This window comes from Taudactylus pleione, unplaced genomic scaffold (genome assembly GCF_031769625.1).
Source record: "Taudactylus pleione unplaced genomic scaffold, aTauple2 ptg001208l, whole genome shotgun sequence".
NCBI classification, from domain to species: Eukaryota; Metazoa; Chordata; class Amphibia; order Anura; family Myobatrachidae; genus Taudactylus; species Taudactylus pleione.
The window spans coordinates 416,998-561,176 of NW_028285609.1; the positions used below are offsets into that span (position 1 = coordinate 416,998).

Sequence of the window (144,179 nt, forward strand, 5' to 3'; positions counted from 1 at the left end):
CTTCTCCTTAGCATTCGGCAGCAGTAACAAGCAACTGTACTGGTGCTTTACTTCCCTGACTGTGGTAGTCGGTCTTTGGGCCTGATGCAGAGATTTACGCTAATGCAATTGCAGCTGGGAATTCGCACTGAATGCAGCTGGGAAAATATGGTAAAGTTTCCAGAGCTTACCCGAGCATAGAAACGCTCACTGCTGCCTTCTCATATCCGTACAACTGCGTAGACCTCGGTAACATTGACGCAGATCGGGCAGTGACGCAGCATGTAAGTGAACTCTGGCCTGCCTCAAATACTGCAGCTCTCCTAACACGCAGAGAGGTCTCATGCTGCACAGGTGATAGCTAATTTATGCACGTCCATGAAACAGCATTTACACGGTTCTGACACGTCTGCATTTGTCTATTCACCCCGTTACCTGCCCCATATGCTAACTACCTGTCACTCACTTTGCGAGAGCAATTGCAAAGTAATCCCTGTGCGTGTGCAGTGTAGCTCACACACATGTGCAACGGCAAACGCTAGATCTGCGTAAATATCGGCATTGCGCAAATCTCTCAATCAGGCCCTTTGTTTTCTATTTTAGTGCATACAGTAAAATATTATCCAATAAAATTTTATTTATCTTTACTTGTTTTGATAGATAAAAGCCTATGTCTAGCTGGCAAAAATATTTCCAATTTTTAATTCATTGCTATGTTATCTCATTTCTTTAATTTAACGTTTTCTGTACTTTTAGGCCCAGTTAAAAGTACCCTATATTTTTTTGTGAACTGAGAACAATCATTATGAAGTCTCTGTGCCTTCCTGCCCGTAGGCCAGACATGCCTGTAATGACCCGTACACACGGTCAGATCAGACAACGATTAGATATCGTCGTCTGATCGTCCTACATGTGCTGGATGATCGTTATCGAACATCCAGCACATGAACCATTCCCCCAACTATTATAACGACCCTCGTTCAACGGTCAAGGGTCCCTATAGTAACCAGGCTAACCTGGTAGATGTCAACCATCTGTGCCCTTGCATCGTTTGGTCGGGCAAAAAGGACGATTTAAACACTATCATTATCGTTTCAATCGTCCTTTAAATCTGACCATGTGTATGCACCATAATAGAGAGAAACGCCTCCCAAAATACATTTCTATCCAGATTAGACAAGATACAGATCAGTTACAGAATGACTAGATCGGTGGGTTGCTGCTCGCTGCCAATCCCCTAACGTTCCCCAGCTCCTTCCCTCACTGGCTACAGCTATGGCTAAAGCTGGGTTTACACTATATGAGGTGTGGTTATTAAATAACTGATGCTATAATTTATGTATAATTGCATTTTAACTCCATTCCCCTTCTATGTGCTCCCATTGGGCTCGATTCTATTCAGCGCGATGTAAATAGCTCCGGGAGTGAGCTCCCGGAGCTATTCAATACACTGCGCTGACAAGTCCGACTAATGATTTCTTCTCTCATCCCTCCAGGGATATGAGAAGAAATCCAACAAAAGTCCCGGCGCGAGGCTGTTTTCTGCCCATAGCGCTGGGAAAACAGCCTCGCGCCGGGAAGTTAGGTCGGGGAATGCCCGTTATCGCGCCTAAAAACCCTGTTTAAGGCGTGATAACGAGCCTTCCCCGACCTAACAGCGCAATTAATTGAATAGCTGCGGGAGCTATCTCCCGGCGCTATTTATATCGCGCTGAATTGAATTGTGCCCATTCTACATTCACACATGGCTGCATTCTTATTTTCCATTGGTCATAGCTGTGCTGTAGCTCATTATCTGTCAGCTGCCTCAACAGCTCCATCGTTTTCTTCTTTACCTCAGTAACTGATGCAGATTTGACTTTAGAAAAACAAAAAGAAGTCACACGGTGCTTGGTCTGGCGAGTATGGAGGGTGTTCTAGCTCTGCAATCTGTTCCTCAGCCAAAAACAGCTGTGTGGGCTGAGCGAGAAGGGGTGTGTGGGCTGGTGCGTTCGTCCTGCGTTCGTTCTGATGGAGAATGAAACCATTTTTCCACAACTCTGGCCTCTTCTGATCCTTTCCCTGCAAAAATTTGCTAGAACACTTTTGTATTAATGTTGATTAATTATTCGGATGCTGAGACGACTGTCACTTCCAACAATTTTCTCTTTTTTTTTTTTTCCCCACATTTTCATTTGTTTTTGATCTGCAAGGCCTTCTGGGACATTCATCATCTTCAACATCCTCACAACCGTCACTAAGTCTTTTGTGCCACTCAAACACACGTGCACGTGACATACAATCTGCCCTGTAAGCCTCTGTTAGCACATGGGAAGATTCTGTGGGCGTTTTCTTCTAACTAAAAATTCTAAGTTAACACGTTGCTCTACATTTGAACTAAACATTTTAATGGCACATGGGAAAAACACAACTTCTTCGAACGCTATGTGACAGCAAAATATCTGTGCGAGAGGGGTGAAACTACCAAACCGTTTTGGAATAGTCCAAGGTCAATGTTCCCTCACTCCCTTTTAGCTCATGCAGAATGGTTTATTTTTTACAAGCACGGTCTTGTTATTTAATAGCCACACCTTGTACAATATACTGTATTGGAGGATGATATAGTGTGTATTGGCAAATAATCTTTTGATGGATTGGGTGGTTGCATCGTCCTTTCTGAAGTTGATCATAGAATTCAATCACCCCTTTTAAGCATAATATAAATGAATAAATGCCATCACTGTAACAGGTTTTAAACTTCCTTTAGCTTCAAGAAAAGCCTGAAGCCACCTAGCACTAACACATCAGAGTACTGTCAGCTATTTCAGCTTTTCCTGTAATTAGAATTTAGCCCATCCTCCAGTAAAGATACGTCATAGCTCTACAATGGATAAGGCTATTGCAGATCATGCTCCTGAATGTGGCTGCAGGCTGCCTCTGATCCGGCTGTGTGATATTAATAAAAAAATATTTGGGAAACATGACATTTAAAACCACTTTAGTCCCTGCAGCCACATCTGCAGTGTAACAGGGAATCTGCAAGTATTTTCCATAGGGTTCCAATTCTTTCCTCAGGACAATGCTGTGCATCAGTCACAGAGTACCTTCATTTACTAATATAAATCAGTATATAATCCTGCTCTTAATATATTATCAGACAATGTGAGGGCTTTGTTCCCTAATATAATCACTTGGATAGAACAGACTCACCTAGACTGATAAAAACTACATCACCAAACAAATTAAATCTCTTTTCTGTGAGGTTCACACGGTGTGAATTATATTAAAAGCCACAAAGAACAGTATAGATATGTACTAGAGATAGATGTAACCCTTCATGTTTTTTCACAGATCTACAAATTGTGGTTGGGGTTGTTGGAATGTTGAGCTATACCTGTAGTAGGTAAAGGACGGTGGAAATGGTGTACAGCCAGAAGGGGTGTGTAGTAAGGCCAATAGGTGGCTTGGCCGTGTGGCCTTTGGTGCTGGTAATGGGAAGTGGGGTTGTGTGTAAAAGGCACACCTTGGTGTAAGCATGGGTCTCAATCGCTTAGGGGAACATGACAAGGCAGGGTATCACAATATCAACATTTAAACAGATTTTAAAGCATGTAAAGATACAATATATAGGGCCCCATTTATTAATTGGCGATATAAGCACCCATAATTGCATTGCAGGATGCGATCATAGTGCTGGGATTCAACAAAATGCACCCGCAGGGTCAGGGGTTCCGATAGAGCCCCTCCCTGCAATCTCTCGAGAGTGAAGTGACTGACTGCATTAGTGGTCTCTTCACTCTTGTACCGGGGATCCTGCGAATGCGTGGTCTAGAGCAGTGACGTGCGGTGAGATCAATGGCTGGGGAGGCACACATGGAGAAGGGTCTGAGTGCTAGAGTCTGTTTCACCCCCTTTTCACTGTAACTCTCTATTCACTACACTAAGCTTCAGTGTCCATTGATTCTCCTACCTGCATCACTGTGTCTTCTGTTGCTTCTCCTGACTGAGCTCTGATCTCTAAACACTGCAGTGCACTTCCTGGTCACATGACATCCAAGGTATCCATCAGTGCTCAAGGCACCCCCCCCATATCCAGAGGAATGCCTCTATTAGCTCTCTTACTGTGCAGCTTAAAACCCGTAGTGTGGCACCGTCCCCAGCTCTGCAAGCAGTGTCTGACTATATACAAGTGAGGCTTAGCTGTTTCTGCTTCACCGCTCGTCTCCCTGCAGTTCCAGGGAGCTCCACAAAGCTGGTGAGTGTTAACTATGAAAAAGGATTGCAATAACAAATAAGATGTTTATAAATTATAATTGTATTATTCTAATAATTTTTATAGCAAATCAAAAGACACAGCTGTCTACATCTAAAGAAAAAAAAAAAAATGGACTCATCTGGAGGGGGGTGTTCTAGCTGCGGGTGGCACTTGCCAGGGGCGCCGGCCGGTGGGGGGCCCCCCACCGGCCGGCGCCACTGGCAAGTGCCATCCTGGCCAATAGGTATATACGCCACTGACATGGTGACAAATATTAAGGGGTTTATGGGTCCAGCAGTGAAAGCGTGGAGAGGTTGCCCATAGCAACTGTTGAAGCTGAATAATTGGCTGAGACCAGTTCAGTTTAAAATGTAATCGTGGCGACGCCATCTTGCGACTGGCCGCAAGACGCCATCTTGAAAATGAGATCGCAAGACGCCATTTTGCGAATGGCCGCCTAAGCGCCATTTTAGATAAACTCACATTTTAGTACATGTGGCGATAATACTATTAGCACCATGCGATTGCATCTTTCACCATTTCTCATACACACATTAATACGCACAATTGCGCTGTTAACTAGTCACATATTAGCTAATGCATAGGACTTTGTATGAAACCGCTGTTTTATTAGCTTTATGCGCACGCATCTGCCCCAAGTTAACTAGCGTCCTTATATCAAACCCGAATACTCACACATTACATATTCACACATAAGGTTTAATAAGCTTTTAAAGTATATGATTTAAGTTGGTTCAGTTAGTTTAAATGCTGAGAAATAAAGATATATGATAATTAAGGTTTTATATATAGTAGGAAAGTTGTGTTTGGTGTCGTACTGATGCGTACTCTTTCAACATAATTCTGGTACTATCTGTGTGAAGATCGCATCATGCATTCTCAACTTATGGACTGCAGAGACTACAAGCAACAAAATGTATATTTCATGAACAACTGTTAGGATGTTACAGGGGCGGGGGGAAGGGAAAGACCCCCAGCTGTTAGAGGCAGGGAGAGTCTATTTGAACCAGCCTATTAAATGCTCTGTAACAGATGCTTCTCCCCTGGGAACCAATGACATCAGCAATAAACTTCTGTATTGTCCTGTCTATTCTGGGGGGGGGGGTATGAAAATGTGTGCTCAAATGCTGGGTTCTTAGTCTTCATGCTGAATGCTGAATGACGAGGGGTCGGTCTCTTGCTGATGCCTATCTTCGGGTCCGGAAGCGCTGCGTATGTATGCTGTACTTGGGTCTGTATAATTCCTTTTGCGCCTAAATTGTGTCTGGATCAATTGCGTGTAACTGTCTGAACTTTTACTTGAATAATACTTGTGCTTTGGAACCACAGATTCCAAGTCTAAGTCTTTATTTACTGTATGACTGCGTACGCAAATTAGCGTCATTCTTATAGGTTTATAGGTAGGATTTTAGAAAGTACAGGCAGGGGTATATAGAGGTTCTGATCCAGTATCGTTAGTTGGGGGCTCGTAGTGAAGTCACACCTGCTCACACGGTACATACGGCTATCGATATTTCAGCAAAGGGTGGAGTGGCCACATGCAGGGTTTGCCTGCAACCGCTTTGTGCTGAAAGATCGCTATCCGTCTCCGTGTGAATCAAGGAAGCGGACTAGAATCCAGGGACAAGAGAGGAAAAAGTTTGTTTTCCTCTGTTGATAGAACCTTACGTTTAAAGGGGTGCCGCAGTACTGAGTACGCGGCTAAGTCGCAGGTTTGTGCACAGCAAAGACGCGCTTTTGTGTACGCAGCTAAAGGTTGTCATACGGTTGTGTGCTAGTCGCATTATTGTGTATGCGACTGGTTGTACAATAGCGTATACGTACTTCCGGTTGTGCTGCCACGTGTTTTGGATAAAGCCGTTGAGGTTTACATTTTTCAATTATTACCAATATCTGGGTTAACGTGTATTTTTCTGCGCAGGAAAAAGTGTGTAACAGTGAGTGTTTTGTTGGTAGGGGTAACTTTTTCCCTACAGTTAAAGGTACCGTATGACCTTCAAGGGCTAAGTGCTAGTCACTCGGTAAGCAGCTTTACCGTTCTATACACAGTAGCAGGTGTACATGTTGTCTTTGTTGTAGAGAGGTGCGTGGAAGTGGCCGACGTATAAACTTTCATAGGTGTGGAAGTTGCCTTACTAAATCTTATCTGGGTGTGGAAGTTGCCTTTTTCAAATCTTATCCAGGTGTGTGGGCGCTGCCGACTTAAATCGTGCACAGGTAATGAAAGTATCTTGATTGTCTTTCACCAGTTTAAATCTTTATTGAAAAGCGTAGGAGTTGTCTCAGAATGCGCAAACAGTAGAGATGTTAGACAATGATGTGCTGCTAATGGAAGCGCCGATCGGATCGGCTCGTCGTATTATGCATACTAAGTACGGTACTTATGCGATAAGGTATTGTGATGTATGGTTTAAAATGACGATAAAGAGTGTTAGACCGTTTCCCAGAATTGGTAGTTTTGATAATAATGTGTTAGATAATGTCCGGGATCACATCAGTCTGATGCGCTCCCGAGAGAAAAAAAGGTTAAATATTTTGAATGTTTAAAACTGTGGCAGCATGAGGGGGATGCGTGGCTTAAAAATGTGCAAACGACGCAAACTAGCATCACGAGCACATTACCAGAAAATACATCCGTGATGCTGAATTGCAAAATGGCGCGTCCGTGCGGCAAGATAGCGTCGTGGAGAGTATTGCCAGCAGTTCACGCTCACCTCCCCCACCTTATGTGGATGGAGGTGCAAACACAGTTACCAAAAATACCCATTTTCCCATAAAAATGTAACAAGCAACTTGTACCCTCTCTTAAGCAACTATAAAGAAAATGTTCATAATGTGGATGATGAGCTTATTGTAATGTCTGCCATTTCCCATGCTGTGCAGATGATAGATGCTGCATCACCACAATCACGAGTGGTGCCACCATCTCCATCGGTAACAGCAAGGGAAGTGTTAATGCCCTCTGCACCCGTAGAGGAAGTTGTTCATACCATACGTAGCAGCAGCAGACTAAACCCCCAGCCAGGTAATCAGGTCAAAGGTAGCAGTGCTACCGGTCTGCATCCCATTCGGACAATAACTGTTCAAAATTGAAATACAGATGCAAACGGTATAGTGCCCACGAGGGAAGTAGTCATGCATTGTCCTTGGACAAGAGCAGAACTAAATTCCATCATAAATGATTTCCCCGATCCCAAAAAGGAATTAGTCAAATGTCAAAGATTTTTGAGAAATTTGGGTAGTTCACATGAACCCACTAATAAAGATTGGCGTGTGGTGTTAAGGGCCTGTCTACCACGCAATACCGACGTGACAAAATTTATCACGGATTGTGTATTGGATGGTGACGTTCCCTTAAAAGACCAAGTAAACCAAGGTAACATTTCCCGCATTGTAACTCAATTGGGTATATATTTTCCAGTAGTAGTTAACTGGAACAAAATTTTCACCATTAAGCAGAAGGAGAGTGAAACTGCAGAAGATTATTGCGATTGGGCTCTGCAGGCTATCACCCAGTACACTGGGATAGAGGATATTAAAGATAGCACTCACCACCGGGGAATGACAGTCACGGTACTTGTGGACGGTCTGAAAGAGAGTTTAAAAACACGGGTTCAGACCACAGCCTGGCTGGCGGGGACTCACAATAGATACCCTCATAGAAACCGCCATCGAACATGATAAAAACATCTCCAAGAAGAGAGAAGCCCAGAGCGAAAAACTAATGGCTGTCAGTATACAAGCTCTGGAGGGAATGACGGTAACATCACAGCCAACAGACACACTTGCACTTGCACACACTCACTTCTGAGTATGTGCTCTCTCTAACCCCACGCAACAACAAACACAACTCTATCCCACTAACCCGATGCAACCACAGGTCCCATACTACCCACCAACTTCTTATCCCCCACAATACCTTTACCCTCCCTATCCTTACCCATATCCACCACCTTTACCCTCTGCGCAAACCATATCACACCACATATCACACCACATGTCTTCACCCGATACACGAACATGTTTTAACTGTAAACAACCAGGACACTTAAGTAGAAACTGTACAGTAAAAAGAGTAGGGACCCCACATCAGGGAAGACCTGGATATCCCCATAAGTAAAAGTGAGGACGTAGTATTGGGCCATGATATGATTGTCTACACTCCCCATGCTGTATCTGCTCTGTTGAACTCAGCTCAAACCAGACACGTCTCCTCGGCTAGGTTCACCAAATGGGAACTAGCTCTAATCGCTCCTGCAAATATTACTGTTAAACGTTGCAGTACGCTGAATCCAGCAACATACCTACCATATGTACAACATGATGTACAAAGGGTGGAAGGAGAGGAGTTGCTGGCGGGAGGTGAGTTCGGCAGACATAATGATACGCACGATTGTATGACATATCTGAATAAGACCTTTACTGCTAGACCTGACATACACGACACACCTTTAGAGAATGTGGATGTGACCTTTTATACGGATGGGAGTTGTCATAGACAAACAGACACAGGTGAATTATGTACAGGTTATGCTGTTGTAAATGACACAGACATCATAGAAGCTAAACCTCTTGGTCCTCCTCACTCAGCCCAGGTGGCACAGTTAGTAGCACTAACTAGAGCGTGTGAACTGGCAGCAGGCAAATCTGCTAACATTTACACTGACTCGAGGTATGCGTTCGGGTGGTGCACGATTTCGGGGCTCTATGGTGTCTGAGAAATTTTATGACAGCAGCAGGCACACCAGTTGCACATTCCCGACACATAAAACATCTTTTAGAAGCAATCCAACTGCCCAAAGCGGTGGCAGTAATTAAATGCAAAGCCCATACATGTGAGGATGACCTTATGTCACTAGGCAACAAGAGGGCTGATGAAGCTGCAAAATGGGCAGCAAGGTTAAAAATGTTTTCTCCAACTGAAACAATTATGTCATTCCAAACAATTTATATGCTGAAATTAATTGATGCAAAATTTGTGTTCAATTCAGGAAAAATCCATTTGGAAGTCCAAGGGTTGTGGGCAAGAGTCCTCTGGGCTCTGGAGGGACGGACATGGTAAGCCAGTAGCCCCCAAGGCATATTACCCCAGCCTGGCTGAGGCACCACACGGCCTGACTCATCTGGGTAAACAGTGTATGTGCAAGTTGGTGAGGGCATACTGGTGCGCACCAGGTTTTTCTTCACAAGCAGAAAAGATAGCAATGTCCTGTCTGACCTGCTTGAGAAAGAACATAGGGAAAGCAATCCCTACCGAACCGTCCCACATTCCACCGACTGATGGACCTTTCCAGGTGATACAAATTGATTTCATCCAATTACCACCCTGCAGGAACCTTAAGTATGTATTAGTGTGCACAGACGTATTTTCTAACTGGGTTGAGGCCTACCCAGCGGCCACTAATACTGCTGCGTTTACTGCCAAGAAAATAGTTCAGGAATTTGTATGCAGGTACGGTATTCCTAAAATCATCGAGAGTGATAGGGGTACTCATTTCACAGGTGATGTTTTTCAAAATATGTGTAAGCTGATGGGTATTAATAGCCGACTTCATACCCCCTACCGACCGCAAGCCAGTGCCAAGGTAGAGAGGATGAACGGGACTATTAAAAATAAGTTAAGTAAAATCATGGCAGAGACTGGACTAGGCTGGCCAGAAGCGTCACCTTTAGTCCTACATAGCATAAGAACCACTCCTAGACCTCCTCTGAATCTGTCCCCATTTGAAATATTGTTCGGTAGACAACCTCATTTGATTATAAGTCCACAGGAAGACCTGAAGGGTAACAACGAGGTAACTGTAAAGTATCTTATATCAATGAGTAAGCAGTTAAAGCAACAGCAGCAGAAACTGAAATTGTTGTCTAATGATATGCCTGAAACTAACTGTCATGATGTTGAACCAGGAGAATATGTAATGATCAGAAGTTTCTTGCGTTCAGGTTGTTTGACTGATAGGTGGGAAGGTCCGTACCAGGTGCTGTTGACGAGTACTACATCTTTGAAGGTGGCCGAGAGAAATACCTGGGTCCATTCCACTCACTGCAAAAAGGTAAATCAACCAGTGGAGAAACAAGTCGAAGACAAGGCTGATAGTGTGGACCTGTCGCTCGCGAGCTTGTTCCGGGAGGATTGACAAGGTTGTAGTGAGATACCTGAACTAAAAGAAACTTGCAGGTTTTGTTGTGACAATGGACGGGCTTGCTGTGTTCATTTTCATATTCTCTTTTAGAGTGTTCACCATCTTGGTCGGTTCGGGAATATCCAGTTTCTGTGATGGGAGAACGATCGAGGAAATGGGAGCTGATGGCAGTGCTGATGGAGTGGAGTCAGGAGGAGTGCAATGCCAATCAGGGGAGTGTCTGACCAATCTTAGTACTGTTATTGTTAAGAGAGCTGTCATTCCGGATACTCGGGTAGGTGTGGAGGTTTATCGTCTGAAGATTCCTGTATTTGTGAGCTTTGTGGGTCCCTAGTTGAGAACTGTATCCAACGGTGGCAACCTAAATATAATCCGTACTGGGGTGGGTATCGTTTAGAGGATTATCATAGCATGGTAGGCAAAGTGTTCAATCAAAATGATTGCTGGGTGTGTTCACATGTGCCACAGGGACAGCATAACGTAGGGTTGGTGCCATTTCCACTAAATACCACGGAAATTTTAGAATTACAAAAAGGGAAAACCTTGGATGGAAAATTTCTCTCATCCAGACCACCTCATTTGAAACTCCATCAATTCCAAGCAGATAGATCACTTTTGTGCTTAAACATAACCAACCCCAATAAACCCGGGAGTTGGGAAGTGACGGGGAATAATCAGACGATGACCTTCTCACAAAGAGCTGATAATGAGACGGTGTAATGGTTAGCGTTACTGCCTCACAGCAATGAGGTCATGGGTTCAATTCCCACCTTGGCCCTAACTGTGTGGAGTTTGTATATTCTCCCTGTGCTTGCGTGGGTTTCCTCCAGGTACTCCGGTTTCCTCCCACACTCCAAAAATATACTAGTAGGTTAATTGGTTCCCCACAAAAATTAACCTGTGTGTGTATGTGTGTGCATGTGATAGGGAATATAGATTGTAAGCTCCACTGGGGCAGGGACTGATGTGAATGGCCAAATATTCTCTCTGTAAAGTGCTGCGGAAAATGTGTGCGCTATATAAATAACTGTTAATAAATAAATAAATAAACCATGATCTGTTACGCTCCATTAAGTCTGGTGGGAAACATTTTAGGCATCGGTATACATTGAGTTCCACCAAAGAAATTATTGGTAAGGTGCCAAATGGTTATTGTGCTAAAATAATACAGCCAGAAACTTGCATGTACCAGATGGAAGACCCAGAAATAGGATTGTTTGCAAGGGAAATGTGCTTAATGATAATGATGCATACCATTCCGTATGTTCTCCCTGATAGTGTATATTTCATCTGAAAAGCGTATAAATGGCTCTCCGAAGGTTTGTGTTACCTGGGAAGGGTAGTCCCAGAAGTTATGACCCTCACACATGTTGAAATGCTTGGTATACATAAAAACACACCATCACCATATCTTCACACGCAATATGAACACAGAGGCAAAAGAAATATGATACCTGGTGACGTACATAAAGCCACTCAGTTAATCAGTGAGACAACTGGCTTTCAAGTTTTAGTCGCACTGGATCCCACCAGGATCGCTCGGGAACATTAAATTTTAGATATATCCAGGAACTTGCTAAATTGATAGATAATATCACCGAGATGTATGATGACACATTCAGGTATACAGGGAGAGAAATGCAAGCGTACAAGAAAGAACTGGTGCAACACAGGCTAGTGCTGAATTATTTAACTGCTGTTACTGGAGGGTATTGCGTAACATTGGCCACCCAATTTGGAGTAAAATGTTGTACCTATGTCACCAATGATACCAGCGACCCCAAGGAGGTGATAGACCGAAAGATGGATGAAATTCTGCAGCTAAAATGGGAGTTTCGTAAGAACCATAATGCTTCAGTGGCTGAAGTAGGGGAGAAGATAGAAGGATGGGTTTCATGGCAGAACCCAGTGAAATGGTTCTCAGGTCTAGGGGAATGGGTCCAGGAAGTGATCGCCAGATAGGTAAATTCTTGATCCTTATACGAATTGTCATCATAATAATTGGCATATGTGTCCGGTGTGTTCCTATTGTGTTGAAGTGTGGAAAATGTAAAAATAGAGTAAAACGCAAGAACGAAACTATGATGGTAGCCAGTATGAATACCGAGGTAAATACAGAACTGCATTACAACCCTCAGCTAGGAAATACCATTGTTTAATGTATTATATTTAGAGATGCATAGAATGTATTATTGAAATGTTATTTTTAAAACACCTCAGGTAATGTCAAGTCTCAATTCCCCTTCAAGACTGCTTTTATAAGACTGGTGCATTCCCACACCTTTCACATGATCTTCCAAGATCTGCGGTGTGCGTATAATAGTAGTTTTATGTCCCCATCCAGGCACACATTATTGATGGATTAAGAACCACCTTGTGCCATCCCACAATAACACTAAATAATATGTAAATGTAAGCCTAAATTAAATTCTAATAGCAGATTGTGATAGCATGTTGTTTGCTATCAAAGGGTAGACTGTCGAAGCTGAATAATTGGCTGAGACAAGTTCAGTTTAAAATTTAATCACGGCGACGCCATCTTGCGACTGGCCGCAAGACGCCATCTCGAAAATGAGATCGCAAGACGCCATTTTGCGAATGGCCGCCTAAGCGCCATTTTAGATAAACTCACATTTTAGTACACGTGGCAATAATACTATTAGCACCATGCGATTGCATCTTTCACCATTTCTCATACACACATTAATACGCACAATTGCCCTGTTAACTAGTCGCATATTAGCAAATGCATACGACTTTGTATGAAACCACTGTTTTATTAGCTTTATGCGCATGCATCTGCCCCAAGTTAACTAGCGTCCTTATATCAAACCAGAATACTCACACATTACATATTCACACATAAGGTTTAATAAGCTTTAAAGTATATGATTTAAGTTGGTTCAGTTAGTTTAAATGCTAAGAAATAAAGATATATGATAACTAAGGTTTTATATATACTAGGAAAGTCGTGTTTGGTTTCGTACTGATGCGTACTCTTTCAACAGAATTCCGGTACTATAGGTGTGAAGATCGCATCATGCATTCTCAACTTATGGACCGCAGAGACTACAAGCAACAAAATGTATATTTCATGAACAACTGTTAGGATGTTACAGAGGGCGGGAAGGGAAAGACCCCCAGCGGTTAAGAGGCAGGGAGAGTCTATTTGAACCAGCCTGTTAAATGCTCTGTAACAGATGCTTCTCCTCTGGGAACCAATGACATCAGCAACAAACTTCTCTATTGTCCTGTCTATTCTGGGGGGGTATGAAAATGTGTGCTCAAACGCTAGGTTCTTAGTCTTCGTGCTGAATGATGAGGGGTTTCTTGCTGATGCCTATCTTCGGGTCCAGAAGCGCTGCGTATGTATACTGTACTTGGGTCTGTATAATTCCTTTTGCGCCTAAATTGTGTCTGGATCAATTGCATGTAACTGTCTGAACTTTTACTTGAATAACACTTGTGCTTTGGAACCACAGATTCCAGGTGTAAGTCTTTATTTACTGTATGACTGCGTACGCAAATTAGCATCATTCTTAGAGGTTTATAGGTAGGATTTTAGAAGGTATAGGCAGGGGTATATAGAGGTTCTGATCCAGTATTGTTACAACCAATTATCTCCTACCTATTATTTTATAGACTGTACTTTATAAATGCTAATTCAAAGCCAATTGGTTGCCATGGGCAACTTCTCCACTGGTCCACTACTCCATGCTTTTCACTGCTTGATACATAAACCAAGTAACTGTTTCACTTGCTAGCATACCTTACAATGCAATGGCTCTTGACTTGGGGGGGGGGGGGGGAAGGGTCAAGGTTATTCTAAAGAACTGCACCTCTAAGAAAGGTTTGGCTACGGATACTGGGTTCTGGTCTGTCTGATGAGGGTATATTAGATAGAATAAGAACCCAGTAGTAAGAGGTAAATAGGTCTAAGCTCCTATTTTAAACAAGCTATGGGTCGTATTCAATTAGAAGCAAAAAAAAGTTTTCCACACAAAAGTATCGCCGATTGCGGCTTTTCGCTAGGTTGGAACTTATCTCCGTATTCAATTCCAGCCAATTTTCGTGTACGTGGAAAGTCAATAGAATGTAATAGGCGAAAAAGATGCGCCTCTGAGTAGCAGGTGAAAAAAAGTGCAACATTTTTATTTTGGGGTTTAAAGGTGGGGAACCCACTCAGAAACTTTGAGACAGCCCCCCAAAGGACAACAATAAAACATAAAAATCCCAGGGAAAAACTTAACACCCCAAAAAAGTACTTTAATTTTGGGGGCAAAAAAGCACAAAGTGGGGGGACAAGCATAACAACTAGTGAAATAGATGTCTTGGGGGTCTGTAAGGATGGGTCAGGTGTTTTGGGGATTGCAGGTGCATGCAACAGGTGTTTTTCACATTTCTTAAAACTCCACTTTAGAGACATAAAAATATACTAGCACCCATTGTCAGGTACCCAAAATTTGCCAGGACTACTTATTTTCACCAAAAAATACTGCTTTATGCCATTCTTCACCACTTGTGCAAAGACGCTAATAAGACACTATTGAAACAGCTTAAGTACCCCAAACAGTTTATTAGGGCTATTCAGAGACATCTACATTGATCCCCAATGTTAGTGCATCTTTTTGGGGGGGTTCAGGCTGGTTTCCCAAATTCTGACAGCACTTTCCGCCTGTTCTGAATTCGCCGCTTGGCATTTTCGCGTGTTTTGCAATTGAATACAGTGAATAACAGGGACGCGCATGATACGTTTCCGCGGCCAAAAGACGCCATGTTGGCGAAAAGTCCGGCAGGTGAACATTTTCCGCGGGTGCGAAACTAATTGAATATGGCCCTATGTTGGAGATGAATACCGTAAGCCTAAAGAGCTGGAGCTCTGGCGGATTGCAGTCGGGTCCTATTTCCACATGGTTCATGGGGGATTCGCCAATTTAGGATTCGCTACCTCTACTGAAGGGGGAGAGTCATCATCACAGCCAGCTCCAACACTCTCATAGGGAGGCATTCTGGCCGCATGTGGGGGATTATGTGTTTTCATTGTGACTAATCAGCTATTTAATACCAGTGACAGGGTTATTATTGCTGCGGTTGTGTGACATAATGTTAATAAATTGAGAGCAGCCATAAATGATGCTAGAATTATTTCCAAACCAGGGCGTTCCATCAAGGAATAGAATTCTTGTGCTTTATATTCTATCTTGGAACATCAGATGGTAATTGATACATCATTGCTGTTGGAAATAAAATGACTTAATTGATTTAAAGTTATAAGAAACTTTTTTTTTGTGGGGGCTATGAATGTAACAAGTAAATCAATATCCAAACCATACACGTTTTCAAATGTAACTGGTCACTTTGTAAAGGGGATTTAAACCCACGTCTTATAGGCAACATTTGGATACTTTTGACAATATATAATATGTGGCCAGTATACTATGGATTTTAAGATTACATTACCGGGACTGTATAACAGCAACTGAGCGACGTCTGTGGAGAATTGTATTGTTTATATTTTAAGGTAAGCTAGGTGTGAGTGGTCATATGCAGGCATCTATGTACAGTATATTACAACTCCAGCTATTTACCAGCACAAGAGCCGGTCAGTAGTATTTAAAAAACAGGTGACAAGTCACTGACCATTTCAGGGTTATTAAAGCAGCACTGACTGAAGCTGGGTACATAGATATACAATAGTCAGGCCGTTCTTTATTTTGGGCCGTTCATGCGATATCGCAAGAGTGTGTACGCACCTTCCATCATGTTGAATTGAACGATCGCATCTTAGGTGCAGTTTAATAATCATCCGATTCCGCCGGGTGAGATTGGACCAAAGTCAGTGCAGTTTGTACGTACCTTCCGCAGTGCCCCCCGTGGGTGGTACAATCATTCTTTTGATATTTTATCAGTTGAGGATCGAAGGTCGGCAGTATGATTGTGTAGGTGTGTACGCATGTATCGGTACTGTGGTTGGGGCTTCCTATCAGGAGTGAAATCGATCGAACCTTTGCATCGAAAGAGTGATCGCAGATGTGTGTACCCAGCTTAGTTGTCATTAAGCATTTCCTCCATCAGATTTGTGCCACAGTCCCATTTGGCTGATATAATACATAATAAGCTACTGACTGTGTTGTAAATCCCCCAACACTAACTGAGATCAGAACTTCCAGATGATTAGTGTATCTGGGAGGTTCCAGGAGTAGTTATACAGATCTGCTCATTGCCCCATAACTGCCAATCATTATGGAGCAGCAGGGACTGGGGGGGAGATATTGCCTGAGGCACATGGAGGCAGGTAGGCGGTTATGCGATTATGATCTAAATAATTTTAGTAAGTTTTGATGTGCCACTAATTATGCTAAAAGTCCATTTACAAGGTAGATAGCCTCAGAACGAATATTACAAACATATAAAGGACTTTCCCACAGCATAAACCTTTTTATGGTGTTTGACATGTTTATGATAGAGCCAATACACCTGGAGAAGTGTCCCCTTTTATAGACAAACACTGCACAAACCAGACATCTGTGCACTCCCTGCCATGAGCCACCCAGTAAATAAGAGGTAGAACTGTGGCCCATGCACCATTGGGAAATTCAATTAAAGGCGAATCTGCTTTACGGCAGCGGGATCTCGCACAAAAGTGTTCACAAACCCATAGGGTTGTGAGCACTTTAGTGCGAATCGGGCATTTGGAAGGTGGAAGGGTGCGAGGGATGCCGAGAGGGGGGTCGGGCAAGTACTAATTATACGGTATTCTCTGGGGGCATTGGCAGGTAAAGCAACCCCCTCTCCTTGGCACGCCCCCATGCTTGGACACTCCTCCCTCTCCCATACTGGGCCCTCAAATGTCTCAGTGGTCCTATAATCTATTACAAAACACACAGCAGCCTTCAGAACACTTTACGAAATTTAATTAACTATGTTTTGCATTAAAAAAATTATTATTTTTATTCTGCCAGGTTACGTGTTGGCCTCCTCATCTTCTTGCTGTAGCTGTTCTATCAAACGTTGACGCTCTGCTGCTTGTCTCATCTTCATTAGTACTAAACTTTCAAAGTCCCGCTCTGATCGTACGGGGTCCTATAGGGAGAACAAATTATTAATTAGCATAGAAGGTTTTTAAAAGAAAAACTATGCACATTATTTGCAAATGCAGCACTATATTGTATAAAGGGGAAAATGAATGTGTGGAAAATTTGCAGCCAACATAGATTCTCTGATCAGAACAAGTATGTATAGGGCTATATTAAGTGTTCAGAAAAGAGGAATCCTCATATGCACAAACCACCACATGGAGATGCAATAAAATACAGGCGGTTCTTGGCGAAACACGCTGGTGGAGTGGTGTTCTCGTTCCGATTACATCCTAGCCATGACAGCATCCTGAGACAAGATGAGCGACTCGCACCACGCACTGTTAGGCTTAATCTGCTATGTTATACAAATTTTTGTGAGACAAAAAATACTAGTCTTAAATGCAGCACTTAGTACACTATTAGCTACTTTGTACACTATAAGTGTATTAGGATGCAACATTCAGGAAAACAACTGAAGCAAGGGAATAGCTGCCTGTGGCTGAGTGTCTTAAGTTGCACTAGGTATCTCATGCCTTTGGTGCAAAAAGGACTGGTGTATGAGGAAACCTTCGTACTTGTAAAAAGTACACCTCACATGGGCACAAACACATACAAGGGCAGAGGATGTCATAATAACATAGTAATACCCTTTTTAGACCGATGAGTTGGGAATACACGGGTTTATCAACCTGTGGATTTCCCGGGTCTCAGTCCCTGACCCTGGTACAGAGCAGGGTTGTGAACTCAGAACTTTGACCAGGGTCGTTTGCATTCACACAAAGTAAAACCCAGGTCGGTTCGCTAAGTGTGTGAAAGGGGTATAAGTTAGCTTGTAGTTAACCCTTCAGTGTGAGCTAATCTATATATTTACACCGATACTGAAAACATGATTTAAAGGAGGAGGTACGAATTACACAGGTAAGTTCCTCTGCCGCAGGACTTGCAAGATGTAACGTTGTGAGTCTACGCTCTATAAGTATCTGGTCCATTTTACTTCCCATAAAATTACAGCCGGAGTACTTCTTTATGAAACATATATTATCTCTCATTTCATTACTCCCATGCACATGAGAAACAGTAACGATCAAACTCCTCCCACAGGTCACTTCAGTAGGTTTCCCATGTGAGCTCATTTTTTCTATGTCAGTAAAAATACTGGTGTCAGTGTCACAATAACCCACAGTCCGTCTATAAAGATGGCGCCCTGTAGGCTTGGTACACAAGACTGCCAATCTGCATTATTATTTACATCAAACAAAACTCAGTTACTTAATCTCAGTCAGAGTCACAAACTGACTTGGGACAGATGACCATTATCTACTTATACTGAAACTGAAGACAGATGGAACACCTGAATAGCTGGTTTGGGACCCCACCCTGTCCAGCTGGATAACTGCAGTGTTTTTCCCCTGAGGCTAATAACTTGTTTATGGTGAACAAGATGCTGAAACAAAATCATTTTACAGGTAAAAATCTGTACAGTAGAGACATTACCACCCCCCATCCCCCTCGCACCACCCCAGCCCATGCTGCTCCATTCCCCCCCCTGCTGCACCAACCCCTCTCTCACTGCACCCCAGCACGCTGAGAGCATGAACTGTAATGACACAGACAATCTAAGGAATTATTTGAAAATATAAAGACAATGCTGTCATGTCTAGAAATCCACTCATTGCACTGAGAATAAGACCATGGCCAAGATACCCTCTGTGCCACCCACTGCCGACTTTTGTGGCAAAAGTAATGATAGAAGGACTAGGTAAGGGTGCATCCATGTCTGAAAGGGGAGGAGACCGTTACCAGAACACCGTAATGTCAGCTATTTACTATGCCGTCCCTTTCACATCTGACACACTAAGATGGTGTAGTATAAAATGGATTATTGGAGGGAGGAAAATCCTGCAGTTAGGTAAATGAAACTGATCATGCTTTTAATTGTATAGTGACAATATAAATTGCAGTCTGTTTTTAGAGTCGTGTATATACCCAATCACGAAGCCAAACAGGACAGTTCCCACATAAAATAAGGAATGTGCATTTTGAAGCCCATGAGGAATGCTTGTAATCGTGTCACTAGGGAATGCAGACACATCATGGAGGCAGGGTACTTTATGCCTCCACCTCCTCTAGTGTAACACAATATATTGCAATGATGAAATGAGGACAGTATAACCAACACTAAAATACAGGCAGCTCTGGGTGAGGGGCGGAGACACAGAGCTGTGTGTGCATTTTCCTGTCAGTGAGGGGACAGAGCTGCAAGCACCCGCCAATGCCTAAGGTCCAGATGTGATGATTAGAGGAGAGAGGGGGAAAAGCTGAAGGAGTTTGAAATGTCATCTGTGAGAAGGGTAAAAGCCTCAATGTTATCAGTGGGATAGTACCTGTAATGGAAGAAGCTATATAGTAAAGATGGGGAAGTCCAGATGAATAAATAGCCCCCAGCAGCCAAAGGAAGGTGGAGGGACAACATGGTCATCCAGTGTGTATGATAGCAAGAAAGTGTGCCCTCATCTAAATAGCCTGAGCAGCCAGAGGAGGGTCACTGGTAAGCAGTGGGGCTAACGTGGTGTGAGGGTGATGGTGAAGAAAATGGCTCAGTGTGAAAGAATCAGATACTAAGCAGGCAGCATGAGCTTTAGTGCAGGAGATGTAAGGAGAAGCTTTATTAAAAGTAAAGTCCCATTGAGAGAAAAGGGGGAGTTGTGAAGGCTTGCAGAGCGTATGTGTGGAGAGGTCTGTGGATTGTCAGTCCCATATAGGAGGTGGGGTACTTAGTGAGACAGCTGTGGTGTGAGGCACATGGTAATTACCAGTTACCATGTACTGTAGGAAGTGAGTAACAAGAGAGGCCATGTGATGAGTAGCAGCTGAGAGAGTGTGAGCAGTGTCAGAGACGGGTGTAATATGTGATATCTGTCATGCATCATTGGAGCCTGCAATCTGAGATGCAGATAAATTACAGCAGAGTGAAATAGGTTTGCTGCAGTGGAACTACATGTACCAGCCAGCAGGTGGGTGCTGACAAGTAGTTGTGTATGTGAAACCACATTCCAAATGCTAAGAGTTATAGTAACTGATGCTTTAAGATGGTGCAGGTGGTGAGAGGAGAGTATGTAACAATCTAAGGGCCCCCCATACATTAGAGACTGATAGTCGCGATGCGGCGTTCCAGATATGCCGGGTCGGCAGATCAGTGAAATCCAACATGTTGGATTTCACAGATATGCCGATCATGGTCAAAACAAATGATCGTTATTGGCACATCGGTGAAATTTAACATGTGAAATTTCACAGATTCTTAGACGGATCGCGGAACATGGATGGCCGCCGTTCGGGCTTTAGCCCTAAATCTAACCCTAATACTCACTGTCGGGAGCGCAGCTGCCAGGATTCTGATTCTGTAGGGATGTCTGCGCCGGGATACTGACTACATCCCATTATCGCGATTCATGATGGATTACAATGACCATTATATACTGTGTACCTCCAATTCATCGTTTCATGAAATGTGTGGTCACATCATCCCACCTGAAGTGCTGCTGCAGTGCGGGAACATTAAACCTGTAATGCTATATCATGTCATCGTGCAGTGTGAAGGCAGACAGGGGGCCAAATGTAATAGGATGAGAGTTTAGAAAATGTGAGAGTAAGCTCACACTTTATAAACTCGCCCAATGTAATAAAGTCCAAGAACATACAACCTCATATGTTTTTCAGACTCAAAAAACTCTCACGATTTAAGCTTTCCCATTTGGAAGATACAACTCTACCAATGTAATAGTGTGAGAGTTTACTGCTAAACTATCACCCTATTACATTTGGCCCATGGTATATTGTTACATTGCATCGGATCATCGCAACTTTGCCGGGGGGTTCCCGTGTGTTCATCTTTACATGACTTTGCTATAGAACCTGCATGTGCACGGACCCCTTGTTCACTTATTGCTCACACCAACAAACTAGCCAGGGCAGAGTAATGTCTCAGAGAGGATGTATACTGCATACACCATGTACAGAGAAAGGGGATTACCTTTATAAAAGAAAAAAATAGCTCAAGTTCTTGTCCATACAGGTACAAAATGTGTAACTTAAAATACAATGGAAGAAATGGTAAATAAAAATGGTAAAGCAAAACTAAAAGTCAAGTTGCATAATAAAATATACGTTTCTGGTATAGAAGTATAAGATTGCAATATGCAAGGCTGGACACATTCCATAGGTTCTGTATAAGGCCCCACCTACACACCTACATGTATTATCCGGTGTGAAGTACACTGTCAAACTGACTACTTGCTGCTAGTTATAGTTACAATGCCGCAAATGGGGGCAGATACAGTATATCAAGCAGAGTGGAGAACTGGACAAGTGGAGAAGTTGCCCATAGCAGCCAATCACCTTTGAGGTAGCAATTATTAAATACATTCTACAAAATGATAGGTAGAAGCTGATTGGTTGTTAGGGGCAACTTCTCCACTTACCTACTCTTTACTCTTTGATACATCTCTCCCATAGTCTTTACTAACTGAACACAAATACCTGGCAGGAGCAGCCATTGCACTATGCAGATACACTGCTGCAGTACATCCCAAGAGACCCTGCACTGTCCAACAGTAGATCATGCTCAAGGGGATTAGGGCTGATGGAGGACCCTGCAAGAGCATGGATTCTGTCACCTTAGAATACAGCTTATGACTTGTTTAAAGGAGATAATTGTCCAAAGTAGAATGGGGAACCTAGGAAACTATTCTGCTGCAGAGGATGGGTCCCTTTCAAAAGGTGTGTGCTGTGTTTTAGGAGGAAAGTACTTTTGTTAATTGAAGCACAACAATCCCTGGTATACCTAGTGATAAGTGACACCTAAGATCCTGGGTACTAGACTGTGCACTGCCTATTATAGTAATCTATGTGAATTAAAGAACATGTGAAAATATCATAAGAGTGTCCAAGGCCATAACCGCTTATACCTACAGCATTTAAGAACAATTAATCTACTCTGCAGAGGAAGGGGTTAATTTAGAGAGCAGGAACATACCCAGGCTCCTGTGGGCTAGAAACTAACCCCAGTGAGGGCTGTGCCCGCACTAAGCTGGTGGAGATCAGTCAGCTATTCATAGCCTTCCATGGACAAGCAAATACCATGGTATCCACATTACCTGTGCTGGGTGACTGGAGAAGTGTGAAGACGTCATCTTGTTGGGATTGTCTGGCACCGCAGATGGCGGGGGTGTATCAAGCCACACGATTTTCAATGGGTTATGCAATAGGCCAGCTTCATTTTTCACAGCTAGTTCCTATGACATAACATTTCTTATTTAGGATCTTCACAGTATAAAACACATTGATATGTATTATGGACTGTTCTCCGCATCATTTAATTTTATCACATAAGATGGGAATACAGAAACCATAAGTTAGTTAAGTTCTATAACAAGGCTAACTGACAGGCTGCACCCCAGGGTTGCTTTATCATTTTCTAATTATCCCCAGGTTTTAGAAATCTGCTCTGTAACATTTCCATCACAGGATCTGGTCTATCACGTATTGTTATACTTATGTTAAATGTTTTCCCAGAATCCAATGGGGCATTGAACTATGGCACTTTACATAGCATCAAATTTTTCAAGATCCTCCCTCTTCTATATGCCCATCCAGCAGCGATGCAGGCACACAGGACAGAACCAGTTACAATAAAACAGAGAATCAATAGCAACAACCCCTCAAAAAACATTTACCTTTGTTCCAAGAGATTTAGTAGTCTATGTATTAAGCAGTGAAAAGCGTGGAGAAGTTACCCATAGCAACCTATCAGCTCCTATTATTTTATAGACTGTACTTGATAAATGCTACTTAAAAGCTGATTGATTGTGATGAGCAACTTCTCCACTGCTTGGTACATAAACCCCTTAGAGCGTAATGAGGTGGGCATTCAGCTTTCCTTGTAATTCATCCACTTGGGGGACACTGGACTATGGGGACGTCACAAAGCTGATGACTGGGGTGTAATGCTCACAGATTAGCAGGGCATAGCACCTCCTGGCCAAATGTGACATGCCTGGATGCAAAAACATTTACACTCTAAAAACAAATTAAAATATGCACCAAGGACCATGTAGCTGCCCAACACAGCTGCTCAGCAGAGACTCAATGCTGAGTAACCTACAGATCTGGTAGAATGCAGCGCCACAATATAAAGGACTAGGGGCCTGATTCAGACCCACTCGCGAGCGGCTGTCCGCTCGCAAGTGGGTCGATGTTCTGCACTGAGCATGCGCACGACGGAGGGAGCTCCGTCGTGCGCATGAGCCAGACACGACGAGCGAAGGACTTTCCTTCGCTCGTTGTGTCTGATCAAAGGGGGCGTGCTGTCGATGTTGATTTACAGCACGCCCCCTTTGGTGGGCGTGCCGGGGGCGTTCCTAAGGGAACGCCTACCGTCAGAAGCCGGCCCACTGACATCACTAGTGATGTCAGTGGGAGTGATTTTGGCTCTGATAGAGCCAAAATCACTCCGGGCCTTGCGGTTGAAAACCTCAACCGCAGGCTCCGGCTCGCAGTTTCGATGGTCGCGATGGTCAAGACCATCGCGGCCATCAAACTGCACGCTCGTATAGGCTGTGGGTGGTGACCCACAGCTATACGAGCGTCCAGGAGGACGCTCCATAGTTATGGAGGACGGCCCTCATTCAGAGCGTGCGCTCTGCTCAGAGCGTACGGCTCTGAATGAGGGCCTAGGTTCCCCCAATGTAATAGTGCTGAATCATCTGGCTATAACCCATTTTGACACAAGCCACAAACATCAGTGTTCCTAGAGTATATACCATCATATCATAGATATTTGTAACAAGATGGGATGTCAGGACGTTGCAAATATGGGTTTAACCTGCTGGATATGCATCCTTGACATCCTTACAATATGCACATCCCATTCCATGCTGCTGATGACAGATCTCATTACCTCCAACCTGTACCGGTCAACATGAACAAAGGCCTCGGGTACAAGATGGGCAGAAAAGAGACAACTAAACCAAAAACATCCACCCTCTATTCTACTGGGACTGGGGTCATTACACCATGAATGGCCTCCCACAGACTCTGGCTTTTTACCCAGTCTACAAGAAGGCCGGTGGTGGAAAACATCTGGTTGGAACTCGAGCAAATATCTTCGATCAATAATGCAGCTCAGCCAAGAATATGAAGAACACCAATCTCTATAAAAAATCAAATGGGCTTCCACCACAGCTTCCTGTCTCATGGCGAATTTGAAGGGTTTGGTCATAGGTTTCTTTGCAGAACAGGCCTACTTGCTTCTATGCCATCCGCGATGAGGGACAGAGGACCGGAGCCTTATCTTTATTGGCATTATGAAAAGTCTGCAAAAGAGAAATGGCTCCAGGTCCTTCTCAGACTCTTAAGCCTTGAACTAGAGAGTGCAGCGGACATTGGGAATAGAGCTAGTAAATGTGTACCTGGACAAACCATGCTGCAGTGCAAGGGTTGCAAATACATACTTTATTCTGCATGTGCTGTAAATACTGGCTGCTTTTGCACAAATGCTGGACAGCTTTATTTTTACACTGCAATTCAGATTTCCCACATCCCAAATCTAAATATCTGAACATATTACATCTGCCCCACCTGCACTGCAGCATGGTTTTACCAAGGTGTACAATTACTTGCTCTTTCTTACTCTATTCCCAACTCTGAATCAGGCCCTAAATCCAAATTCTAGCACCAGTAACACAAGCATCCAGTCATACCTGACAGATATCAGATACCTCCCAGATGTGTTCAACCAATGCCACCAATTCAGTTCTAGACCACCCGGACTTCAAACCTTTAAGGAGTTGCTGCACCTATTTTTCAACAGTCTTGCTGACCGAAGATGATGCGGAAATGGTTCAGATAGAAGCTCCTGCTGCTATATGAATAGACCTAGGAATGGTCACGATTTTACCATCGGCATGGGCATTTTGGATCGGAATAGTGGTTGCCTTGGCCAACGGTCCACCTTGGGAGCATTTTGCCGTTTATCCGTATCCCATGCAGTGAAAGGATTAGCAATCTGTGTGTAACTGGAAACTTCCAATCAAGTTCAGTTTATGTCTTGCAAAGAAAATGAGCCAATACAGAGATGAAAGGAAGGATAGAGGTTTGTATAGAAGTCTTGCTAAGGGAGGCAGGATCCTGCACTCACAGGCATGGGGTCATTCACTGAAATGTTAGCAAAGGATATGGAGGGAAGGTTCACATTGCATGCAACTAAGGGATGCAGAGCGAGCTGTGTGAGCACAGAAAAAGACCCAGGCTAGTTCTGCTAGATCAGTGACAAATGCTACAGGCATCTGCGACAATCAGGAGTCAGCCTCACTGGGTAACTTAGAACGGCATTCCAACCATGTATCAAAAGTTCTGATTAAATACCTTTAGACTTATATCTGGAATTACTCCATAAAAAGAAAGAAGACAGAAGACAGATAGAGAGTACACAATCTGGGAACGTGAACGTTGCGACAACAAAAACAAACAAACATACCAGCAACTAAATTGTGAAGCCACACAATAGTCTGCTGTGCCAACCCACCCCAGATCTAAAAATGCTTTACTGCAACTGGGAATTTCGGAGAGGCAGTAGGAGCCGATGACTAGGTGTCCCTTTTGGCGCAGTTAGTCTGTGAATTAAAACCCAACAAGGAGGAAGTCCCACTTTTTTCCCAGGTTCCAGCACACCATCAGCCACGACATCTCCCCCCCAGCTAAACTGTGCCTAGGGTGTGTCTGCCAATGCCCAGGTGGCCCCCAAACAGCCCTTAATTCTTAACCAGGCTGCAGAGCTCATTATTCAGAGCACCTACGTATATCCAGTAGACTGACTGCGATTTGAACCACCTCAACTTTCAAAGGAACCGGGAGGCACTGCTCCTGTCTGCCAAGGAAGCATAGAGAGATGGTCACCACAGGCATTGGGAGGGGGGTGAAGTACTGGACCCGTGTTTCCTCAGCCCATTTCAGTTCTCCAATTGCCCTATGTGGCTGCCCGTGTCCATGTGATGCAGCAGTAATAATAAGGAATTGAAACTGCAGAATAAATAGTTGGGGCAGCACATAAAGCAAGCACTTGTCCTGTGAGCATGATAACAAAATAGAGTGCATGATGGGGATATTAGGAACATTTGTCCATAAAAATTAAAACCGATAATATTTTATTTTTTAGACCAGCGTTTCAGGGCGGCTGGGGACACACTGGTGCAACTGGCAATCGGTCTGATGTTTTAGAGCGATTTGCCTTCACCCTGGACATTGCGTGATTGCCGGTACACATTACCAGATTTGAAGAGCCACGAAACAATCGCTCGTTCCATCCTTCATTTATATGTATGGCGACGTACGCGATATCGTGTGATTGGATGTGCAGCACGGCTAACCATGCGATATTGCATGCAACCACAGGAGTGTGCAAACTGGGCATACACACTGCACGAAATGCCCGATTTGTCATTCCGAATTGGCCAAATCGTCCCGATGTTGCTCCAGTGTGTACCCAGCTTAAGAAAACAAAGATATCATACCCACCTTAACCCATGATTCTATACAAAACCCCTACCTAACAGGTTTACCTGAAATGTAACTTTCTTCCACTACAGCCCTGATGAGGAGAGATGCTGTGCGCCTCCGCACCAGTTATTTTACTACTTGGATTACATACTAACCAGCATTACATTTTGGTTTTCAATTATATTTAGCCAGTATTTGCACCCCATTCAACATCATATTCCCTAATGTAACAGAACAATTTGCATGTTATGGGCCATATCCAATTAGCCCCGAACACTGTTAGGACGCTAATTGATCCTCGCGATAGGCGAAAAATGGGGATTTTTCGCCGATTATCCCCGATATTTATTTTTCCCTATCCAATTAATTCGGGTGAAACAACAGGATAGTTCGCCCGTTAACACATAGGAGCCGCGATAAGCTCGCGGACCTATGTGTTCTCGCCAAGCACCGGGTGAGCTAATTAGCCGCAGTAATTTACCATGGCTAATTGGATATGGCCCTATATCGTTGAAAATGTGAAAGGACAGAGGGCCTGATTCAGAGCCGGACGCTATTTGCGCTCGCTCGTTCAGAAAAAGGGGCCGGCTATTTAAATTGAGCGTTCGCTCTTTGCGGTGTGTTGACGCCTCTATGTCTGAGCGAGCGAACTAAACATGCGCTCGCTATTTTGTAAAGACGTCCCCTGGCCGTTCGCATAATACGTCATCTCCGCTATTTATTAGATTAATTGAGTACATCGAAAGGCGTCTGAACTGCTCGCAGTGCTTGTGGTAGGATTTTCCTACCGCAATCATGCGAACAGTTCAGGATAAGAGACAACCAAGTGACGTGGTCGATGACGCTGCTTTGTTAATTATGCACACCCTTAAACCGCCCGTTTTGACCATTTGGCACGCCTGTATTCGGATCTCCACTCCCCGTTTTCAAGCACCTTCCCCTGTTACCACCCACAAACGCCTCATCCTGTCACTCAAATTAGCAGGCACTCGCTATTTTGCGAACACACGATTTCCGACCGCACTGACTGGTTGGCGCATGCGCATTATGACCCATACGCATGCGCAGATGTGCGAACATCGCTCGGAGCGAACGAGTGGCCGCTTCCGAGCGGCTCTGAATCAGGCCCAGAGTTCAGTTCAGCTTTGCGGTTCAAATGTGCCTCATACTTATATGATAAATCAAATTACAATAAATGATGAGAGCTTGTACAAAATACTTACAGCTGCTCTGAAGGTAGCAAATTCCACTATTGCTGATCCTCTCTTCTTGCTGGAGACAACTAGATTTAACACTTGTCCATACTGCAAAATAAATACAGTAATAAGCACAAGCATTTTCATGCAGGAAAGACCGCACCTCATCATACAAGCCCCCATACAGTACTGTGACATTCTGTTTTGTGGAATTTAAAAGCTGATGCAAACATAATAATTAAAGGAATTCCTAACAATGCCTAATCATATAGAAAAGCTTCAATTCACTGTCCCATATATCCTGCATGTGCCTGAAAATGTACCACAATCATCACATTTATATTAGTGTTCTATCATGTGCAATCACATGGCCCAACCTCATCTCTCTCACACAGGAAACCTTAGTGGCGGCATCACAAGTGTTTCCTGCGATCACTGGTTGTGCGATCTATTCAGATCTCCTTCCCCATGTAACTAGTATTTAACTAGCAAGGTGCCTTATGGAGATTACTGTACATACATGGAGAGAAGACGTGGCATTGATTTTATGCTATTAAACAACAAATATACCTATATACAGATTGTCCACATGCACATATACTCAAATGTGACTCTGTGACTTAGCCGCACCATGTGACTTTTCCTTAAAATATGCATCTAGTCTGCTACTTTATACCAATTCCTTTACCTCAAAAGTATATACTAGCCCCAAGTACTTAGCACATGATTAGTGAATTAATAGGGTAAAATGTAGGAAAAATATTTAATCTGAGTAAAAAGCTAAAAGACAGAGGTGTTGTATGAGTGGATAGCAATGCTGGGTTCGCACGCAGCCGGTTGATGTTTGCATTCTGCGCATGCATATAAGACGCAGTGCGCGTGCGCGAACCAGACCCTGTGATCGGGAATGTAATTGTAGGCAGTACGCAGATCCATCACTCAGTGAATGAGGTAGGGTCAGGTCAAAAACAACTGTGCGCATGGGTCCGATGTTACACATTGTTACCGATGTTTTCACTGACTTGCGAATGCATGTCATGGGAAGTGGGCAGATAAATACAGTGGTGGGCTTCTTGGTATAGTGTTGCGGTTGCCGTGTGATTGCATTCATTAGCATATTTTTCCGCAGTGAGCAGGTACGTGCAAGCGCAGCCTTGCGATCCGTGCTGAATCAGGCCCTTAGTGCACTATAACAGTGAAGACACACAGTTTGGGAAATAGTATTCCAGCACGGGAATCGCTGCCCGTGGCGGAGCATATAGCGCAAAACAGATAGGTGTATGAGGACACATCTGTACTCAGTGTGAGAGCTTAATACTGCATTATAATGGATGGTGGAAGCCATGTTGTTCAGAGGTAATGTTAAATATGTTGGTCAAAAGATTTCATGTGAGAAAACTTCATGTTTGTGTTCATAGAATCAGTGTTTCTCGTCCTTGCAAAGGGTTTCTTGTATACACAATGTTATTAGGACTATAGCAGCACTTTTCCACTATACATGCCGATACCACAACAGGGAATAAGCATTGTTACCACATCAGGTTGTGTGATTTCACCCCGCTCATACTCAGAAACCGCATATACAGAAATGTGCCAAGCAGACTCAAACAATGACTGCATCTTGCCTTATGGCCAGAGATGCTAACAGGGGTGGCAATGGGCAATATCTATCTGGCAAAGTTCAGTGAGAGCGTATTCGGCAAATGTGGCTTATGCAGCCCCGCGATTATGGGCCTAAGCGCTTGTTTGGAATATGTGCGGAGAGTAGCTCTTTCTCAACAGTGCAAACACTGTTCATCTGAGTAACATAGAGCTATTTTGCTAACAAATCTGCATCAGACCCAAAAACAGAACTTTAACCAACATGATGCACGCTCCTGGTATTCCCTATGGTGGATATTAAGAATGTGGACTGACAAACCCTTTGTAATCTGAGAATAGTTTATCGCAAGCCCTAGTTGCTGAAAGGATTCCTTACAAGTGCTTAGCAGCTAAGCAATGGCCTTTTCTCCTTTATACATAGAGCTAAAAGACTTGGCAGCATCTGGTACATTGGTGGTGGCTTTGGTCTCCTGTCACTACCAATACAGGGGCTAGAAGCTGAGAGGTTGAGTTTTACACTCCTGAGATTTCTATTGTTAAATCTGATCCCGTTACAGCTTCTTGTTTTCAAAACACTGGTAGCGCGATAATTATTCCCTGTTATTTTGCAAAGGATCTATATTGTGATATAATCATGTAATCTAACATGGGAACCGAACAATCCATTACTGAGTGAGGCAAGTGAAACTGAAGAGACATTATAGCCATATAGATACAGGACCTGACTTAGAGTTGTACATAAACTCAATGAATTCCGCACAACTCCGATGTTTAATGATGGGCGCGTGCGCAGGATCTGTACAGTACATGTGCCGACCACTGACTGTGACGGCGGCCAAACTCCCCCCTAAGCAACAGCATGACTGACATGCTGCTGCCATTTGGGGGTGGGGATGGCCAGCAATCATGAAAATGGAGGCATGTCGGTTTTGATGGCATGCAGAGGCCGGGGTCGGCGTCTACCGACACAGACTTCCTGGTCCCAGCTGAGTATAAACGTGTAAATGTTTCCTGCATAACTTGAGGGTTACTTGAATGAGCGATGTTTTCAGTTAATCCGATGCTGCATCCGGACAGCGGCTGTGTCTAAAGCCTCAGAAACTATTACACAGGACGCTATTTTCAGAAGAAATAACTGCGCCTGCCATAAGGCTGGTGCAAGTTTCGATGATGCGACCGATGGTGGCGTCTAAACATGCACAGAGATGGATTTGCGTCTCACTGTGCGTCCACCTCTGAATCAGGCCCAGCGAGGTAAAGGTATATATAACACGCACACAAATATGTGATATCCACAAGTTATCGCCCATAACAGAACCTTTTGCAGGAGCCTCATCAGAACGTCCTCTGTATATCCTCCCCTTGTCTCATCGTCCTTGTGGCATTTCCATTTTAGCTGGAGAGAACAGAAAAGAAGACAGGATATAGGATACTGAAATATGGAATTTCCACTATAAACCTAAACGGAAAAGAGTCAGCAAATTCAAGGCACAAATAAACAAATTAAAAAGGAGATTTATGTTCTTACCTGGTTAAATCCTTTTCTTCAAGTTCCATAGGAGACACAGTGACAACGCTGGGGTATAGGTAGTGCAGAAGAACTGGGCACCAAACAGTTAAAGTCTTTGACTTCCCAGGCAGCCCAGCCTACTTCTACCTTATACCCCACCCCCAGCCAGGCCAGTTAAGTTAGCAAGCCCAAGGCAGAAGCGAGAAAGGAGAAGAAAGACTGGCACACACACATCAATCCAAACACACCAAAGAGATAGACAGGGGAACCAGAAACCCCGCACGTTTCTGGTTACCCTGGTGTCATGGTGGGCGCCCTGTGAGTCCTGTGGAACTCAAAGAAAAGGATTTAACCAGGTAAGACCATAAATCTCCCTTTCTTCTTCCTATCCATATTGGACACAGGGACAATGCTGGGGACGCCCCAAAGCAATTCCCCCAAGGGGCGGACCGCTCTTGTGCTGCACTGAGAACTCACTGCCCAAATGCCATATCCGCAGAGATGAAGGCGTCACAGGAATAGAAACTGAAAACTGCGTGGACAGAAGACCTCGTAGTTGCTCTACAAAGCTGCTCCGCCGAGCAGTCACCATGGCCGGTGCAGGGAGGTCTGCCGCCGCGTATACGTGGCGGATGCTCAATGGAGCCAGCGGGCCAAGACCTGTTTCGCAGACAGCCAGCCCTGTATGAGCAAACCAAAGAGCACAAAAAATTGAACCAGACATATGGAGAGCCTTAGTGCGGTCCACATACATCCGGAGGGCCCTCACCACATCCAAAGAGGCCTCCTCCGGCAAACAATCAATGATGTGGAATCGAGAAACTACCTTCAGAAGGTAGCTTAACCATGTCCGAAGAACATCCCGGCATGGGTGAAAGACCAGGAGTGAGAGAAATACGACAGTGCCCTCAAGTCAGACACTCTCCGGTCCACAGTGATGGCTAGAAGGAACAGAGTTTTCCCATGTGATCCAGGGAACATCCACCAACTCAAAAGGCTCGAAGGGAGAAGACTGAAGTGCCCTCAGCTCTAAAGACAAGTACCAAGGAGCCACCAGAGAAACAAAGGGGGGCTGCACGTGGAGGACTCCCTGAAAGAAAGTCATGACGTCAGGCAAAAATGCAATCCGTCGCTGAAAGAGTACAGAGAGGGCGGAAACCTGAACCTTCAGGGATGAAAGTCGAAGACCCTAATCCAGACCCGCCTGCAGGAAAAAGAGAACCCAGGAAAGATTAAAAGACCTAGGGTTAAGGCCCCCGGCCAAACACCAAGAGAAATAAAACCTCCAACCCCGATGATAAATCCTAGCTAAAGCGGGTTTGCGGGCATGGAGTATTGTACGAATGACCGACCTGAAAAAACCCTGGCCCTTAGTACGGATGTCTCAGGATACACCCCAACAAAGGGAGGGGCCAGATCCGAATGGAAGCACAGGTCCTGAGACAAGAGATCCCGCCGCAGCGGAAGACACAGAGGAGCGTCTATGGAGAGGCCCTGAAGTGCCATGTACCAAGCTCTACTCTGCCAATCGAAAGCCATGAGGATCACGGTGTCACCTTCCCATATAAATCTGCGGAGAACTGGAGAAATGAGCGAGATCGGATGGAATATGTACATGAGTCAAAAGACCCACTGAACCGCTAAGGCGTACACCAGAAGAGCTTCTGGATCCCTGGTGCGAGAACCGTACCTCGACAGCTTGTGGTTGTGTCAAGACACCATCAAGTCGACATCCGGAATGCCCCTGCAATGAACCAGATGCTGAAAGAAGCCTGGATGAAGAGGCCACTCGCCTGAGTGATCGTCCTGGTGGCTTAGGAAATCTGCGCCCCAACTCTGGACCCCTTAAATGAAGACCGCAGACAGAGCCAGAAGATGAGTTTCTGCTCAGCTGAGAATGCGACTCACGTCATTAATGGCTCCTCCTTCATAAGAGCCTTCAGGTTGAGTATTGGCCGAAAAAACCAGCTCGGCTTTTGAACCAAGAAGAAGCTGGCCTAGAATATCGTGCCTCTAAGAGTCCAGGGTACTGAGAAAGGATGCACTCCAGCATGGCTCATGCTTTTCCAGGAACCAATTGAAGGCTTGTGGAAAGGAACTGGGTTGGAGGACGCCCAGAAGAACAGAGCATAGCCCTGAGAAACCAACCCGCGTACCAAGGTGCCCGACATGGTCGCAAGCCAAAATTGGGGAAAAAGAAGTAGCTGGCCTCCTATGCTGGGGTCCCCCAGGCGGAGGTCCGCCCCAGCAGGCTTGATGGTGTGGCGTCTGGAAGCCCAGATAGTTTGCTGCGGGGCTTAGAGTCTTCGGTGTTAGAATCCTGAAAAGAAACTGGCCCTAGGCCTTTCCTTGCATACAAAATCCGTAAGGGATAGGAAAGGTAGAGTATCCGTAAGGGATAGGAAAGGTAGAGTTCTTAACTAGGCAGGCAATATGTGTGTCAACCAGGGAGCAGACTCCCATTTGGGGAGGGAGTGGAAAAAAGGCAGCTAAATTCTTGGAGACCTGAAAGTATCTGTCAGGAATGTTCTAAAGCCGTGTATCCACTAGCAGATACCGGCACGACAGTACGATTACGACATTGTAATTATACCGTCGTTCCCCTTCCTCCTCCAGAGCCTACACTGAACGATTGATCATCTCTGAACATGGGCAATCTGTCGTTATCGGCAGATTGACCAACATGTTCAGTAGATAATTGATGCCGAAAATGAACAGCGAGAGTGCACATAGCTGGTCGTTTCCGACATAATAGTGCCCAATTTGTGAGCGATTGCACGATTATGATGTCGTAATCGTGCAATCGCTCAGTAACATCGCGTAGTGGATATGCGGCTTAAGCCTCTGCTAAGAGGTCCTCAAGACATTCTGACTTAGCTGAGAATTCGACCGAAACCCACTGACATGGAGCCCCAGGGCAATGGCTGCCACTGTATTAGTGCCCCATTACCTATGTGCCCTGGTGGTCCAGCGGGAGTGCAGGCGGCCTTGCAGGGCAGGGTCTAAGCAGGGAGCCGCCTTACCGGAACCCCCGGCATCCTGCTTGGGATCTCTTTGTCTGTGGATGGAGGACCTGGCCGAGGTCGCTGATACGGTCGACAGCACCGCAGCCACCAGCACCAGGGGTGCCACTCAAAATAAAATAAAACGTAAAAAAAAAGAAAAAAAACACTTTGGCTGCAATAAGCAGCCCCTATTATAAGTGTGCCCGACTCCTGCCGGCATCAAAGGAGAACTGGCTTGCCTGGGGCTGGGGTATAGAAGAGAAGGAGGCTGGGCTGAGTGGGAAGTCAAAGACTTTAACTGCTTGGTGCCCAGTCCTCCTGCACAGCCTATACCCCAGCATTTTCACTGTGTCCCCTATGTATAGGAAGAATAAACATAAATACCTTCAAAAAAACACAATAGCCCCAAGTACTCTGTCCTGCAGCTCCTAGGAGAGCTGTGACATACTGTAAGAGGAAGGGCCCGGCATGTGTCAGTCTCTGCAGTAAAAAGCTGGAATTTGCTTATACAGTGCAGAGATATTTCATGCGCTCAGCTGGCCTGGGGGAGCATCTGGGACTCACTGTTCTTTACAGGACAAACATTTGTGAAGCACTGAACTATAAAAGAACAATCTGATTGCATCTAAAGTCTGGTGCACAAAAGATATTTTGCTTGTTTAACATCTACATGCAGACACTTCCTAATAATACCACTGGCATCTCTCAGACCGTACAGGAACATGAGCTGGGGTGCAGTTTCAGGTTCAATAAAAGACAAACGTCAAGCTGAACACTTAGCAGAACTGACTCATCAAGTTTCTTTAGTGTTCCACAAGGCTGTAATAAGTGGCAGAACTTGAGCCAGTGACCTGCACCGGTTAAGACTCTGAGTAATGTATGGGTAAGCTCTATTTCCAATTAACAGAAATTGAAATGAATTCAGTTTCTTGACATTTACACTTGTGAATAAGAACAAACTTCCACCATTGAAGTTTTTTCGTTAATCTCTCTTTTCCTTCGTTATTTTACAATACAGTAAAATGTATATTTTTTTATTTTCTAAACTAACCAGCAATCATATAAACAGTAACGCACTGCTTTAGGGAGTGGGCGAGCTATTGGCTTCTACATAATTTCATCCAACAATGACAAACCATTCCCTAGCATGGAATACTAAGCACGCACCTATATATGACTTGAATGAGGATGTAAAAACAAACTACAGTAACTACCTTTAGCTTAACTGACCCTGCATCATCGGTGGGGCCGCTCTTGTAACCTGAAAAACAAAATAGTCCATTAGCTTGAAGCTTTCACAGGCAATTCTATCAATCAGTGTTTCAATGAAGGATCATCTCAGCACCCCGAATATGTAAGTTTGGATAGAAGGTTTCCTCACGTTGTAAAATGTGAAAGAGAAATCCAGACTCACAAAGAACAGATATTAAGGAGATTACAATCTTTAGAACATGGAGAAATTCAGTATAGAATTAAGGGGGGCATTTGTCAAAAATCACATTTCCAATGCAATCTGGGCATAATGCTATCGTCCAAGATCACATTGCAAAATGCGCTTTTACCGTTGCAATGTATCATCCGGCAGCCGCAGGGACAGGGGCTCCGAAAGCCTGTCACTACGATGTGTTCGGACTGCTGCGTCGCATTCCGGAAGCTGGTAAATACAGCAGCATTGCATCCCCCATAGAAACCTATGTGAGTTCTGTCTGCTGGTGGGAATGGAGGGATCGCAGCAGGTATCAGAGATAATGCGGAGATACATACTAAATATTTGTGGTTGTTTTTGGGAAATAAGACACAAATATTTATAGAAAAACAGGCCCCTAGGAGAGAAGGTAGGAATAGAACAATAATCTCCCAGTAAAATAACTACATTTCAGACATCGCGATATTTGATACATGCCTATAATGAATCTACTTCAAAAAGGAGAGGGGGGGGAGCAGGTGCACACTATAAGCACTAATAATACAAATGATCACAATATCTATAATAGACTGCAATAATTAACATGGTTTTAAATGTAAGGTTTCTTAGTACATGTTTGGCCAAAGATGTTTGCCCACCTACCACGTCACGGCGAACCTTATACAGGTGGGTCCCTAACATCTCTAATACTAACACACTAATTAATTTATCTAGGTCTTACCTATCATAGAGCCCATTAGATGTGTGTACTGCAATGCAAGGACTCATACCAGTTAAAATCACGTGGGGCAGGCAGGAAGAGTGCTAGCCAAAAGAAGGGGTCTCACCTTCAGAATGTACCTTAAATACACACACACAGGAAATGGGAGGGGCTGGGCTACACATCCTAATATTAAACATGATAATAGGTGCTACCATGCCGAGACCAGTAGTTCTACAGCAAAAAGGAGAGGGGGGGGGGGGGGGGGGGGGGAGGAGCAGGTGTACACTATAAGCACTAAGAATACAAATGATCAAAATATCTATAATAGACTGCAATAATTAACATGGTAACATTAAATGTAAGGTTTCTTAGAGGATGGAGTATATGTAATAGGCTGCAGACTTCAAGCATCGTCGAGTCCCGTGGGAGACTGCCCGATTGGTTCAAGTAGCAGTCATTTAAAAGGTAAATTCTACCTGGTTTTGCCTTTTAAATGACTGCTACTTTAAAACATCGGGCAGTCTAGCACGGGACTTGCCGAAGCTTGTAGTCCGCAACCTATTACATATACCCCATTGTCATAGGCATGTATTGTCACAAAACAAGGGAAGAACAATAACCTTATGACCAGTTATATGTCCCATCATGGTAGTGTTAGGTGTATTACCTCCCATCCTATGATCCATCTCCATCCTGACCTGCTCCCGCACCAATCTCTGCTGCTCCTCCAGCTGTCTTGAGCCTTCTTCACGCAGACGTATTATCTAGAGACGGGGAGAGATGGGTACCATGATAGTACTGCTATCAAACCTCCTCTCCAGCTGTTTTACACATCTGCGGAGGAAACATTCTGAGAGACTAAAATATCCTTTGCCTGTCCCGGATTTGAATATAATGTTGCATCTATTCAGAGTGTGAATTATTCACAGACTGCGCTAATACGCCTTATTAGTGCTTAGATCGCAGGATTCACATGCATCAAAAAACAGTCATGGCTCCAAACATATAAAAATATATATTTTTATAATAAAAGGGTGTGTTTCAATTAATAAAAAACAGACATTCAATTGTCAAATACACTGTCTCTTAAATTGCAACAGTAAAACTCTAATGAGCATATAAAACGAAATAAAAAATACTACTTGAATAAATAGTGCATTTGAGTATCTTGTGCAATCTGAATTGGAGTAATTGATGAGCACCTGGAATACCGCTCAGCAGAACAGGAAACGGCTGTTGAAGTGCAGAGATGGTACATCCGATATGGAGCATCCGTATGCAAGTGACACCTTAGAATGGGGGAGCCATGGAGCCATGACTGTTTTTTGATGCATGCGAATCCTGCGGCAAGAGTGGAATCTCTGCAATTTTATAGACGTGCAGGAACACCAAGAAGGCGATGTCCAGCAACTCCAATGAAGAACCAGGAGCCAAAAGTCATCCGGAAGATGACGCTCTGCCCAGCTAAGAAAGCAAATAGACTCCTTGAAGGTGTCTCGACTGTGATTGCTGCTCTGATGGTTGATATAGGCAATGACTGTTGCGTTATCATACTGGAAAAGAGTCAGAGCCAAGCAAAGAGCCCTGAAGACCGCAAGGCGTTCCAGAACCACTATCAGCAACTGGGTCTCCAGAGTTGACCCCTGACCTTGGAAGGTCTGCTGACAGGTTACCACCGCCACCAAGTCGGTGTTGAGGAGAACCCCATTCCTGAAGCAAAAAGAGGTGCCAAGTAGGAACCCTGTAGTCACCACAAGAGGGAGAGCCGAACTTCTCAAGAGAGAATGATCTTTTACGTCTTCAGCTGTAGATGAGACCAGTTCCACCGGGACAAAACTGCCATTTGAAGAGACAGGGAGTGAAACTTAGCAAACTCCACCCTGTCGAAGGTGGAGACCAGAGAGCCCAGGATCTGCATGCAAGAGAGTATTGAGCCTCAGCGATGACACAAGAACTTGCGAATCCTGTCCTGTAGGTCCGGAGCTTTTCTAGCGAGAGGAAGACAAGCTGATTCTTGGAATCCAGCAAGGAGACAAGGAGGAATTCCCAACTGATGATCCATCAGTGTGACTGGATATGTTCCAGGAGAACTTCTGGAGACCAGGTGAGGATCAGGAGATCAACTAAAAAAGGCAGAAACCGCACAAATGAGCTGCCCTGACTTTCATGAAGACCCGAGGGGCCATGGAAAGACCAAAGACCAGATGGCAATACCTGAAATAGGAAATGTTCCTCCCGGACCACCAACCTGAGGAAACTATGGTGACTGAGCTGGATAAGAACATGCAAAAAGGCATCCTTGATGTCCAAGGAGGCCATGAAAACCCCCGACTCCAGATCCAGAATGATGCAACGCACAAACTTCATACGGAATTTGGGGACCCACAAAAACCTGTTGAGGGCCCTTGGGATGAGGATCGGCCAGAAGGAACCGATCGGCTTCTGACCCAAGAAAAGGCTGGCAGAAAAGCCCCTACCACTTTGAGTAGGGGGAACTGGAACAATTACTTTGGAAGCCTGCAAGGGAGTAAAAAACTTGCGTTTTACGACCAGAAAACCCATAGAAGAAGATTGCTTTGTAGGCCGCTCCCAAAAGGATAGGGCGTAGCCCGAGGAGATAACCCTCGAACCCAGGCCTCTGAGGTGGTCGCTAATCAGGTCGCAGAGAACAGCAGAAGCCGGCCTCCCATGCTGGTATCCCCCAGGTGGAGGCCTACCCCCTCAAGCGGCAAGATTGTCAGTAGATTTGGTGGTTGGGCGTCCTGTATACTAGAGCTGTTTAGCTTGGGACTGGAACCCCTGGATGAGTAACCCTCGGACCTCAAACAAGGCTTGCCCCTGACTTTCCCTGCAAACGAAAGGAGAGAAAATTAGAAGTTAACAACCTAGGTGCTGCCGCAAAAGGGAGGAAGACTGTCCTGGACGCCACTTCCATAGTCACGACCTTGACCCAATCGGGACTAAAAAGAATGTCTCCTGAAAAAGAAAGAGCCTTTAGGCACTTGTTAGAGTATAAGTAAGCTCCCCAGGAACGAAGCCAGAGGGCTCGCCTAGCAGCCGAGAATGTTGACACCTAGGAGGTTAAGACACCAGCATCTATTGCAGCCTCTACAAGATAGGAGGCCATATCTTTGATATGCTCTACTAACCACAAAAGCTCATTTGTATGGGTATCTGAGCTGAGGCCCTCCCTGAAGGGCGTCTGCCCAGTCTCCGATGGCTTTAGCCACCCAAAGCGAAAGCCAGGACTGGATGTGCGATAGCACTTGCATGAGCCTTGAGATAAGGTTCCACCTTCCTAAATATTGGATACTTAAGAGATGCCGTATTATGAATAGGAACAGTAGTGTTCAAGATCAGGCAGGCAATGGGAGTACCTGAGGAGGAAACTCCCATTTGGCTTGATCCGCATTAGGGAGACCCCACGCCCTTGCTAAGAGAACCTTTAGCATGCGCAGAAGATGTTAATTCTGCCGAACCTCCTTCTGTGCATAAGGGAGTCCTCCGGGAAATAAGAGGTGTCGGCCTCTGAAGTACTGGACATATCGGCCTTGTGAGCTGAGGAAACCTCAGAGTCTGAATCATAACAAGACAGGGACAGGGGCATAGAATTATCTAACCTGGAGGGTCTGTGTTTAGAAAGATGCATAATTAAGCCCTGCCCCCTTCGTGGCAAATTGCCGCAATTGGCTTAAATTTAAATGGGGGCATGGCTAAATGACGCGATTCATGGAGAATCGCTTCATTAAGCCCCACCCCTACACGGGGACCCGCGATCACCGCGAAAATTCTCCCCATCTGGCCCACTTCATTAGGGAGTGGCCAGAATGCGGGAGAAGGTCCTACCCTTCCAGGGGTGCGGGGGGTTACCCGGGAGGGTAGGCATGTATGGGGCAGCCAATCTATTAGGTCAGTCCACTGTAACATTACCTGCGAGAAGGACTGCAACCATGGCGGTTCCCAAGACAGAAGTAGTCCAAGCCGGTTCTTGGTCGGAAGACATGACCGACTAAACCTTCTAGCTGCGAAACACCAAACACAGGGCCTGATTCATCCCTAATCAAAATGGTGCGTATTGTGCATGCACCACAATGCACCGGCCAGTATTGCGTTCGCACTGCGATCACGTACGCAGATACAAAGCCATTGCAGAGGGAGTGATGGGACATCAGCGTTTGGGGGTGGTGACGGCGTAGTGGTTGGATAAACGCAGACGTTCCTGTCTGCATATATTAGGCACTGCAGCGGCATTCGCAGCTTGAGTACTTATTGTGCGCGACGAGAGCTGCAATTTCTGAGACACGTCAGACCTGCTGTAATTCTGCGTGAGGGTCCGATGTTACTGATGTATACGCAGGATTGCGAGGTTTTATGGATGTGTAAAAGCGGTAGTGGGCGTCTCTATGCTGGGTGAGCAGTTGCAAACATTAGCATATTTTCGCAGAACTGCGTGCGAAGTTGGAGCTGCGATTGCAGTGGCAATCCGTAATGAATCAGGCCCACAGAGCCCACCATTGTAAAGCAGCCTGAGTAGAAAATGAGAGATATGGTAAGAACTTTCCCTTGTTATCACTCTTTCTTCGAAGTCCATAGGGTCCACAGGGTTGACCTTGGGGTATAGCTGGATCCACGGGCACCACACAGTTAAAGCTTTAGCTCCCAGGATGCACTGGGTCCATCCTCCTTTATACCCCGCCCCCAAGCCACAGGCACTTCAGTTGGTAAGTAGCAAAGGCCGGAGGAGGAACAACAGAGAGAAAGAAGACTGGAACACACAAGAACCATACTCACAGAAAGGGAGACGGAAAACCAGTCACCAGTAGCAGATATGAAGCCAGGTGCGTCATGGACACTATGGACTTCGAAGAAAGAGAGTTAACAATGGTAAGTTCTTACCATATCTAATTTTCTTATTCTGGGTCCATAGGGGGTCCACAGGGTTGACCTTGGGGATGTCCCAAAGCAGTCCAATTAAGGGCCGGGATGCTCCTGTGCTGAGAGGAGAATCCGGCGCCCAAAGGAAGCATCCTAAGAGGCGAAGGTGTCAAAAGCATAGAACCTCGTGGTGCCACGGCAAGCTGCCCACGAGGGGCCCACAGACCAAGTAGAATGAGCCTTAACCAAGGCTGGAACAGGCAAGCCCTCCTGTGTATAAGCCTCAGAAAAAGCCAAATTAAGCCATCTAGCCAAAGTTTGTTTGTTGGCTGGCCACCCCCTCTCGTGAAATCCAAAGAGGACGAATATTGAATCCGACTTACGAATGGAACTATCCGGTCCACATAGATCTTGAGAGCCCGGACCACATCCAAGGAGGCCGAGAGGTCAGGTGACTGAAAGGCCGGCACGACAATTTCCTGATTAATGTGGAATTTATAAACCACCTTTAGGTAGAAATCCTGGACGAGTGCGAAGCACCGCCCTGTCCAGGTGAAATATCGAAAAGGGGGGACGACAGGAAAGTGCCCCCAATTCTGACACTCTCCTGGCCGAAGCAATCGCCAAGAGAAAAAAAAAACTCTTAGCAGTCAACCACTTGAGGTCCACTGACTTTAGTGGCTGGAATGGAGGCCCCTGGAGGGCCCTAAGAACCACCGCCAAAGTCCCAAGAAGCCAATGGGGGAACAAAGGGAGGCTGAATCCTTAGAGCACCCTGGAAAACAGTGCGGATATCTGGAAGTGGAGCTATCCTTCGCTGGAACCACACAGATAGTGCGGATACATGAACCTTTAAAGAAGTCAGGCGTAAGCCGAGGTATAAACCAGACTGAAGGAACGCCTAATTCCTAGAAACGCTAAACACTTGAGGATCGTAATTTCTCGTATCACACCATCGAAAATAGGTATGCCACACTTTGTGGTAAATCCTGGCTGAGGCAGGCTTGCGTACCTGGAGCATCGTGCTGATGACCGAGCTAGAAAAACCCTTAGACCTTAAGATGGATGTCTCAAGAGCCATGCTGTCAAAAGACAGACGACCAGGTCCGGGTAAAGGCAGGGACCCTGAGACAACAGGTCCGGACGTTCAGGCAGCAGGAACGGAGTGTTGATGGAGAGACTCTGAAGATCTGAGAACCAAGGACGTCTGGGCCAAGCCGGAGCCACCAGCAAAATCGTGCCGCCATCCTGCTTGAATTTCCGAAAAACCCGAGGAAGCAGGGATATTGGAGGGAACAGGTATGCAAACTGGAAGGTCCATCTCACCGACAGAGCATCCACCAAGCTTGCTTCGGCATCTCTTGCTTTGGACCCGTACACGGGCAACTTGTGATTGTGACGGGAGGCCATGAGGTCCACCTCCGGCAGGCCCCATTTGTCCACAAGTAATTTAAACACCTCTTGGTGAAGCGACCATACCCCGGGATGCACGTCGTGACGGCTGAGAAAGTCCGCCTCCCAATTGAGGACTCCCGGAATGAACACTGCCGAGATGGCTGGAAGGTGGCACTCCGCCCAAGACAGGATGCGTCTGTCATCGCAGCTCGACTGCGAGTGCCTCCTTGATGGTTGATGTACTCCACCGTGATACATGTCCGCTATGGGACCCTGGTGTGCGCCAGGGACCGGCCGTAGACACTGACCCTCTTGCCAGTGCTGCGGCCACCGGCGCAGGGCGTCGGTGGAGCCGTACCGCGGGTGTCCTATAGGAAGCCTAGCGCTGCTCACTCATAGTATAAAATAAATTAAATAAAAGAAAAGAAAAAGCCTAGACTGCTTAAAAGCAATCTCTAACACAGTGCCTACTCCTGCTAGACACCAAACTAAAATCGGCCTGCCCAGGGCTGGGGGTGGGGTAAAGGGGAGGAGGGACTGAGAAAAAGTTTAACTAGTTGGTTCCCGGACTACTCCTGCTCCAGCCTATACCCATGGTAATGACTGTATGGCAAGAAGAAGAAATTAAATAAATACTTTCTCTGCTTCTTCCTCCCATAGTATCTTGGCCACTCTACATTGCAGTGAGTCTATTATGGCTGACAGGCACCATAGTTGATATGCAGAAGTGCCCACCTGCAATATGCCGTAGATTAGTTATTTTTTCAGTTTACCATGCAAGCAGTCCTACAGCGAAACCACAATTTTTGTCAGGCTCACCATAGGGAGTAAGAGACGGAGTACAGGTACGTACCTATTTAGTTATTTTTCACATAGCTGTGCACCAAATCAAAAACACTGAAGCTTACTTCCAAATAACACTGCCTAAATTGCTAGGCTGTTGTATACGAAATCATTCACTTATCCATAACCTGTGTGCAGCAGATGGGTAAGCTTACCTCTTTTTCTAATGTCCGAGCAACCTGTGCTTCATCTTCCACCGTTACCTGGGCTTGTGCCTGCCTTTCCCGTGCCTCCAGATCTTAAATTCATAAAGCAAAAACACAAAGTGATCACTCACTACAGTCTTGCCAAGGATACATAACAGCAGCACTTTCCAAATCAGATTGTTAGGGACCCGTAACAGTGCTTCTTATTTCCAAGCCTCCAAGCTGTAGCAAACGTGTATTTGTTAGTGAGTGGTACAAGTTAAGAGAGCCACAGGTGGTACAGAATATATGGCTTGTGATTCTGTGAGAATACCTAGAAAACATGTACTGCTACCAGACCCCGAGGACTAGACATGGGAAACACTGCTGCAGAGGACCTGCAAGTAACTAGACAAAGCAAACATTCTCCTGCATTTATCATATGCCAAACCCATAATATCTGTCAATATGTCAAACCATATGAATTAAGACAAATTCGATCCTGCACCAGAGGGTGTGGAATATTCTATGAGCTCTATTACCATATATTATAATACATATTTATATTTTGGTTATCCTACTTTCAGGAATATGTAAATATATAAAAAATTGTTGTTAGTATTCATACAATTATGAATATTATATATTCCTGTGCTAAGGCGGTGCCACCAATCCCTCTACATATAACTAGTATTCATAAACAAAAAGAAAAAGGAAAGAGAATAGAGTACTATCATATGGTGCACTCTTTATCACCCAACTATTCCAAACATTATTATGATAATTCAATAACTATTAAAATAACAAATCTTTATTGGTATTATATTAAAAACTAATATACAAGGGACACCAATACGGCGAAATATAAAAACAATAGAATTATTCCTAAACAGGAATGAAAAGTAGTGTTGTGAATGATCTCAATGAATAAAGTGAATTAAAAACTATCCAATTACCACTGTTGTATGTTATCTTTATTATATATAATAAAGTGAGTTAAATCTCTGAGTATGGTATATCTCTATTCATAAAGACCTTTCAGAACATTTATACAGTATCAGTTGTTGTCTAAACACCGTATATTTTATACTAGAACCAACTAAGGTCTGTGTTTCCCTATTAGCTTCAATCCACAATATTGTGACCACTAGTGCTGTTATGCAAACTATATTCACCTGTATCTTTAACTTGTAACTATTGCAACAGAGAGAAATTGACAGATAGATTGTATAATTATATTGCAACAATTGTTGCCTATATCCAGATTCTCCTACTCAGGGAATTTGTAAATACTATCTGCAAGTTATAGATATATTTAGTGCATTAGCACAATCTATTCTCCACTTGAATGATACAGGGAGAAAGAAAAACAAAATAAAGTGCAATCCTGTTTTATATAATATATATTGTGAATAGCATATCCATTTTTTATATATATTTAAATCATTAAATTCACAATCTTTACAGAATGCAATTCTTCACCCATATGTGGAGTTTAATGAGGAAAAGTTCAAGAGATATACTCAATTTAATCTCTGAGTTATAAATCTGATTGTAGTGCAATCAATCAGTCATATCTGTGTTTTTATATATCGTGTGTACATTTCTCCATCCACGTGCTTATTGCGGATGAAATATTCAGTATATCCAGAATAGCACTATGGTCAGTTTTAAAGTTCAGTATACTGTAGATGGTCCATCAATCATATTTATATCATTATATCTCATGCATATATTTCTCTGTCTATATGTTTGTTGCGGAGGAAGTACACATTATCGCCAAAATAAAGCTATAGTCAGATTTAAACACCAGTATACTACGAATCACAAATATGATTGTAATGCAGTCAATCAGTCATATCTGTGTTATTATGTATCATGCATACATTTCTCCGTCCACATACTTATTACGGAGAAAATATACAGTATGTCCAGAGTGAAGCTGTAGTTGGCTTTAAAATTCAGTATGCTACGGATAATCAATCAGTTGTATCTGTATTATTACATGTCGTGCATACATTTCTCCGTCTACGTACTTGTTACGCGCATTTCGCCTACGGGCTGCTTTGTCAAGGCAGATTTGATCTGCCTTGACAAAGCAGCCCGTAGGCGAAACACGCGTCGGCGTTTCCAATTATGCCACGGTTTTAAAATGTTATTAGTTAACTTGTGATTTGTAATATACTGAGTTCTAAAAGCTGACCATAGCTTTACTCTGGGTATACTGTGCATTTCCGCCGTAACAAGTACGTAGACGGAGAAATGTATGCACGACATGTAATAATACAGATACAACTGATTGATTATCCGTAGCATACTGAATTTTAAAGCCAACTACAGCTTCACTCTGGACATACTGTATATTTTCTCCGTAATAAGTATGTGGACGGAGAAATGTATGCATGATACATAATAACACAGATATGACTGATTGACTGCATTACAATCATATTTGTGATTCGTAGTATACTGGTGTTTAAATCTGACTATAGCTTTATTTTGGCGATAATGTGTACTTCCTCCGCAACAAACATATAGACAGAGAAATATATGCATGAGATATAATGATATAAATATGATTGATGGACCATCTACAGTATACTGAACTTTAAAACTGACCATAGTGCTATTCTGGATATACTGAATATTTCATCCGCAATAAGCACGTGGATGGAGAAATGTACACACGATATATAAAAACACAGATATGACTGATTGATTGCACTACAATCAGATTTATAACTCAGAGATTAAATTGAGTATATCTCTTGAACTTTTCCTCATTAAACTCCACATATGGGTGAAGAATTGCATTCTGTAAAGATTGTGAATTTAATGATTTAAATATATATAAAAAATGGATATGCTATTCACAATATATATTATATAAAACAGGATTGCACTTTATTTTGTTTTTCTTTCTCCCTGTATCATTCAAGTGGAGAATAGATTGTGCTAATGCACTAAATATATCTATAACTTGCAGATAGTATTTACAAATTCCCTGAGTAGGAGAATCTGGATATAGGCAACAATTGTTGCAATATAATTATACAATCTATCTGTCAATTTCTCTCTGTTGCAATAGTTACAAGTTAAAGATACAGGTGAATATAGTTTGCATAACAGCACTAGTGGTCACAATATTGTGGATTGAAGCTAATAGGGAAACACAGACCTTAGTTGGTTCTAGTATAAAATATACGGTGTTTAGACAACAACTGATACTGTATAAATGTTCTGAAAGGTCTTTATGAATAGAGATATACCATACTCAGAGATTTAACTCACTTTATTATATATAATAAAGATAACATACAACAGTGGTAATTGGATAGTTTTTAATTCACTTTATTCATTGAGATCATTCACAACACTACTTTTCATTCCTGTTTAGGAATAATTCTATTGTTTTTATATTTCGCCGTATTGGTGTCCCTTGTATATTAGTTTTTAATATAATACCAATAAAGATGTTATTTTAATAGTTATTGAATTATCATAATAATGTTTGGAATAGTTGGGTGATAAAGAGTGCACCATATGATAGTACTCTATTCTCTTTCCTTTTTCTTTTTGTTTATGAATATGTCAAACCAATCGGATGTAATGTCAGACAGAACAGATTACACTAGATGCAACCTATAGTGAATGGTGGTGCAGCTGTAAAAGAATCAGGACAGCTTGGTCTATAACACTTGTATCAGCGGTATAGCATATGGGGTGACAGTGATTGGTAATGTAATCAGACTGTAGCCCCAGCAGAGATGCTGGGTACCTCCACTATCACTCGCTGCACAGTTAAGACTGCTGTCATATTGGGAACGAGGGCTGAGTGTTAAAAGTCCCAATAATGTGGGCTCTTCCATCCATGACTTTTAATTGGTTGTGTGGATGTTTGGGGTACAGTCAGGACTAGAAGTGTCATTGATCAGAGACTGCTACAGTGCTATATATGTCTGTGATTGGACATGTTGCAGGGCCGGATTCAGAGTAGTAGGCATTACACACAGCAGCTGCGTCGCTGTGTAATAATATGCTAATGCTGCAGGATGCGTCTTGTGTGAATAGATGCCTCCTGCTGGCTTCTGTGATCCGCCCCTTCCCCACCCCCAAATAGGGGGTACTGCGACCTCCACCTCAGTCAGTAATTGGCACATGAGCAGTACATAATTATGGGCCTGTCCACCGCATCTAGGTGACCTCTATCAGGCAGGTCCCTGCCTGATAGAGGTCACCTGGATGTGGTGGGCAGGCCCATAATTATGGCCATTATTATGCTAAGAACGACTATGATGCAATATAGCAGTATTATTATTAGGTTTAGCATGGTTAGAGTGTGCACAATAGGGAAATGTAAGTTGCAGTGCCTATTGTGTTGTATATCATAGGAAAGGGCATATAAAATACAGTAAAATGACACCACTCCCACCTCTCTACATTAATAGGAGAGCTGCTATGCCGATTTGAATATATGCTGGTTGTGCGTTTTTGACAGATTTTATTTTTAATTTACATATTTTGGAAACAGCATGATATATTTAAATAATATTTTGTATTTTTCTTAAGACTACATATATACTCTCCATATACCAAATTTTAACAAAATCTGAGCTGGTGTGGTAAAATCAAGGTGTTGATTTGACACGGAATGGCCCCTTATTTAATTATTAATAGTTTCTTATACAGCGCAGTATATTCAGTTGCGCTTTACAATTGGAACAACATTATTATTACCAGTTATTTATATAGCGCACACATATTCCGCAGCGCTTTACAGAGAATATTTGGCCATTCACATCAGTCCCTGCCCCCGTGGAGCTTACAATCTATATTCCCTACCACATGTACACGCACATACACACTAGGGGTAATTTTTGTTGAGAGCCAATTAACCTACCAGTATATTTTTGGAGTGTGGGAGGAAACCGGAGTACCCAGAGGAAACCCATGCAAGCACAGGGAGAATATACAAACTCCACACAGTTAGGGCTGTAATGGGTAAGGAACCCACGACCTCAGTGCTGTGAGGCAGTAATGCTAACCATTACCCCGTCTGTTAATAGAATAAAACTGGGTAATAACAGACAGACATAGAGGTAAAAGGCCCTGCTTGCAAGCTAACAATCTATGATATAATTATTTAAGTCATAATATTAACCACAATAGTATGAGTAATATCCATTTTCTTCCCCTACAACGGCAAGGGTCCATTACTCATGACTTGCACATTTCAGTAGCTATTCACCTCTGTTGGCACCTCTAACTGTAACTTCTCCCAGGTTGACAACCGGGATAGGTGTGAAAGTAAACTGCATTCATTTGAAAGTTGTCGACACAACTGACTGGACAGTCTCAGTTCTACTATTGGGGAGATGAAGGATTATTGGGGTAATACAACATTTTGGTGGATTTCCTTCAAGTTACAAGCAAATAAAAATGGGACTCAGAAGTATGATCCAGTGGGCCTGATTCAGCATAGCACGTATGTGCAGAACGGGTCCTGTGTGATCGCACGCAGATCCTTCTATGCCTCTGGCAGAGGCATTACAGGGGTAGTGCTGGGGCAGCCAGTGTTCCCGGGAAACGGGGGCGTGTCGGCCCAGTTTTCTGGGAGTGGCAAAGTCAGGGACTGCGTCTACGGACGAACTTTCCTGGCCTCGCAAGCCGGCCAGTCTGAGTAAGCCTCAGCTCACTCAGCTGGTCGGCACGGCGCCGTCCATGGTCGCGATGGTGATCCCAGCCCGCGACCTCGTTCGCAGTGCTGGGATCGCAAATGCAGCAAGGAGGTGTCAGACACCTCCTGCTGCATTTGCATATTAGCAAGGACGGAATTGCAAAGCTGCCTGCGTGCATACATCATATATCTATAGCCTGCGTGCATACATCATATATCTATAGCCTGCGTGCAGATTTGCAATTCCATCCGAAGCTGAATCACCCCCAGTGTCGCTAGAGACTTTACTGAACCTAGTTGTTGGATCTTCACATTCCAGCTACAAAGCAGCCAGCAGTATACATAGAATCACTTACCAAGTTTCACCTTTTTTCGTTTGTCATCAAGCTTTTGTGTCCTCCGTGCCGCTGCCTCTCTGGCTTTCCTGAGTTTGTCATATGCCGCCTGAAGGAAATTGGATAAATACACAGAAAATGAGAATCAGCTCAGTTCTGCACTAAAATGTAGTAAAAGGCACGTGTAGATCTTTCCAGCACAAAGCTGGGCCATACGGAAATAGTAATAGAAACATGCAGTTTATAGAACAGATTTGGAACATTTATCAGTTGGTTTCAAAGGTTGCAGAAATAAACATGCACAACCATAATACAATGGCATTTAAAAAGACTAATGTCTATATTTTACAATTACCAAGAGTTTTTGCCCAGGCTGAATGACAAAAGTGCGCTTACCCTGGCTGCGCCATCAGTAAGCACTTCCAAGGCCTGGGACAACTGGTGAAATAACTCAGCTGAAAAGAAAACACAGGAATTAAGAGATAGTTAATTGGTAGTTACTGATCAATTTAATCAAGCTCTATATTTTTCTCTCCCCATCACATCAGCATCAAGTCTCACCTTACTAAGAAACAAAATGTGAAAAGGTGGCAGGTCACAAGGTACAGTTCTACTCCTCATTTAATAGACGCACTTGATGCAACAGGATTTTCTGTGTGCGACCAAAAGTACCTGGCTAGCGCACATTAAAGGGGCATGTCTGCCCAGATGGAAAATCCTGAAGAGGTGTATTGTGCACCTATACATGTACAGATCTGTTGAAGAGCAACAGAAGATGCAAACTGGGTCCCATTACAAGTATAGGACGAGACCCAATCTCCCCCAGGTCAGAGGTGGAATAAAAATCTGTGGAGTGTAAAGGTGAGGGTGGTGGTACCTCCAGAGCGTCCATAGAAACGCATCTTCCCTACACCTTTATCTCATTTCAATAATCTCACACTGCAAAGTGAAACTACTGCACAACTCCACAAGACTAGGAGCACTGGAGCGCATACTTGTACGCAGCATAAACCACCACACGCTCCCTGTGTCTATAGCTGGCTCCCAAAGATAGGAAGCCGCCTCTCGCATATGCTCCACGAGAGACAAAAGCTCATTTATGTGGGTACCTGAAGTGAGGCCATCCTCCAGGGCATCAGCCCAGCGACCGATGGCCTTAGCAACCCAAGCAGATGCCAGGGCCGGACGGGCTACCGCACCTGCATTAGAATATATAGATTTAAGGAAAGTTTCCAACTTCCTATGCGTCGGATCCTTAACAGATGTCGTGTTAGGAAGAGAAAGGGTGGTATTCTTGACCAGACAGGCAATATGCACATCAACCGGGGAAGGAGACTCCCACTTAGTCTAATCGGCGGCAGGCAGAGGATAAAAGGAAGTAATGCACTTAGAAACCTGGAAGGGCCTATTAGGGTGGAACCATGCCTCCAACAAAAGGTCCTCAAGCTGCGCAAGGGAAGGAAACGTCAAACTGGCTTTTTTTGATGCTTAAACGTGTGAGCGTTGGACAGAGACCAGGTCAGCATCCTTGATTAGCAGTACTGATTTAACCGCTTTAATAAAAGAAACTACGTCTACCTGAGGTTGAGAATCCTCCGGAATAGAAGAGGTCTTCATAAGAGGCTACGGAAACAATATCCTCATGGTCTGAGGAAACCTCAGGGACTGAATCAAGATCAGACAAGGGTGTAGAACTGACCCGTCTAGAGGGCTTATGCTTAGAAGTGTCGTCCCTGTCCAGCATCTGCTTGAAAGATTCAGACACTTGTGCTAAACCCTGCACTGACTGCATAAAAGACTGCAGCACAAGTACCCGGCATCTAATCACTGAGAAAGGAGAGCTTGGGGGCAGCCCGGCATGTCTATAAGTGCAGGACTCGCCCCCTTTTTGGGCACATGCACGTGTCCGGCGCCCGCAGGAGTGCCCTTTCTCTAGGTCCGACGCCATACCTAGAGTGAACACGAAGACAATTATACATTATCACACAGACAACCTCAGCCCACCACTATACATCAATAACAAGGAAAATAAAATGAGGTAGAAGTGTTGAATTTCCCAAACTAAACTACTATAATGGTTTCACACTATATAGTAACTAGAGCGCTAAAACAGTAGGTCTGTAAGTGTGTCACTGTGACATTACAGGCACATATACTGGGCCCTGATTCAGAGGTGTGCTAATGTATACACGGCTGCAATTTACTTACAATTCACAGCCACAAAAATATCAAAATGCTAGTCTCAGCCCCCCCTCCTGTAACAGCGAGCGTCGGAGATTGCAAGCCCTGAGATGGCCACTTTCAATGCCGTGGACAGTGCAAATCCACCAGTGTACTCAAACACTCCACCAGTACGCACCATCGTGATCACCATCGATCGTTACGAAGCCCTATAGTTACGATGCTAGTACAGTGTCTCCTTCTGAACATGGCCTCTGACGCCGTGGCTCTGCATTTGAGAATGAAGCGGCGTTCACTGACACTCCCATAACACACCCCTGAGATGGCCTTTTATGGTTTTCACTTTGAGCCACCTCATAGTCACCTCCCAGCAACACCCATGGTCTCTTCATACACTCAATGGTACACGTAGGACATAGGGGTCCCCAAGACTTTTTGAGCATGTGCAGTAGCAAATAATCACTTGAGTGAGCAAACACTGACACTTTGTTAACCTCTGAAATGCCGGTGTCTTATTTCTACAAAAAGAGATGTTCACATCCAACATGCTACTGCACCTGCTCTTCACACATTGTTCTCACCTGCTCGAGGGTTATCTGGGTTCTTGTCTGGATGGCAGCTTAGGGCTTTCTGTCTGTAGGCTTTCTTAATCTGAAGAAACAGAAAAATGTTGATTATAATGCTGAACTTTGTATCAGTCCATCTTTAAAATGAAACATTTTTAAGAGAAGCTAAATCAAACGACTTTCTATTCATAGATTTGCAGATATAAAGATCCAATGCTCATTCAGTAAAGAGGACGCTGCTATTCTTTTGCAATATTCTCTACTACCAGAATACCGAGCACTGCTGTCCCTGGCCCACCCTTCCTTCCTTGCGGATACTAGGAGGAAAAATATGAGATATGGTAAGAACTTACCCTTGTTATCTCTATTTCTACGAAGTCCATAGGGTTCCACAGGATACCTTGGGGTATAGGTGATGACGTCAGTCTTCAGGCACCACAGAGTTAAAGTTTTCAGCCTCCCAGGATGCATCTGGGTCCCTCTCCTATACCCCGCCCCCGGGCCAAGGCATCTCAGTTACGTCACAAGCCATAGGCCGGAGGAGGAGAAGAAAGAGAGAGAAGAAAAAAAAAAAATCTGGACACTCACAGGAATCACATTCTCACCATAGGGAGACGGAAAAACCGGTGACCAGAATAAAGCCCATCTGCAGTACACGTGCGACAGGGCAGGAGTCCTGTGGAACCCTATGGACTTCGTAGAAATAGAGATAACAAGGGTAAGTTCTTACCATATCTCATATTTTCTACTTCAGGGTCCATAGGGTATCCACAGGATACCTTGGGGATGTCCCAAAGCAGTATCCTTTAAGGGTGGGGACGCTCCTGTGCTGAGAGGAGAATCCGCCGCCCGAAGGAAGCATCCTGAGAGGCAAAGATGTCAAAAGCGTAATACCTCATAAAGGTATTGACAGAAGACTACGTAGCAGCCTTGCAGATCTGAACTGCAGAGGCACCACGTCTAGCTGCAAATGAAGGACCCACAGACCTAGTGGAATGAGCCCTCACCAAGGAGGGAACTGGAAGACCTTCATGATGATAAGCTTCTGAAATTGCCATACGAATACAGCCTGCCAAAGTCTACTTTGAAGCAGGCCAACCCTTTTTACGGAAGCCATAGTGGACAAACAAGGCGTCCGACTTCCTAAAAGAAGAAGTGCGGTCAACATAAATTCTCAATGCCCACACAACATCCCAAGTGGCGTCACCCACTGAAAGTCCAGGTGAATTGAAAGCCGGCACAACAATTTCTTCATTGATGTGAAAACTGGATACCACTTCGGGAAGGAGTCCCGGACGAGTGCGCTATTCCTATGAAAAATCAGAAAAGGGGGTCTACAAGAGAGAACCCCTGAATCCGAAATCCGTCTGGCCGAGGCAATGGCCAGAAGGAATATGGTTTCAGCTGTAAGCCATTTAAAGTCCACTGAGTCCAGTGGTTCAAACGGCGGCCCCTAGAGAACTCTCAGGACCACAGCCCAATTCCAAGGCGCCACCGGTGGAACAAAAGGTGGCTGAATGCGAAGAACACCTCGCATAAAGGTGTGCACATCAGAGAGCGCAGCAATCCTACGATGAAACCAGACTGACAGGGCAGACACCTGCACTTTCAGAGAAGCCAGGCGAAGCCCATGATCCAGTCCAGCCTGTAGGAAAGCCAACACCCTAGACAGGCGGAACTCCCTAAGGGAATACCCTCTAGGTCTACACCACCGGAAGAAAGTATGCCACACACGATGGTAGATTCTTGCCGAGGAAGGTTTACGAGCTCTTAGTATGGTTTGCACCACGGAGCTAGAAAAACCCTCTGGACCTTAGCATGACCGTTTCAACAGCCACACCGAGTCAGGTCCGGGTGAAGACAAGGACCCTATGACAGCAGATTCGGTCGTAATGGTAACCTCAGAGGAACGTCTACTGACAGACTCTAGAGGTCGGAGAACCAGTGCCGTCTGGGCCACTCGGAAGCTATCAACAGTAGCGTACCTCCTTCTTGATTTGAATTTCCGTAATACCCGCAGAAGAAGGGAAAACGGAGGGAAAAGGTAGGCAAACTGGAACGTCTACTAGACGGACAGGGCATACACCAGAGACGCCTTTTCGTCTCATGTTCGAGACCCGTACACCGGCAACTTGTTGTTGTGCCGGGACGCCATGAGGTCTATCTCTGGAAGACCCCACTTGTCCACCAGACTCCGAAAGACGTCCTGGTATAAAGACCACTCTCCCGGTTCCTCCTTGCTGGTTTAAATAGGCCACCGTGGTGGCGTTGTCCGACGGGACCTGCACAGGGTGACCCTGGAGAACCGGCTGTGCCCGCTGGAGAGCTCTTGACACCACATGGAGCTCCAAAATGTTTATTGGAAGCTCCGCTACCGCCCGAGTCCACCTGCCCTGAAACAAGTGTGGACCCGTGACAGCTCCCCAGCACCGGAGACTGGCGTCCGTTGTTAACAAGACCCAGTTCGCCACCCAGAACGGGCGACCCTTGTTGAGGTGGGTCGTCTACAAACACCAGGTTAGAGACAGGGGAACATCCGGAGTGAGCCCCATCGTCTGGGACTTGAGACACTGAGGCAATCCATTCCATCTGGACCGGATCAATAGCAGCAGAGGTTTGGAGTGACATTGGGCGTACTCCACCATGTCGAATACCGACACCATTGAGCCCAATAACCTCTTTGCCAAGTGTATCGACACTCGACGACACTGCAGACAACTGCGCACCCTCAACTACAAAGCAAGGATCTTTTCCTCCGTCACAAAGATCCACTGCTGCCTGGAGTCCAATAAGGCCCCGAGGTGCAGGATCCTCTGAGACGGGGTGAGAGTGGACCTCTGCCAGTTTGTCAACCAGCCGTGACGTTGCAGTACCGCAATCGTCAGATCCAGATGGTGTAAAAGAAGCTCTGGAGACCCCGCTATCAACAGGAGGTCGTCCAGATAAGGCAACAGTCGGACTCCCTGCGTCCGCAGGAGAGCCGCCATGACCGCCATGACCTTGGTGAATACCCGTGGAGCAGTCACCAGGCCAAAAGGCAGTGCCCGGAACTGGAAATGTTCGTTGCAGATTGCCAATTTGAGGAACTGCTGATGGCGCAAAAGAATAGGGACATGCAGGTAAGCGTCCTGGATGTACAATGACACCATGTAGTCCCCAGGTTCCAGTGCCAGAATAATGGACCGCAGGGTCTCCATCCGAAACAGAGGCACCCTCAAGGACTTGCTGAGGGCCTTTAGGTTTAGTATTGAACGGTAAGACCCATTGGGTTTCTGCACCAAAAATAGAATGGAATAGAAACCCAGGCCCCTCTGGGAAATTGGAACATGCACTGCGACCAGCACCGGGCGAACTGAAGCAGGCGCACCCCACTTTGGGGTCCCCCAAAAGGAGGCCTGGACCGTCAGGCCGCAGGTTTGTTATCTGACCTAGGAGCCGGACGTCTGGTACTCCAGACCTGTTTCTTGGGCTTGGACAATTTCTTGGCCCCAGCCTGCCGTGGAAAGGACTGTACTTTAGGCCTACCTTGGGCCCTGTGAGGCCAAAAGGACGACCCACCAGCACTAGAAGGAATCGTAGCAGTCAGAAGACATGCAGATTTTGCTGCTGCCAACGTAACTACAATTTTGTCCAGATCTGGACCAAATAGTACCTGTCCAGACCTTCTAATCCCTTTTTGGAATCCGTGTCCGCTTTCCAAGAACGCAACCATACGGAGCGACGAGCAGCCACAGCTGCAGAGGAGATCCTAGAGGTGAGCATACAAATATCTAAAGCCGCTTCATTAATGTAAGTGGCCGAGTATCGGAGATTGCCCACCAACTCGGTCTGTTCAGCCGAACAGTCAGAGTCCAAAGACGCCTCCAAATTATCCGCTCCATAGCTCTGGCTACCCAACACACGGCCAGAGCCGGTCTGGATGCTTCCCTGCAAGGGAATAAATGGATTTGAGGCAGATCTCCACCTTGCGGTCAGTGACATCCTTCAAGGATGACATCGAAGGCATAGGCAACGTGGCACTTTTGACTAGGCGTGTGACATGTGAATCCACTTGCGTAGGGGATTCCCGCTAAGAAAAATAATTGACCGCAAACGGATAAGCCACGGCTAAGCGTCTCTGGGGCTGAAACCGTTTACCTGGATTTTTCCACGCCTCCTCTAAATGATCCACTAATTGATCAGAAAGAGGGAAAACCGTAGCCTCACCCTTAATATCCTTAAAAAGGCATATATGAATGTGGCCACCAAAGGATCAATATCTTCAATAACTAAAGCCGAGCGGACCGCTCGAATAAGACCAGGGATATACACCTTGGACTTAGCGTCCGGTTCTTTGGTACGGAGAGGTTCTTGGTCAGATAGATCCAGAATCTCCCCATGATCTGACGTCTCATTGTCATCCCCATAAGGAGCAGATAAAGACGCCACCGGCCGTTATGAGGCCGCAACACAGACTCCCCCTGTAAAACATCGGACAATTGCTGAACCGATGTAGTTAAGAGTATTAACCCACGCAGGCTCCGGAGAAACCTGGGAAGGGACAGGGAGACTGTGGGGTACCATCAATTGTCTCGGGAACTCCCGCATGGGTAACGACACCACTGACTGCTGGGACAAACCCGTCTGGGTAAACGCAGGTTGCGGAGCTAGCTGGCCCACAAGGGTTGTAAGCGCCTTAGCGAAACAAGCCCAGGGAGGTTCCTGTACCGGGACCGTGACCATAATCGGCTGTGACAGTGCCAGGCACTGGGGGCATAACCCCTCCGCGTTACCCTCCCCCTCCGCTATTGGTACCTTACATTTAGTACACATGAGCTGGAGAGGAAAATCAGTCTCAGACATGATGGTAAGTATGTGACACTCACACCTATACGTATTGGTATAGTGTGAATAACACCCTGCACACCGCGCACCGCAAGGGCTTTGAGCAGAGCAAGATCAGGGACAGTAATAAAGCTGACAGTAGAAAGTGAAAGTACAGACAGCAGGCTAGCAGTTCAGTCACATACAATGCAGAAGAAACAAATCCCTGCACTATTAGCGCTGATTCTCAACTACTCAGACCCTCAGGCTGGTAGGACTCAGCGCTGCATACACTGACCTGTGACAAACAGAGGAGAGGTATGCTGGGGGACCCAGACCGCAATGCCACCGCTCACAGGCTTCCAGCAGTGTTCACCATGCTTTAAAGATGGCCACCGAGGAGCAGAAGATGAAGGAGGCCGGCCTGGGGAGGACAGCTGACACACTGTGGCCAATCAGGCAGAGCAGAGAGGCTGTGTGCAGCAGAGGAGGCGCCGGCTGTGAGACAGGGAAAGCGCGCTCCCCTGGCATGCATTTAACCCCTGGGACGCCGCAGCGCATGCCGCTCAGCAGCGGCCCGCTGTCCCAGGGGGTAGTGGAAGCGCAGGTTGGTCGCCTGGCTCCACGCTCCAGCCAGTCCCCAGGGAGCCCCCTGCCTGGGGACTCAGGACCATGTGACCAGCGGGGACCCACCGCGGGACCCCGCTGCTTACCTGCATCCCCTTGGATCCGGCCATGGTCCAAAACATCTGGGGACACCGCTAGCCGTGACCCCAGATGTCTACCAGCATCCCCGGATCAGTACCGGCGTTCTGGTACCGGCGGGGTGTAGGGGAGATGGCATGGACGTCAGTACTGACTGTCCATGCTGTACTCCCAGATGTGCAGCCAGCGCTGCCTTTAAAAGAAACTTCAGGGGCTCTTCATAGCCCCCCTCTGCACAGTGCCTCCGACTCCGGCCAGGCACCGACGAAACTGAGATGCCTTGGCCCGGGGGCGGGGTATAGGAGAGGGACCCAGATGCATCCTGGGAGGCTGAAAACTTTAACTCTGTGGTGCCTGAAGACTGACGTCATCACCTATACCCCAAGGTATCCTGTGGATACCCTATGGACCCTGAAGTAGAAAGTAAAGCTCTCTGAACTATTTGGGTGGTACACATCGACAATTCTGGTTGCACAGAAACAAGACCCTCTTTTTTACCTTGGTCGCTCCCAAAAGCCTCGGGCCCTGATTCAGAGCCCGACGCTCTGACAGAGCGCTCGCTCTGAATCAGGGCCGGGCTATCTTTTTTTTAGAACGGCCTCCTGGCCGCTCGCATAGCTGTGGGTGACCACCCACAGCTAAAGCGAGCGGCCAGGAAGATGGTCACGATGGTCAAGACCATCGCGACCATTGGGCTTGCGACGAGACCCTTGTGGTAGGGTCTCGTTGCCGCAAACCCCAGAGAGATTTCGGCTCTAACAGAGCCGAAATCTCTCCCACTGACATCAACAGCACGCCCCCTTTGGTATGAGACCCGGAGCGACGGATTGCCCGTCGCTATCCGGGTTTCGCTCATGCACACGACAGAGCCGGCTCCGTCGTGCGCATGCGCTCTGGGCCACCAACAACCCGGTTGCGAGCGCTCAGCACTTGCGACCGGGTCTGAATCAGGCCCTCAGTCTACTCCACTCATTACCTGCAACTACCTCATTCTTCCCCTCATATCATGGCCTACCCCATGCTTTCATTTCAATTTGTTGTGATAGCCGCAGTGTCTATGAACACTCAAGCGAAAACATTTGCGACTTATTTAAGCAAAATAAGAAAAGATTATTAAAGCCACATTTTGTTAGTGATCAAGTTCCGTCTTAATTATAAATCAGGCATATGCTTTGCAGTAAAGAGCACGCATTATTAGTAAGTGTGAGAGCACACCTTAAATGAAGTGCCCTAAAAGACTTCAACTACATAGACAGCATCAAGACTTAAGATAAACTATTCTAGGGTCATATTTCCACCTGTCCTTGTGTATCGATGCCTACTTCCCTATAGATTGTAAGCTTGCGAGCAGGGCCTTCCTACCTCTATGTCTGTCTGTTATTACCCAGTTTTGTTCTATTAATGTTTCCAATTATAAAGCGCAACAGAATATGCTGCGCTATATAAGAAACTGTTAATAAATAAATATTTCCTAGAAGTCACACACATACAGAGGTCAATTCAATTAGACTTGCCACATGGTAACTGTGAACTCGCTGAGTTTTGTTCACAGCAGCATAGGGCTGTTTACTAAAATCTGTAAGTCCAGGGCAAGATCGGTCCACGAAGGTAAGATGAGGAGCAACTCTTCCCCTTGCAACTAACTGAATCAATCCCTTAGAATTGTAAACGTCATGATTAACAAAACAAGTTGGTAACACGATGTTAGGATTAGTTGAGGGGGGTTTAAATAGGATTAGTGCGGGTGGGAGCAGCATCCACTACCTGGACACCTTGAGAAAGACCGCCGGAATAGGGGTCGAAATGCGTTGGTGGGGGAGGTGGACACCCGATTTGGACGGAGGCTGGCTAGACCCTGACGGCTGGAATTATGGATGTTGATCAGCAGAGTGCCCGGGACCTATGCTGAGGTTATACACTACGCGCCCATTGAGGTTGTTACCTAACAGCCTTCTGGTAATTGCACACCTCTGCCTTTGGGCATTCATCTAATTAGGGATGTTGTTAATGTGTTTTATTCTTTTATGCTAAATAAAACTGTGCTTCACTATATGCACATCTTCTTTTTCCACTCTTATTTTATGAGTGATATAGGTTTTCAGTGAGGTGATTCACCTAGTTTCAGTGAACATTTGAACAGTGAAATACAGGGGTTAATCCCCCCCTTTCTGTTGGATTGCAACCAAGCGCAGGTTATGCGATTTCTACCCTCTGTTGTTTACTAAGTTGGTAACACACACTGGGCCTCACTTGGACATACAAATATGCATTTTCGTAATGCACAGGCACACTGGAATGTGTCCACATCTGGATTGGTGCACATCTTATACTTGCGTCTCCTTACACCTAGAGGTACGATGGCAATATCAAACTGAGGAAAGGAGATGCAACATTATTTGACTTAAAAGTATTCTCATATATACACCCTAGGAAGCATATGCTTTTACTGGAGGCTTGGCATAAACATATGCAATGATATGCTACGATGATGACACTTGTAGCAGTATCTAGAAGATTCTGTTTGGATGTTTGCATACTGACCCGAGCAACTGACAGTTCATTACATCGCCATACATGGTCATACTTATGCTGCGTACACACGGTACGATGATCATGTGCGATGTTCATCCAAGACCCATAGGTCCTTATAGCAAGCAGGATAACCTTGTCGATATCGACCAGGTCTGCCTGCTGGCACAGATGACGGTAGTTGGTCGATAACGACCATACGTGGCCGCGCATCGACCATCGTATGGTCGTTTGCAGGGGCCATAAACTGTCAGAGTTTAACGACTAACGTCAGGATCGTTATCGTTAAAATCTGACAGCTTATCGTACCGTGCGTACGCAGCATTACTCTTAAAGATGCCCATCTCTTACTTGCACGCCCAGTAATACAGTCGTGGGCAAAACTACATAGAATACAAAAACCTGCCAATCAGATTTAGAAGTCAGCTTGATCGATTTAAGGAGTCAGGAGAAGAAGTGCCAGACGTGACATCAATGGTAAAGAAAACTAGGCACATTGGTTATTTGGCTTCTCTAAGATTTGTTCACATATGTACTAATTTCACAGTTATTCACTACCTCCTACCAGATATGACCCTACTCAGAACAATGCTCCCATCATGCTGGAGTTTTCTCACCTCTTTTTGAGTTGCATCAGATTCTATACTCAGCAACTCATACAAGTCCATCTGCAGCAGCTCCTTGGAAGCCGACATTTTTCCTGTGGCCATTGTTATTTTCTTTCTAAACGTAAATCATTCCCTTCACAAACTGTACACGCCGCCTGCACATGCTCCTGGGACATGTAGTTCTTATAAGAAAGAGCTCAAAACGCTTACTAAGAAAATATCCTACCTACAAAACTACAATTCCCATCATGCACAGCGAAAAGGCTGTCATCTCTCTGAGCGGCTCACTGCGAGGTGAACGCCGGGAAACGTATGCTAGCGTTGTATAGTTTGCCATGGTTCTTAGCAGCGGCACATTAGCCAGTGGACTACAGCTCCCAGGACTCCGCGCTGTGATGTGCAGTGAACTTCCTGAAAGTTGTCTGGTAGTGTTATAAGGTAGCGATCTATACAGTATAAATCAGAACGTTACTGTATTTATTGTACAAGGACGTCTTGACTTAAGGTTATTAGTTTTTATGAAGCATGTATTATGTTTACTGGATGTCATCCTTTGTCATTTATGAAGAAATAAGTGCAAAATTGATGAATGATGAAGAAAGTGTCAATTTTATTTTCTCTTTATACGGTATAAACATGGTGCAGTATCTCAAAGATTATGGGATTATATGACGTAAAATCCAAATGTCATTGTATATTTGTTATTTGACAGGTGCAATGGATAGAAGGTGTTTCAGCTGTGCAACCAAATTCTCTATCTTCAAAAAAGAGGTGAGTACAGGTGCAGCCTGATGATTTACAAACATGTATTATTATAATTTATAAGCGACTCGTAAAAGCAAGTAATGAAAATTCACTTGAGGGAAGGGGGCAGTTAGGAAGTAAATCTCTATTCAATGATCCCATACACAACAAGTAAGCAGACACATGGGATAAAAGTGCTGGTAGGGATGGGAGCAGTGTCGGACTGGGGCTAGAAGGGCCCACCACAGAATGTAGTTGTAGGGGCCCAAGCTTAGAGGGTGTGGCCAGCCACCACAGAAGGACTTGGCCATCCATTATAGAGGACACGCAAAAAACACGGCCCCTTTATAAAGGAGGGGAAAGGGGTGTCAGGACCATCCACTTTGATTGGCAGGAATGGTAAGCTTCATGCAGTTGCCATAGAATCAAAGCAAGCAGCCAAGTTCATCCATGATCGTACTCCACCAAGTTATGACCCCTAGAGGTGTGTGTAGGGCCCACTGGGGATTTCCCCTGTACACCTGTGGGCAGTCCCACTCGTAATGGAAGACGGAACAGAAGCACATTGGGGACAGGGATAGTGCTAGGAGTTGAGAACAGTGCCGTGCCCCGTTTGCTTACAGTCTGAAGAATGGAGGGCATAACCAGATGAGTGAACTAGGAAAGAGAGTAGTGGGAGGTTAGAGGGGAAGAATATTGAGTTGTGAGGTGGGCTGATTGGCTTTTATGAAGAGGTGAATCTTAAGGGCCCGTTTGAAGGTTTAGATACTGAAAGAAAGCCTGATATGGGAAGAGATACGGGGAGAAAGCCTGATATGGGAAGAGATGCGGGGAGAGAGCCTGATATGGGAAGAGATGCGGGGAGAGAGCCTGATATGGGAAGAGATACGGGGAGAGAGCCTGATATGGGAAGAGATACGGGGAGAGAGCCTGATATGGGAAGAGATACGGGGAGAGAGCCTGATATGGGAAGAGATACGGGGAGAGAGCCTGATATGGGAAGAGATGCGGGGAGAGAGCCTGATATGGGAAGAGATGCGGGGAGAGAGCCTGATATGGGAAGAGATGCGGGGAGAGAGCCTGATATGGGAAGAGATGCGGGGAGAGAGCCTGATATGGGAAGAGATGCGGGGAGAGAGCCTGATATGGGAAGAGATGCGGGGAGAAATCTTGGATGTGGGAAGAGATGCGGGGAGAAATCTTGGATGTGGGAAGAATGCGGGGAGAAATCTTGGATGTGGGAAGAGATGCGGGGAGAAATCTTGGATGTGGGAAGAGATGCGGGGAGAAATCTTGGATGTGGGAAGAGATGCGGGGAGAAATCTTGGATGTGGGAAGAGATGCGGGGAGAAATCTTGGATGTGGGAAGAGATGCGGGGAGAAATCTTGGATGTGGGAAGAGATGCGGGGAGAAATCTTGGATGTGGGAAGAGATGCGGGGAGAAATCTTGGATGTGGGAAGAGATGCGGGGAGAAATCTTGGATGTGGGAAGAGATGCGGGGAGAAATCTTGGATGTGGGAAGAGATGCGGGGAGAAATCTTGGATGTGGGAAGAGATGCGGGGAGAAATCTTGGATGTGGGAAGAGATGCGGGGAGAAATCTTGGATGTGGGAAGAGATGCGGGGAGAAATCTTGGATGTGGGAAGAGATGCGGGGAGAAATCTTGGATGTGGGAAGAGATGCGGGGAGAAATCTTGGATGTGGGAATGAGATGCGGGGAGAAATCTTGGATGTGGGAATGAGAGGAGGTGACCACAGTTGTGGTTTACAAATTTAGTAATAATCATACTATACAAATAAACTGACCAGTGCTTGGCCAGCGTTACTGGTTTCTCTTTTGTTATTATTAATTTCTACTTTAATTTCATTGTTAGTTATCAGAATCCTTTCCGTTGATGCTCCACTGTTAGTCTATGTAATGTGTCAACAGGGGTCCAAAGGGAAAATATTTCTAACTGATCTTTCAAGTATTTTTTCTTTTATTTCTATTTGATTTTGTCTCTAGTTTGTTATACCAGTTGCTAAGCTAGAATCTAATAGACCTTTAGCATGGTGATCTTTCCTTTTGGGAAACCAGCACTGCATCTGATCCAACAGCTGAGACGTCCACCTCCCTCCTAAAATGATTCAGCTACTCTCCTTTCCAAAGCCTGTAAGGCCAAATTTCCAAATATTGCAGCTAATTATCTGGAAGAAAAAGCAGTGGAGAGATTAGCTTTTATTAGGTGGAATTCACTAAAGTTGTGTGCTCATGTGACTGCCTTGATCATAACTTTACTAAGCTGTCTGAGAAAGAGCATGAGACTAATGCTGGGTACACACTGGGCGATATATTGTGAGCGCGTTGGCGGGTGTGTACCACTGATGTATCTGTGAAATGTCCACCCAGTTGTGATGTCAGCGCTGACAGTGCAGACACATCGGCAGAACAATTGGTAAGTGTGTAAATGGACTTACCAGTTGTTAGAAAGGTCGGCGGGTCAACCCATCAGCCAAGTGTGTACCCATCTTGAGGCCTATTTGCTGGTCCCTACGCAATTGCAGTGATATAGCTGCTATATTTAAATTCATAATTAGTTTTATTTTATTGCAAAAACAACCTGGTTTTGCCTTAAGGCTGATTCCTGCTTTAAATCTAGCGGCTAAATCACACCGGAGCAGCAAATTAGAGCCTATTACATGTGAGTCTAAACATTTCTTTGGATAATTATGTATTTTTAATTGATCGCGCATTAAATGTTTTTGGAGGGGTTTTCCGTTTGGTAAAGTAAGCTTGAAAAATATACAGAAAGTATTACAAATCAACAAATTCATAAGTATTTTTATTTGTGAATGCGACTTGAAAATACTAATATGTAAAATCATTTTTAGCAGCAGCAACTTTTTAGTAAATTTAACCCTAACTATTCAAGCTAAATCTGTTGTTGCTTAATTTGAAGCACTCTGCTCTTTACTGGTAATGGAGACACCAAGAATGTGTCTACATTCATAATAGGGATTTTCCTCCATTTTGCTTTTGACAGGTGAGTGGAAAGTGATTAAGCTCGCATAATGATAATTGGTCTTCATCATCTTACCAAAGTAGATGGGGGAGAATGAATGGCGGATAGTAGAACATGCTCCCTTTTCCTGTTCCTTTATCTGCTTTCTTAAGATAACTATGCGCACTTCTTCCTGCCATAAATGGTAAGGAGGGAATAACTCCATTAGCTCGCATGGCAAATAGGGCTAATCTGCCGCTGAATAGGATCACTGCATTATAAATAATGGCAGGGAGGTTTTTGTTACTAGCAGCGATTGACAGGCAGCTTCAAAACTCATGTTATATCAATTTATCCCTTTTCCAGTGTGGCTGTAAGTCCTGCGGACATTCATTCTGTGCCGGATGTCTTGGATTTAGTGCAGTTCTACCAACGTATGGTAACACCAAGCAAAAAATCTGCAAGAAATGTAATGAGACTATTAGCAGGTGAGCGCGTGTGCAATGAAGGATCTAGCGATAAAGAGCGCAACACTAAAGATTGAAACTGTTCAATACGCATCCGCTCTAATGAAGATCGGCTAAACTCCATCAGGGAAAAACAAATGAGAAAAATGAAACGGTGCTAGCATATGGGGATGACTACTGTGAAAAAGATAACAAAACACCAATTTTAATAAAAAATATGCACATTTATTATACTAAAAAATATATATGAGCATAAATGAATCAACACTTTAGACTTTCTTGCTTTTGGCTCATTTAGTGGCTCCTTCTGTAAACCTGTGGTGTGGGAAGTTGATACTGGTGAATCATCATGTATGTACATTGTATGTGCAGCCTCATGTTCCCTGTTAAAGTAATTAGGTTCCTATTATTAGCAGAGTATAGCGGAGTGCACCTGGGCAAGTGACCTATTGGTAGAGGGACCAGGGAAGAACACTGGGGTCTATAACCTAACAGACGGTATGATGTAAATGTACTGTATGTATATAACCACAGACAGTACACTGGGCCTTTGGTGTACGAGATGTTAAGTGAGTTGTGCAGCAGGTGCGCTGGGGGTGGTTATTGCACACTTGGTACAGCTTAACCATGTTTCAGGTTTATTTAATCAGGTAGAACAAGAAGGCGGCATAGACAAATTATTTGGTGACAAAGGCATGTTTTGAATGATCGGCAGACAATGCAGCAACCATGTCATAGCTTTAATGTTCACACCTCTGATCAGATCAGTGATCTGTCGATCAAAGTTTGGTCTGACCAACTCCCCCTCTTTTTTTTTTCCCAACCATATTCTGGAGGCCTAATGTGTAATCTCACTGCTAATCGAGCAAACAGATGTGTCCTCCTACATCTTGTGAGGCGCCAGGTCCCGTGCGACTTTGCTATTGCCAGGCATCTTTTTCTTCCCCAAACATGTGTCTTAGTCACAATGTGATGTGACTAGGATGCGTAAGGAGACTGTGCTGATTAAATATGGTATGTGACACTTGTATACCTGTGTGCGGCTCACAACATATCATTTTGTATATAGATTCAGACTCAGTCGCACACAGATATATAAGTGTCACATATCAAATTAATCAGCACGGTCTCCTGGTGCATCCTAGTCACATCACATTGCAACTAAGAGGCATTTTAGGGCAAAAATCATGCTTGGCACTAACAAAAGTTGCACAGGACCTGGCGTGTTGAGAGGGGCTGTTTGGCGCAACTGCAGCAAGAATGTATGAGGACACATCTGTAATGTGAATGACTGGCACTGCACTGTTTGGAGCCAAGTAGTATTGGCAATCATTGTACTGCCCTGATGCACTGCTTGTCTTAGGATTCGTCTTGTGTGCCTTCACTTTTTAATTGGTTGCTGCTACTAACGCTGTGTGGATTCTTGATATTCGTCATTACATATGCGCATATTCAGCTATATGTGCAGTTTCCTGGGGTGCCATGGTTGCTTAAAATTGCCCGGTGTAGGCTTTGGCACCTAATTGATACTATATATAATAAAATAACTAGTTTTTCTGACATCCAGTCACATAATGCACTTTATTTAGACCTAAAAGAGGGTTACTCCCAGTTTCTTTCAGGTTTGGATATAATTATTTATTTATTTAGGAGTCTTTGGGGTGAATCCAATTTGGATAGCACCTGGTTCTAATTGAAGTATATGATGCCCTTATATTATATTACTCATACTCCCACAGCCTGAGGTAGTGGTCTGATAGAGCCCCAGCAGGTTACAGCACAGAGCTAGTCATTTCTAGGAGGTATTGGATCAGGTACTTAAACCGTTCATGTCCTGTCGCAATAAAGCACTTCACACTGTAAGATTGACCACACTCTTCCTTGTATATGTATGCATAATAATATTTCTATTGAATGGGCCAGACGGCAATAGTGTATATATTTGGGTTTAGGATGAAGAAATAAACCTATTCCAAGCCGATAAAATATACCATACGTAAAGAAATCTCATTGCTGGCTTTTGGAGAAATGTACTCCTTGGGACTGTGTATGTACTATGGAGACAAAAAAATTCATTTCTGATTTTTTGTTTGTCCGTCTGTTAGTTCTTGTGTGATGCCAGAACAATGATACTGTAAGCATTTGGATTGTGTTTTCAATATTGTATAGCTTAGTCACCTAGAAAGAAACTGAGGTATGTATTATCTCAATGTGACATCAGGGAGAGGAGCAATAAAGGAATCCTAGATGCTTGACACTCTGCACATGTGTAGGCTCCTCAAGCTAAAAATGATTAGCTGTATGTAAATATATTATTAGGGGGACAAGAATACTTTCAGAGACTGTTTATGAACTATGGAGACAAAAACATTTTTTAAGCAGAATTTGCACAGGCTCTTCAAGTTCAAAATGACATATATATATATATATATATATATATATATATATATTATAATGTTGCACACCCTGAACGCAAACAATTACAGTCAGGTGCATAAACATTGGGACATTGACAGAATTTTCATATTTTGGCCTCTGTTCACCACCACAATGGCTTTGAAATGAAGCAAACAAGATGTGCTTTAACTGCAGACTTTCAGATTTCATTTGAGGGTAATTACATCCAAATCAGGTGAATGGTGTAGGAATTACAACGGTTTCTATATGTGCCTCCCACTTTTTAGGGGGCCAAAAGTAATGGGACTATCAACTCAAAAGCTATTTCATGGACAGGTGTGGGCTATTCCCTCGTTATTTCATTATCAATTAAGCAGGTAAAAGGTCTGGAGTTGATTCTAGGTGTGACATTTGCATTTGGAATCATTTGCTGTCGACTCTCAATATGAGATCCAAAGAGCTGTCACTATCAGTGAAGCAAGCCATCATTAGGCTGAAAAATCAAAACAAACCCATCAGAGAGATAGCAAAAACATTAGGTGTGGCCAAATCAACTGTTTGGAACATTCTTAAAAAGAAAGAACGCATCGGAGAGCTCAGCAACACCAAAAGACCCGGAAGACCACGGAAAACAACTGTGGTGGATGACAGAAGAATTATTTCCCTGGTGAAGAAAAACCCCTTCGCAACAGTTGGCCAAATCAAGAACACTCTCCAGGAGGTAGGTGTATATGTGTCAAAGTCAATAATCAAGAGAAGACTTCACAAGAGTGAATATAGAGGGTTCACCACAATATGTAAACCATTGGTGAGCCACAAAAACAGGAAGACCAGATTAGAGTTTGCCAAACAACATCTAAAAAAGCCATTACAGTTCTGGAACAACATCCTATGGACAGATGAGACAAAGATCAACTTGTACCAGAGTGATGGGAAGAGAAGAGAAGGAAAGGAACTTCTCATGATCCAAAACACACCACCTCATCAGTGAAGCATGGTGGTGGTAGTGTCATGGCGTGGGCATGTATGGCTGCCAATGGAACTGGTTCCCTTGCATTTATTGATGATGTGACTGCTGACAAAAGCAGCAGAATGAATTCTGAAGTGTTTCGGCCAATATTACATGCTCATATTCAGTCAAATGCTTCAGAACTCATTGGACGGCGCTTCACAATGCAGATGGACAATGACCCGAAGCATACTGCAAAAGCAACCAAAGAGTTTTTTAAGGCTAAAAGTGGAATGTTATGCAATGGCCAAGTCAATCCCCTGACCTGAATCTGATTGAGCATGCATTTCACTTGATGAAGACAAAACTGAAGGGAAAATGCCCCATGAACAAGCAGGAACTGAAGACATTTGCAGTAGAGGCCTGGCAGAGCATCACCAGGGATGAAACCCAGCGTCTGGTGATGTCTATGCCTTCTAGACTTCAGGCTGTAATTGCCTGCAAAGGATTTGCAACAAAGTATTAAAAAGTGAAAGTTAGATTTAGGATTGTTTAGTTTGTCCCATTACTTTTGGCCCCTTAAAAAGTGGGAGACACATATAGAAACCGTTGTACTTCCTACACAGTTCACCTGCATTTGGATGTAATTACCCTCAAATTAAATCTGAAAGGCTGCAGTTAAAGCACAACTTGTTTGTTTCATTTCAAAGCCATTGTTGTGGTGAATAGAGGCCAAAATATGAAAATTCTGTCAATGTCCCTATATTTATGCACCTGACTGTATATACGTATGCATATATAAATACATAGATATATATATCTGAAGATCTATTTCGCAGGCAAGTCCAACTATATATTAAGCGCTAATCAGGCAGCTTATCTTGTCTCATGAAGTTGCAGTATACATGTCAAACCAGTGGATGGTGCACCAAGACAAATTCGCTGCTCATATTAGTTGCAACCTTTCAGTTTTGCTGTAGGGTTAAGTTCCTTTTTCACGAGTTAGTAACCCCAAGCATCTTTTTGTGTTAATCCCTGAAGGAAAAACTGCAAATATTGTTCATAAAGACATTTGGTGATCAATGTCTACATATAAAATATACATCACAATATTAGATGCTACTTCTATCTTTGTAAAATTCGTTCCGCTGACCAATAACAGACATCCACATGAGAATTTGCTGGCAAATACTAGATTTAAATAGTAATGATGAATTATCATAAAAGTTTTCTTGTCATTCTCCTCCTCAAAACCTCTCAAATACTCAAAAATATCAGAATGATCATTTCAACAATTTAACTTCTTTCATTGTTCTAGCGGAGTGGGAACAACAAACAGCGCATCCAACTGGTCTCCCCCAGAGAATTACAAGAAGTGAGTTTATCGTAAATATTCTGTTAATTAACATATTTAAGATGTAGTGAAAGGTAATAATTATTTTAAACATATGTTAATGATTATGCATGTTAAATTAATTAATAAGAGAGCATAAATTCAGTCTTGCATTTTCAAACACAGCCAGACCACCAAGCCAGGTCGATGGACAATCATACTAGAAGGGAACTGTCATGACAGTTGATCTGGTGAACAAAATCTGGTATAGATTATTAATTGTTACTTAGTCTCAACACACGACAGTAGGTACAAAGCAGCTGGACACATGGGGCTTGTCCACCCAAGAGTTTTATTTTAGTTAAAATCTAAATGACTTATAATGCAAGAAAACTGCATCAGAATAGTGCAGGACAAAGGTCTTTTGATCTCTTTTCTATATGCTGTCCCCATTGGCAACAATGATGTGGCCCATACCTAATTAGATATGTGCGCAGATCCCCGTGTTTTCGTTTTGGCTCTAAATCATCAGGTGTGTTTTGGATCTGAATTTCTTTACATTCTGATAAAAACAGCTAAGACTTGGTTTTTAACATTTGTTCCAGTGAATTTTGACTAATTTTGGCAGCTGAAATCACGCGGGAATACCCAAGCCAGAACTCTCTTCTACTCAAACCCCAAAGTGACCCGATCTGGGACTTGTTTAGACTCAAAATACCAAAGTCCAGGTGCTTTCGGTTTTCAGCAGAACCGAACCGCTCATCTCTATACATAATAGCCTGCGAGTTGCATGAACCAGCACAATTCTTGCAGCTAAAGCTGGGTACACATTAGACGACCTGTGTAACCAGCCGACCCACGATGCGATGGATGCACATGCGTATGCATCGCAGCGTGTGTAGTTCTCACTGTGGGGTGGTAACGGGTGGTGGTCGGAGAAACGCAGGCGTGTCGGTGCGTTTGAATGCCATTACAGGGGCGTGCATATATTGGCCACTGCGATGGCACACGTAGCTTGGGCTTACACTGCGTGTGATGAAGTTAGCAATTTCTGAGTAAGTTCAGACCTGTAGCAATTGTGCGTGAGGCTCCTATGTTACTTGTTGATACCAATGTTTTTGCATACTTGCTAAGTATTACGGATGTGAGTAAGGGGAAGTGGGCGTCCTTATGTTAGGCTGCGACAGCATTGCGATTACAAACAATAGCATATGTTTGCAGTGGGTCTGCGTGCGATTATGGAGCTGCGATCGCAGTTGCGATCCGTACTGACATATCATTTAATGCAGGGGTTCCCAACCACGGTCCTCAAGGCATAGTTGAGCACAGGTGACTTAATTAGTACCTTAGTTATATTGATTTAACCATCTGTGCTTAAGCATGGATATCACTAAAACCAGCAGGACTGTTAGTGTGCCTTGAGGACCGAGATTGGGAATCACTGATTTAATGTGTACCCACATTTAGCCTGTAGATTTAAAGCAAACTGTAATTTTTTTTTTTGCCTTGTATTGTTGAAAGTCTGGCAAACGTTGCCTACACCTGGTCTAGGCATAAGATGTTACTATCTTCATTATTCATATATAAGAGCCACAGAACCATGAAGGAGAGCTGATCATATGTCCTTGAAATTGAGCAAGTATAAGACCACATTTGTCATGTGGGTCTGGCCATGACCTTCGTCTACAAAACAGTTAAATAGACTCTGAGGAGTCTCCCGGCTCATTCCACCAGTATCATCTTCTGGGGCAACTTGGTCCAGTTATCATACATTCACCAGTCATTACATGACTGAGGCCACATAGATATCAGGAGACAAACTGCTGTGGGCTGTGGCTTGGTTGTGCTCTCATGATTCAGGCCACTTCTCGGTTATCTCCAAAACATCTGCAAATTAACATAAAACCAATGTGCCAGTAAATATCCGATATAGAGTTGCTACAGCAGGACATATAAGGGTTGCTTCTGAGTAGGCCGTATCTGCAGCCGTTATCCCATACTGGTGTGGCAGCCTGCTGACTAGCTTATGCTAATGCCAAAATCCCCTTGTGTATGTTGAAGATCCATACGTATGCATGGGGAATGCCATTCTGCCCACTGTTTTTCGTTTGCAGCTGTAACCAATTAATCATTAGTATCTGACCATGCTTCCTCCTCATGCTGAATGCAAAAGATCCGCCTGACACAGACATCCCATCCAGATACGTCTCAAGGACGTTCTACATCTGCTTCCCTTCTCCTTCAAGCCCTACACTGGCTCCCCTTCCCCTTCAGATGCCAATTCAAGGTTCTTACACTCGCCTACAAAACCCTCACCAAATCCTCTCCCACATACATTTCTGACCTTCTCTCCCCTCACACTCCCACCGGTGCACTTCGCTCATCCAATGCATGCTGCCTCTCTTGCCAACTGATTACTTCCTCCCACTCCCGCATCCGAGATTTTGCCCGTGCTGCTCCCTACCTTTGGAATGCTCTCCCTCTCCCTATCAGACTCTCCACCTCTCTACAAATCTTCAAACGGGCTCTCAAGACCCACTGCTTCATCAAGGCCTTCCAGCTCTCATGCTAACCCACTTCATGCTCTTTCCTCCCTATCTTCCCCTTCTGTGTCACGCCTGTCTGTCTGCCCCTCCCTTTAGAATGTAAGCTCTCACGAGCAGGGACCTCTTCCCTCATGTGCTTCTCCTTTTTCTTCTTCGACTCTTTACTCCCCATAGGGCACCTAACATGTAACTGACAACTCCTGGCTGCTTATTGTGAGTGTTTAATTGCTATTGCAGCAATGTATATAAATCGGGTCCTTGTCCTGTACTGTAATGTACTGTAAGTTACTTGTTTCTTGTTCACTTATTAGTTCTATGTACTATGTAAGGCGCTGCGGAACACTTGTGGCGCCATATAAATAAAGGATAATAATAATAAGGGCTCTGAGTGCCCTGTGCTGGCCCCGCCGCCATTGCAAATGACGTCATGATGTTGCGCATAAGGGGGTGGAACTTTAGCAGCTGTAATTATGGCAAGGTGCCCACTACAGGCAGCCTTGCCGCAGTGATACTGGCTGCAGGATGCCGTTCCAGGCACCCTGCAACCAGAAGCAGGGGCTGTAGGGTGGCGACGGTGATGCCCACAGAGCCCTGGTTCCATGGTACTAAAGCTGATGTGTACGTTCACGACATCCCACTAGACGGAATGTGTTAAAGAAATCTTATTGAAATGAAATTATCCTAGTGATTCAAAGGTTTATAATTTTGGGTTAAACTTTGTGAGTTAAGATATTAATTATAATGTGTTATTAAATGATAAAAAATAGAATATTTGCTTCAGACATATGAGATTAAAACAAGCAGCAAAGGTACAAACAGACAAATAAAGGAAAGGAGAGAACCCCCTCTAACAGAATGTATTCATGATTTTGCATGATCGCTATCCAGTTATTGCCCAGAAATGCCTATTTCATGGAAAGAGTAGTCTCATCAATCCGTCCACACTATCTCAATCCAGGTGCATACGCCTGATCAGGCACATGCACTGTGGCCAATTTATTTGTACAGAACATGCTCACTACTCTAAAATTCACAAACCCACTTGCAAATGACTCAGAATCAGGCCCATATGAGATGCATGAGTGTTATATCTTTTTTTTTTTTTTTGCGGGGGGTGAAGATAAATGAAATGACGGTAACTAATGTACTCTTTCAGGAGAGTGGCGGCATTAGAAGCCAAACAGAGTAAAAAGAAAGAGATGCAAAGGGGCCCAGGATCTCTACATGTTGGGACAAACTCGAGCTATCGGGGGCTGTCGCCAGAGGACCGAGCTATAGCTGAACGACTGGAGAAACTCAAAGAAGAGACCAAACCAAGTGAGTAGAATCAAATATATCACAGATATAAACCATCATCCAAAAAAAACTTGTAGTCATTTATTTAACCTACACTTATGTGGGGTACACACTTGGCCAAGCAATCATACAACCAATTTTGGTCAGCATACACAGCAATTGGCCGCACGATATGTCTGGCCAGACATCACAACTTGGCAGGCATTTAAATATGTCATTGTGGCTGGTTCCTGTGGCCAGCATGGGATGTAGTTAGAAAGCCGATGGTGGAAATGACGTCCGCCGGCTTCTCGACACTGAAATCCTGGCACGGGACTATTGAGGTCTACATCCCGATGCACGGCATACCAATTGCAGGGAAGGCGGGCGTGGGAGCGGATAGCATCGGGGGGGGGGAGAGTTAGGTTTAGGGGTTTCCTAGGAGGACTTGGGGTTAGGTAACCCACCGGGAGGGTTAGGCTAGGTGAAGGGGGGGTTAGGGTCAGGTACTCACGAGGGGAGGTTAGGGTTAGGCATCCCCTGGGAGGGTTAGGTTTAGGGGCACCCCTCGGGGGACGTTAAGGTTAGGCACTAGGGGGGAAGGTTAGGATTAGGCATCACTAAGGGAGGGTTAGGGTTACAGGGGGGAGAGGGGAGGGTTAGAGTAGTTACTTACCTTAGTCAGGATCTTCATCTGCCGACCTTCTGGCGTCAAATTTGATCCGCCGGGCTGAGGTCCGACGGTCGTACATATCGATTTCGGCCAGCATATTGGTTGTTTGTGTGTACACACCTGCTGATGTGAACGATATATCTTTCAGATATATTGCATATGCTGTGCTGCACGGCCGATACAATATATTTGTTAAAGATGTTGTTTCAGATGTATCTTATACATACGAGCAGATGCACTAAATAATATATCATTCATCGGCTGTACGAGTGATGTATCGGCTAGTGTGTACCAAGCATTTACTCTGTCACTAGGAGTGACACTGGTAAAAAAAATAACAAAAAATATGTATTTATCATTTGCTTAAGCTAGCCATACACTGTGCGATATGCACCGTGTGACGTGACGTGGGATCCGACGTCCGATATATCGGGCGGTCCCCACACACAGTGTGATCGGGTGGCTGACCACCCGATATGCCAGCTCCCCCACCCACATAGCGCTGCATGGGATCGCACATCGCATCCGCAGAATGACTGAACCAGCTGTAAGATCTGGGAGTGCGATGTACGACCCCACGGGTGCGCGCTCTGGGCCTGATTCAGACCCGTTCGCTAGGATGCGGACGTTCGTAGCTGGCTTATAGTCGCTAACTGCTATCTAAAACAGTGCAAGAGATCGGGATGGGTTCGCTCGCTGCGTATAAACTGCCCAGCAGAGTGATTAGCAGGAGAGGCTTTATGGGTGGTGACCGGGGCTCAGAGGAGTGCATAATTAAAAGGCAGCGTCATAGTACACGTCACTTGGTGGGATTACTCTGAAGTGATCGCTGTGCTTGCGGCAGGGTAAAGGCATCCTTAAGCCCTGCGATCGCATCCCATGGTGAAATACAGTGGTGTGAAAAGCAGAACATATGATGTCATGTCCAGTTGAGTCCTTATTTCTTCCCTGTTTTATATCAGGCAATATTCTCGCCAACAGCCATACACCATATCCCTGAGCCCCATGCAGGCATAAAACTTCCCTGTGCACTATTAGACCTTAGGGAATGTTACAAGCCTATAGCAAAGGTTTGCCTCTCACTAGATAATCCTCAATACCACGGTGCTCCAGCCTACAGAGAGTTTGCTCACGTTTTGTTCCTGTTATAAGATCATGTGTTTTTGCTGCTGAGCCTTCCAGTTACCTCATATTCTCCTCATCTCACATTATTTTCAAATACAAGCAATCAATTAGAGCAGTCACATAGTTGTCTGTGGTTTTTTTTCTTCCTCCATAGGGGAGACAGGCTTTACTCTAGATATAGGTTGGAGTCTGAGCACCACATAGTTAATACTTGTAATGCATGAGCCCAGGTTCCACCCCCCCACCTATACCCCACCCCCAGCCACAGGCATTTCAGTTTTTTGTTGGTGCCTGCAGCAGTGGCACAGTGTGGAAGCTGTGCTGCCAGCTTCATACTTTTCCTTTATTTCTCTTTGTTTTACCCTGACTGGGTAGCGCTGGCCGCAGTGCTGGTGACTGGGTCAGTGTCTTCGGCCGGTACCCCGTGGAACAAAACGGAGCTGTAGCCACAGAAGGGAACAACTAAGCAGCTCCCTGCTTGCTTGTCACGACTTTACACCGCCGATTAGGGAGACATCGGCGGTGCTGGCTGTAGGTAACTAGGTCCTTTCCGCATTCCTATTAGATAACTTGGGCAGCGGGGCACCACTGTGTAGGCGACGACTTGCCTTGGGGGTCCATGCCAAAAGGGGGAGGTATGCTCTCCATGTTAGCTCCTCCCCCACACCCTCGGCGCTTTCCCCCAAGAGGCATTCCGTCCCAGGGTGACGACTCCTCTCTCCTCTCCTTCAGAGACGCTGGGCAGCCATTTTCACAGTGCCTGCTAGTTCAGCTTGTCTCCAGAGAGTGCAGGCTCTTGGTCTACCTGTATTCCTTGTCCTCAGCGGTCAGGTTATATTATACAGCTCCTTCCCCCCCTCCTTGGGGTTGGTTTGTTGAGCGCTTATTGCCTTTTTCTATTGCTGCATTAAATGTTCTGTGTGACTATTTGTGCACTTTGTTTAGTCTCAGGCCTCTGCATAGCCCAACTCATTTTTCTATTTGTGGTGCATTAACATTCATTGCTCTACCACATATTGGCACCACCATGGTGGTCTCTGTGTTTGCTATTTTACAAGCTCACAGCAGGAGGTTCCTTCAGCTTCACCTTCCAGTCAGGAACCTGCTTGGTTTTCCTCTCTATCCCAGGTAATGTTGCAGTTAGTTGATAAGCTTACATCCCCTGGGTCCGCTCCTTCTGCTGGTGTCCCTTCAGGCACAGCCCATATCTCCAATGTGATGCCGCCTCCTTTGCTGCCCTCCGCTATAGAGCCTCCTCGGATGCAGTTCTTTATGCAGTCAGTGCAGGATTTAACGGAAGTTACATAATCTTTCAAACAGATGCTGGACAGGGACCGTACTTCTAAGAGTAAGCCCTCCAGACGGGACTGCTAATCAAGGATGCTGAGCCGGCCTCACGCTCAAGTGTTTGAAAGTCAAAAGAAGGCCGTTTCAGAGTTTCCTTCCTTTGCGCCTAATAGGTGCTTCCAGGTTTCTAAGAGCATTACTTCTTTTTCATCCTATGCCTGCTGCCAATCGGGCTAAATGGGAGTCTCCTTCCCTAGTTGATGCGCATGTTGTCCGCCTGATCAAGAAAACCACCCTTCCTTTTCCTAACACGGCGTCCCTTAAGGATCCGATGGATATGAAGTTGGAAACATTTCTCAAATCTATTTATTCTAATGCAGGTAGCTCATCTGGCCCTGGAATCTGCTTGGGTTGCTAAGTTCATCGGTCGCTGGGCAGATGCCCTGGAGGATGGCCTCACTCAAGGTACTCACAGGAATGAGCTTTTGTCTCTCATGGAGGATATCCGAGAGGTGCTTCCTATCTTGGGGAGGTGGCTATAGACCCGTGTCAACAAGGAGAGCCCTCTGGCTTCGTTCTTAACATGCTAAAACTGACTCTAGGAAGGCCCTTGAAGCTCTCCCATTTTCAGAGGATATTCTTTCTAGTCCGGAAAATGGACAAGATTGTGGCTATGGTGGCACCATCTAAGACGGCCTTTCGCCCTTCTGGGACAGCCCCTAGATCGCGATCTTCTAATTTTCGCTCCTTTTGTCCTTAAGGAAAAGCCATGGGCTTGTCATTTTCTAGGTCACAAGGATACTCCACTAAAATGTTTAAGCCAGCAGGTAAACAACCCTGGTCTACCAGGCACCCGGCTGTTAAGCCAGCCGACAAGCCTACTGTATGACGGGGGGGACCTGGGGAACACCAACGTGGGAGGCCGGCATCTACTTTTTTCTGAGATTTGGAGGGCAACCACGACGGACACCTAAGTGGGGTAGTCTCCCAGGAATATGCGTTGATCTCGCGGGAGTATCCTCTGGTCTAGTTTTCTTCCCCAGGTCTTCCTTTGGATCATGAAAGAGCAGGAGCCTTGAGGGACTCTATTCACTCTCCAAGGTTATTTTTCCGGTTGCCTCATCTCAGCAGGGCACAGCCTTCTATGCCAGCATCTTCCTGGTGCGGAAGCAAAAAGGTTCTTTCCCAATTCTCAACCTGAAGTCACTCAACAGGTAGTTGAGGATTTCCAAGTTCTGCATGAAATTGTTTAGCTCCATTATACTAGCTCTGGAGCCGAGGGACTTCATGGCCTCCTTAGAGATCTAGGATGCCTATTTGCATGTCCCCATCTGTCTCAGTGACCAGCAATAAGGTTTTCTGTCCAGGAAGAACATTTCCAGTTTCGAGCTTTGCCATTTGGACTTTCGACTGCTCCTGGTGTCTTCACGAAAGTCATGGCGATCATGGTGGCTCATCTTTGGAGCAGGGAAATCCGAATATTACCCTATCTGGACGACTTACTTCTCTTGGCCTAATCTCCGGAGTGGAGGTCCTCGGGGAACACATTCGGGTCATGGTGGACCTTCTCCAGGCCCACTGATGGGTAATCAATTGGAAGAAAACCTCTCTGACTACGCCTCAGGAGATGATGCATTTGTGGGCCTTGCTGGACTCCAGTGTTTAGTAGATGTTCTTTCCAGAACACAAAGTACAGGACTTGCAGGCCAAAATTAGTTTATTTCTGCGTCATCACCAGGGGTCCCATCTGATCAGGGACGCCCCTTCTCGATTCAGGACTGGGTCCTCCTCACCACCAATGCAAGTCTTCGGGGGTGGGGGACGGTGACCTGTCAATGGACATTTCAGGGTCAGTAGTCTGTTCAGGAAATATGCACAAAAAGAAGAAATACAAGTGCACAACTCCAAATTAACTGAATATATATAAATAAATAAATTTTGCAATAAATAGAGGTTTTTGGCATAATCTTGGCCAAGGTTATGGGCCTACCCACCACATCCGGGTAACCTCTGTAGGGTAGATCCCTAACATACTAGGGTTCAAATCCAGAGTGCAGGACACCCCCAGACTAGCCCAGCCAAGCCACCCCAAGGTACTGCTCTAATAAGAAAAGTGAAGAGTAAAGGAAATAGTTAAGAGCAGCTGCATATAAGGAATAAAAATAAAAAAGTGAAATACATATATAAAAAACAGACAGTGAAGCATTAAAATGTGTTCTAAAGGAAAAGTGTTATAATGCGGTGCCCTGAAGCAGATCAACCAAAGCAATCCAGGGGGACCAAAAATGAACCAAAGTTGCACTACACAGTCTAAATATTTACAGGACTTACCTATATTATGCCTCTGACTGGTGTGCATATTACAATGCCAGACTCCATGCTCTAAACCAATGTGGTAGGGGTGCTAGTCTGAGTAGAAAGTGTCTCAAGCTTTCAGGTGTGTAAAGCTAGGCACTGATTGGATAACATAGAAAATGGTCCTCAGGGTGCACACGCTGAACAACACACACACACACACACATATATATATATATATATATATATATATATAAATAAAATTTGGAGGTGCTACCTATGGAGACTATTGATATGCACAAAAAAATTAAATACAAGTGCACAACTCCAAATTAACTGAATATATATAAATAAATAAATTTTGCAATAAATAGAGGTTTTTGGCATAATCTTGGCCAAGGTTATGGGCCTGCCCACCACACCCGGGTAACCTCTGTAGGGTAGGTCCCAGTCAGAGGCACAGTATAAGTAAGTCCTGCAAATATTTAGACTGTGTAGTGCAACTTTGGTTCATTTTTGGGTCGTGGGTCCCCTCGGATTGCTTTGATTGATCTGCTTCAGGGCACCGCATTATAACACATTTCCTTTATAACACATTTTACCGCTTCACTGTCTGTTTTTCATATATATTTCACTTTTTAATTTTTATTTATATGCAGCTGCTCTTAACTATTTCCTTTTACACTCCACTTTTCTTATTAGAGCGGTGCCTTGGGGTGGCTTGGCTGGGCTAGTTTGGGGGTGTCCTGCGCTCTGGATTTCAACCTTAGTATGTTAGGGACCTAACCTACAGAGGTTACCCGGCTGTGGTGGGTAGGCCCATAACCTTGGCCAAGATTATGCCAAAAACCTCTATTTATTGCAAAATGTATTTATTTATATATATTCAGTTAATTTGGAGTTGTGCACTTGTATTTCTTTTTTTTTGTGCATATATCAATGGTCTCCACAGATAGCACCTCCAATTATATATATATATATAATATATGTATATATATATATTATAATATATTTTATAATGTGTATGTTCAGGGTGTGCAGCCTGAGGACCATTTTCTTAGTCTGTTCATGAAAGTCAGCTACCGATCAATGTTTTGGAGCTCCGAGCAGTTTACAGAGTTCTGTCTAGCTCTGTCTCTTTCAGCATCGTCTGGTCTAGGTACAAGCTGACAACGTGACGGCTGTTACCACATAAACAATCAGTGCAGCACTCAGTCATGGTGCCATGAGGGCGGTCAGTCACATTCTCCTTTGGGTGGAGCGACATCTTCCATCCCTATCGGCAGTCTACATCCCCGGAGTGCAATATTGGGACTTTCTAAGCTGCCAGGACGTTCATTTGGGCGAATGGGCTCTACATCCTGACGTCTTTCAACTCCTCGTTCTTTGCTGGGGCTTGCCGGACATCGACATGATGGAGTTTCAGCACAATCACCAGCTTCCGAGGTACTGTTCACAGACCAGAAATCTTGGGGGCCTTTCTGGCGGATACCTTGGTGGTTTGGTGGACCTTCCCCCTTTTGTGCATCTTCCCTCCAATCTCTCTGATTGCGCGGATCCTCCGCAAGTTGAACTTGGAGGGCAGCAGAATGATCCTAGTGGCACCCAAATGGCCATGAAGGGTTTGGTACGCGGATGTTCAAGGCCTCTCCATTGATAATTCACTGCGTCTTTCACTACGGCCAGATCTTCTGTCTCCTAGCCTCTGCTTCCTTTCCGAATCTGGCTCATCTCGCTTTGATGGGGTGGCTCTTGAGACATCCGTCCTGAGAGCTAAGCGGTTCTTTAGGCCAGCCATTAACACTATGCTCAATGCCTGTAAGCGCTCTACAGCTTGAACAGTCTACAACCTTAATTGGGGTGTGAGCTACTTGAGAAAAATGAAACCTCTTGAAGAGCTACGTTTTATTTTTGAAAAATTAAATCTGGCTAATAAACAAATTTTTCATAGAAAAGCAACAACGCATTTATTAATACCGTGATATTGTTGCAATTTGTAAATAACGTTGCGAACAGGCAATTTTTAATGAGATGGCTGGCACTACAAATTTTCCGAGATCGTTTTAAAGTTCTGCAGGTAACCTGAAACTCTCATCCTAACACAATTGTCAACATGTCATCAGTCATCCTGTTCCTGTATTCGCTCTTCACTATCTTCATTGTTGAAAATGAAGATTTGCGCAAATAAGTTGAGCAGAAGATTTCACACGAAGTGCGGCTCAAACCAGAATCTGATATTTATCTTTCCGTAGAAGAGGCCAAATGCCTGTTTGAAATAGTGGATCCAGAGGCAATACTTCTCACTGAAAGGTCACTTTGCAGTGCTACAATCTCCATTTCTGTTGATGGCGTATCTTCCAAAAAAAGTGGAGCTATGCTCCATGTCAACATCCTTAAAAAAAATGAAATAAACTGAACAACAGGGCTCTTTTTTTATTTTTTTGAAATCATTGAAAAGCCACTTGTACTCTGCTTTTAGGTGGTAAATTATTTCAATATGATTTTCACATGAAGGACTTGGGTTTTCCTCAGTTTCGGTTTCTTCCCTCAAACAAGGAAAATGTTTGACATCACTTTTTATGGCGATTTTCTCTCCCAAAAATCAATTTTGTGACGAAATGCCTGAATGTCCGATATCATCTGGTTAATATCCTTGTGTTTACCGTGCAGTTGAAGATTCAGTTCATTCAGTCTTTCAACTATGTCGACCAAAAATGCAAAGTTCTGTTTCCACTCACAATGTTTAATTTGAGAGAAGTTTTCACCACGTTCTTTCAATACTTAGATGATGGCAGACAAGACTACTCTGAAACAGCGAAGGACTTTGCCCTTACTCAGCTATCGCACTGAATGTAACAAAAGATTCCTGTACTGGCAATGCAGTTCTTCAGCAAGAGCTTTAAATTGCCGTCTTTAGATAGCAGGGGATCTAATTAGATTGCTTAATTTTAATATCAAGCTTAATCAATTTGATTACTTTTAGAAACTTCGCACACAGTGACTGCTGGTGAATAATGCAGTCATATGTTATAAACTTCAGAAAGCTGGGATCCTTGTTACACAGTGCTGTTAACACCTGTAAATACTGAAGCTCCATCTGTGGTAATACAAACGAGTTTGCAAAGAGGGATTTTTTTACTGAAGAAAAATACTTTGTGAGCTCTTCAAAAATGTCATCGATTCTTGTACGTTCTGTCAATTGAATAATTTTTTAATTTTGTCTTACCTGGAAACATTCTTCCTGCTTGCCATAGCTTCTGCCCTGGCGTGTGTCAGATTTGAGCTCGTTGTCCTGACGTTCTCCGTTTCTGATCTTTCACCAGGACAGGTGCTGTCTTTCGAACATGATTAGGCTACCTTCCTAAAGGTGTTTCCAGGTTCCACGTCAATCAAGAGATTGTGATCCCTTCTTTCCAGGTTCCAGATTCTACACCGGAGGAGGCCTCCTTGGATGTTGTGCGGGTCCTCCGGATTTATGTGGACATGACAAAGGACCTTCGTAGGACAGATGCTATCTTTGTCCTGTGTGACTTTTACAAACGGGACTGGCCGGCTACTAAACAGTCTTTGGCCAGATGAATTTGTTTGACTATCCGCCAGGCTTATGCTACAGCATACCTTCCACCCCTTACCGTGGTGACTGCTCATTCTGCCCAGTCGGTGGGAACTCCGTGGGCAATGATATGTGGGGTCTCTGCGGAGCAACTGTGTAAGGTGGCCACATGATATTCTGCCCATAAGTTTCTGAAGTTCTATTCCTTTGACACATTTGCCTCCCCTGATGCAGCTTTTAGGTGAAGAGTTCTCAGCGCAGCCCTGGAGCGTCCCTTCTCTTAGGGACCAGCTTTGGGACGTCCCAACGTAAAGCCTGTGTCCCCTATGGAGGAAGAAGAAAAGGAGATTTATGTGCTTACCTGTTAAATAATTTTCTTCGATTACATAGGGAACACATGGTGCCTGTGGCTGGGGGCTATACCTAGCGTAAAGCCTGTGTACCCTATGGAATCAAAGAAAAGGATTTAACAGGTAAGCACATAAATTTCCTTTTTTGCATGTCTAGCTGGGAACAATTAAGAAACAGTCAGATTTCAAGTATTTTCGCAGGTAGTTGGTAGAAGATAGCACGTACAGCATTTTACGGCCTGTTTGTTGACCATGTATGTCGTAATCTTTACACATGTGTGATCCTTTTCCAATTTGGCTACGCATTTGCAAGGCCCAATTGGACAGATCTGGTAACGCATACTGAGCAGTGGATGGCTGGGCCTGTCCACTGGGGGCCTGTCAGTGACTGCTGCCTACCTGTGTCAGCGGCGCTCTGCCGCCTGGATTCATAAGAGTGCCTTAATTTTGATTAATTTAGATTGCATTGTTTGGGCAACCACATCTGGGTTGCCAATAAAATCCCATTTATGTGTCCTGGATCACTTTCATACAGAATGGTGCAATGAGCCTGAATTTGCACCATTCTGCAAATTCAGACTCTGGTATATTTAATAAAGTGCGGGTTTATAGAGGTGGATATGTTTCCCATAGCAACCAATCAGATGCTAGTTATCATTTATCTATCACCTTCTAGAAGATAATAAGTAGAATCTGGTTGCTATGGGCAACACATCCATTTCTATAAACCCGCACTTTAGTAAATATACTCCTCAGTCTTTTTTAAACATCCCAATCATCAAAGCACAGCGTGTCTCTAAGAAATGCTGCTGTTTGGGCTGAGAACGTATGATATTCTTTTTTCATATAAGGATGTTCTTAATTGATTCTTTACCTTGAGAAAACTTTAAAGTATTAGCTTTTGCGCATACTGACTTATTAACCATAGTTGCTTTCTAAAATTCCTAAAAAGGAGTTGGGGATTACATAAATAGGGCAGCACAGACGGTGTAATGGTTAGCGTTACTACCTCACAGCACTGAGGTCGTGGGTTCAATTCCCACTACGGCCCTAACTTTGTGGAGTTTGTATATTCTCCCTGTGTTTGCGTGGGTTTCCTCCGGGTACTCCGGTTTCCTCCCACACTCCAAAAATATACCGTTAGGTTAATTGGCTCCCAGCAAAAATTACCCCTAGTGTGTATGTCTGTGAGCATGTGTTAGGGAATATAGACTGTAAGCTCCATGGGGGCAGGGACTGATGCGAATGGACATATATTCTCTGTAAAACGCTGCGGAATATGTGTGCGCTATATAAATAACTGGTAATAAATAAATAAATTACATGTTGCACACTATTACACTAGACTAATTCTTACTTTACATGTTTGTATTGCTCTCCATTGTATGCATAATGTTTATCAGTATATATTTAAGTAATTTAGAAGGAGATGTACTGTATAATACTGTCTACAGAGATACAGTGAAGAATTTACTCAAAGAAACCAATCAGCGTTTGTCATTTCATAACTTGTGCTAGATAATGATAGGTAGATGCTGATAGTTTGCTATGGCAACTTCTCCACTTTGTCACTCTCAAAGGTATGATACATCTCCCCTAATTATGGGAAGAACGCTCTAAAGTTTAATTTTATCCCTTGTATAATCCTACTAAAACTCTGTTCTCTTGTAGAAACCATTTGCTCAACAGCTGAAATAGAGACCAGGATAGAGGCTTTACGGAAGGAAACCCAGCAACCTGCCCCATCTGTGCAGGAAATGGAGGATCGGCTAGCTATATTACAAGGGAGGATCCCACCATCCGGAGCAAGCAAGCCGGTAGTAATGTTCTCATAGCAGAAGGCCATTCAGCTGATTGCATATTTTCGATTTTTTTAAGGCTAAGGAAATGTTTTGTGCCAGAAATGCTTTGTACATTCAATTTTACCTTACACCTAAATTATGGTTACAGTAGATGAAGTACCCGGCATTGCCCAGGTTTAAATCTTCAAGTTATTAAGTTTTATTATGTGATGTCATCCAAATCCATCCAGTGGAAGGCCCATAACAGGCTCTCTGGATCAAAGTTCTACCCGGCACACTCCGCCGTGAGGTCTTACTGGGACCCCTGCCACTACATTAGGCATCTCAGAGCAATTGCCACCCCTCTGTGAAGTTTTCATCCAAACCCATCCCTTGGCTGCCCAGAATAGGCTCCCCGGGGCAAAGTTCTGCCCAGCGTACACCAATGGGAGGTCCGACTGGGACCTCAACCCCCTAGTATGTATTCTGGGATCCAATGTTACCACACTGTGAAGTTGTCGTCCAAACCCATGCAGAGGAAGACCCAGTTCAAGCTCCCTGGCTCAAAGTTCTGCTAGGCGCACTCCGCCGTGAGGTCCGACCGGGACTTCAACCACTCCATTAGGCATCCCAAACCAATTACCACCCCTCTGTGAAGCTTTCATCCAAATCCATCAAGTGGAAGGGCTAGAACAGGCTCCCTGGGTCAAGGTTCTGTGCAGCGTACACCAGGTACAGGAGGTGCAACTAAGACCTCAACCCTCTAGTATGTGTGATGGGATCCAATGTTGAAATTTTCATCCAAATCCACCCAGTGTTAGGCCCAGAACAGGCTCCCCGGGTCAAAGTTTTGCCCAATGTACACCAATGGGAGGTCTGACTGAACCCCCTAAAACATGGCCAGGATCCAACTGGACCACCTCACATTAATTTCATCCCAATCGGTGCAGGGGTGTCCGAATGCATAACAAACAAACCAATGAATTTTATATAGAAGATGAGGCAAACAAATTATTTTGCCAATAAAGGAAAGCAGTTCTGGTACACAATGGATAAATATATAGGTAGGCGCTACTAAGGTACTAGTTTTACCCCTAGCTACTGGTCACATTAGGGGTATCCCCACCCCTCTGCTACAAATATCAATATATACTGTGTACCAGAACTAAATAAAATATGTGTCCAAGTGCTCCAGAGTATCAGCCTACAGATATTGTACCCAATGTTAGTGTACATATCTAAGAACGCTCTTCCTACAGATTATTTTTTGGGACCTAACTTTCTGTTAGGTTATGCAACATTCATTGGGCTGAAACATTATTTAAACAACTGCACGTTCGAATATACAGGAACATAAATACTAACTCTTATTAGTACATATCTCAATACTCTGGAGCGCTTGGACACATATTTTATTTAATTCTGGTACACAGTATATATTGATGTTTGTGTGTGTTTAACACACATACAGGCTTTTTTCCTGAGTGACAGCCTATATATAGGATGCATGAGAAAGGAGAGCACACAGTATGAACATTGCTTATAGGTGTGAATTTGTACTAAAATGTAAGACACCAATCGGCAGTGCCCATATGTGTACTCCCCACCCATATTAAACATTCCTGCATGCTTTCTACTTAGCAGTGTGTTGAGGTCAGGTTCCATTAGGAATGCAGCATGGGCAATTGGTGATGAAGGCTTGTCTGAATCAGCCTCTTGGGTTCTCAAGCATACAGTACACACCTAATTCATACATTTTTTTGTGCTGTTTTGAATAAACCATCAAATAAGATGCAATGTGCTAACAATACAGTAGTACAGTTTTCTTTTTTCTTTTTAATTGCTCATCAGTTCCATACTATGTCTGCGTGTTGGCATTTTCTTTACAGTAGTTCCGACCTTAAATTCGCATATTCTATTGTACAATATTATAGATGCACCAACCACCCGATACCAGGACTCAGACACAAAAGGTTGATGATTTGTTAACACAACTGACAGATGAGGCAGCCATAGATCATCATTGGGACCCAGCTACTCAGCCACCAGGTAAAATAGATGTTTTTATATGAAGCAACAAGTAAATGAAATAGGCTTCTAGTCTTGGGATGGACAGAAAGAAACCAGTCCAGTGTTAGCACCTTGGTGTGGTCTGTCTGATATGCTAAATACTGCTGTATGAATTGTTCTCTAAGAGGATGTACACTCAGAATGCTGGTCTAATTAATATTGGGAATGTTGTAGTTTATGGTTATTCTGTTACACTGATATAAAAATAAAATAAGTATCCTCCTGTAGTCCTGGTGAGTTTTTTTGCTTCATACGTAGTAGCTTTTAGTGGACAGTTTGTCAATAGGTGTGATTTAAGGTCATCCACCTCCCTGAGCAGCTCCGTAATAATATGCAACTGGCCTGTGCAGACAGAGAGCCTGATTCAGACCCGGTAGCAAGGCTGTGTTCGCACGCAGCCTGCCGATGTTTGCAGTCTGCTCATGCGTACAAGACGCAGTGCTCATGCGTGAACTAGTCCTTGCGATCCGGAAGCGTTCGCACCCTGTACTCTGTACAAGCTCCGCTATCATGAGTGACAGGACGAGCCGATTGTGGGTGGTGACTGGGTGGTCGATGGTAACGGGGGTGTGGTGGTGCGAACACAGGCCTGTCTGTGTGTCTGAACGCCGTTTCAGAGGTGTGCATAATTAAGACGCATCGTCAGCATACACGTCACATGGCTAAATTACACACAGCAGCACTCGCAGTACTTGCGGTAGGGTATGGTCAGCCACAAGTGCTGCTTATGGGTCCGATGTCAGCCGATGTTACTGATTATTTAATACACTTCCTGGAGATGACTTATGTTACTAAGGGAAAGTGGGCATCTTGTGTCAGGCTGGTATGTGTCTAAATGCATATGCGATTGCACGGCAAGACATAGTGGGCGTGCTAATGTCTTGCTAGCGATTGCGGGATTTGCATACTTTGGATGCGGACAGCTGCGTGCGAACGAGTCTGAATCAGGCCCAATGTTCATATCGTATTCATGCTGGTGTGAAAGAACCCAGTATTTATACTGCCTGATATGTGCCGTCATACGGAGAGGATAAAAGGCAGATTCCTGGGGCAGTTATATGCTGGGCATAGAACACAGGGGACACAGCCATTCACTGCTGGAAAGGTTCCTCCTTATAAATGTTTGCTACCAGCTGAGAAAGATGGCTGCTTTCCCAGCAACTCCTGGAAGAAAAGCACTTCACCGTATCAGGTAGACTTTTACTACTACTACTGAGTACTAAGTGCATGGTTATAATAAATACTTGGATTGTTTATTTACTGTATTGTAGCTCTTAAGAACTGTTTATTATATAGTTTCCTATGACATCCTTTATCTGTTATTTCTAGAATTCACTACTCAGGCGACTACTAACAACCTGAGCAAAGCTGATGAGCGGGATTGCTGGCCAGGTCTTAATATGGAATTGGATGCAGAGCAATTGGAGAAAGAGAAGGACAAGATTCTGAAAGAAGCAGCTGCAGAATTACGAGACGAGAATACCAGGCAGGAGAAAATGTTGGAGATCGCAAAGAGGCTGGCAACACTCCAAGGAAAAGATCCAGATAATGGTATTGTATGAGTTATAGAAATCCAATGGCTAGTCCTATTTTGATGAATGTGATGCTTCTAGTTAGATCAAAAAATATTTAGTTATGACCACATGTTAATGTGTAGTGTTTACATATTGTGAGGGAATGGGTACGGGATGCAGGAGCTCGGGATCCCAGCAGTCAGAATCCTGACGCCGGCATCCTGACAGGGTTAGAATACCGACACTTGTCGGTCAGTATTCTAACCCTCTCCGTATCCCTAACCCTAAACTCCCCCTAGTGCCTGACCCTAGCCTCCCCCTAGTGCCTGACCCTAGCCTCCCCCTAGTGCCTGACCCTAGCCTCCCCCTAGTGCCTGACCCTAGCCTCCCCCTAGTGCCTGACCCTAGCCTCCCCCTAGTGCCTGACCCTAGCCTCCCCCTAGTGCCTGACCCTAGCCTCCCCCTAGTGCCTGACCCTAACCTCCCCCTAGTGTCTGACCCTAACCTCCCCCTAGTGCCTGACCCTAACCTCCCCCTAGTGCCTCACCCTAACCCTAATCTTCCCACTAGTGCCTAACACATAATCCAAGACCTTAACCCATAATCCTCCACTAGTTACCACCAAGATTTTAAAAGGTGTCGGGATTCCGGCACCGGCATTCTAAGCTCCGGCATCCCGACTGTCTGGATTTTGACCGGATGCCGATGTGAGAGATGTTTACCTCACAATATACATATATGTGTATGCAAACATATACATGTGATTTTCATGTATCTGAAATTGATTCATACTATTGAAATGTGCTGTATTTAAAAATTTTGTACTGGTCTTTAAGAATACTGTTACTTTAAGAGTTGTTAATGAGTTCCTATGAGATTAACCAAACAATCTTCTCGTGAAGCACAAACCCTGTCAGGCTACAGGCAGACACACTGGTCAATTTTTACTGCAGCTGTAACATTTTGTATTTGATAATATGATTGAGCATTCCCAGAGACTGTTGTAACCGTTGTAAATGTGACCCCTCTCTCTTCCATACACTGTGATTGCAGTCGGAGAAGCTGTGCAATGGGCATGTAGACTGGCATTAAGGGCTTAGCAAAGTAATAAGTGACATCTGCTGGTTCTATCCTGTAGGTTTATCCCTATGAGAGGTACATCCTTAGGAAACAGCCTCTCCTAGAGTAACACATGAATGCAGCACATTTAGGACCTCATTCAGAGTCGGTCGTTGCGGCTGCTTGGTCGTAAGGGATAAGGGGCCAGATATGCAAATGAAGCGCTCGCAAGTTGCGTCGTTAAGATGGGATCGTTAGCTGAATGAGCGAGGGGAGGATGCGGCCGTAAGACTAAAAACACGCCCCCTTCTCGTTCGCAATACACGTCATCTCCGGGCATATAAGGATTAATCGAGACCATCGGGAACCATCAGAGCTGGTCGTAGAGCTTAAGGTTGACCATATCTTCTCTTAGGCACTGCGATCTAGTCAGTGTAAAAACGTCCCATGTCAAATGTGCCATGACACTACTTAGTTATGCACTCCCATAAAACACCGTTTGCATAGTCAGGTATGTCTGCGTTCGGATCTCCACTCCCCCGTTCACAAGCACCTTCCCCTGTTACCACCCACAAACGCCTCATCCTGTCACTCAAACTAACGACCTGGCTGTGTTCAAGGAGAGAGCAATTTCTGATCGTAATAGCTAGTTTGCGCACGTGCATTGCGAATTTTAGCGAACATCAGTGGCGTACGACCGACTCTGAATGAGGTCCTTAGTCCCACACATGTCATGGTCAGGGGAGGATCTAGACTCTTCTTTTAGGGGGTGGGAGGGAGATTTAATGATTAATTCTGACTCCTCCTCTTTCCTGTACTGGCTCCTCCTCTTTCCTGTACTGGCTCCTCCTCTTTCTGGTCCCAACTCCTCCATTCACAGAGGGTTTATTTGTGGCCAGATTGATTGCTACAATTTATATGTTTATGTATTCAGTATGTGTGAATACACAGGGCCTGATTCATTACGTATCGCTATTGCTAAAGCGTATGCATGCGGGTGATTGTTGTGTACTGCGCATGCGTATGCATTGAAGTACGCGAAGGCACAACTGTGATCACAGAGACCACGCAGAGCCATTGCAGAGTGATTGACAGGCAGTGAGCTTTTTGGGGGCGGTGACTTGGGGGGTGGTCGGTGAAATGCAGGCGCGCCTGACCACTTGAACGCCGTTGCATGGGCGTGCATAAATTAGCCATTGCAATTGCATCTGCAGCTTGAGTGCTTACTGCGTGCAATGAGGTTCGAAATTTTAAAGTAAGGTCAGGGCTGCTGTAATTCTGCGTGAAGGCCGATGGTACTCTATGTTTATGGAGGTTTGCAAGGTATCACGGATGTGAGATAGCGATACTGGGAGGGCAGTGGTCGTCTCTATGCTGGCAGTGCGACAGTATTGCGATAGCAATCATTAGCATAGTTATGTAGCAAACCTGCGTGCGATTACGGAACTGCGATCGCAATAGTGATCCTTAATGAATCAGGCCCACAGTTTTAGTACCAGCAGTCATCTTCCTGCTCCCCCCCTCCCTCTGTCCTTGGTAGCAGAAGCCATCCCCCTCCTCCCCTCTGTGCGGGGGCAGGAGCAGACATCTCTCTGCTACCTCTCCCTCCTCTCTCTGTGCGGGGCAGTAGCAGCTGGGTAGGACGGAACTGTAACGTCTCTCTGCACAGTGTTCGTAGCGCAAGAAAGCGCCCCTGTGCTGGGGTGACAGTCTTCGGTCAGTCCTGCAGCGGCAGCAGGGTGCGTGGGGAGCCGGCTGTGATCTCTCCCTCCCCGGTGACTGCCTGTCATGACTCACCCCCCTGGATGGTGACGCGGCATGCTTACACAGCAGCTTCCATCACAGCACAGGGCGCTGAATGAGGATAAGGGGAGGGGAAGGGCACACACAGTGATGCGGAGAGATGAAAAGGATGGACTGTGCTAGCGGGTGGGAGCTCCATTCGCCCCTCCTGGACCTGCCACTGGTCGTGGTGCTCAACCAAACTTACTTGGTTATCTTCTAAATACAGCAAGAAATGCACAATATTTGAAACTGTGTGTAATCTCTATTGGCAGTAACATTGGACAACTGTAAACTGTGTGTAATCTCTATTGGCAGTAACATTGGACAACTGTAAACTGTGTGTAATCTCTATTGGCAGTAACATTGGACAACTGTAAACTGTGTGTAATCTCTATTGGCAGTAACATTGGACAACTGTGTAGCCACATTAATATGCGGCTTAGGAAAATAAACAGATATACAGATGAAAATACATCTCTTAGTATTGGCAATACACTTGACTTTGGGGATTAGCTGTCTGGCAACCCTGTGGTTTTGTAGTAGGGCATAATATTGAGTATTAATTCATATGTGAAGACATAATATGTGCCACTTAGTTAGTTTGGGTATAATGTGTATAATATATACGTATATTCATGTGATATATATATAAGATTGTTAATTTGGTGTGAATAATATGTTTGCGTTCTGTACAGGGCAGACAGAAGTCATGTAAGGCATTATACACCCAGGGTAGTGGCTCAAGCACTTGTATAGACAGAAGGTCTCGTGGAAGCAGAGAAGGTACTGGAAGGGGCGCGTGGGGCCAGGAGCTCGTGCGCTAGGCGGCAAAGGCTGGTCGCGTGCGGGGGAAGGAGTTAAATAGGGGCTGGCAGCCGTTGGGACGGCAGACTGCAGTTCCCCTCACCAGCGCCGGGTCCTCTGACTCACCGTTAGTGCCGCGCCTCAGAGCTATAACAGGCGGCAGGCGAGTCAGCGGGATTGACGGCCAGTGTGGGGCTGAGGGAGGCCGCCGGTGGTCAACGGCGTGCGGCTGGAAGCAGACCTCTCCGGGAGCGCTGAGGCGCTGCGCTGGCTTCCGGCAGCGGCAGTGCCTGACTGGTAGATCCGGAGGCTGGGACCTGAGAGCAACGTCGTCAGAGGAGGCGGGGCTGCTGCTTGCTGCTTTTACTCGGGCAGTGTTGCGCTGAGGTCAGGGGGAGTGAGAGTCACACCCCCCACTGGTAGTGACAGAGTTAAGCCTCTGCCTCTCCCTGAGGCCACCGTAAGAATCGGGAGGTTGAAGAGCTGCCCACGTGTTGGTCCTGTGAGTGAGTACCACTGAGAGTCAGCACATCCCACTCACATATATGTACTGAACCTTTCTAAATCCTTATGCAGTGACATGATCAGCGGGGACCACTATATGCAGCCATAGCCTTGGAGAAGTAATAGAGGAGTCTAAAGGCTAGTTAAGGAAGTTGCCACTAAGCCAATATTACTAAATAACTATTATAATCATATACAGGAGAGCTATACTATTAGCCAAAGCAGGCATAGGAGCCTCAAGCATAACTGTGATGTCAGGGACTGGGGATGGGATTACCTCCACCGTCTTATAGTTGCATAGACTGAGTACCACATAGCCTACCAGGATTTCAGACATTTGGAGTGGAAAAACAGTAGGAGCAGGATCAAGGGAAATACTTTGCTGGACAGGAAAGATACAGTGTTACAAGAAGAGACATCCAGTAAAGATTGGGGTATTAGAAATTAATGATACACAGCCTTCTACACTGACTTTTGCCCTCTCTCATCGGTTGGTGTGTCAATATATATGTTTAGGAAGTGCTTTACGTATGCTCAGTTCCCCTGAAAGGGAGAGGGTTTGGTATATTGAACTCATACTGTTAGAATGTATAAAGACCTTTTAAAGTGTTATATGCAGCGTATGCCAATCTCACTAGTATAAATAATAGAAGCCTTGCTGGACATCAACTGTCATTATACTGTCTTTTAAAGGCTTATAAGGTTATATGAGTCCCTAATTAATGCTTTTATAGAGTGTATAAAAAGTAAACCTAGTGTACTTTGTTATGCTTATTTCTTGTGAATATAAAGTCAAACGTATTATAAATCTGTATTTATATCTCTGGTGTTGAATACATACCTGCCGGAAGACTGGAGTACAGCCGAAGATCCTAAGGAGAGAACAGGTAGTTTGGGCTACATTAATACTGGTAAAATATTGCATGCACAACACTAACACCTCATCCACGAACACAGAGTGGTAATTTACCTATACAGTTACCTATATAGAGTAATAGGTTTTCCCAGGTGAACCTAATCAGAATTTGCAATAGTAATAATAAGCCTGGGTGGAGGCACATTAAAGTAACGTGGTAACTTAGGAAAGGGGTTACAACTGTAAACTGTGTGTACCCTCTATTGGCAGTAACATTGGACAACTGTAAACTGTGTATACCCTCTATTGGCAGTAACATTGGACAACTGTAAACTGTGTGTACCCTCTATTGGCAGTAACATTGGACAACTGTAAACTGTGTGTACCCTCTATTGGCAGTAACATTGGACAACTGTAAACTGTGTGTACCCTCTATTGGCAGTAACATTGGATAACTGTAAACTGTGTGTACCCTCTATTGGCAGTAACGTTGGATAACTGTAAACTGTGTGCATCCTCTATTGGCAGTAACCTTGGACAACTGTAAACTGTGTGTCTCCTCTATTGGCAGTAACCTTGGACAACTGTAAACTGTGTGTAATCTCTATTGGCAGTAACATTGGACAACTGTAAACTGTGTGTACCCTCTATTGGTAGTAACATTGGATAACTGTAAACTGTGTGTACCCTCTATTGGCAGTAACATTGGACAACTGTAAACTGTGTGTACCCTTTATTGCTAGTAATATTGGATAACTGTAAACTGTGTGTACCCTCTATTGGCAGTAACAGTGGATAACTGTAAACTGTGTGTAATCTCTATTGGCAGTAACATTGGACAACTGTAAACTGTGTGTACCCTTTATTGCTAGTAATATTGGATAACTGTAAACTGTGTGTACCCTCTATTGGCAGTAACATTGGACAACTGTAAACTGTGTGTAATCTCTATTGGTAGTAACATTGGACAACTGTAAACTGTGTGTAATCTCTATTGGTAGTAACATTGGATAACTGTAAACTGTGTGTACCCTCTATTGGTAGTAACATTGGACAACTGTAAACTGTGTGTACCCTCTGTTGGCAGTAACATTGGACAACTGTAAACTGTGTGTAATCTCTATTGGCAGTAACATTGGACAACTGTAAACTGTGTGTAATCTCTATTGGCAGTAACATTGGACAACTGTAAACTGTGTGTACCCTCTATTGGTAGTAACATTGGATAACTGTAAACTGTGTGTACCCTCCATTGGCAGTAACAGTGGATAACTGTAAACTGTGTGTACCCTCTATTGGCAGTAACATTGGACAACTGTAAACTGTGTGTACCCTCTATTGGTAGTAACATTGGACAACTGTAAACTGTGTGTACCCTTTATTGCTAGTAATATTGGATAACTGTAAACTGTGTGTACCCTCTATTGGCAGTAACAGTGAATAACTGTAAACTGTGTGTACCCTCTATTGGCAGTAACATTGGACAACTGTAAACTGTGTGTATCCTCTATTGGCAGTAACATTGGACAACTGTAAACTGTGTGTATCCTCTATTGGCAGTAACCTTGGATAACTGTAAACTGTGTGTACCCTCTATTGGCAGTAACCTTGGATAACTGTAAACTGTGTGTACCCTCTATTGGCAGTAACGTTGGATAACTGTAAACTGTGTGTACCCTTTATTGGCAGTAACGTTGGATAACTGTAAACTGTGTGTACCCTCTATTGGCAGTAACATTGGATAACTGTAAACTGTGTGTACCCTCTATTGGCAGTAACGTTGGATAACTGTAAACTGTGTGCATCCTCTATTGGCAGTAACATTGGACAACTGTAAACTGTGTGTACCCTCTATTGGTAGTAACATTGGATAACTGTAAACTGTGTGTACCCTCTATTGGCAGTAACATTGGACAACTGTAAACTGTGTGTACCCTCTATTGGTAGTAACATTGGATAACTGTAAACTGTGTGTACCCTCCATTGGCAGTAACATTGGACAACTGTAAACTGTGTGTACCCTCTATTGGCAGTAACATTGGACAACTGTAAACTGTGTGTAACCTCTATTGGCAGTAACATTGGACAACTGTAAACTGTGTGTACCCTTTATTGCTAGTAATATTGGATAACTGTAAACTGTGTGTACCCTCTATTGGCAGTAACAGTGGATAACTGTAAACTGTGTGTACCCTCTATTGGCAGTAACATTGGACAACTGTAAACTGTGTGTATCCTCTATTGGCAGTAACATTGGACAACTGTAAACTGTGTGTATCCTCTATTGGCAGTAACCTTGGATAACTGTAAACTGTGTGTACCCTCTATTGGCAGTAACATTGGATAACTGTAAACTGTGTGTACCCTCTATTGGCAGTAACGTTGGATAACTGTAAACTGTGTGTACCCTTTATTGGCAGTAACGTTGGATAACTGTAAACTGTGTGTACCCTCTATTGGCAGTAACGTTGGATAACTGTAAACTGTGTGTACCCTCTATTGGCAGTAACGTTGGATAACTGTAAACTGTGTGCATCCTCTATTGGCAGTAACCTTGGACAACTGTAAACTGTGTGTCTCCTCTATTGGCAGTAACCTTGGACAACTGTAAACTGTGTGTAATCTCTATTGGCAGTAACATTGGACAACTGTAAACTGTGTGTACCCTCTATTGGTAGTAACATTGGATAACTGTAAACTTTGTGTACCCTCTATTGGCAGTAACATTGGACAACTGTAAACTGTGTGTACCCTCTATTGGTAGTAACATTGGATAACTGTTAACTGTGTGTACCCTCTATTGGCAGTAACATTGGACAACTGTAAACTGTGTGTACCCTCTATTGGCAGTAAAATTGGACAACTGTAAACTGTGTGTACCCTCTATTGGCAGTAACAGTGGATAACTGTAAACTGTGTGTACCCTTTATTGTTAGTAATATTGGATAACTGTAAACTGTGTGTACCCTCTATTGGCAGTAACAGTGGATAACTGTAAACTGTGTGTACCCTCTATTGGCAGTAACATTGGACAACTGTAAACTGTGTGTACCCTTTATTGTTAGTAATATTGGCTAACTGTAAACTGTGTGTACCCTCTATTGGCAGTAACAGTGGATAACTGTAAACTGTGTGTATCCTCTATTGGCAGTAACAGTGGATAACTGTAAACTGTGTGTATCCTCTATTGGTAGTAACATTGGACAACTGTAAACTGTGTGTATCCTCTATTGGCAGTAACCTTGGATAACTGTAAACTGTGTGTACCCTCTATTGGCAGTAACATTGGATAACTGTAAACTGTGTGTACCCTCTATTGGCAGTAACGTTGGATAACTGTAAACTGTGTGTACCCTTTTTTGGCAGTAACATTGGATAACTGTAAACTGTGTGTACCCTCTATTGGCAGTAACATTGGATAACTGTAAACTGTGTGTACCCTCTATTGGCAGTAACGTTGGATAACTGTAAACTGTGTGTACCCTTTTTTGGCAGTAACATTGGATAACTGTAAACTGTGTTTACCCTCTATTGGCAGTAACAATGGATAACTGTAAACTGTGTGTACCCTCTATTGGCAGTAACGTTGGATAACTGTAAACTGTGTGTATCCTCTATTGGCAGTAACCTTGGATAACTGTAAACTGTGTGTATCCTCTATTGGCAGTAACCTTGGACAACTGTAAACTGTGTGTACCCTCTATTGGCAGTAACCTTGGACAACTGTAAACTGTGTGTAGCCTCTATTGGCAGTAACCTTGGACAACTGTAAACTGTGTGTATCCTCTATTGGCAGTAACATTGGACAACTGTGAACTGTATGACAGTGATGAAGAAACTGAGGAAGAAGCTGTACAGAGAATTCTAAAGCAGGTCAGACATTGAGCGTATTTGTCTCTAGCCTTGTGAATTTTGGGCCTAAAGCAGTGGTCTAGGGAGGCTGGGACGCCAGAATTTTTAGTTTTCTTTCATCTTTATGTTCTCATATACCTCCTCCCAGCCACTGGAATGATTTCCCCTACTTAAGCAGTGAGATGACTGAAGACTAGCAGCGCACGCTATTACAAGTAACATTAGTATGCTTACTGACTAATTTGAAGCAAGAGTCATGTACCCTGTGAGATTACTGCGCTAATGTGTACCCCAAGACATGTAGGGGCTTATTTACAAAGTGTCGGATTGTAAAACCTGACACCCCTGTTCTGAAGAAACCGAGAGCGTTGTCCTGGAGAAACGCGTTAAGGCTACAGGGCGATACACTGTCTTTGAACTAGACCTGCTTCTTTGTACCTCATCTGGATTGAGAGAAACGTTCTAGCAGCTGCATCCCACAGTCTCCCTGATTGAGAGTACAACCACCCGCTCGCGGTCTGAGTCTTCCTCCACTCAGACTGCGCTAGCCCTCTCAGGTTGAGACCCGAATATTTTCGGCAGCAGCTGCATCCACTTCCCCGGACGAGTATACCCGACTCATCCCACCGGCTGAACTTGTCTAGCGGCGGCTTCTGCACAGACGGCGCATCAACCTGGGATTGCATATGGTTACACGGCCGCAGACAGCTAAGCCGCTCACATTACACGCTACTGGACAAAAATGAATTTATTCCATTTTGGAATAAGGCTGTAACATAACAAAATGTGGAAAAAGTGAAGCGCTGTGGATACTTTCTGGATGCACTGTACATGGTACACACTATAATACAAACCGTGTTATAAACACTTTGAGGGTTTTGACACTCCCATCTCGTCACACAACCTAATATCGCATTGTGTGTCAGTGTGCTTTTCTGTGGTTGCTCTTTTATATTTGGACTGAGACAGAGGGGTTAGTGGCTAGGGGAGAGTACTGGCAGTATTATATGACTGTGTATTACACTTACTGTTACTAGTGGTCGTCTTATTGGGCCTTATTACTAATGACCACCTTACTGGCCACTACTGCTACGTATAGGCATCTTACTTAGCACTTCTGTTATGAATAGGCAGCTTACTGGGCACTACTACTATAAATATGCATCTTAGGGGACACTCCTGCTACTAGTCGGCATCTTACTGGGAACCTCTGCTACTAAGAGGCATCTTACTGGACACTACTGCTACTAAGAGGCAACTTACTGGGCTCTACTGCTACTAATAGGTATCTTGCTGGGCACCAGGCCTGCCATCATGGGGGACTGCCAGGACTCAAGTCCTGGGCCGGAGGGGGGGATCCCGGGTGGCAGCGGCACCGGGCGAAGATTGCACTGGGCAGCAGGCAGGGAGAAAGAACATCAGCACTGTGGCATTTGAACAATGAAGCCGGCCACAAGCCAATCACATCTTGCGGAACGGCAGCCAGTCAGAAGCAGCTGCTCCTGATCAGCCAATAAGGAGTGACCTCTGCTAATTGGCTGCTGTTCCGCGAGCTGTGATTGGCTCGCGGCCGGCTCCATTGATCAAATGCTGCAGCACCGATGCTTTCATTCTCCCTGGCCTGCCTGCTGCCCAGTGCATTCCTCGCTTCTGCCATCCGGCCCCCTTTCTATCAGGAATACTAAGAAAGCAGGTATGCTGACCCTGCCCTGTGCCAACCCCCCTCTAGTCCAGCCAACCTTCCCTGCAATGTCCCCTGCCTGTCCAGCCAGCCTTCCCTGCAATGTTCCCTGCCTGTCCAGCCAGTCTTCCCTGAAATGTCGCAAAAAAGAAAGAGCGCTAACCATTAACAGTATCACAGTTTATTAATACCAACAATTCACTATACTAATATACCAATAAGAATTGCTGGTCACATAGACCTAATCACAATATTGCAAATATAAATACATAGATAGATAATTGAAAAATAAAAAATAGGAAACACAATATATAAAATCACTATTATATACGCTGCACATAAATGACCCAATTGAAATAATAACCACTAATATAGTAGTGGTACTGTGCAGCATATGTACATTGGAATACACATCAAATAGAACACAGCCTCAGGCGCCTGGAGACCTATAAAAAATAAAAATAAAAACTTCCTTCTATTAAAGAGTTAATGGATGGTGTTCCACAGCCAACAATTAAAAATTCCTTGGCATAATGTCATAAAAAATATTGATAAGGGATAATTATTCCTTGGTTCTCTCTTGCTCTCAAAGATTAAGTTACAAGGTAAGATATTAATGAACCGGATCAGCAGCATACGATTTACAATGTTGCAAAACTAGCAACAGTCAATAGGCCAGCCAGCTGAGTGCAGTATAAACTTAGATTGAAACAATGTGCCGCATTTAATGAATAACATTAATTCAGCAGATAGTCTGAAAAAAGTTCCATATTCTTTTAATCAATAGAGTAATTCAACATAACCGGCAGGCAAAGCAACTCCCAGGGTAATTATTTGTATTTACCCTCCGTATAGGGCTCAATTCCACTATTAGCGTGGAAGAGACTTTTGGGCTAAGGCTTGTTAGATAAATGCAGCTTACCACTACCGCATGGGGAAACTCCAGAGGTACAGTTCTTACTCTGGGTCACAGTCTGGAGTGGAGCGTAAGCCTCGGCTGCTGTGCCACGGTGTACACCAAGTGCCAGAGCACCTTGATCGGCTGCCTCTCTGGCCAGATAATAGCGGCTGTAGTCCGGTCTTTAAAGAAGTTGAATAAGGTCCCGTCCTAGGTTGTTTGAGGAAACAGCCCCTTTTTGCCGTGGCTGAGAAACGCGTCAAGCTCCACCCTCTTCAACATTACAACCTAGGACGGGACCTTTTTTCATGTACCCCAAATTTGATGGGACTAGTTGTTTCAAAAAAAAAAAAAGTTGCTAAATGCTATTCTTCACCACTTATTCAAAGAAGCATAAAAACACCTGCCGACACCGTTTAAAAACCCCAAATACATTCAGCAGGCCAATTCGGGGGGCACCCATAGTGATCCAAAGTGACAGGACCTTTCGCTACTTACCTTTCCACCGGGTCCTGTTTTTGCCAAAACCTAATTGAATACGGGGATACGCATGCACGCGCCCAATACTTTAACCCCAGGAAAAACTGCGATGACGACGAAAAGTCCGACCTCAGACTTTTTGCCGCTAATTGAATACGGCCCTAAGAGGCAACTTTATGGGTTCTACTGCTACTAATAGGCATCTTACTGGGCACTACTGCTACTAATAGGCACCTTAGTGGCCACTACTGATACTAAGAGGCAATTTACTGGGCTCTACTGCTACTTATATGTATCTTAGGCCCGTATTCAATTAGCGGCGAAAAGTTGGAATCCATGAAAAAGTATCGCTGATTGCGTCTTTTCGCGAGGCGGAAACATCTCCGTATTCAATTCCATCGGCTTTTCGCGTACGCAGTGCAATGTAGTAGGCAAAAAAGTTTCGCATATAAATAGCAGGCGGAAAAAAGTGCAGAATTGCGATTTTTGGTGCAAATATGCAGAAACCACCCTGCACCCTTGGGACAGGCCTCCAAAGGATAACTGTGTCCAAAAAAAACTTAAAAAAGGTGAGGAGGTGTTTTTTGGAATGCAGGTGCTTGCTGAAGGTGCGTTTTTGGCGTCACTTAAAACTTCACTTTAGCAATTTTAAACCATTCTTGCACCCATTTTCAAGTACCCCAAATTTGACAGGACTCCTTATTTTCTCGAAAAAATACTGCTTAATGCTTTTATTCACCACTTGTGCAAAGACGCTATATAGAGGCAATTGAAAGCACTTAAGTACCCCAAATAGCTTCAGGGGGGCTATTCGGGGAAATCTATGCTGATCCCCAATGTTAGTGCATCATTTGGGGGGTGTTAGGCGGATTTCCCCATCTTTGACAGCACTTTTCACCTGTTTGAGTTTCGCCAGGACGTGTTTTCTCGTCCTTTGGAATTGAATACGGCGAATAGCAGGAGCGCACACGAAAAGATTTCACAGCCAAAACACGCGATGTAGGTGAAAATTCCGGCATGCGAAAAAGTATTGCGGGTGCGAAACTGATTGAATACCACCCTTAATTGGAATTGTTACAGTTTTACTGGGCACTTTTTCTGGCACATTAGATCTTGAGCAATTATAATGGCATGTTAGATCATGTTGGGTCTTACCACTGGCACGTTAGATTCTGTGGCACTATCACTGGAATATGAGCTGTTGCTGGGTATTTTTTACTGATATCTTATGTTTTACTTGGAATTATTGGAGATTGATGGACAATATCCTGCCGCCTTATAACGTGTGGCATCAGCACATTCAGATTAATCTCTATAATTATGACTGGTATACAGTCAGGTCCATAAATATTGGGACATTGCCAGAATTTTCATATTTTTGCCTCTATTCACCACTACAATGGCTTTGAAATGAAGCAAACAAGATGTGATTTAACTGCAGACTTTCAGATTTAATTTGAGGGTAATTACATCCAAATCAGGTGAACGGTGTAGGAATTACAACAGTTTCAATATGTGCCTCCCACTTTTTAAGGTGCCAAAAGTAATGGGACTATCAACTCAAAAGCTATATCATGGACAGGTGTGGGCTATTCCCTTGTTATTTCATTATCAATTAAGCAGGTAAAAGGTCTGGAGTTGATTCTAGGTGTGACATTTGCATTTGGAATCAGTTGCTGTCAACTCTCAGTATGAGATCCAAAGAGCTGTCACCATCAGTGAAACAAGCCATCATTAGGCTGAAAAATCAAAACAAACCCATCAGAGAGATAGCAAAAACATTAGGTGTGGCCAAATCAACTGTTTGGAACGTTCTTAAAAAGAAAGAACGCACCGGAGAGCTCAGCAACACCAAAAGACCCTGAAGACCACGGAAAACAACTGTGGTGGATGACAGAAGAATTATTTCCCTGGTGAAGAAAAACCCCTTCGCAACAGTTGGCCAAATCAAGAACACTCTCCAGGAGGTAGATGTATATGTGTCAAAGTCAACAATCAAGAGAAGACTTCACAAGAGTGAATATAGAGGGTTCACCACAAGATGTAAACCATTGGTGAGCCACAAAACTAGGAAGACTAGATTAAAGTTTGCCAAACAACATCTAAAAAAGCCATTACAGTTCTGGAACAACATCCTATTGACAGATGAGACAAAGATCAACTTGTACCAGAGTGATGGGAAGAGAAGAGAAGGAAAGGAACTGCTCGTGATCCAAAACATACCACCTCATCAGTGAAGCATGGTGGTGGTAGTGTCATGGCGTGGGCATGTATGGCTGCCAATGGAACTGGTTCCCTTGTATTTATTGATGATGTGACTGCTGACAAAAGCAGCCGAATGAATTCTGAAGTGTTTCAGGCAATATTATATGCTCATATTCAGTCAAATGCTTCAGAACTCATTGGACAGCGCTTCACAGTGCAGATTGACAATGACCCGAAGCATACTGCAAAAGCAACCAAAGCGTTTTTTAAGGCTAAAAAGTGGAATGTTATGCAATGGCCAAGTCAATCCCCTGACCTGAATCCGATTGAGCATGCATTTCACTTGATGAAGACAAAACTGAAGGGAAAATGCCCCATGAACAAGCAGGAACTGAAGACATTTGCAGTAGAGGCCTGGCAGAGCATCACCAGGGATGAAACCCAGCGTCTGGTGATGTCTATGAGTTCCAGACTTCAGGCTGTAACTGCCTGCAAAGGATTTGCAACAAAGTATTAAAAAGTGAAAGTTAGATTTAGGATTGTTTAGTTTGTCCCATTACTTTTGGCCCTTTAAAAAGTGGGAGGCACATATAGAAACCGTTGTAATTCCTACACCGTTCACCTGATTTGGATGCAATTACCCTCAAATTAAATCTGAAAGTCTGCAGTTAAAGCACATCTTGTTTGTTTCATTTCAAAGCCATTGTGGTGGTGAATAGAGGCCAAAATATGAAAATTCTGTCAGTGTCCCAATATTTATGCACCTGACTGTATGTTGTCTTGAAGGGCATTGTCCTCAGTGTATTTGACCTTGATGGACATTATTACTAGCAATCACAGAATCTGAAAAGCAGCACAAGACGTCAGCTGGGTACATACTACACAATGTGACTAACAATGTGAGGGTCGTTTCAACTTCACTGAGTCCCAGAACACGTAGACACTATGCAATCTTTCATACAAACGCACGATATATATCATGTCCGGGGATTGTATCACATTAATCGTTTCTCCTGTACACTATGGGCCTGATTCGCTACCGATTGTTGCGTTCTGCGCATGCGTATGGCCCCTGGCAAAGTAAGGGATTGCTGCCTCCCCATATATCTCCCTACCACTTGTGCTCTGTGCTCGGCTGGCAGGTGTGAGGGCTGTGTAAAATTCAGACAAGATGCAGTGGCGTAAATTCATCCCAGATGCCCGGAGGCAAGTTATAATTTGGTGCCCCCGTCACAGCCGCTGACACTGTAATGTAGCAATTCCCACACAGACAGGCTATAGATAGATGAAGGCAGCAGCTAATGGTCTGACATGGAGCTTTCCACTAGTGTATGGTGGCTTCTCAGGTGCTGGGAAGGGGTGCCATGTATTGGGCGGCCATGACGGTACACTCCGGGTACATAGTTACAGCCCTAAGCGGGGTAAATATGTTGTGGACAATGGAGGAGGTGCCCCTTCAGAGCTGGAGCCCGGCGACAGGCATCTCCGTTGTCTCCCATAGTTCTGCCCCTGACAAGATGGCAAAAGGAGGGGGAGAGCCAGTGGATTTGGAGAAGAGGGAAGTTGTGTGTGAGTGGGTGTGATAACTACCCCCCCCATCCTGCCCCCAGTTTCAGTGCTTGTTCTCCTTCAGTGCACAGTTTACTACTGCTTGCAATATGAATCTGGGATATCCTTGTCACAATTCATCCTCCACATCCCAGACGTATGCATAAACACACATACACTGGGAGCCTACACTACCTTGTGCACCATGACACAGGAACTCACATAAATGCTGTCACGCATGCACACACATGCATGGACTTGGGAGAGAAACCAGCTTGGTACCAGAAGAGTCTTCTGGTACCAAGCTGGTATGTCCCCCAAGTCCATGTCCTCTCTCCCCCATCCGCTTTCTCCTGCCAGGAGGACGGAGCTGCATTGCAGTGCTGAGCACCAGGTGATGCTGTTAAAGTATACAGACCTCACCAAAGTGGGCTCACCTGTGATTTTTCACCTCCATTGCAACCCCAGGTCCAGTATGCAAGAGCAGCAATAATGCGACTACAAACGTGGACACTAGTATTTCTTCAAGCAGCTAGCCCATCCTAGCTAGATCATCAGCTAGAACGCAGCAGCAGGCCTTTCTCAGCCAATAGGAAGCCTCCTGCTCCTAGCAAGTCAGTGTCAGCAAAAACGTGGGTACATAGACAAAATAAGTGCAGCTACGGCATCAAGGAAGTGGATCAGCGCTTTGTCGCCTGTGGAGTGTAAGGCTATTTTGCGGATCCTCTGTGTGTGGGACATGCCGATAATCCAGCCCTGGCTGCAGCACCTATGTGTCATTCGCAGTGCGGATGGAGGAGACGCTTCACTGCAGTGTAACAAGGCTTGTGAAGCCTTCCACTGTGCTGCCAGGCCCATTAGGATTATGCCCAAGACTCAACCCCTTGCCCATCTGGGCAGGCAGGGGGGCAGCAGGTGGTGGCAGTCAGGTGGAGGGGGGTTAATGGGGGCACCTCGGATGGCCACTTGGAGCCAGTGAAGTTAAAAATAATTTCTGTTTCCAGCTGGTCCTGCAGGCGATGGGCCTATTTTTATGGGAGGCCTGGAGCTGCAGCTCTATCCTCCCCGACGGATACTTGCCATATTTTCTGCTATTAGCCTGTCTCGCCCACCTCGGGCTTTACAGGAGGTGGGACAAAGCTGCGGAAGGAAGGGGAGAGGCTGTGATTGGGGAGGGAGAGCTCCGGGCCGACTCTGTAGCTCCTTCAGCAGCACCTGGAAGGAGATGTGTGTTACGGAATGGGGGCGATCGCCCTATTCGCCCCCACTGGATCCATCCCTGATTCTACTCCCTGCTGCGGGTGGTACCGCCGGGCAACGCCCCCCCTTCGGCTGGCGCCCCAATGGATAAATACGCTCCTGCACAGAATATTTCAGCAATTCACATCAGTCCCTGGCCCAGTGGAGCTTACAATTGATATTCCCAAGCACATGGACACACACATGTACTAGGGTTACTTTTATGTCAGAAGCCAATTAACCTACCAGGATGTTTTTGGAGTGTGACAGGAAACCACAGCTCTCTGAGGAAACCCACGCAAACATGAGGTGACCTTACAAACTCCGCATAGGTCAGGAATTGAACTCATGAGCTCAGGGCTGTAAGGCAATAATACTAACTACTGTGCATGGATGTAACTAGCATAGGTGCAATGGGTGCAGCTTCTACGGGGCTCAGAGCTGAGCGGGGCCCATCTTCCTTGTCAAAGTTACGTGTCTTATATACATATTTCACCATTGGGTGGTACATAGGAGCTCTTACAAACTTTTGCTATGGTGCCTTCAAATACCTGGTTACGCCACTGCCACTATGCCGACCATTGTATTAATAGTTTATCAGACAGGTAATCTTGGAGACTTTAATATGGCGTTGTCCTGGCAGTGTGACATTAGTGGGGTTACTGCTTTTTCATCACCGTAAAACACACAATAATATGAATTTGTTATTCAGTGCTGTCGGCTTAGCCCGGTTTTCATGTATCATATTAAGAGATGCTTCTAAGCTTCCTTTGACTACTTCCTACTACCACAGACATTGTTGTATACGCATGTGCATTGTTGTATACGCATGTGCATTGTTGTATACGCATGTGCATTGTTGTATACGCATGTGCATTGTTGTATACGCATGTGCATTGTTGTATACGCATGTGCATTGTTGTATACTCATGTGCATTGTTGTATACGCATGTGCATTGTTGTATACGCATGTGCATTGTTGTATACGCATGTGCATTGTTGTATACGCATGTGCATTGTTGTATACTCATGTGCATTGTTGTATACGCATGTGCATTGTTGTATACTCATGTGCATTGTTGTTTACGCATGTGCATTGTTGTATACTCATGTGCATTGTTGTATACGCATATGCATTGTTGTATACGCATGTGCATTGTTGTATACTCATGTGCCTTGTTGTATACTCATGTGCCTTGTTGTATACTCATGTGCCTTGTTGTATACTCATGTGCATTGTTGTATACTCATGTGCATTGTTGTATACTCATGTGCATTGTTGTATACTCATGTGCATTGTTGTATACGCATGTGCATTGTTGTATACGCATGTGCCTTGTTGTATACTCATGTGCATTGTTGTATACTCATGTGCATTGTTGTATACTCATGTGCATTGTTGTATACGCATGTGCATTGTTGTATACGCATGTGCATTGTTGTATACTCATGTGCATTGTTGTATACTCATGTGCGTTGATGTATACTCATGTGCGTTGTTGTATACTCATGTGCATTGTTGTATACTCTTATCAGACCTATATCATTACTATTCTGTCATTACTCGCAGCTCTCAGAAGAAGTAGTCTTAGACGAAGCGAGTGGATATAATATTCTCCCTGAACAGAGCAGAACTATGGATAACAGCACAGGAAGGCAAGCAGCAAATAAACTTCTCCCAACACAGATGGTACGTGGAGATATCATAATATATATATTATATTGTAAGAAATAAAGACAGTTATGTTACCATGGTGGCTGCATATTCCGGGGTTCTTCTACCTGTACGATTCAAACATTCATGAGTTCTGGAGTGGAAATGCCCATACAGGTATCCTCCATACTATAGCTCTGCTACCATTGTGCTTAAAATCCGCAAACATCAGCCAACTATAGCCAGCCTTGCCTAACACAGCCATGGTGTAATGGGCATCAGGCATAACAAGAAAAGCGCAATCATGCCTAACGTTTTTCCCAGCTATTGACCAAAGGTTTGCGCAGCTTCAAGATGGAGGGTGAGCTGACGCCTTTGTTAAGCAAATTCTTCAGACTACTGCCATAGACACTACTGATCAGGAACCATGAGTTACATCACCACCAGGCCAGCAGATTTACCATGCAGAGTCCACAGCAAACACTGGGCATTCCAGCAACATTAACCCAGTAGGGATCGGTATGATTTACTGCCGGCCTCATGGCCGGCGGTTCAAATCCCGACAGTGGAAGCCTGGCAGAGGTGAAGATCCCAACTGCGGTAAAGGTAAGTATAAACTAACCTAACCCCCCTCCCCTAACCCTCCCTTAGGGGTGCCTAACCCTAAACTCCACCCCAAGTGCCTAATCCTAACCCCCCTCTAAGTCCCTAAACCTAACCCCCCCCCCTTCCCCGCTGCCTAATCCTCCCAGGGTTGCCTAACCCAAACCAGCCCCTAGCCTAACCCTCCCGGGGGGCTGCCTAACCCTAAGTCCCGCCCCCCGGGAGCCCCTAACCCTCCCCCCCCCGCCCAGCTTACCTTCGGTCGGGATGCCAGGCACACGGCGTAGGTAAAATGACAGGCGTCGGGATTTCGACACCGTCACTAGACCCTTGCCGGGATTAGACAGTTGGGATACTGACGGTCGGGATTTACACCATCAGCTTCCCGACTGCATACCTTCTAGTCATCCGTCCTCAGTGTTTATGCGACTAGTGAGCTATCTGTGACATGAGCCAAAAGGGTCTGTCACAAAACTCTGGCTGAAAGATCTGCTAGCTGAGTGTTCACATTTAAATGATCTTGCATCACATTTGGGCACTAATATGGCAGCGATTACACCCATGCATAGTGTCTGTATAACATATAACATACTAAAAGGACCACAATAGCAGACCTAAATAACAGGTTTCACAGAAACAATTTCTGGTTAAAGGGTATAATGGGGGCATCAACCTAGATCAGTCCGTATACTGTTTTACAGGCAAATTCCTGGGCCTAGTTTCTGAAGCTTCATAGCGAAGATCTTTATATAGAGCTCCCCACATACCAAAGCCAAAGTCTTTATTCGCCTGCACCAAGGCATGTCAGTGTAAGAATGCACGTTTACCATGTTAAAGTACAGCTGATGAAAGAAACACAAAATGGAATCCCTACCATAGAGATTATTAATGCATATTGTTGATTGCTGAACTCTCAGCAACATCACTAGCTGGGCAAGGAGGGATTGTTAAACTTCCAGGATCCTTGGGGAAAATGATATTACCACTCTGGCAATTACTGCATTTAGTTTCTGAATACAAATAAACAAACAATAAATAGATGGTCAATATTGTGACATATATAAATACATAGAGGTCCTCCTGATCAAATGATCTAATACGGCTTGGTTCAGAAAATATTAAATATTTAATAATAAAATAATAACATAAATTATACACAGAAAAACATGAAAAATGAATATAGGAATAATCAAATCCTCATGTGGAAAAATGGAGCTCAGGCTGGTGAGTTCATTGTCCATATGAAAAATAGAATATATAAAACATAATAATAGTCACCGATTCAAATAGCAGCAAAATGTCAGAAGGTGGAGTAGTATTCCGGGGCAATCCGGGTGATTATCCAGCAGCGGTATGGTAAATTACCAGCCTCCTAGGGTAGTCCGTATGGAAACTTGTCTCCTATGATAACGGATAACACTTGACCATCTATTTATTGTTTGTTTATTTGCATTCAGAAACTAAATGCAGTAATTGCCAGAGTGGTAATATTGGATTCCACTTGGTTATCACTAATTTAATTTTACATTTCTGATATCAGCGCTGTTCATCCCCCCCTTTTTTATATCTATATTTGCCTGGAGTTTGACAAACTCTTTGAACCAGCTGCTTTGACAGCGTTATTCCAGTCCTATCTCTATTGTTTCCTTAGGGAAAATGCCATCCCATTTGAATAGGGTTTTCCTGTGTATTTAACCATCTGAGAACAATGGTGTTAAACAAGATTCAGCAACCCAGGTGCTTATACTCTACATAGGTTTTCCATCTAAAGACCTCAAGTCCCCAAAATGATCAAAGTACGAAGGATTTCCATGCTTTATTATGGGTAGTCGAATGTGCTCAAATTAGCAAGTCTGTGGTATCGCAACATATTTTCTTAGGGATGTAGTCAGCATCCCGGAGTGCGGGATACCGACGGGCAAATACTGCCACCGAAATCCAGACACCAGAATCCCGACCGCCAGCATCCTGAAGGAAAGTATCGGGCGTTAGGGAGAGGGTTATGGTGCGGGTTAGGCATTAGGGGGAGAGTTAGGGTTAGGCACTAGGGGGGAGGGTTAAGGGTTAAGTTTAGGGTGCGGGGAGGTTAGGTTTAGGCACTAGGGGGGAAGGTTAGGGTTAGGCACTAGGTGGGATGGTTAGAGTTAGGCACCGGTGTGGGAGTGTTAGCTTTAGGGTGCGGGGAGGGGGAGGTTAGGTTTAGGAACTAGGGGGGAAGGTTAGGGTTAGGCACTAGGGGGGAAGGTTAGAGTTAGGCACCGGGTGGGAGTGTTAGCTTTAGGGTGCGGAGAGGGGGAGGTTTGGTTAGGCACTAGGGGGGAAGGTTAGGGTTAGGCACTAGGGGGGAAGGTTAGGATTAGGAACCCGGGGAGGGAGTGTTAGTTTTAGGGTGCGGGGAGGGGGAGGTTAGGTTTAGGCACTAGGGGGGGAAGGTTAGGTTTAGGCACGAGGGGGGAAGGTTAGGGTTAGGCTCCGGGGAGGGAGTGTTAGCTTTAGGGAGTGGGGAGGGGGAGGTTAGTTTTAGGCACTAGAGGGGGGGGTTAGGGTTAGACACCTGGGAGGTAGGAGAAAGGGTTAGTCTTACCTTGTTTCCTTATGGGTGTCGGGATTCTGACTTTCGGGATGCCTCTGTCTGTATTCAGACCAGCGGCATCCCGACCACCGGGATCTCATACCCAACCCATTTTCTTACATAGTCAGAGCTTAATTTGTAGATAAAAAATACCAGAAGTGTGTGTTTCAGTACTAATTAATCCTTATGCATATTAAGGGTAAAGAGAGAGGTCTATCAAGTTCAAACATTCACTAATCATAATTGTATCCAATCCGATCAAGGCAAAGCAAAATCCCCAGTTCAACAGCTGTCGGTATAGCCTCACAGAGGGAACACAGAATGGATAACCTGCGCACTAAAGGTCTGATTTGGCTTTGGGAATAGAGCAAGTAACTGTGCACCTGGACAAACCATGCTGCAATGCAAGGGGTGCAAATACATACATATTTTTTGGCATGTAGGGTAAATACTGGCTACTTTTGCATGTAGGCCACAAATACTGGACAGCTTTATTTTTACCCAGCAATGTAAAATTCAGTTTGGACACCCCCCCTCCCAAAACTAAATCTCTCTGCACATTTTAAATCTGACCCACCTGCAGTGCATTATGGTGTTACCAAGATGCACAGTACTTGCTCTATCTTAAGGCCTTTACACAGTAGACGATATCTAGTGTGTACCGACCTCGTTAACGACGGGACATGGCGGGGTGCCGGCATTGGCAAGTGCGTACACACTTGCTGATACCGGGCGTGACAGCAGTGACCATGCTGCATTTGGCAGCATGACCCCTGCTGACGATATCGCCCGATGGACCTGCATGCAGGTCCGATGTGTGATGTAGCTGATGACACGCTGGAGCACGCATCGTCAGCGGCATAGCTGGTACACACTGCCCGATGTGGACGATATGTTGTTCTATCCGTCGGATCGCATGACATATTGTCTAGCGTGTACACGGCATTACTCTTATTTCCAAAGCTAAGTCTGTTCCTGAGAATCAATGTGACTAGTGTTCTAGGGTTTTCATAAAGCTACAATGTCTGCATCATATCTGTGAGCATGTAAGATTTATATTATTTATCTTTATTTATACAAACATTGACATATTACACATTACCGTAACAACATTGCCAAAACCTGGGAAGGTCGCTGCTAAGCCCTGTAATATTAGACCAATATCTCTAATGGTAGACACACTTCTGATCGTACTGGGAGGTTATTTAGTTATCAGCATACTTGCCTACAGATGTGTCCTCTTACACTATTGCTGCAGTCACCCCAAATAGCCCTTCTCAGTGCACCAGGTCCCATGCGACCTGGCTTGCGCCAAGTGTCTTCTTCGCTAGAATGTGTTTCTTAGTCGCAATTTGATGCAACAAAACTACTTAACCTGATCTGATATGTGACACTTGTGCATCTGTGTGTGAATGAGTCTGAATCTGTATAAGAAGTGCTACCATGCTGCGGACGCTACTATTTTTCATAACAAGTTTCGTTGTGCTTCGTATAGAGGGCCCGATTCAGACCTCCTTGCTAGATATGTTCGCACGGCGCCGTCAACTGCCAAAGTATGCAAATCCCGCGACCGCACGGCAATACATTAGCACGTCCACTATGTCTTGGCGTTCGATCACAGTATGTTTTTAGACTCCCACCAGCCTGTCACAAGATGCCCACTTTCCCTTAGTAACACACGTCGTTTCCAGGAAGTGTATGAAACAATCGGTAACATCTAGTAACATCGGACCCATATGCACAACTTGTGGCTGACCATACCCTACCGCCAGCACTGCGAGTGCTGCTGTGTGTAATTCAGCCATGTGATGTGCATGCTGACGCTGCGTCTTAATTATGCATGCCCCTGAAACAGCGTTCAGACACACACACACCTGCGTTCGCATCACCACACCCCCATTAACATCGACCAACCCCTGTCACCACCCACAAACAGCTCGTCCTGTCACTCAATCTAGCGAGGCGTCTGTGTACAAGAGGCGATCACTTTGCGATCACATGGACTGGTTTGCGCACGTGCACTGCGTCTTATACTCATGCGCAGATTGCAAACATTTTCAGGCTAAGTGCGAAAGCAGCCTAGCAAACGTGTCTGAATCGGGCCCAGAGACTCAGTCGCGCACAGATATACAAGTGTCACATATCAAATTAATCAGCACAGTCTCCTTATGCGTCCTAGTCACATCACAGTGCGACTTAGATGCATTTTTGGCCGAAAAAGACGTCCAGCGCTAGCAGAGTTGTATGGGACCCGGTGGCTAACAAGATGTATGAGGACAAATCTGTATGTACGGGGCATTGCTTGATTAGCAGTGAGATTGCACATTAGGACGCATTAGTGCAACTTTGTACACATTTAAAAACTAATTCCTGTGTAGTTTAAATTGCAGCCTGGTACAGATTGAGTGGTGTTTCCCTATGTGTGCGGTGTCTGCGTTGTGACTAAGATGCAAATTTGAAGAAAAAGTCTCAACGCTAGACCGTGCGGCGCGGCTCACCCTCGCTGGACGTCCTGTACTGCATGGTATATTGAGGCTTGGTGTATGAGGACACATCTGTACTTTAGTTATCCTCAAGGCGAAGTCTGAGGAGCAAGTGCAGGGAATGTGACAACACAATTCGCGTCATAACAAACCCGCCTCCCACTACAAATTGCGACATCAGACAGTGGGGGCAAGTCATGATGGCGTGATTCGGTAAAGCCTTCATCCATTTCACTATGGAAGTGAGCGATATCCAAGAGGGTGCCCTGCTCTCTGCATTCCGAGAGAACTTCCATAACTTTGGACATAGGCAAGCATGCATTATTCTTCTCTCTCTCTGAATTCAATGGGGGACACTGGGTGCTCTCTCTTCATGCTCTTTTGTTCAGTGTCGTTTTTCAATGTTATATTCATCAAGATTATTGTTCTCATTGGAGAACGTTATTCTCTCCTCTTCCCCCCGTTCTGTCCTTTGGGGCTATGTTAACAAAAAGCTGAATTTCAGGCAGCCAATGGTAATATATAGGGGGGATCTTGGGCAGTAATTGATACATTTAAAATGCCCAAGCTTATGCCCCAGTTCTTCAGTGTTCCCAGCTGGATTCAGAGAAAAGGTTTCTGAGCCAGCAATGATTCAGAAACTATATATATATATATATATATATATATATATATATATATATATATTATTATTTTTTTTCCATAAGTGTAGAATCACCCTTGTAAAAAGGAAATGAGCGAGAAAATATTAATCCAGTGTCTACACATATGATATGGGAGTGGGGGAAAACTTTTCATTGTACTGTATGTCACCAATATGGTGGCCATCTTGAAGTTGGCCATCTTGGGTGCAACCCTAATATTTTAAATAGGAAGGTAGTAATGTGACATATCAAACAGCTGCAGAATTTCATAAGAAAAACAAGGTTGTTCTTTGTTTTAACGTATCTTTATTCATTCTCGAGTTTTAACATAAAGTCTATAGCAGTGGTCTCCAACCGGTAGCTCGTGGTCTTAATTTTGGTAGCTCACCTAGCTGCAGCACTGCAGAATAAACTAGGAGGAAGTGACCTCTGATGTGTGGAACCACAGGGAAGCACGTCAGGTGATTACCGCAGCCTCTACAGCAATCACCTGAAGTGCTTCCCCGTGGTTCCACCCACAGCATCTACGCTATGGCGGAGCAAGAGACTCCCGCTCCACCCAGCCCTGCCAAAAAACCACACAGCAGCCCTGCCTATATATTTTGCACGTACCTCCGTGGAGCCAGTAATTAACAGTGAAATGTTTTATTTACAGACTACAACAATATCACTGTAATAATTAATAGCATTGTTATTTTCTATGAAACATTTATTTAATTTTCATTAAATGATCTTTAATTGTTCGGTTATTTTTTCTACAATTTTAGTAGCTCTTCAGGTTTCATTTTTCTAAAGTAGCTCACACCGCCAATTAAGGTTGGCGACCACTGATCTATAGGATATGTTTGAAGTGCAGTACACCATGTTGCAGTGTTAAGGCTCTCCTCTTTTCCCTTTCCTGATGAACCTTGACCAACATGTCTGGCTGAATCTGAGCACAAGCATCAATAATTCGTTGTTGCAGATGATAACGATCTTGTATCCCCACAGCATAAACACATTCCTTCAGGTAACCCCACAGAAAGAAATCCAACAGAGTTAAATCTGGGGATTGTGGTGGCCACTGGACTAGACCTCTATGGCCAGTCCACCTTTGGGGAAACTGCACATCAAGATATTCCCTGACAAGGAGTCCATAATGAGGTGGGGCACCATCTTGCTGGAAGAAATTAGGATATGATCCATCCTCTGATAACTATGAGGGAAAAATCTCTTCATCTAACAACCTCTTGTACCGTGCTGCTGTTAATGTTCCATCAATGAAGAATGTTCACACTATATGGGTACCCCACAAACTATACCAGCTATTTTGCCGAAGCTACAACCCTACAGGCATCCACCCAGTGAGGGCTTGTCTCTGACCAGTACCTGTGGTTCTGCTTGTTTACCTCACCATTGACAAAGAAATTTGCCTCATCACTAAACAATACCTGGTGTGGAAAATGAGGGTTCAGTTGAAGTTGCTTTGTTACCTCGTGTACAAACACCACCCGACGGTCTGGGTCATCCTGAGTTAGGTGTTTCAACATCTGAATCTTATAGGGGTGCCATTTATGTGTAGACAAAATTCTTTAAAATGGCCGTACAACCAACCCCACATTCACAAGACAGCCGAATAGTGCTATGTTGTGGGCTCTTTGAAAATGATGCCAGCACAGAAGTTGTTGTTGCTTCATCTGTAACAGTTTTTGGTTGTCCACTTTTTGGTTTAACTGCAATTAATCTGGTTTCTTTAAATTTGGCAAGGAGTTTGGCAACTGCGCTGTGAGTAATGGGTGGCCTGTTTGAGTGATGTTGTTTGAAATCATTTGCAATAGACGTGTGCTTCGCATACTTACCGACTTTAGAAAACTCTCTGGGAACAGCCTGGAGAGGAAATTCTGCTGACAGGTTAGGGGCTGGAGCTAAACTGTAGACTTCATTAGGCCCCACCCCTTTACTGGAAAAGTCAGATTTGCGGGTCCGCGAGGAGGACCCCTCAGTATGGACCCGCAAATTCCCCGTAAAATCTCCCCATCCTGCCCACTTCACTAGGAAGTGGACGGGATGCAGGAGATCTGCCTACTATTCCGAAAAATCGCGAGCCTCCCGCAACTTCCGGGAAACTAGGCAAGTATGGTGCTTCGTTCTCCAGGTATCAAAACAATCTCAACACGCTCTGTTTGTGTTAATGCCATTGTCATTAATGTCACTACCTACAAAAGAAAACTCAGTTGAAACTAGAGAATGAATAAATGGCCTGTTTCAGAGCCATTCGCTAGATGCGGCCACTCGTTCTCATCGTATATAAATCCAGCGCACGCCCAGCAAGGCAGGCGATCGCACGGCAAGGCATTAACACGCCCACTATGTCTTGGTGTGCGATCAATTTGTGTATGCAGACGCCCCGGAGCCTTTGTTAAGACGCCCACTTGCGCACATCACTTCAGTGTATAATTCAACCAGGTGACGTGTACTATGCCTTTTAATTATGCACGCCTTTGAAACGGCGTTAAGATTCTCAGGCATGCCTGCATTCGCACCTCCACTCCCCCGTTTATAATGTCCTGCCCCTGTTACCACCCACAAACGGCTTGACCTGTCACTCATTCAGCTGGGCTGTCTATGCTGGGCGAGCAAGAACTTCCCGATCGCTCGCACTAGTTCACTCACTGCGAAACATATGCGTGCGCACATTGCAAAACATTGCTTGCTACGAGCGATCGCTTGCTAGCGAATAGGTTTGAATCAGGCCCAAAGTTAAAACAAAACTGTTTTTCTTATGAAATTCTGCATCTGCTTGATATGTCACATGACTACCTTCCCAATTAAAAAATTAGAATTGCATCAAAGAAGGCCGACTTCAAGATGACCGCCATAGTTGTGACATACAGTAAAAAGTTTTCCCCCCACTCCCATATCATATGTGTAGACACTGGATTAATATTTCCTTACTCATATCCTTTTTATAGGGGTGTTTCCACAAGTATGGACCTCGCTGTATATGTGTGTATTATATATAAGACAATTGCGTTTCTCTTTTAGTTCTATTCAGTGGTCTGTGTGCTGGAGGCTCCGGTCTAAAACCTTTCTGTGAACCTCGATTTTCTCTGTTTTATATAATAAAAAGATTTTTAAACAAAGAATTTCAGAATTTGCTGTCACACATGGTTTTTCTAGCTTGAATTGGATATATTTGAAGCAATATTTGTTATAGTATTCAGCCTAAGGCTTTTGACACAAGTTCAGTAGCATAAAGTATTCTGGCTGTGTATTTCCAATTAATTCTGTGTCATAATCTCCATGTACAAGGCCGCAGCTCAGATCCAGCCGGCTAGAAGCAGAGCTGTAAAACCCATACAGCCAGACAGCGATGAGGATGAACTGCCCTGGTGCTGTATCTGCAATGAGGACGCTGCCTTACAATGTCATGACTGTGACGATGATCTGTACTGTAAGAGATGCTTCAGGTAATAGCTATGCACTCCAACTTCATGCAAGACTGTTAATGGTTAACATAGTACAAGCATGCATCACTTTCAGACTTCACTTTTATTACAACTCTTTTCTGTGTGTTGCTGCACCCAGGGGTGTATTTATAATGGGTGCAGGGTGTGCGGTGCACACTGGGCCCTTGGTCCAGGGGGCTCACACTACACACTCTGCACCCATATATTAATTATACTTATCTTTCTGCAGGTTCCATTGTCCTGCTCTGCAGTGCTGGACCGGCGCTGCAGAGCAGCAAACAATCACAGGGAAAATGGATGCTGACATTTTCCCTGTGACTCGTGCATGCGTAGGAAAGATGTCCCCTGGAAAAAGGGGCGCCATTTTCCCGGAGACCCGTTCTTGACAAAGAGGAGGGGGCCCAAACGGAGGCTGCACACGGGCCCCCTCCTCTCTTAACACACCCCTGGCTGCACCTAAACCATCTTGCTCCACCAGCAAAGTGGAAACCACTCAGGAGCTCATTTAGCATTCATACTGTAAGGTAGGGTACACACTGATAGATATATTGCCCATTCAATTGAACGGGCGATAGATCTATGGTGCATCTCCTGGTGTGTACAGCGGATATGTCTGTGAACTAAGTCAATCACAGACCTATCTGATCTGCTGTGAAGCTCAGCAGATGAAGATATATCTTGCAGATATATATCTGTGCATATGCTGGTGTTTACGGGCAACATACTAATCGCCCGTACACATGCTGCAGGGACTCGGCGGTGAGTGACAGCTCAACTGGGCGGGCAATATTTAAATGTCCGCCCAGTTGTGACATCAAAGCTCACTGCACAGACACATCACTAGAGCCATTGGTATGTGTGTATACTTACCAATCGTTTGGCCGACCCATTGGCCTAGTGTGTACCCAGCTTTAATCATACATGTTATTACTTATTCACAACATCCTAACATCCTAATTAATAATTGGTATTGTTCAGCCTGTACCACACTTTTACAACAAATTAATCCTTCTGTTTGTGTATCAGGGAAGGACATGATGAATTTGACCGGAAGGAACATCAGACCTCTCCTTATCGCCCTCCCAGAAAGAAGAACGGAAGATAAAACGATCTAAGTAAACTTATAGATATTGATCTTGGCGCTGTCATACATTTGGTACAGACAACACCTAAGCAGTCATACATGGACTGCTTAGTTCCGTTAGAAATGCGGTGTCAGTGGCACTTACAAAGACGATTTTCATATTATGTATATAACTTTATTCAGTGTAACTGTCCTTAAAATAGAGCTTTACCCCTGTGTATCAGCACTTGTCATTTTAGAATGCTCATTTGTCCGAAATCAGATATATAATAATTGTGTCTTGTTTACAACCTGAGTGATGAGAACTTGTGTAGATCTAGACTCTCGTATATTTAAGACCCTTTAGCACCGTCCGTGTTTCCTGTCCCATTTTACAAGCCACTGTTTAGTACTATACAATAAAGGGATCTGAGTTTTCAGTTGTGTATTAATTATTAACAGATACCTTGTGTGCTATAATTATTTATGAGTAACCGACATCTGCACATGAGAGTCACATAACCGAATGTCTGCTGTCACCACCCAGTTTTCTCTATAAGCCATGACATGAACTGAGGAGTGTGGATAAAGAAAGTGCAATAAAAATCATATGAAACAAAATGTCTAATTACAGAGTGTTCTGCTTTCTACAAAACACTGTAATATCTGTACAAACCTGCATATCTCGTATCATGCCAAACTGATCTATGTGCAGTGTCTCATATTGGACTTTTATAGATGTCCCATAATTATGTCAGCCTCGTCATCCTCTCTATATCCTCTGTATGTCCCCATCCATGAACCGCTTCTATTATACAGGGATCCCATACCCATTCCCCAATAATTATGTCAGCCTCGTCGTCCTCTCTATATCCTCTGTATGTCCCCATCCATGAACCGCTTCTATTATACAGGGATCCCATACCCATTCCCCAATAATTATGGCAGCCTCGTCATCCTCTCTATATCCTCTGTATACCCCCATCCATGAACCGCTTCTATTATACAGGGATCCCATACCCATTCCCCAATAATTATGTCAGCCTCGTCATCCTCTCTCTATCCTCTGTATGTCCCCATCCATGAACCGCTTCTATTATACAGGGATCCCATACCTATTCCCCAATAATTATGGCAGCCTCGTCATCCTCTCTATATCCTCTGTATACCCCCATCCATGAACTGCTTCTATTATACAGGGATCCCATACCCATTCCCCAATAATTATGTCAGCCTTGTCATCCTCTCTCTATCCTCTGTATACCCCCATCCACGAACCGCTTCTATTATACAGGGATCCCATACCCATCCCCCAATAATTATGTCAGCCTTGTCATCCTCTCTCTATCCTCTGTATACCCCCATCCATGAACCGCTTCTATTAATGACATGGAAATTACCTGCTCAATTTCCTACCTGGAACAGATCACTTCCTCATGGCAGCACTGCTAGATATATTTATTATTGGATATATTACTAACTGCCTGGTATGTTACGAATAGATCCATTTGATCCCAGTTCTGTTATACATTAGGGGTCATCTAGTGTTCCTTTCATTACGTCAAAGAAAGTGTGTAAAGAAACTTCTGGTTTCCCAATCTCTCATGTCCCCAGATCAGAATTCACTGGAATACTTGTTGTTAAATAGAAATACTGTCTAATCTGTAAATGTTCAGTTAAATACACAGAGCCCTATATACCATCATTGTCTCTTTATTTTATTTGGAGTTAAAGGACCTGATTCCTGAGTCTGACACATGAGCGGCTGCTTTTGCGTCCATTCATGACAGCCTGCTCACTAGTGTATGCTAATGTGAGTATAAGCCTGTCTTTGCGAGTATCCGTATATACGCTTATGAGACGCTTCGTCCACTGTATTTCTAGCCACAGCCGTCATCAGTATCGGCACTTGCACCCACCCCATGATGGATGCAAATGATCTGAAACATCTGCATCCGGACACCTCTAACAAGCAGGGAAGTCGGGCTTACACGCCCACAACACTCCAACGACACTCCTACGAGGTGAGTCCACATGGTCGCTGACAAGAAATGCCCATTTCATTAAAGGTTGCGTCCACTCGAGTTCCGGCTCACATGGAGCTACGTGTTGCTGCCGACGGAGCGTGCAACGCATGCCCAGACCCTGTTTGCCGTTTTTGACACGTGCAGTCTGCGGAAAATTGCAAGATGCATCCGACTCCGAATCAGACCCAAAATGAGAAAATCATTCTGCTAGTTTTATGGAAAATTATGGAATTATGACTTTTTGGACACTGAAGACCTGTCATGTTCCTTATTTTGTCTAGAAGAAAAAAACCTCTCCATTTCTCCTTCATCCACTATGGGACACTGGGGTATAGACGGTGGTAGAGAAGAGCCTGGTACTTTACATTCATTTAGAAGTGTGACTGGCTTCTCCCCGTCTATGTCCCATCAATCAGCCCCAGTTTTAGAAATGTGCCAAAGGGATAATCTTTTAGTAATATTATAATTATTTGTGTGTATGTATGTATGTGTATATTATATATTAATATAGAGGTTTTTAAAGAAGTGGCACTCTTCAAAAGAGTTAAAAAAGCAATGAAAAAGTAAGTACTTTGGTGCCCTCCACGCTATCAGCAGGTGCATGTAGCCTGATACAAACTTGAGCTTCGGCAGCACTCGGTGGTGGTAAACACACAACAGGGTATGGTGAACCAACGTTTCACTGCTCTTACTGCTCTTATTCACGCATTTTCGTCAGGGTGCCGTCGAATCTCAAGTATGTATGTATGTGTGTATATATATATACATATGTCCCTTAAAGTGACTGATGCTCTGAGATTATAGCACTAATGAGATCCTTTTGTTTGTTTTTTCCTTAATACCTGTTGTCATGCCTTCAGCATAGGGTTTGTTATGTTACACTAATTCACATTAGCAGCCCCACCTAGTGGTCAGGACAGCAGCAGTTTAAATCTGATCTATTTTGTCCTTCTTAACAATCCATAGCAGTCTAGCAATGCATTCTGGGCTAAAGGAGCTGTAAGCAGCCATTTTCCTTTTCACATGGTCCCAGACAGTCATCATTACATATGCTCAACCTGGTACAGCATCAGATGGTGAGTTCTAAGCTTCAACTGTGCCATAGATCTGCTTAGCCAGTTATGTTATGCATGTTAGCTGTACTATGTGACACTACAGCCTATAATTTGCATACTGTATGTTTCATGTTGTTTGCATATCCCATGTTATGTATATGTTTGCCTTGCATTCCCATGTACATATAGTAATCGCTTTTTATTGTTTGTTTACAGTTTTACCACATCACTTGTTATATCATTACTTATCATCATCTCATCATTAACATCATTTCCACGCAAGTTCCTCTATCGAATAATAAACTCAGTTCTTCAGATCACATCTGACTGGATTATTGGAAGATAGAGTATTGGTTATGCTGGCTGCTCCAAGTTTGTCAGACACTTAGTGCGGGGCAGTACACCTGTTGAGACGTGTCTGCGTCACTGCATGTAGGGCTCCCATGGACCTGTTTGGCAAGATACACGTTAGACTGTTTCAAGGCTGTAATTCTGTATAAGCTGAGTCATTAGTTCAGGTCACGGAGACACTACATTCTTTATGTAGAACTGTGACGTATGTAGCCAGCTGTGATATTTCCTGCACTTAGAGGCAGCAGAAACACTTTCTTATTACTCTGTCCTATTTTGTATCTTGTTTTATTTACCAGAAGTCCTACAGTTCTGTGTGATGATAAAATAAAAGACAAGGAGATTTCTGGAATTAGCAGTAACTTGGAGCACACCGAAGATTAGGAGGTTACCACATAGGGAATGAGCTTTTCAGGGGGATGCTACTCTACTGTATAGATCTGTCACTGCCCATGTATGCAGCATCATAGTCTGTATCTTGCTACATTTCAGTGTGACACCACTGATTTAAACCAAAGTCTTTTGAAAGAAGGATGCACAGTACATTCATCTACAATTATGTGTTATATATATATTTTATATGAATCAGAATGTATGTATAGTTTCACACACAACAATGGTTGTGTTCTGGTGATGCTCCTCACTATTGTGCGCTTGCTCAGGAGTCCACCAAGAAGCTAAAATATGTGTCTCTTCTATGATTGCCCATTATAGTGACAACAATGACGTCTCTTCTCACCACTCCTCTCTGCCAATTTGCTGCTTCCCATTTGTACTCCTGACGGTAGTCACACTATATGGTGAGTAGCTTGGCTGCATTGTTCATATATTATGAAGCAAATATCTGGTGAGCACAATATCTTATGTTTGTTTAAGAGGGCTGCCCTACTGTATGTGTAACCCTGGAGAATAACTCAAGTTTAGCAGCTTATCTAGCAAAGTATTTGTCTTCTTTAGAAGTCTGTGATCATCCTTATCTCATGTGACTGATCACCTTGTAGGAACTTACTCGGAAAACTTATCGTAACTGTTTCATGGGTAACTGTGCTGAGAGATAATGGTTTTCCCCATAGCAACCAATCAGCTCAGCGCTCGCGACCGAGTCTGAATAAGGCCCTTGGTCTTTTAAGAGCCAGTATTTCTTTGCATTAACAGATAGATAGGTTTAATCAAGACTCTTATTCACCCATCTTCTTTTTATTCATTCAGTGCTACACTTTTTCTACGGGAATTTAGGGGGCTATCTGTTTTGAGCAGACTTTTCTTTCTTCTTCAGTATGGATAAGCCAGACAAGGGTTCCAAAAAGCAGGGATCAGTCACTGTTTATACTTGTACAATATGTGAGAAAAAATTACCACAACTTACGGACCCAGCTTCGCTCTGTGCTGTTTGTTCACAGGGGGATTCATTAAAGGGATGTTCGGCTGAACAGTCAGTGATACCTGATTGGGCCATGTCTCGGGTTGAGGTCATAGGTGAATTACGTCACTTTCAGGAAAATTATATGATGCCCTGTGCTCAAGCTCCTCCTTTGGCTGATCCCTCGGTAGAGCCCAGATGGGCCCAGGATATGGGACGATGTCTCACTCAGATAGCGACGTCCCTAAATAAAATAATACCGCCTGCAGGGGCCACAGCCGTTAAGACGTTTAGGCCATTACTCAGTAGTTCCTGGAGAAGAGGCTTCAGCTACCTCTTCCCAGGAAAAAGGGGACTTGGATTATGACTGGGAGGACACCTCAAACTGGGAAGAGGACTCCCATTCGGGTTCAGGAGTTTCTATGTTGATAGATGCGGTCAGGGAAACTCTGCAGTTACAGGAGGCGGCTATTCCAGAGACTAGTGCAGTTTCTTTCTTTAAATGTAAAAAGAAACATGTATCTGTTTTCCCAGAATTTTCATAATTTGAGGAAATATTGAGAGAAGCCTGGTCAAAGCCTGATTCCAAATTTCATATTCCGAAAAAATGTAAGGGTCTTTATCTTTTTTTCGGAAGAGAATACCAAGCTTTGGGAAATTCCACCAGTGGTGGATGCTCCTATTGCTAGGTTGGAATACTGTTCTTCCCACAACTCAGTCTGTAACTCTTAAAGATCCTATGGATAGAAAGAAAGAGGCTGTACTTAAATCTTTATTCACTTTGTCAGGAGTATCGCTGCCGCCAAATATGGCCAGCGCTGGGTGATAAAAGCTATCGGTCCCTGGATGATTCAGTTGATTACTGGTTTTCAATTAGGGGATGAGTCTGAAGCTAACTTCTTAGCTGATCAGATTTCAGAAGCTCTAACCTATATAGGTGACGATTTATTATAAACTATTCAGGCACAGTCTCATATTTCATCCTTGGCTGTTTCTGCCAGGTGTTCGCTATGGCTTAAAACATGGAAGGCAGACATAGAATCCAAGCATGATTTAGAGCACAGGTTCTCAAACTCTGTCCTCAGGACCCCAAACAGTGCATGTTTTCCAGTTCTCCTCACAGAATCGCAAGTGAAAGAATTAGCTCCACCTGTGGATCTTTTAAAATGTGTCTGTGAGTAATGAATACACCTGTGCACCTGCTGGGTGACCTGCAAAACATGAACTGTGTGGGGTCCTGAGGACCGAGTTTGAGAACCACTGGGTTAGATGCATTGCCTTTTGAAGGAGGTTCTTTGTTTGGTCCAGAGTTAATAAAAATTATTACTCAGGTTACAGGAGGAAAAAATCCTTATCTTTCTGTAACTACACCTAAAACAAAATTTCCTAGGCTTTGTTCTTTTCGGACTCAAGGCAGAGGAAGCTTTCAGGCTTTCCGAGGTGTGCCTAGGGGTTCCCAAAGAGGGACCTTTATGGGATAAGGTGTCCCCGACACCAGTTGCCCTCCTCTGCGAAGCCAGCAGGTCTATCCACATGACTATCAAAGGACTGGCTCCTGTCCTCTGGTGGGAGACTAAGATTCCGGGAAAGTTGGATTTAATCCAATCCGGATTTTTGGGTAAATCAAATAGTCACCAGGGGTTACATTTTGGATTTAGACGGTCCTGTTCCAGAAATATTTTTTTCCACTCCTCTCCCTGTGGAGGGTTGCAGAAAGACGGCTCTCAGGCAAGCAGTTTCTGCGCTTTCCGACTCTGGAGTAATCATTCCGGTTCTGGTACTACAGCAAGGCCTGGGGTTCTACTCCAGTCTTTTCTTAGTAGACAAACCAGGTGGGTCGTTTCGTCCCATTCTCAACCTCAGGAGGTTAACTGCTTATCTTCACTTGGAAATTCAAGATAGAGTGAATAAGGTCAGTCATTTGTTCAATGGAAGAAGAGGATTTTCTGGCTTCCATAGACATCAAGGATGCCTACCTCCATATTCCTATATGGAGGGGTTATCAGCATCTTCTGTGGTTTTTCAGTGGGGCATCAGCATTTTCAGTTCCAGGCCCTGCCATTCGGTTTGGCCCAGAGTATTTACAAAGGTTATGACACATGATCTCCCTACTCAGGAGTGGGGGGATAAATGTCTTGGCTTATTTGGACGATTTGTTGCTAATGGCTCCCGCTATAGCTCTATTTCAACAACATCTTCAGATCACCTTAGAGACATGCTCCAGAGATTCGGCTAGATCATCAACTTTCCCCAATCAAATTTAATTCCATCTCAGAGAAAGGTATTTTTGGGTCTACTCTTTGACCCTCGGTGTCAGAGTGTTTCTTCCACAGGCAAAGATTCAGGATCTGCAATCCAGAATAAGGATCATTTTACAGATATCCCATATCTCGGTTCTAAGGGCTATGCAGATAATGGGGAAAATGGTAGCTTCATTCGCAGTGGTTCCTTTTGCCAGATTTCAGGTCTGACCTCTATAAAACCAATTGCTTCATCGATGGATAAAGCCAGATCCTCGATTAAACAGGCAGATGTTCAGATTATCACTGCAGTCTCTGCAGTCTCTCCGGTCGTAGCTGCAGGATGCAAATCTGAATAAGGGTTGCCAATTGTCAGTAATGCCAACCTAGCAGGTTGGGGGGCAGTGGTCCTGGACAGACACTTACAGGATCTTTGGTCTATCCAGGAGGCATCCCATCAATATACTGGAATTAAGGGAAATTATATATGCATTGATTCAGGCTCAATGTTATCTAAAGAATTTACCGTATGAATCCAATCAGACAATTCCACAGCAGTTGCTTACATAAATAAGCTGGGTGTTACACGCAGCTGGCTAGCAATGAGGGAAGTTTCTTACATCCTTCATTGGGCAGAGAACTAGATTCCAGCTATTTTAGCAATTTACAATCCGGGAGTGGACAACTGGGAGGCGGACTTCTTAAGTCGCCACAGGGTAATTACCCAGAGTAATGGGAATAACACCAGGAGGTGTTTGCAGAAATAGTTGCCAGATGGGGATCTCCAGACATAGATCTAATGGCTTCTCGTCTTAACAAGAATCTTCCAAGGTACAGATCTCTGTTCCGGGATCCTCAGGCATCTCTAGTGAACGCCATGACAGCACCTTGGGTATTCCAGCTGGGTTACATCTTTCCTCCTCTGGTAATGTTACCAAGGGTAATTCAGATTCGACTGGTGGCACGGCCGCTCACTCTGGTGGCTCCAGACTGGTTGCGCCGTAATTGGTACGCAATTCTTCTAATCATGTTGGCAGACGTTCCATATTGTCTGCCTCTACATCCAGATCTGTTGCTGCAGGGTCCATGCCGTCAACCTAGTTTACCTTGCTTGGCTTTGATGGCATGGTTCTTGAATCCAATATTTTGAGGGCAAAAGGGTTTTCAGAATCTGTGGTGAAAACCATGATACAGGCTCGCAAACCAGTCACTTCCCAGATTTATCATCGGATAGGGAAGATATATTTTTCCTGGTGTGAACAACAAAAGTTCCAACCTGAAATTTTCCGAGTGTCTCGCCTCTTGTCTTTTCTGCAAGAGGGGTTGGTTAAAGGTCTGAGATTGTCCTCTCTTATGGGACAAATTTCGGCCTTATCGATACTGTTTCAAAGGAAATTGGCCACCATTCCAGAAGTACAGTTGCAACATTTGAGCCTTTGTAATCTGTAGAATTGCGATATCTCACTCTGAAAGTTGTTTTCCTTTTGGGCATTGCCTTGGCCAGAAGGGTATCTGAATTAGCGGCTCATTCCAGTAAAGCTCCGCTTATTATTTTTAGGGTAGTGTTACGCACTAAACCTTCTTTTCTGCCAAAGGTGGTATCGCCTTTCCACATTAACAAGACATTGTCCTTCCGGCTTTTTGTCAGAATTCAGTGACTAGTGAAGCTTCTTCCTTAGCACTGGTGGATGTGGTACATGCGTTACGCATTTACCTGGACCGTACTGCGTGTTTGAGGCGTACAGATTCCCTGTTGGTGTTGATTGATGCACCAAAAAAAGAGGCTGGCCTGCCTCAAAAGGGTGCATCGCTAGATGGGTCATTTCTGCCATTAGGCTGGCATATTTGTCCTCGAATGTGATGGTTCCGGACTCGCTCGACTCGTGCTGTCAGAGCGCCTCTTGGCTGTACGACATCGTGCCTCGGTTGATCTACTGGTCATCCGTACACACTTTCACAAAATGTTACCGCTTCCATACATTTGGCGCAAAGGCTGCCAGTGTTGGGCAGAAAATTCCTAGAGCGGTCAGTTCCGACGCTCCCACCCCCTTAATTGGCTTGCTTTGGTATATCCCAGATATAATGCATCCCCCAAGATGGATGAAAAAGGAAATACGATTTTTACTCACCGTAAAATCTCTTCCTTGGAGTCCATCTGGGGGATGCCAATGTCCCTCCCTTGTTTGGTTTTCATACTAGATGCCCGTGGTCTCTGGTTTTCTCAGTTTTTTCCGTGGGTCTCCTCCAGCTTTGGTAAACATTTGACTGAGCTTATGGTGGAAGGGGAGGTGTTATATAGGGGGTGGAAGCCAATTTTCAACTAGTTAGTGTCCGACTCCACCCGTCACTATGCATAACCGAGATGTAAGGCATCCCCCAGATGGACTCCAAGGAGGAGATTTTACGGTGAGTAAACACCGTATTTCTACAGGCACTACAATACTAATATATGTAGTTCTTCCTTATGGATTTTTTTTTTTATTCTTGTGCCTAAATGGTTACATGTTGCACAAACATTGCATATAGGTATATGGAACACTTAATTGGCTTTTGTGCTCATAATTATTAAACATGCACTTAGTAGTAGTAATTGAACCATTAAAAACCACCATATGACGCATTTGGGATTTAGGGTTAGATGGACAAAGTGATATTTTGGAAGCAATTTAAAAAATAAAAACAGATGTCTTCATAAACATGCAATTTCATAACATGGGTATAGAAAAATGTACTTAACATGGGTTAACATAACTAAACTGCTTCAGAACATCCTTAAACTTGTTCAGAATATTAAGTAAACTAATTTAAGAATTACCTCTGCAGACATGTCTTCTCTCTACTGGTGGGTACTGTGTGGGAGGCGGTGGCATCGATGGCTGGTAGCATTACCATGAGAGCAGGTCTGCTGTCCGGTCCTCTGCAGACATGTCTCCTCGGCAGTGGCTGATCCGGGGGAGGGGGGGTGATTGCCACCCATACACACAGCCCGAAGCCCCGCCCACTTATTGACACTGTCAGTGTCTGAAAGTGCAGGCCTGCAGTGCTATCGATTACTCACTCATTGCTGCTGCCGAGCCAGGTATACTGTACCACGGGCCCCCCTCCCCTGTCTCTTTTGCGCATGCCCGAGGTCAGAAATTTCTGACATGCATAGTAGGACTCTGAGGATGCTGAAGAGTCCGTCTACTGGTGCCATCTTCAGCAATGGAGCATCTCTGGGTTGCAGTGTAGAACTTTTTTTTGCAGATGGTCACTGACTATGTGAGTGGAGTATATTATGGGGGACTGGTCATTGGTGTGTGTGGAGCATATTACAAGGGGAGTGGGTGGGGGGGTTCTGGTGTGTTTGGGGCAAATTATTACAAGGGAGGTCTGGATCATATTATTACTAGGGCAGTGGTTCCCAAACTGTGTGCCGTGGCACCCTGGGGTTCATCAGGAGCTAAAACAAGTGGGAGAAGTTAGACACAGTGACATAGAGAGCACAGCAGCTCCATTAGGCATAAGTCAGCATTGCTAAACGACCACAGGTGGCTCTGCTATGTGACTTTGTGAGGGCTATGTGCATCTGATTGAACTGATTGTCATGATGGTTCATTCTCCTGGAAACTAGTTCAATTAGGTCAGTGACTCATGTAAGTTACATCATACATTCCCCATCAGCTCTCTCATACATTCATCATGAGTCAGTACGGCTAAACTACCACTGGTGGCACTGCTATGCTCAGACATTGTGAAGATTCTGTAGAGCTCATGAGTCATTATTCTCCTGGTTTGTTTAGGCTAGTAGCTCACAAGTCACATGATACATTTTCCATCAGCTCAAGACACAGTGCTGAGTGCTGCATGCTATATACTGTAGTTTTGTTTATTCCACAAGACATAGGGGGAGATGTAATCAAATGGAAAAGTTGCCCATAGCAACCAATCAGCTTCTGTCATTTTATAGAAAGTGCTAGATAAATGACAGAAGCTGGCATATACAACCTCTGCACTAACAGACACATTATCTCCCTAAATACTGAAAAATAGAAAAATTTTATATTTTTGAGAGGAAAACAGAAATGTAATTAGAATACTTATGATTTATAGCAAACTGTCTGCCAGCGAGGCAGCTGGGTATTATAATGCTGTAATGATGATGGGCCTATGTTTATGTGGTGATGGGCCTATGTTTATGTGGAGGCTTGGAGCTGTAGTCCCATCCACCCCATCTTTAATCTAGCCCAGGTGTGCATTCAGTGACATTAATGGGTGCAATTAAAATATAAGATGGGGTAAAGGTAAGGTTTTTTCCAATTACTGTTTTTTCATCCCAATTACTGTGTTTTAAAAGCAAAAAAAAGTGACTTGTTAATTTGGGTCTTTCTCAAAAATAATTAACATTGCAGAGCTAAACATGTCACTACTACTTTGCTGTATAAGTGATTGCTTTTTTAAATATTAAAAGATCAGACATATTAAACATATCTGATCATTTGAACAAGAATCATCTAGTAGAAATGCTGTACTGTAGGTGTAATAGACTAGTTCTGTTTCCAATCACTTCTATCAGCAGTGTATCAGAGCCAAATGAACTGATCTTTTGAACTACTCTTTTGAGTGAACTAGATCATAATGACCTAATCACCAACATGAACTAGATTTCCCATCACTACAGCGGTGGGTACTGTGTGGGAGGCTTCATTCGGCTAGGCAGCTGTCACATTAGAACAGTAGAAGCAGCTGCTGTGTAAAAAGGTGGGAGAAACACTTGGGGGCAGTCTCTCAGGTCAGGCAGTCACGGAAGGAATGAGCAGACATCATGGAAGTACACTCGATCCAGTGGCTGTTCTTGGGGCCGGCAAGCAGGACTATTGCCCGGAGCGCTGCATCCTATGAGTGTAGCCACAGTGTCCCCGCCGGCGCCGTCTACACAGACGACACCCGCCCTGCCTTTACACCGCCGTCATAGCCCTACAGCAGCTCCCACTTGCTCCCTCCCACCTATATCCCAGAATGCCGATGCGGCACCTGCATGGCATTCTGGGAGTCCCAGAAAGCTAGGCACGGCTGTCGACGTCACTGAGCGCGGAGGAGAAAAGACCGCTGGGACAGACGGCCGAGAGAAGTGCGGGCAGCACTGCAGCCATTGAACAGAGCCCAGCTGGAGAGCGCAGTCTTAAGTGGTGAGTGGGGAGCGGCAGGGGTTGCAGCTGTCATAGGGGGAAGAGCTCTGTATGGGACAGGCAGCTGGCAGTGTGAGCTGGACATGGGGTGCATGTGCCCACACTGACCCGGGTAAGGGGGTGCTGCTTTTCTGCGTGAGTGTAGACGTGGGCTGCGCACAGGGTCCTCTGTCCCCTGATCTCCCCTTAGAGACTTCAGGATCACCCAGCTGTTCTAGAACCTGATCTCCCTGTGGATGTGCTCCCTGCCTTATCCTCCTTGTACTATGATGCTGACATGATGGCTGGGTGCTGCAGACCTGGCATTTGGCTGGGCAGAAGATGCTGTAAGTTACACAGGCATATTATAGTGGTACTTATGTGCAGTCATCCTGAAACCCTCATTACAATGAAAAGGGACAGTGTGCTAATGCTAGAAGTGATTATTAATAGCCCATAGCCCCATGCTCCTTTCTGTCTTAATGTTTTGCATATAAACTTTTTTTGCTCTATATTACAGTGTGGCATAATGTATTGTAAAGGGCATTACATGTGCATGGCATAATGTGTTATAAAGTGCATTACATGTGTGTGGCATAATGTATTATACAGGGCATTATATGTGTGTGGCATAATGTGTTATAAAGGGCATTACTGCATGTGGCATAATGTGTTAGAAAGGGCATTACTGCGTGTGGCATAATATATTCTAAAGGGTGATGAATTGAGGGTGTTCCACAAGGTCACCCCCCCTCTCCAATCGGCCGTGCCCCCTTTCCGGAAGTACGCACCTACAGCGCGCACAGAGGCTCTGCATCTGTAAATACTTTTTCTTTTTTGTGGGGGGGGTGGGGTGGTGGTGGGCACTTCCGCCCTGAGCTCCACAATGTCTAGAACCGGCCCTGACTATCCTCCGGACACTGAAAGCTGTTACATTTGGAAACCATGAGAAAATACATCAAAGTGTTCCATTAGTAAGTTTACTAAAGCCTTACATTATTAAGAAGTAGCTGTTTAAGCCGTATGGCCCCCGATGATGAAGTATCCACCTCGCCGCGAGGGATACTTATCACCGGAGCAATTCAGCATTACTCTGGTGCGAGGATAGCTGCTCCGAAAAGCAGCTGTTCCCATGATCACTGCCACTTCTGTAGCAGCGCTACTTACCTGTCCCGTCGCCGGCTTCCGCGCATGTGTGACCTGAGGCCGTGCATGCACAAAGCCGCTGGGGAGGCGTTTGTTCTCGCAGGCAAACTCTGAAAACTTAAACCAGGAATTTGCTGAATATCAGGTGGTCCTATCAGACCTCTGACGATGAATGTCCCTTTACCTTAAATATGCAGAATATATTTAAATATCCACATGTGCAACGGGCCTTTAAGAGATAATGAATGGACCCCAAAGTGTTAAAATGTGTTACATTGGTAAGAAGTAGCAGTTTAAGGGCTGTATTCAATTAGCGTCGAAAAGCCGTAATCTGCGAAAAAGTATCGCGGATGACCTTATTTCGCCAGGCCGAAAATTTTCGCCGTATTCAATTGCAAAGTCTTTTTGCGTACGCTGAAAGTCAATGCAATGTAATAGGCGAAAAAGTTTCGCCTATGAATAGCAGACGGAAAAAAGTGCAGAATTGCGGCTTTGGGGTGCAAAGGTGCACCCCAAACCACTCTGCATCCTTGGGACAGCCCCCCAAAGGATAACTGCGGCAACCCCCCCAAAAGAAAAAAGAGGAACACCCCAAAAAATTACTTTGAAAATGGAGGTGAAAAAGTACAAAGTCGGGGTACACATAAAAAATAGCGAAATAGACTTTTGGGGGGTCTGCAAGTATGGGGGTAGGTGTTTTTTTTTATTGCAGATGCTTGCTGAAGGTGCGTTTTTTATGTCACTTAAAACTTCACTTTAGCGAATTTAAACCAATTTAAACCACCCATTTTCAAGTACGACAGGACTACTTATTTTCACGAAGAAATACTGCTTAATGCTATTCTTCACCACTTGTGCAAAGACGCTATATAGAGGCAATTGAAAGCACTTAAGTACCTCAAATAGCTTCCGGGGGGCTATTTGGGGGACATCTATACTGATCCCCAATGTTATTGCATCATTTGGGGGGTTTTAGGCTGATCTCCCATCTTTGACAGCACTTTTCGCCTGTTTGAGTTTCGCTGGGACGCGTCTTTGCGTCCTTTAGAATTGAATACAGCAAATAGCTGTAATAAGTTTCCGCGGCCAAAACACGCGAAGTAGGCGAAAATTGCAGTAGGCGGAAAAGTATCGTGGGTGCACAATTAATTGAATTCAGGCCTAAGTGTTAAATGAGTTTACTTAATTTTCTGAACAATTTTTCTGATGTTCTGAAGCAGGTTAGTTATGTTAACCCAGGGGTCACATGTTCTGAAATGGAACCCCATGATTTGTACTTTACCCATTTACACAAAATTCTAAACAGCTGTGAGAATTGCCCTTCAGCAAACGTCACTCAGGAGAGAATGTCTCACGCCCATAGAGAGCATGTAACATTCTACCTGCGCCTGTTCTGTCATGCGGATTGTACATTCAGCAGTTCTCAGTCACTGTTGGACCTTTTATCTCGTCTTATGAGGTGTCTGCACTCACCTTGTAAAGATGCAGTCACCATGTCAACTTTCAGTACGTCGACAACATAATATTGACAGTTATGATGTCGACATCTGCAGAATGTTGACATGTTCACAACATCAACATCTGAAATGTCGACATGTGAAATGCTGACAATAAATTTAGGCTGTGTGGGGATGGTTAGGGATAGGGGCCCTGATTCAGAGCCAGACGCTCTGACAGAGCGCTTGCTCTGAATCAGGGCCATCCCTGCTCCTTTTTGGAGCGGCCTCCTGGCCGCTCACATAGCTGTGGGTGATCACCCACAGCTATAGCGAGCGGCCAAAATGATGGTCGCATTGGTCAAGACCATCGCGACCATCGGGCTTGCGACGAGACCCTGCGGTAGGGTCTCGCTGCCGCAAGCCCAGGAGTGCTTTTGGCTCTATCAGAGCCAAAAGCACTCCCACTGACATCACTAGTGATGTCAGTGGGGCTGGCCCCAGACGGTAGGCGTTCCCATGGGAACGCCTCCCTCTGGGCAGCCACACCCCCGGCACGCCCACCAAAGGGGGCGTGCTGTCAATCACCATCGACAGCACGCCCCCTTTGGTGCGAGACCCTTAACAACGGCTTGGCCATCGTTATTCGGGTCTCGCGCATGCGCACGACGGAGGTGCCTCCATCGTGCGCATGCACACTTGGGCACCATCGACCCGCTTGCGAGCGCTCAGCGCTCGCGAGCGGGTCTGAATCAGGCCCAGGGTGCTCATTGCCAGAACTGCTGGTTCATATGATTCTGATGGAACTCCCCATCAGCCAACAACTGGAATACGGGTAAAACAGCGCCACACCACTGGGACTTGTCAACATGCATGTCGACATTTCTTCACTGTCGACATAATGAATGTCGACAAAACAATGTTCACATTAATCAGTACATTTTAGGAGGACAATTTAAAAACTGGGCAGAAGCAATTAAGCCGTTTTATCTACTGTATTAGGGGTCTATTCACTATGCACAAATACCATATACCCTGGTCTGACTAACACACAAACATTGTTATAAAGCAATGACAAGACTTTCTCACTGAAAACAATTGTCACAATGAGGGGACGGGGTTACCAGCACCAGGGGGAGAAGCTCCAGGCGGTGCTTTTCTAGGCAGCAGTGTGCCGTTCTAGGCACCCTGCATGCCAGATACAGATGCCATGGAGCAGCGATAGTGCCTTAGGCCCTGCACATTGAGCAGCGGCACAGCTTCATCTCTCCTAGTTACGGTCCTGGATCATAGATTACAGGTTATTATGGTTACAATACAAGTTATTATGGTTACAATAGTGTTTGGGCCATGTTATGCACAAAGGGCCTGATTCAGAGGTGCACACAATGTTGATGTCGAACGCAAGCCGCCAATATTTTTAGTCTACACATGTGCATGACACTGCGCCTGCATCCTTACAGGTACTGCTCTTTGAGACAGATCAAAATTGCACGCAGAAAGATTAATTTTCAGTGGGCATTCTTGGGAGGTAACGGGAGTGGCTAGGTAGATGTGGATCTGTCGCTGAAGACGCAGTTTCACTGAAAAAGGAGGACATATTCATACAGGAAATTTGCAATCTTCAGTGTTACAGCCGATGGTGCGTCTTAGTAAGCACCGAAATGGAATAGCGCTATAGCCAGAGGGTGTCACAATAGGCTTGGAATCGGTTGCGGCATTAGCATAAAGATATGGTTGCAGAAAAAGACGCAGCTGCCACTGAGTCTGCATGCACCTCTGAATCAGATGCTCTTCTGACTGCATGTCGTCGCATGAATTAGAAGCAGAGTCAGTTTGTTTCACCAAATAGTGGAGCCATTGTAGGTCCTGTCACTAAGCAGGGCAACTAAAGTCACGCCAGGTAACTTGGATGAACAGAGCAGATGCCTGGAGCTGGCAAGATCAGGGCTTTCTGGCTTGTGTCCCTCCGTCCAAAGCACTTCTTTCCCCGTATCAGTCGTTGAACCTCAATATCCGTCCAGACCAGGCAAACCTGCACACCAATGCTTCAATAAGACAGTACCATTGTAAATTGCTATGCGCTAAACAAGATGGGTCCTAATCTGCAGGTTTGCTCCGAGTGAGTTATTTTCGCTGCAAGGCCGATATCTTCCGTAATCCTTTCAGGCGCTCCAGCAGCTCCATTGTAAATTCCTGTTGTATGAAAACATGACATCAAGCATCATTATTATTATTATTGGCCGTATTATAAGCCTCTACTTACAGCACCAACATATTACACAGCTCTGTACAGGAAATATTTGTTCATTGTCCGCAGAGCTTTACTAGCTATATATGAAAGACCTCATTCAGAGTTGGTCATTAACACAAGTTATAGGGCCTGATTCAGACCCACTCGCGAGTGGCTGTCCGCTCGCAAGTGGGTCGATGGTGTGCACTGAGCATGCGCACGACGGAGGGAGCTCCGTCGTGCGCATGCGCGAGACGCGACGAGCGAAGGACTTTCCTTCGCTCGTTGTGTCTGCTCAAAGGGGGCGTGCTGTCGATGTTGATTGACAGCACGCCCCCTTTGGTGGGCGTGCCGGGGGCGTGCCTCCCAGACGGGGCATTCCCAAGGGAACGCCTACCGTCAGAAGCCGGCCCACTGACATCACTAGTGATGTCAGTGGGAGTGATTTTGGCTCTGATAGAGCCAAAATCACTCCGGGCCTTGCAGTTGAGAAACTCAACCGCAGGCTCCGGCTCGCAGTGGCGATGGTCAAGACCATCGCGACCATCAACCTGCACGCTCGTATAGGCTGTGGGTGGTGACCCACAGCTATACGAGCGTCCAGGAGGACGCTCCATTTTTATGGAGGACGGCCCTCATTCAGAGCGAGCGCTCTGCTCAGAGCGTCCGGCTCTGAATGAGGGCCATAGTTTTTGCTATCTCATCTTGGCTCCCTATTTGTGTGCATACACGTCTTTTCACAATGAGATGTACTAAGCTCTGGAAAGTGATAAACTACAGTACCAGCCACTCAGCTCCTGTCATGTTATAGACTGTGTTTGAAATATTACAGGAGCTGATTGGTTGGTACTTTATCACTCTTCAATTTATCACTTTCCAGAGCTTAATACATTTGCCCCTGAGTGTCTTATTTAATGACAAATTGCACTTGTGACTCCCTACAACAATGGGAGTCAGGACTAGAGTTGAAGGGGGGCATGTAGATGCAGCCAAAGTACATTAAGAGTGTGCTAATGTGAAATATGCCTAACATTGCCACCTAGGACATGCAAATGTGTCTGCTTGGAGCAGTGGTGGAACTAGTGAGGACTGGGCCCAGGTGTAACAATATGCTTTGGGACCCCCAACCCCAAATCAAAGACTGTTTAGCACTCGCCTGAAAACGGACATGGCCTAATGGGGAAAGGGGGAGTGGCCTCACAACAGGGTATCTGTATTATTTATATACAATGCAAAATACTCTTCAATCAAATCGTGTTAATCCTTATTTGACGGAAGACTATTTTACATTGTACATGAAATATACTTCATATATACTATGCCATATACTACAGTACAGGCAGCAATAGTGACTGCCATATTCTACATTGTACATGAATATACTCCATATACACTATGCCATATAGTACGGACAGCAATAGTGCTGCCATATACTACATTGTACATGAATATACTACATATATATTACGCCATATGCTAAAGACATCATTAGTGACTGCCATATGCTAACAACAGCAATTGTGACCACCATATACTACAGAAAGCATTAGTGATCGCCATATAAAACAGACAGCATTTGTGACTGCCATATAATACAGATAGCAATAGTGATCACCATATATTAGAGACAGCATTAGCGACCGCCATATGCTACAGACAGCATTAATGACCACGTGAAACATGTTTCCTACTCTGAGAAGGGGTAGGTTGCTGTATTTATTAGTAGGGGCCAGTAGGGCTTTAAAATAGTAAAATGTTATATTTGCGTCTTGTTCAATTTGCATTTCACAGGCTCCAACCAACTTGCATACCACTTATATAAAATGTACTGAATTTTCCTGTAATGTGTATGGGCTGTGTACAATGTTTTTGAGCAACTTTTGTGCTCACAGTAAAGCTACATCTCTTGTCGTATTCCAGATACATTTACTCCTTTTACTTGCAGATATAGGGAGCCCCATTTGCTACTTATGCAGAATTGGTCACATCTCATTTTTGTGGCCAACCCTGAATAGGGTATCGCATATGTGATACTTAGTGGCAAATATCAGAGGGTTGCCACTAGCTACCAGGATCCAATGCCACAGTTTATTGCACCAATCATTTGAGTTAACTGTCAGACGTGGACCAAGTCCAAATGTCAGTTTCAAGTTACTCTCAGGATGCAGCCCTATTATTCCTTACCAATGGAGGCTAGGGTAAATGGGAAATTCCAGCTAGGGTTTAGCACGATTGTCTGAGGCTATTCCTATACTGAATGCTTTTAAAGATGATCTGGATAGAAAATTCTCAACATTCCTAAATATTTATGTAGTGGAATCGTGGTCAGAACAATACTTGCAGTTGGGAAGTCCTGAATATGGCAGGGGTTCTGAAAGCGTGGGAGTCGCAGCTCTGGATGCTGGTCAAATTTTGACTCAAATTTCTGCTCCAGTGGTCTCAGCTCTGTGGGTCTTGGGATGTTAACACTTCCTGGCAGGTCTTTGGCTTTTTTCATTTCGTGGGTTATTCAGCATAGTGGGCCTGATTCATTACAGATCGCAACTGCGTACGCAGTAGGTTGTTGTGTACTGCGTATGAGTATGCATTGCAGTGTGCATGTGTGATGGCTACACTGCGATCACACTGCTATTACGCAGAGCACGGTAAGCCATCGTAGAGTGATTGACAGGTACTCAGCGTTTGGGGGTGGTGATGGGGAGTGGTTGGAGATACGCAGGCGTACCTGTATGTTTGAACGCCATTGAAAAAATTAGTCACTGCGACGGCATACCAGCTTGAGTACTCACTGTGTGCGACAAGGTTAGCAATAGCTGTGTAAGGTCAGACCTGTTGTAATTGTGCGTGAGGAGCCGATGTTACTTGATGTTCCCGATGTATACGCAGGACTGCAAAATATTATGGATGTGAGATAGCTATAGAGTGCGGCAGTGGGCTTCTCTATGCTGGCTGCGCAACGGCATTACTATAGCATTCATTAGCATATTTCCGCAGCAGGTCTGGCTGTGTAATCGGAGCTGCAATAGCGATCCGTAGTGAATCATGCCCAGAGTTGGATAATATTACTAGCAAGGTAAGGATGGAAAAGTTCTTTACTGATGGTACATTTGACAAAAGCGTGTAGCTCTCAGTCTTCGTCCTTTCATGTTGTCAGTAACGGAAGAGGATACAGGTCAAAACAGAAGTTCTCAACTCCTCCTGGAGAACAGCACAGAAGTAAAACAGCCTTTTTCTGCTAAGAACAAATAGTCTGCATGACTGCATTCTGGCCACTAGTGTAAGCTGTGGTGGGAGCCCATCTGCTACTGTACCATGTTCAATACCTGTTCAGATTCCTGGGTGAGGCACATTATGGAACATTACTCTCTCCTCAGAGCACCACCCCTTTATTATTTCTCTACCAGTCTCCCTCAGGGCCAGGTAAAGTGCCAAGCCATGCAAAGAGCCATTCACACATTACTCACAGTTGGTGTGTTGACCACAGTGCTAGTAGAGCAGAAAGATGGGTTTATATTCAGACCTGGTTTTAGTTCAGAAACCAAATGGTTCCATTCAGCCCATTTTGAATCTTGAAATAATTCTTCCTCCAAGTTCAGATGGGTCAAGTTCATAATGCACTTGTTGAGGTCCATGTCCATCATCAATGGCATGGAATAATGTTTACTTGCATGTTCCCACTTGCGAAGGTTACAAATGCCTTCTCTGATTTATGGTTCAGACCCGACATTTTAATTTTCAAGTTTTGGGCTCTGCCTGTTGGTCTAGCGATAGCTCCACCAGTATTCACAAAATTATGAATGACATGAATTATGATGATATCTCTGGGGTTTCGTCTGGTGCACTGCAGGAGACTGCACAAACACTAGGGGATATATTTACTAAAGGTGGATTTTAATAGATTCTGATTGATTTAAAATCGATAAAATTCGATCAACATTGATGTTGTGTTTCTGGGGCTAAAATCACACATTTACTAACAGACAATTTTTGATCTTTTTATTTTTTTAGTAAATGTGTAATTTAGCCCCAGAAGCACAACATCGATGTTGATCGACTTTTATAATTTTAATCGATTAATATAGACCATTAGTAAATATACCCCTAGGAGTCCAGCTGAAGTGATTCTTCCAGAGGACAAAAGAGTCTTTTTTTATAAAGAACAGTAAGGTGACTATTCGCTCTCATATGGACATATAGACATCACCTCATTTCTATATGAGAGTCCAGGAGACATGGTTTGTAGGGTGCCATTACAAAGTAAAGTCATCTATAAATGCGACACAATACCTAATCAGACACATTATTCTCTCTGAGAAAGCATTGGTTGCTTCTCTGGTGGCTCAGAGATGGCAAACTCAGCAGGGACCATCCTTTTCAGACCAGGCTGGGAGGTCCAGGGCTCATTATAGATTTAGGGGGGACCCCCACCCATTTGTTATTTTAACTTTTAAGTATTTCTAGCATTTTGCACCTAAAAAGCCTGCACAGGTCATAGTGATCTGTGAAGTGCATCTCATTGGATGGGTTTGCAGTCGATTTTGAACTTTTATTTGCTGTAGTGAACATTTAGAGCTGCAAAAACCAACTGACATTGACGTAGGGTTTCTGCTACGGTTCTCGCATGGTTGTGTAAGACCTCTAGAGCCAGAGAGAGGATCTTCAACTAACAATAGCCACCCGCTGCAGTGGCAAACACAGGATATCCAGAGGGGGGTTTACAAAGGCTTAATTTTAGAGCCAGTGTGGCCTGTCAATGAAGAGGGCAGAATTAGTACTTAACCAGCTTTAATAAGCATCATACAAAGTATATTGTGTGTATTAATTCCAGTGTATACAGGACCAGTGATCACAGTAAGCCATTAGATGCGCCAGTAGGCCATCCTGCCTAGCTGAAAGTATTTATTTTAGATGTGGGCACCATTCCAGACTATTGGAGCAAGTCCGGGAGCCTGGAGGAGCATCAGAAGAAGCTAGAACTGCCCTGGACATACTGTATTTGTACATATTGGGCTCTATAGCAAAGCATCTCTAACAGTGCATGCTTTCCAGATCTTCTAGTTGGTGCACAGGTTATTTATTACTGGCTGATGCATGTTAAAAGATCCACAGGTGGTACTAATTATTTCATGTGTGATACTGAGAGGAACATACAGCACTAGTAACAATCTATTATATTACTATATCTATTGTGGTCATGGTGTGGGCTGGGGCGGGGGGTTTCCAAGCAGAATGAACCCCCCCCCCCGCATTTGCCTATGCGCTGTTCCCTTAGTGATTTACTTACACACCAGTACTTAAGTGGCCACATGGACTTACGCCTCCAGCAGTAGAGGCTTACAAAACTGACGAGAGACCGTAGGACTGCTGTCCAAGGATAGAACTGAGATACGAAGAGGCAGTCCTTCCACTACTGTTGAAAACTGGAGTGTGGCTTCAGAAGAATGAAACAAGCATAGTAATAATAGACATTGTACACTTGCAGCGGCAGATGAGGTCTCAGATAGTCAAAGGACTATTATGCAAGCTTGGTAATCAGACAGGGAATGGCTAGACAACCTAAACTAGCTGCACAGCAGGGATAACCAGGACTGAGGATATTGCAGGATTACATGGCAAGACTAGACGAGGACTAGATAGGCCAAACACAGGCAATGACAATACAAGACAGGCAATGTGCAATATTTGCGGCAGGATCACATGCTGAGGTGCAGCTTAAGACAGGATTTAAGAACTGAGGTGCAACTTAAGACTGGACGAAGCAACCTTGAGGGCTGAGGTGCAACTAGAGACAGGACTTGAAAACAGAGATGTGATTTGGGATAGGACGATGCAGAATTGAGGCCCGTGGCGTGACTGGAACCAGGTGATGCGGCCTTGCGGTGGAGGTGTGGCTATGACCGCCGATGTGCGGCTTGCAAGGCGATAGATGTGCAGACTGTGATGCAGCCTTGCGGGCCGAGGTTCAGTTGAAGCTGGATGAAGCAGGCTTGAGAACTGGGTGAACTTGACACAGCAGGAATATTGACTGGAAGCAGCAATGATGAGAACTCTGCAGACTGACTTTGGTGGACACAAATAACATAGCAGGACTGAGGTATGAAACTGCCACAGGCATTGCCAAGGTTTGATGCACGGGTGTTGCAGAACAAACAGGCATGTACTGGACACTGGGTAAAGAAACTCCATAACAGAAACTGTAGAACTGAGAAGACCGGCTTGGACTCAGACTTCTGAGGACAGACCAACTAACAAAACATGTCAGGCAGTATAACCGGCATGGAGTGAAGGACTGGCTGTAACTTAGATGCAGGATCCAATCAGAGCAAAACCCTGCAAGCCTCCCTAATGACAAACTAGTGTGCAGCTGGGTTCAGCACAGAGGCAGATGAGAAATTACTGAGCACCTGAGACAAAACACACACACAGACAGGAATGACAGGTTATGAGCTAAACATAGACAAGACAGAAATCCGGCTGCCTGCAACAGCCGGAACATGGATCAGGACAAGATGCAGTGTCCCATTGGCAAGTATAGCTGGGACCTGCCACCAAGATGATCCGCTGTTGCCGATCCTAACAGTTTAAATTGAAGCTGAAACCCAACGGATGATTAATAGCCAATTTTTAGACACAGAAATGTCATAACAAAAAGTCGGTTTTGGTCGATTTCTAAAACAACCACAAACCGACCTTTAGTAAATTTACCCCATGAACTCTAAGTGAAATGGGATCCCTGACAGGCTTAGATAGCAGAATACAATGTAATTCCATAAAGGTTCAGGTATCCGCATTATTTGTTTTCTTCTACAAGAGGGTGGTACTTGTACTGGTGCTGCCTACTTATTTGCAGAATCTGATGGATTTGCGACCATCTTTTAATCCAGCACTAGTTTACTGTGGCTTAAGTTTTGTAGTGACGACATTATTTGGACAACAGTTTTTCTTTTGACCATTTCCATTGCCAGAAGGATGCCACAGCTGGGAGCTACGGCTTGCAAAGTTCCCTGTCTGATTTTTTAGTAGGATTGGGTGATTCTGCAAACCAAACCACTTTTTCAACCTAAGGTGGTTTATAAGTTTGACGCTCAGTCTATTGTGATCCCTGTTCTAGGTTATAATTCTTCTATGGATCTACACTACAGTTGATGGAAATGTAATATCTTTTGATCCACTTTTACGCCTGCATCAAAACAAACTATAATAGGGTGCATCACATCTCACCATCGCCAGGTCTATATTTGGTTGAGGGAAAGCTATCCCTTACAATGTGAAGGTATATTCTAACAGTTCTGTGAGTGACTAGTGAACAGTGCAGCATGAAGTGAGCTGAGTAGTTGCCTCGTGCAGCTGTGTGGTCCTCAGTAGAGATGTGCGCCGACCCTCGTGTTTTGGTTTTGGATCTGGTTTTGGTTTTTTTTCCTTGGTGTTTTATTTTCGTGTTTTGGATCTGGATTTTTTTTTTCTTAAAAAATAAAAAAAAACAGCTAAAATCACATACAATGTGCCTTTTTTTGTTCCTACAGTATTAATAACCTGAATAACATTTATTTCCATTCGTTTCCAGTCAATTTTGGTTACCTCACAGCTTACAATATTGATTTTTTTTCATCTAGTTAAAGGGCCAAAAGGTTGCATCCAGCTTGCTGGCTCAAAACTGATTGATATAATTATTAATAGAGTTGAGGACTGTGCAAAGGTGATGGTTGGGATACACTTGAGGATTGAAGGCATGGGCCTTCATAGAGGACAAGGAAGTTGACTGCCTTGCATTATCATGATGACTGCTGGCGGCAGCTACAACATGTGGTTCTTGGCCTTGCTCTCCTGTCATGTGACATCCCTCCATATTTTCTGCGGTATTGAAGCAGTGTCACAAGCACCAATAGTGTAACCAAGGTGCGGTTATACAATTCACACACGTGCAGTTGTGCGCACACAGAAAAAAAAATATACAAAAGACACTATTTTTTTTTTCGGGCAGCACTAGGTTGCGTTGCTGTATCTTGTGTGGCTAAGCCTAACACGCACACACACAGAAGATAGACAAAAGACACTATTTTTTGGGGGGGAGGGGGGGGCCCAAGTTCGGATCAAGCACTTGGGCCCAGAGCACAGGTTGATGACGACTGGAGTCGGGCAGCACTAGGTTGCGTTGCCGACTTGCTAGATGTTGTGCAGCTAAGCCTAACACGCACAGACACAAAGACAATTATTAGGAAAAAAGACAATTGATTTTTATTTTTTTTATGCTCCAGAACTTGGGCCAAGAGCACAGATTGATCACGACTGGAGTCGGGCAGCACTAGCTTGCAACTTGCATTGCTGGCTGGATCTTGTGCGGTACTGCTCTTTGCAAACAGCCATTTTTCCAGAACCACTAAAGGAAGCAATTGTTAGCCCACTTCTTAAAAAACCTAATTTAGACCCCGACTGCATGACCAACTATAGACCAGTATCAAACCTTCCTTTTCTAGGAAAGGTCATTGAGAAAGTGGTGGCAATGCAACTGGAAACCCACCTGTCTACCCATGATATTTATGATCCATTCCACTCAGGATTCAGGAGAAGACATAGGCCCTGATTCAGAGCCGGACGCTCTGACCCGAGCGCTCGCTCTGAATCAGGGCCCACCTCCATAAATATGGAGCGTCCTCCTGGACGCTCGTATAGCTGTGGGTCACCACCCACAGCATATACGAGCGTGCAGGATGATGGTCACGATGGTCTTAACCATCGCGACCATCGCCACTGCGAGCAGAAGCCTGCGGTTGAGTTTCTCAACCGCAAGGCCAGGAGTGATTTTGGCTCTATCAGAGCCAAAATCACTCCCACTGACATCACTAGTGATGTCAGTGGGGCCGGCTTTTGCCTCCGTCTGGCAGGCACGCCCCCGGCACGCCCACCAAAGGGGGCGTGCTGTCAATCAACATCGACAGCACGCCCCCTTTGATCAGACACTACGAGCGAAGGAAAGTCCTTCGCTCGTCGCGCAAGCGCACGACGGAGCTCCCTCCGTCGTGCGCATGCGCAGTGCAGACCATCGACCCACTTGCGAGCGGACAGCCGCTCGCGAGTGGGTCTGAATCAGGGCCACAGCACTGAAACAGCCTTGGTATGTGTGCTTAATGATCTTCTGATGGCAGTATGTGTGCTTAATGATCTTCTGATGGCAAGAGACAGGTGATTGTTCAATCTTAATCCTTCTGGATCTCTCAGCAGCATTTGATACTGTGGACCATGGGATTCTAATTGAGCGCCTGAAAAATTTCTGTGGACCTGATGGCACAGTCCTTAAATGGTTCAAATAATTTCTCACTGGCAGGTCACATAGAGTTTCTTCTGGAGTAAACTCTTCATCAGCAGTGCCA

At 44.6% G+C, this 144,179-nt stretch overlaps 2 protein-coding genes across 3 annotated transcripts; one reads left to right on the top strand and one right to left on the bottom strand.

The window, feature by feature from the left end:
• Window positions 1-17,282: 17,282 nt before the first annotated feature.
• Window positions 17,283-61,263, bottom strand: DNAJC17 (DnaJ heat shock protein family (Hsp40) member C17). The gene is made up of 11 exons (XM_088462364.1): window positions 61,105-61,263; window positions 52,466-52,535; window positions 50,100-50,158; window positions 49,725-49,812; window positions 43,722-43,804; window positions 37,121-37,217; window positions 35,539-35,585; window positions 31,128-31,205; window positions 28,235-28,315; window positions 22,613-22,750; window positions 17,283-17,460 (listed from the first exon to the last, which is right to left on the bottom strand). The coding sequence occupies exons 1-11, from the start codon at window positions 61,195-61,197 to the stop codon at window positions 17,341-17,343; spliced, it is 954 nt and encodes a 317-aa protein (XP_088318490.1). The 5' UTR covers window positions 61,198-61,263; the 3' UTR covers window positions 17,283-17,340.
• Window positions 61,264-61,458: 195 nt separating this feature from the next.
• LOC148451022 (abscission/NoCut checkpoint regulator-like) lies at window positions 61,459-119,446 on the top strand. Of its 2 annotated transcripts, none has more exons than XM_088462365.1 (12): window positions 61,459-61,533; window positions 61,808-61,866; window positions 65,189-65,310; window positions 69,954-70,010; window positions 73,671-73,831; window positions 84,744-84,889; window positions 86,788-86,902; window positions 88,253-88,474; window positions 97,242-97,318; window positions 106,919-107,038; window positions 116,596-116,753; window positions 117,780-119,446. In XM_088462365.1, exons 2-12 carry the CDS (start codon window positions 61,813-61,815, stop codon window positions 117,856-117,858), a joined length of 1,311 nt encoding a protein of 436 aa, XP_088318491.1. In that variant the 5' UTR covers window positions 61,459-61,533; window positions 61,808-61,812; the 3' UTR covers window positions 117,859-119,446. The 2 variants fall into 2 exon arrangements, with proteins under 2 accessions (XP_088318491.1, XP_088318492.1); XM_088462366.1 differs by having other exon boundaries at window positions 61,522-61,600.
• The last annotated feature ends 24,733 nt before the right edge of the window (window positions 119,447-144,179 follow it).

What these genes read in the sequence shown, in the direction of transcription:
- DNAJC17 (XM_088462364.1), bottom strand. Translation starts at nt 61,197, where the DNA reads ATGGCCACAGGAAAAATGTCGGCTTCCAAGGAGCTGCTGCAGATGGAC. An exon ending in CTGATGCAACTCAAAAAGAG is followed by an intron (nt 52,536 to 61,104) that starts GTGAGAAAACTC and finishes CTGTTTCTTCAG; the next exon opens with ATTAAGAAAGCCTACAGACA. An exon ending in CCCAGATAACCCTCGAGCAG is followed by an intron (nt 50,159 to 52,465) that starts GTGAGAACAATG and finishes TTTTCTTTTCAG; the next exon opens with CTGAGTTATTTCACCAGTTG.
- LOC148451022 (XM_088462365.1), top strand. Translation starts at nt 61,813, where the DNA reads ATGGATAGAAGGTGTTTCAGCTGTGCAACCAAATTCTCTATCTTCAAA. An exon ending in CAAAGAAGAGACCAAACCAA is followed by an intron (nt 73,832 to 84,743) that starts GTGAGTAGAATC and finishes GTTCTCTTGTAG; the next exon opens with AAACCATTTGCTCAACAGCT. An exon ending in AGGAAAAGATCCAGATAATG is followed by an intron (nt 88,475 to 97,241) that starts GTATTGTATGAG and finishes CTCTATTGGCAG; the next exon opens with TAACATTGGACAACTGTGAA.